The sequence below is a fragment of the Seriola dumerili genome, unplaced genomic scaffold, assembly GCF_002260705.1.
Source record: "Seriola dumerili isolate Sdu_G_001 unplaced genomic scaffold, Sdu_1.0 BDQW01000432.1, whole genome shotgun sequence".
Taxonomy (NCBI): Eukaryota; Metazoa; Chordata; class Actinopteri; order Carangiformes; family Carangidae; genus Seriola; species Seriola dumerili.
The window spans coordinates 1,311,962-1,456,140 of record NW_019174687.1 but is presented as its reverse complement, the minus strand read 5'-3'; the positions used below and the strand labels follow the sequence as shown (position 1 = coordinate 1,456,140).

At 40.3% G+C, this 144,179-nt stretch overlaps 6 protein-coding genes across 8 annotated transcripts in view; 2 read left to right on the top strand and 4 right to left on the bottom strand.

Annotated features, from left to right (window-relative positions):
- The window catches only part of LOC111233826 (putative ferric-chelate reductase 1), a 16,056-nt gene extending 6,831 nt beyond the window's left edge, over window positions 1-9,225 (bottom strand). Inside the window, exons 1-10 of the mRNA XM_022761730.1 lie at window positions 9,024-9,225; window positions 8,503-8,647; window positions 4,623-4,770; window positions 4,390-4,506; window positions 4,179-4,250; window positions 3,904-4,002; window positions 2,500-2,650; window positions 1,967-2,080; window positions 1,636-1,751; window positions 1-16 (exon numbers count right to left, since the gene is read on the bottom strand). The exon at window positions 1-16 is cut by the window's left edge and continues 25 nt beyond it. Of these exons, the coding sequence (XP_022617451.1) occupies window positions 1-16; window positions 1,636-1,751; window positions 1,967-2,080; window positions 2,500-2,650; window positions 3,904-4,002; window positions 4,179-4,250; window positions 4,390-4,506; window positions 4,623-4,770; window positions 8,503-8,647; window positions 9,024-9,225 (1,180 nt within the window). The remainder of the gene's footprint in view (window positions 17-1,635; window positions 1,752-1,966; window positions 2,081-2,499; window positions 2,651-3,903; window positions 4,003-4,178; window positions 4,251-4,389; window positions 4,507-4,622; window positions 4,771-8,502; window positions 8,648-9,023) is intronic.
- An 8,763-nt stretch (window positions 9,226-17,988) lies between these two features.
- Window positions 17,989-58,115, top strand: agl (amylo-alpha-1, 6-glucosidase, 4-alpha-glucanotransferase). Its single transcript, XM_022761805.1, has 35 exons — window positions 17,989-18,073; window positions 21,629-21,756; window positions 23,768-23,978; window positions 25,442-25,611; window positions 26,970-27,173; window positions 34,694-34,875; window positions 35,331-35,442; window positions 36,261-36,387; window positions 37,269-37,371; window positions 37,693-37,790; window positions 40,859-40,998; window positions 41,364-41,551; window positions 44,090-44,213; window positions 45,251-45,414; window positions 45,540-45,641; window positions 46,908-47,063; window positions 47,301-47,451; window positions 47,580-47,704; window positions 47,795-47,907; window positions 48,067-48,201; window positions 48,934-49,064; window positions 49,380-49,516; window positions 49,660-49,793; window positions 49,894-50,069; window positions 50,264-50,366; window positions 51,128-51,251; window positions 52,185-52,286; window positions 52,893-53,004; window positions 53,332-53,467; window positions 54,130-54,242; window positions 54,360-54,571; window positions 54,696-54,793; window positions 55,685-55,772; window positions 56,160-56,293; window positions 56,398-58,115. Exons 2-35 carry the CDS (start codon window positions 21,669-21,671, stop codon window positions 56,513-56,515), a joined length of 4,611 nt encoding a protein of 1,536 aa, XP_022617526.1. The 5' UTR covers window positions 17,989-18,073; window positions 21,629-21,668; the 3' UTR covers window positions 56,516-58,115.
- Window positions 58,116-68,976: 10,861 nt separating this feature from the next.
- LOC111233936 (ADAMTS-like protein 2) lies at window positions 68,977-107,585 on the bottom strand. Its single transcript, XM_022761866.1, has 21 exons — window positions 107,493-107,585; window positions 103,227-103,330; window positions 92,681-92,786; window positions 91,225-91,327; window positions 90,706-90,851; window positions 90,417-90,540; window positions 89,305-89,385; window positions 88,782-88,957; window positions 88,212-88,629; window positions 86,961-87,029; window positions 81,790-81,967; window positions 81,604-81,678; window positions 80,497-80,597; window positions 80,069-80,195; window positions 78,292-78,505; window positions 77,454-77,609; window positions 77,191-77,361; window positions 76,908-77,084; window positions 76,209-76,362; window positions 75,837-76,032; window positions 68,977-68,991 (listed from the first exon to the last, which is right to left on the bottom strand). The coding sequence occupies exons 1-20, from the start codon at window positions 107,583-107,585 to the stop codon at window positions 75,884-75,886; spliced, it is 2,922 nt and encodes a 973-aa protein (XP_022617587.1). The 3' UTR covers window positions 68,977-68,991; window positions 75,837-75,883.
- A 3,085-nt stretch (window positions 107,586-110,670) lies between these two features.
- Window positions 110,671-123,439, top strand: rnf2 (ring finger protein 2). Of its 3 annotated transcripts, none has more exons than XR_002665635.1 (10): window positions 110,671-110,723; window positions 113,088-113,184; window positions 114,189-114,349; window positions 117,548-117,630; window positions 117,723-117,855; window positions 117,982-118,081; window positions 118,478-118,650; window positions 119,056-119,245; window positions 120,134-120,567; window positions 120,706-122,094. XR_002665635.1 is itself a non-coding variant. In XM_022761894.1 (10 exons), the coding sequence occupies exons 2-10, from the start codon at window positions 113,098-113,100 to the stop codon at window positions 122,405-122,407; spliced, it is 1,065 nt and encodes a 354-aa protein (XP_022617615.1). In that variant the 5' UTR covers window positions 110,671-110,723; window positions 113,088-113,097; the 3' UTR covers window positions 122,408-123,439. The 3 variants fall into 3 exon arrangements, 2 of the variants coding, with proteins under 2 accessions (XP_022617615.1, XP_022617616.1); XM_022761894.1 differs by lacking the exon at window positions 120,706-122,094 and adding an exon at window positions 122,321-123,439 and having other exon boundaries at window positions 120,134-120,184; XM_022761895.1 differs by having other exon boundaries at window positions 120,134-122,094.
- Window positions 123,440-124,911: 1,472 nt separating this feature from the next.
- LOC111233954 (actin-related protein 2/3 complex subunit 5-like) lies at window positions 124,912-130,052 on the bottom strand. The gene is made up of 4 exons (XM_022761893.1): window positions 129,804-130,052; window positions 128,619-128,691; window positions 127,629-127,805; window positions 124,912-125,659 (listed from the first exon to the last, which is right to left on the bottom strand). The coding sequence occupies exons 1-4, from the start codon at window positions 129,941-129,943 to the stop codon at window positions 125,597-125,599; spliced, it is 453 nt and encodes a 150-aa protein (XP_022617614.1). The 5' UTR covers window positions 129,944-130,052; the 3' UTR covers window positions 124,912-125,596.
- Window positions 130,053-135,718: 5,666 nt separating this feature from the next.
- LOC111233812 lies at window positions 135,719-142,825 on the bottom strand. The gene is made up of 7 exons (XM_022761717.1): window positions 142,639-142,825; window positions 140,252-140,396; window positions 140,036-140,131; window positions 138,913-139,057; window positions 138,620-138,765; window positions 138,259-138,398; window positions 135,719-137,183 (listed from the first exon to the last, which is right to left on the bottom strand). Exons 1-7 carry the CDS (start codon window positions 142,736-142,738, stop codon window positions 137,035-137,037), a joined length of 921 nt encoding a protein of 306 aa, XP_022617438.1. The 5' UTR covers window positions 142,739-142,825; the 3' UTR covers window positions 135,719-137,034.
- Between the last annotated feature and the right edge of the window lie 1,354 nt (window positions 142,826-144,179).

Below are 144,179 nucleotides of genomic sequence, written 5' to 3'. Positions count from 1 at the left end.
ACACAGCCATTACTGGCTGAAGTAGAGATAACGCCACAACACAACAGCCAAGATAGGGATGGACACCTGCATGCTGCACACACACACACACACACACACACACACACACACACACACACACACACACACACATACATACATACATATATAACAGTGGCGATTGCTCTAAGACTGCAAGGGAAGCTCAGCTTCCCCTAAAATGTCAACAAAATAAGTGGTCTTATATGTGCTGTTGTGTGTACATTTCATTGACTAAATATGCGCTAGAACACGTTCATCTTTTGTTCAGAATCAGCTGCTTATCACAGGTAACCGACACGACTTCCTTCTCATTCATCCCCGCAGCGCCACAGTGCTTTACACAGTGTAGACGCCGAGCGTCTACTGACTTCAGTGGGGAAGCACAGAGTGGGTTGTTCCACTGCAGCGAAACTAGACGGTCATTGGATAAATGCTGGGCTTTGTCCCGCCCATCGGACGCTCAGCGTCTCTGGGGGTCTATGGGGCAGTGGGCTGGCCCGGACGCTCGGCTTCTGCATGATGATTGGATGATCTGTCTGAGGCTGAGTCCCTTTTTGATTGACAGCGAAATGAGCGAATCAGCGATCTTGAAGTATAAGCATCCACCGGAGCATTTTTCAAGTTTTTCATTCCGTTGTTCGGAGTTGATCTGGAGACGTTACTGATCCTCAGCGACTTTGTCTTTGTTAAAAACGACTAGTGTTGTGTTTGGCGACTCTCTTCTGTCACTCTGTGAAATTACATATAAATAAACGGACACATTTTATGATGTAGGCCGAAAATGAGCTTCCCCTCCTTATAAGACCAGCAGCCGCCACTGATATATATATGTATATATACAGATTATATATATAACTCACCATGTTTCCTGTTATTGTGATTATTATTGGTAAATCCTGGCTGTTGTTAAAATGATACCAGTCAGAAAAAATACTCATCTGGTCAGTATCTGACTATAAATATATAAAATATATAGCCTACATTTTGCCAGTCAAGATCTGTACTCCCATCCCACTGACAACCTATAAACAGACCATGATGAGAATGTAAATGGTGAAAGCGAAAACCCTGAGCTAAACAACATTTGTACAATATCATATACAGTACCTCTCTCTCACACACGTACACCATGCTAGCAGGATAAGCTAGCAATCCAGAATGCTGCCACTAGATGTCTTGCTAGGGCCAATAGATTTTCTCATATCATATTATATAGATGATGGAAACAGATAAAACAGCAATAATGATCAGAGTTAAGAGTCAAGCATGTAGGGCGCCCAGGTGGCTCATCTGGTGAAACGAACATGCATCTGCATGGCCGAGCTGTGCTAATCACACACAGTTGTACATGCACATTTAGTTTAAAAAAAGTTTGTATGTGTGTCTCATCCTGCACATTCCCCTCCATCCCCCATATTGTGTGTATGCATAGGTGTGTGTGTACTGTACCTTGCTCCAACCTTTCCTGTAGAAAAATGGGAGGCAAAAGGCTACAGCGGTCAGAGTCACAGTTAGCATCATCAGGCCTCGATGAACCTACAAACACACACACAAAGCTTTACCAAGAATCAAGTGAAAGAAATGGCAATAATAGTGCGCGCGTGTAATATCTACCTGGAACCAGACTTTCTGCCCAAGCAGAGTTTGATTTGGCCAGTCACACTTGTAGAAGCTGGCGATGAAGACACCAACACTCCCGGTTAGCATCCAGGCTAACAGCATTAGTGCACCTGGAGAGGTGGAGGAAGTTCAGCTTAACACTAAATGTTACACTGAAACATACTGCATCACCTCCACCTCCTTCAGATGCTGATCATGCTGACGTATTTCATATATGTGGTAGATAACTCTTAAAGTAATGGAATCAAACCTGGCTGAGCCTGGATAACATATGCTTGGGTTAACTCTTAGTGATATCAAAGGAAAAATTAAGAACGCAACCCACCATGCATTTTCATAATGATGGGTCCTCGGGAACCTGTGAGGACCTGAGGGGGGCCAGTGACACGTTTTCTGTGGCTGGAGACTAATGGCTGTTGACTATGTTTCCTTACTTTACCTGGAGGAAAGAGACAAAGAGGGAGCTTGACAAATTCCTACCACACCCGGGACATTCAACACATGTGCTACATGAACATTTCCAGTGTTCTTGTTTAACAGATATTGTAGGAATCTCAGATATTCTAAGTCAGATAAAGCCTACAACAGCAGGCTGACTTACTCTGAACTGATAACTGAAGCTCTTGGAAACACTGGTCAGTAAACAGCTGTTAATGCTTACACTGGCTATGTTGCAATATCAAAACTTACAAATTGCTCCTTTAATGACATCCTGTTGTAAAAATAAAACTGAGACACATTTCAAGATTTTCTGCTGATTAAACTGTCATGTGACACAATAAAATTCTGACAGACTGATAAGAACTTTAAGACACAAGACACAGGGGTTCAGGGTCACTGCGTTCAGACATCTCTTACCATACTGAGCATGTCCACTGGTTAGAAACAGAAAGTACTCTTGGTCCAGATCATAGCGGCCTGGTTCCTGATCGGCCATTTTGACTGGCCTGCTGAACCTGCACTGGATCACTCCATCTGCCAGCTGCCATGATACTGAGGAGATCCCAGACTAAACACACACTCACACAGAGGACAAAAACAGGTTGGTGGTTTGAGACATAAAGTCCAAGAAGACATTCATATTGCACAGAGTTGTGCTCATGATATGGTTAGCCGAGCTAAGCATAAAGACAGGACGCAGCTAGCCTGTGGCGCTGGTTGCCAGATACAATTGGTAAGACCCATCTTCTATTGCCTCCTGAACCACAGCCTCAGGTTTTTACATTTCTGTTTGTGTACAGATTATACTAACATGATGAATGAAACCTAACTAGAGGTGTATGTATTATTGAACTTTGCCAAACCTGTCTTCTAGAAATGATATTTATACACAAATAATGTGTTTGGCAACTCACAAATGTTGATACTGAATGCTCTGAATGTTTTCTGCCAAAATATCCAATCTTTTTGTCTGACTTTTGCAGATTGTAGAGACTTAAGCATTATTCAATATTTTTCATGGTTATGTTTAGACTCTAAGCATTTGGTTAAAGCTCCATATTCTCCTCTTCTCCTGTGTTTTATTTGAAGTGTTGATCCATAAGAAGATATTTTTGTGGTTTTAAGACCCAAAAACCATCTCTGTAGTTTTACATCTCCTCTCTCAGGCTTCTCTCTGGAGCTCTAGTAACAATAGGTCAGTGAGCCAATCAGAAGAGGGGAGGCTCTGGGCCTCTATTCTGATTGGCTGACTGACTTCTGAGTGATCCAATAAAAATATAGCAGTTTTCAGATAAAACACTCAGAGAAGCCAAATCCTGCAAGGCTGAATGGTGGGTCCAGGTGGGCAGGGCTTGGGGCATGGCTGAGGGTGGTGACTGCTTTGTTGTGACATCACAAAGTTCCAGAAGTCCTGACGGCTGGTTTTAAGGCTTCTGAATACAGGCTGTGTGCATTTCTCTGTGGACTGAGGCTTTGATACTTTCACAGTATTAATATAGAACCTAGACCTGCTTTATAAGACTGTGGTTTAGTTAAAACAGAAAAGGTTGACAGTGTCTGACTCTGGATACAAAAAAACACCTCTGAACAGACCCCAGACAGTGATTACGTTGCCACTACAAAATAAATAGGAAAGTATTTTAGTAGTCTATGAACGTCTTAACCAGGCTAACTGTTTCCCTTTGACTCCAAGCTGAGCTAACCACATCGTGACTGATATCCAGTCTTCAGTGTTGTCTGCTCCTGCACTTCCTGCTAATATCACAGTGGATTCATTCAGATAAAACTTGTACTGATCCTGAGTGTGTTTTCTTTTGTCACCTGTGTCTCGTCGTCAGGGTGTGTTCGTCCACTAACGAAGGCAGCACTCACTGATACTCTGTCCCCATCTTTTACACACATATACACATCATCGTTGCCCTACACACACAAACAAACACACATGCAAAAACATAAGATATATTTAGCATATACTGTCATACTCAGGTTAACAGAGGCGCAACATGTAAATGGATTGTAACAGAAAGTTGTTCTTCTCACACTAAGATCATAGCTCAAAGTACAATGAAGATCAGCCTGTATACTGACTGGCTTACCATCCATGTGTCCCAGGACAAAGCAAATGCAACATATCCCTCCGCTGGGCCACTCAGCTCGAATATCACAGACTGCAGAGAACAATGATGATTACATTATTCTAATAATAAAGATACAGATGTTTCTATGTCTCTATGTTATTGATGTTAAAATGCTACATGAAGCATGTTCACCTAACTGTATTAGTAAATCAAAAAGTTAATGTCAAACCATTTTGTCTTGTCTGTCTGTGGTCATGGACAAAAAGAAGCAGTGAGAATCTTGTGGATCACATCCTGGAGGGTCTAATAGGCAGGATTTTAATTCGCCACAGCCATCAGAATTGAACTAAACATAAAAGATGAGGAGGAAGTATATTATATTGGTATATGGTTTATTGATCACTTCATGTCCAGACAGGAAATCAATATCACAATCATTTGTTCAAACACTGAAACACTCACAGGTCCCGGCAGGATAGAGGGTGTGGTCGTCTGTATCGGAGGAGATGTAGTGGTGGGCGGAGTTGGGTGAGGTGTAACACCATGGCGATAAATGATTGGTCCAGGCAGCTTCACCCAAAATACACTGTAGTGGGCGACTACAGTCACGCTGGAAAATATACCCACAGACAGATCAAAATGTTTAGATAGATGTCAAGTATGATGTCAAGAAGATGTCAAGACAGACACACAACCTTTCCTAAAATTAAGATAGACTAACTTTTCCATGCGCATTTAATGAGAAACTTTCACACACAGATAAACGCTTTCGATATGGATTGGTCTCTGAAATTGAGGCATGTGGAAATGGAGGCATCATTAAGATTAGGCTGACGCTATTTGCACCTGGGTAAAAACTGGACTAATGTGCTCTCTCCTCTTTGTTCTGGTTAACAGCTGAGCCGCAGAGTTTTTAAATTTTTTGGGAAGCCAATGAAAAGTGCATTACAGTAATTCGGCTGGAAATAAAGATCATAAATCAGTCTTTCAGCATCATGTTGCTAGAAAACAAGTGGAAATGCACTTTATAGCTACAGTATCATTTGGTTCAGCAGAGATGTAAAGTTATGTGTCATCAGCGTAACTATGGAAACATACATTGGTTAATAAGTGCCTGACGGCTTACCACCCGAATGTGGCACTTATCAATTACCATCCTGTACAGCGCAAAAACAACAAGGCACTTAAGTAGCCATTAGCTGTTTCATATGGATGAAAAAGAGGCAAATAGCTGTCGTGTGATTCATTTGGAATTTGTACATTATACTTTATTAATTTTTTGCATTTTATTTTTTTATCATAAATTTGCAGTAAGAGAGACTATGAGCACTATTAGAAACCACTAACAGCATTGCATCACAAAAATAATATTTCATATAACTTAAAATGGTTCACTTAGCAGACAAGTTAGCTAGCTTTAATACTAAAATAACTTGTTCTGTTGTGTTACTGTATGACTGAACAGTATATATATATTCTAGAAGTATCTCATTAAGTAGAGGGAAGCTAAGTGATAGGAAGTTTGTAATAGACGAAGAGGAAATTCCAATAATTAGGGAAAAATCAGTAAAGAGTCTAGGTAGGTGGTACAAGGCAGACTTGAAGGACGGAGAACAGGTAGTGCAGTTTCGGAAAGATGTTGCCGAGGGACTGGATAGAATAGATAAATCAGGGCTTCCAGGAAAATTGAAGTTGTGGTGTTTGCAGTTCGGATTATTTCCCAGACTGATGTGGCCAATGTCTGTTTATGAGATTCCATTATCTGCTGCAGAAAAAATGGAAAGATTAGTTAGCTTTTACATTAGGAAGTGGCTAGGTGTTCCTAGATGTTTAAGTACGGTGGCACTGTATGGGAAAGGCATACTTCAGCTCCCAGTAACTAGTCTAGTGGAGGAGTTTAAATGTACTAAGGTTAGGACAGAGCTCCTGTTATCTGGGAGTAAAGATGTGGTAGTCAGTAAGGTGGTTCCAAACCCAATCAAGGGGAGAAAGTGGAATCCAAGAATGGCAGTGCAGGAGGCAGAAGCAACGCTCAGGCATACAGAGATTGTGGGTAATGTTCAAATAGGCCGGGGAGGCTTGGGGCTTGGCCCAGGCAAACCGGTGTGGAGTAGAGCAGGTCCCAAGGAAAAGAGAAAGCTAGTGGTGGAACAGGTTCGTAGACAGGAGGAGATATTAAGGGGTGCAAAGGCAGTGGCTCAGGCTAAGCAGGGACAGTGGTTAAATTGGGAAGGTGTAGATAAGAAAAAGCTTAGCTGGAAAGAGCTGTGGAGTATGGAGGAAAGTAGCATTAGATTCTTGATAGGGGCAACATATGATGTATTGCCAACTCCCCAGAACCTAAAACTCTGGGTAAATGGAGACCCGCTATGTGCATTGTGTTCAGGTACTGCAACTCTAAAGCACATTTTGTCAGGCTGTAAGGTTAGTCTGTCGCAAGGCCGGTACACGTGGCGACATAACCAGGTTTTAAAAAGCTTAGCTGCAGGAATAGAAGACCTACGGAGGCAGGCAAATTTAGGAGGGTCTAAAACAAAGAGAGTTGCAATAAAGTTTGTTCAAGAGGGAGAGAAAGTTGGTAAGACAGCAAGGAGGCAAGGCAGCTTAGAGGATGCTTGTGATTGGGAAATGCAGGTAGATTTAGGAGGAAAGCTTGTTGTTCCCCAGGAAATAGCCAGTACAAAGTTAAGGCCTGACATAGTCTTGTGGTCTAGGAGTAGAATGAAAGTATATTTCATAGAGCTGACTGTTCCATGGGAGGCTTCAGTTGAAGAAGCATATGAAAGGAAAAAGCTCAGGTATGTAGAGTTAGGGGCAGAAGCAGAGCAGCGAGGATGGAAAGTTAGGATTTGTCCAGTAGAAGTAGGATGTAGAGGATTTGTAGCAAGGTCTGTTGTCTCTTTGGTAAGGGAGCTAGGAGCAAGTGGACAGAGTGTGAGGAAAATAGTAAAGGACATGTCAGATGAGGCAGCAAGATCCAGTCAGTGGATTTGGATGAGAAGAAGTAATGGTAGCTGGGGGCCCAGCAGGGGGAGCACTTAGGATAGACAGACTCTTAGGAGAAGCAAGGAAGAAAATCCAGGAAGAGGAAGTTTTTTTAAGTGGAGGGTGTGGCCTCTGTGAGCCTCTTTGAGACCATGCGGTTAGTTCAGGTGAGTTGGTTTGTTTGTATTGCTCTGAATTGGTTTGTAGTGTGTCTCTGACTGTCTAGGTGAGTTTGTTTGTTTTAGGTGAGTTGTTGGAGAGTGGGGGAGTAGGGGGAGGTAGAGCACAGCCTAACCCGGTGGGGGAGAGCTAGCCCAAACAGGCACCTCTCCCTGACTCTACCTCCCTCATTCAAAATGGCCGCCACTTTCTCCAACTGGTTAGGGGAGTTTGTTTGCTGAATCTGCTAGTGTGGTTTGTCCTAGTTGATGATAGTGTTGTTTGTGGTAGCATAGGCAAGATAAAGGAGAAAATAGTTGTGGTGTGAGGAGCAGTGATGGCTGGCATTATGGGAGTGACTCTGGGACGCCAGTGATCACTGTCTAGCCTCCTGGAGGTGTCGTGGGACCAACTAGACGAAACACTGGTGAAAGGAGGTTCCCACCTGATGACCCCAAAGACATGTTAGTTATCACTGCTCATTAGTCTGTGTAGCTGAATTAATAGTTATCATAGGGCTTAGGGAGTTATTCACTGAGTCTGGTCCAGTTACTACAGCACAAGTTTCTTGTGTTTATCTTAAAAAATATTCTTATCCTATCCAATTATATATTTTACATTACTGCATTTGCTCTGTCATTTTTTACAGTGAAACTTGATACTACTGTATATTCACTTCCTGTTCAGTCAAAACATAAACAGCACAGAGATAGATGTAGGCCACCTGTCCTAGCTTGACTAGCTACTTTCAGTCACTGAGCTCAGTTACATCAAGTTACACAGGCTAACATTGCTAATAACACTTTATGCTGTGGAGCTGTGTAACTGTGTAACTGCGTAAACTGTAAACTATTTTTTCTGCATCTGTCATTATCACAGTAGATGCTGTTCAACATAGGTTTCATGGATTAGCTTTGAATTAGCATTTAGAAAGAGAATGAAACTCACAAGAAATGAACCTCACTGGGAGCATCGTGAGGAGCTTTCCAGATGACAGTCACCTCTGTCTGTCTGGCATCACTTGTATGGCTCACTGCTGATCCCTACACACACACACACACACACACACACACACGCACGTTATTTTTCATATTTGCTTTGTATAATATTTTTGCATGGATTGTGATGAACAATGGGAACATAATCTTTGTGTGTTCCCCACTACTATATTATTTTGTGTGCATGTGTGCATATGTACACCTGTTGCTTATTACATGTGAGCAGCTGTGTCCTGTTGGGATTGGTCAGGGTGAAGGTGCCAGTGGTGGATACAGAGCCCTGATTGGCTGCATCTCTGGCCTCAAGCAGGAAACCCTCAAAGTATGATGTTCCAGACAGAACAACTGGAAAGTGTTTTCATGAAGGTATTAAAATAAAGATTTATTAACACAAGCATGTACTGTTGTCATCTAAATAAATAACGTACTAACCTATACCGGTAGTCGTAAGTTTGATAAAGCCCTGTATTTTGACCAGGTTTAATCTTCAATTCTTCTTTAATTGGATTAGTTTGGTCAAATTTTCTATTTATAAAAGACTGAGATGACATGTACAGTTCTTCCTTTTCAAGTGTATATTTAAAAACTTAAAGTAAACTGACATTTGGAATCCTGTTTTAAGGAGGATTTCCTTTAAGTTTGGATGAAACGTTGTATTTTATATTATTTTATATGATGGTTTGGATTCAACATCTCTATCTGAACAACAGTTATTAGTCACCTTTGATGTGATCTCCAGGGTTGAACGTGGTTGTGTTGGTTGCTAGGTGGTAAGGGCTGGCAGTGGTCTGACCAGGGGCACCATGGTGGGGCTCCATGCTGCCACAGACTTTGCTGACCTTGCCATTGGCATAGCAGTCTGCTGGCACCCAGTAACACACAGACACAGAGATGAAGAGGAGACAACACAAGCCCAGAGACATTTACAGGATGAAGTGTCAGCTGTCACGGGGCGTCCAGGGCATCTGAAAGGACAAAAGAAATCACTTTTATTTGAAGCGTTGATCCATAAGAAAATATTTTTGTGGTTTTAAGACCCAAAAACCATCTCAATGTAGTTTTACATCTCCTCTCTCAGGCTTCTCTCTGGAGCTCTTATAACAACAGGTTGGTGAGCCAATTAGAAGAGAGGATGCTCTGGGCCTCTATTCTGATTGGCTGACTGACTTCTGAGTGATCCAATAATAATATAGCAGTTTTCAGGTAAAACACTCAGAGAAACCAAATCCTGCAAGGCTGAATGGTGGGTCCAGGTGGGCGGGGCTTGGGGCATGGGTTGGGGGTGGTGACTGCTTTGTTGTGACATCACAAAGTTCCAGAAGTCCTGATGGCTGGTTTTAAGGCTCAGTGTCTGAATACAGGCTGTGTGCATTTCTCTGTGGACTGAGGCTTTGATACTTTCACAGTATTGATATAGAACCTAGACCTGTTTTATAATCAAACAAAACATGGACACCTAAACAAACAGTGAGCTTCCCACTACACTTCCTATAATTGTACTTATTAGTAGCACAGAAGTAGAAAATTATCTGTAAAATTATCTGTTACATTGTGGGAAGACTTGGACAGGTGTCAACAAACTGCTGCCGTAGCATCTGCAAACCAACAGTTAGCTAATTAAAAGGGAGCCAGTAATATAGCCTAAAGATTCTATTTATATGTGGATTAACTTGTCAACAAGTGTGTAAAATGCAGCAGGTGATGAATAAATAAAATTAACTAAATTAAGCTAATTTCCATTTACAGTATGTAATCAGTCTGTTGATTTATGTGTTGTTCACTCACAATGACCGCATTACTGTGGTGGCACAGTCAAACCGAGCAGTAAAGCTATTGATGAGTTATTCCTGAACATTATTGTCCCTCCGTGAAAGACAGGTGGTCTGTGTGAATGTGGGAGTCCTTCTGTGTTTCAGGGTTCGGACACAAATTTTGAAATACTAATAATAATAATAACTTTAAGGTTTTTGTCTGGATGTCGAAATGTTGTACACAGTAACTAAGCCAGTTCTAAGCCTATGACTATAAATCAATAATTTCTCAGTGCATGACTTCTTCTGTGGATTTTGCTTTGTGTTTTTGTCCAGTGTTGAGTCAATTGCTGGAGCAGCTGATAACAGTTTGGTGATTTACAGAGTGTGTGCAGAAATGAGAAAAGATGTGTGTAAACAGAGTGCTGTGTAAGTGTGTGAGCTGAAACAACAGCAGAGACATTTGTATTCTGGACTGTTCACTGCAGTACATGTTGAACGAGAGCTGTTCCAATGACAGGAGACTTTTTGACTTTTTACTGCAAAGAAATCACCTCCACTTATTAAAACTGTCATAAAAAAATAAGAAATAATGTTTCCTGTAAACTGAAATGACTACTCACCAATTTGCTGCAGTAGAGCGAAACACTGCCTGAACTCTGCAGAACAACGTCCGAGTGTGACTGTAATGTGTGTGAGTGCAATGTCATTTCCACTGTTCCAGCGTTTTAAAGTGGAGCACAAGGTAATATTGCAGCAGTTTTACGACCTGACGGATGGACTATTGGAACATCCTGATATGACTCTTCACGTTGTTTCCATTACTTATCACATTCACATTCCACTTCCAGCTATATAAGAAGAACCAATAACACCCACCCTGTCATACACAAGAGCAAGGCTGTAGAAGAAATAGAACATTTTAAAAAATTTTTTGGGGCTTTTGTGCCTTTAATGGACAGGACAGTAGAGAGACAGGAAATGGGGAACGACATGCAGGAAAGGGCCGTCCGATGCAGGAGTCGAACCGGGGGCCAGGTGCAGCGAGGACTGTAGCCTCTATATATGGGTGCCTGCTTAACCCACTGCGCTATGCGACGCCCCGAAATAGAACATTTTAAATACTTGGCCACAATCACTGATCAGACCCTGACTTTTAGCTGGGACACATATTTTCAATAAAGCTAACAGGAGCCCGGTTGAAAGCATCTCACAAATGTCAGCATCTATGTTCACATTGCAGGGAAGGTGAATATTTGACAATGCTGTTCACAGGAATGATAAACACATAGCTGCTGACACCTCACACTCACTACACTCAGAGTTTGAACTGCTTCCGTCTAGCTGTCGATTCAGGGCCCCAACTGTCAACCAGAACATGTATAAGAAGAAACTTTACTTTACTACTGGTTTTGTTTTTTATAAGATCTGCTCTCTGGCATTTATTTGTTTATCCTGTCTGTTACTACCTGCTCATTTACACTATTATATGTTGTAGATGTTGTATGTTTTTAATGGTGAGTTGTCTTATGTGGATTGTATATGTTTTTATTGTACTTTTTTTTTTATTGTACTTTCTTTGGGAGAAGCCAAAGACAAATTTCCACTGAGATGGACCACAACCCAAACCCTAACAGGGAGAGAATTTATCTGGAAAACTACAATATCCAGATTACTACAGACTACTTACATGTCTGTGAAACGTTATCAATACATTTACCATAAAATAAACTGAACTGAATTAGAATTTGCTAATTTCATACCTGTTGTTTGTTTCCTCCTTGCACCAGGTGTGAATGCTGAACACTCAGAGCATCAGAGACTTTGTCTGACTAAACTAACTGTACACACACACTGCATCACAATATGACACTGATAAGACTCAAAGTCAGACACTGATAATAGGAAAAGTAATGCCTCAATGTCTCTGTTTTCATTTTTAACAGCATTTTCTTTTGTATGATTGCACTGTTCCCAGTGGCTTTGGTCCTTGGTGGTTCCCACACTTTTCTATCAACCACCTCTTTGGGAACCAGTTGAGTCAGTGAATCACATTCACAGACCTTTTTCACAGCAGGCAAAGTGACTTGCCCCAGCAGGAAAAGCAATGATAATTCTGTTTTATAATAATTCTTTTTTTTTTTTTTACAATGTAGTGCAACAATTAATAGTGTGATTAGTTAGTCCCATGTTTGATAGGCCAAATTGCTGTGCTGTGAAAAAGGTCTATGTAACCTAAAGGTTCAGGACAGCTGGACCGAGATGAGCCGTGCTGTACCTCAGTAACAGGAAGTGGTTGCTGTTGTTGTGTTTTATCCACATTTTAATGACAAATGGCCAAATTGTCATTTTTCTCTCTCCCACCAGCTTCACTGAATCCAGGGATCACCCCAGAACAGAGGAGCCTCTTCACCACTTTATTTAGTCTCTTCATGTCTGCTGGTGAGATGCTGCTGTTCCAGCAACAAAATAAACTGCTGACGCCACCACATAAAAGCTGCTGCCTGCACCCAGACAGACCTGAGTCTCCTCAGCAGATGAAGTCTGCTCTGGTTAGTCGATGAATGCTTCCAATTCCAACATCTTGACGGAACTTCTTAAAATTTGGTAGAAACGTTCACCTGGACTAAAGAACAAACTGATTAGATTTTGGCAGAGCCCTTGAAGAGAGAGAGGCATGTCAGCGCTGGTCCAAAATGCTTGATCATCACGTGATTCATCACATCATAACAGTTCCCAGAAGTTTGTAGCGAGCAATTTGACAAAGTAAATTTATTTATTTATATAACACGCAGATATGTGTATGTGGTTCACATCACTGTTTTTTAAGCAAAATTCAGTTCTATTTGATGATATACAGCCTATGTTTCAGGGTAACAGCTAGCATTAACTGCCCTGTTGACTATCTAAGGCTAACCTTACGGTAGTTAAAGAGCATGATGCTGTTGGCGGAAAATAAGAATGTTTCAAAATTCTGATCAGATTAAATTTTTCACCATTTCTACCAATTCATGGTAGTTTCAGTAATCCCATCATAGGTGAAGGCTGAGTAATCTTAATGACTAATGTAATCTTTATGATGTTCAGATAGGACAGAAGGAGACTGACAGGTGACTGTCAGTGATTGTCATGAATTCATTAATAAATCTGTAATAAACACAGACACATGAATAACATGTTAATCACTTTGTGTCCTTTCCACTGTGCTGTCTTTACATACAGTCTGCACCATGATGAGGAAAAAAAGATGCTAACAACCAAAACTATGTGAGGTATTCAAACACTGCATTTGCACTTTTTCACACACCATTAGGGAGCTTAATATTTAGTTTATTAAAAATAAGGAACAGGGAAAGGCTTGTAAAACCCAGGGAGTTGAGACGCAGGTTGTGGTTGCTGTCTCACTGCAGGGAATCTTCAGGCTCCTTTGAATCTCCCTTTGGTTCTTGTGCTGAAAAAGAGGGCAAAGACAGAGGAGAAAGGGATAGACACACCCATACATCTGTGAAGATTCTCAGTCATTCAGGTCATGGTTATCCAAGAAAAGTGGACTTGGTTGTAGATACTTGAAGATGTTTCACCTCTCATCCAACAGGCTTCTTCAGCTCTGAACTGTCTTCTAGTATCTAAAACCAAGTTTAGTTGCCCTCAATTCAACCTTTCTTGGACATACCTGTATAGGTTCAGACAGGAAATTGCCTTGGGAGATTATTAGGGGTATCTGGTTATTATTATCTGTGGCCCGCAAATCCTACTGTTGTTATAGAGTTTTGGGATATTCTGACTCTAGAGGGTGCTACAAATGCAAAACGTTTGTATCTCAGATTCAGCTGCATGGATTCGTACAAAATTCTGTGGATCTACGGTCATTACTCAGTCTATGACTACAGTTTGGTAATGATTGTTTAAAGTGGGCGTGACTAATTACAAAATATATAAATTTCTAATCATTCCACATGCCAAACTTCTAGAAATCACACTAAATCACTCTTATGAGAGAGCTGAAGTTTTTTCAGCATATCCACTAAATGATGATGAAAGTTCACTGTATATGGTCAATTCAGAATTCCATCACTCTATATTTTTTAAAATATGTAAAATCAATTAACATCTATATCTCCACAAGTCTTCACCCAAGTAAAGTTGTGTGCAGCACACAGTTACCCAGTGGCACAACCAGTAAGTCACCTTCTCTGGTGATGCCAGGGTCAGGGGTTCGAAACCCCAGATGGCCGAAGTCCTGCTTCAGCAAAACTTCAATGGGAATTCTTACATATGGTATTTAAATGCTTGCGGGCTGCTTGGATGACGTTAATTGCTGCTCGCGGCTATATTTAAAGTTATGGCGCTTCATTAGTTGTGATCATCAACAGCTTTTGCTGCTGATGTTAAACAAAGTATGACAAGTTGCATCAGTTACTGATGTTTTTTTAGTTAGTGAGTTTTTTATTTGTCAAGTTTGTTTTGATACGCAGGAAATTTGATGATGATATGATGTGAATTCCTATAGAGTAATAATGTAATAGCATGTTCGTACATGTCCAGTAAGTATAATGTGTTCCCTAATACTGTGCATTCAACCACTATGGGATATTAATGTGGGTAGACAGAATTGAATTGTTGTGTGGGAAGTAAACTGAAGTCACTCTGCAGGTACATTTTGAGGCAGACCAGTTTGTTCAGACCAAAAAGGGCAAAACTAGGCTGAGAGCAGATGCTGCTCCTACAGATTTGTGCATCATCCTGAGGTCAAACAGAGGAGGGCTCCTGCTCATCGATGCTCCCCTGGACCTGTAAATATTGAACTCATAGCTGCTGATCAAAGCTGTAGTGTTAAAAGCAGCACAGGTATGATAATAATAATAATACTTCCTTAAAATACATATTTTGCATTCAATATAATTACTATGACTGGATGCTGGTTTATCTGAAACATCAACAATCTCATCATGTTGCACTCAGTCTGACCTGCAGCATCACTGCTCCTACACCAAACAGCACCTAGTGCTCCTACAGTGGCTTACTGATATATAGTGTGAATCTTTCAAAATCGCTGGCTTATTTGTTATCAATTGTTATCCATCTTCCCTCTACCCTTGCCAATCAATCCAAGATCAGCTGAGCTGCAAAGTAATTTAGACAGGTAATGGTCACCAGAGTGACGAAGCGCAAATACATTCAATACATTTTTGTTTACTGTGTAGAAATCTCATCGTCTCAATAATGCACTTTAGTGATACATCACAAAAATAGCTTGCTTCATTATTACTGTAATATAACATTAGCTCACGCTCCAAAATAGATATTCACACACACCCAATGTTACATTTCACTAATATTTAACTAACTGCACCCCACAAGAAAATCACTTCTAGCCTTAGTTCCACAATGTTGAATGAAATGACATTACGAGAACGTGATTTACAATCAATAGGGTGCTCTTGGTTAATGTTAAGTATTGCTAACTTTATCCATATGCAGTATCTAAGTCTAATCTGTTATTGAATCAAACGTGACTTCTTCTGTCAAGCCTGTGAAACAGAGTAACAGAAAACTGCTTGAATCATACCTTGGTTTTATTGTGCAGATGTTTATTGATGCTTCTTTTCTGCTAACACAGATGTTCTGTACTTCCTGTGCAATGCCAGAGATGAAGTCAGAACCTGTCAATGACCCCTATGATCAATCTGACAGCAGCAGATTGTATGTGTGAGCCTGATTTAAACACAGCTTTGGTAAATAGAGATTTCAGCTATGAAATTGTTAATGTATCCCACATAAGAGCAGTCACATCACTCTCTCCACAAATATTTGTTTGAGTTGTTTCAGTCGAAGCCCCTTTGATAGATAAATTCAGGAATGTGTTCCTCGTCTGTTCAGTTTGCTTGGACTGGCTAATGTGACCGTGTTGTTACTGGGTTTATTAAGGTCAAAGTCACCCTCAGCTATAGTACAGCAGCACTTCAGCACACAGAGTCAGTGTATAGAAGTGGGACACCTCCCTACACCTGTTACTTGTAAACACAGAGATCTTTGAACCTGAACCGCTCTAACCAAGTCACCCTCTTGTCAGCTATTTTTCTTTTACAGTCTGTGAAGTGCAAGAATTATAAATAATAAATCATAAATGATATGGACTCAAGTGTTTCCTGCCCTGCTGCTGTCTCTGTCTCCCAGCTTCACTTCTGGTCCCCTACCACCATCATGTGGTAAAACAGAGGAAAGGTGAACATCTTCAGTTAACAGTGAAATTAAATATGTGAATGAAGTTATCCTACTTTCTGTTTTCTGTTTACTACTTACAGTGGGATTTATTTGAGACTGTAACAGAGATAAATCTTGGTGACACAGTGTTTTTCCCCAAATTATTATTCATAAACAAATGAGCAAAGCATTTTGTCATTGTGAGGTAAAATAAAAACATTTGATGTATATCATCTAACAGAGAAGAGGGATGTTGTCTCAAACTATGACAGCTGTCAATACTGAGACTAAAAAGTCAGAAGATCAGAACAATAACAACCACGCTGTGTCTCATAAGTAGACTGCTGATTATGTCCATTGCTCCATTTGTCACCCCTGATGCAACCACAAAACAAATGCAAACACATATGAAAATATATTGAATGTTACTTCAAAACACTGTGTCCCAGTTCCATACTGCAATGTATAGGGGAGACTGGGGATGGTTGTAACATGGGTCAGTTGTAACACTTCCAATTTCTCCAATCAGGAACAAGTTCTGAATCACCTCATTCACTCTGTACCTGCTCAATTTAGTCATTATTCCACATGTGAGGAAGTGGCTCACTGTCACAGATACAGACAGTTTCAGGAGAAGAATTTTTTTTTTAACTTCCTTTATTTTTGTAATAGCACTGTTTGCTTTGTATTTAAACTCTTCAAACGTATGTCATGTTTATTGTGAGTCTATGTAGATATTTGTCATGCTAGTTGTCAGTGCTAATGGTTACTTTGTTTGATCAGTGTGGGTTTCAACTAAAAGTTTCAGTTTCCCAGGATGCTCAGGATGCCTCAAACTGCAAAAGAAATAAATACATGGAATGGCATTTTTTCTTTTTTTTCTAAATATGTAAAATATAGACAATGACATGACAGATTTATGTCTAACAATGTCAGTATTGTTGATCAAATGTATCAACTGAATCTTAATGAACAAGGCTCGGCTCTGATGGTTGGAAGCAATGTTGAAAGATAAAAATGTAAATAGATATGAAAAGAGATGCTCACTGTAATATAATGTTAAATCAGTTACAGGAATTTGATTACAGAAACTCATTTTAATTTACCTGATCTATGTCAGTGTAATGTAGAGGCCTAACACCGGCATTATGTCAATAGCCAGGGCTCTGGCAGTACAGGCCTGGAGGGCTGCTCTCTGCCTCCTCAACAACTGCACTGCAGTGCCAGGTTATGTAACTGCTTTGTCTATTTGTGTGTGTGTGTGTGTGTGTGTGTGTGTGTGGGGGGGGGGGGGGGTACATGGTATGTTTATGTGTCCTGGTAAAGCTCAGACAGAGAACAACAGAAACAGAAATTATGCAACTGAATGCTCTTTGTGAGCATTATGGCTGCAGTTTCCGATAAGATGTTGTCATTTATTTCATCACTTCTGTTAACATTACAAGATAGGGCTTTTTACCCCACATTTCTGTCAATTTCTCAGGAAAAAATGTTACGACAATGGAGTTCTAAATAATAACTAAAAATAATAATAATATAATAAAAATAAAAAATATTAACTGTGCATATAGCACCAACAACCTTTAAGAATGCATACACCATTATTCCATTCAACATGCAACTAAAATTACATAATAACAGTAGCAGTTGCGACATTTTGTTTTACTCGGGTTATTACGGTAACGGCCCAACTGCAGCTCCGGGTCTGCAGACCACGCCCCCTCCGTTCAGCCACTGTCCATCCAGGAAAAAGCGAGCTGTTTTCACTGCAAACTGTTCTCCTGTTGCTGTGACGGACTGAAGACACAACTGACAGGTGAACGGCAATGCACATTTACACATGTTTCTGCACTGTCGTGTAGTGTTGTCAAATATAAAGCTTCCAGGAGTTTTGTCCCCGGCTAGCGGCTGGCAAGTCGGAGGATGAACTACTAGCTACGTTAGCTAGGTAAAATAAGTTTAGCTAACTGTTAACAACGTTAATTTTAACCTAACGCTTTTGACGTTGCGCTTGGTCATTCAGCTTTACACAGTAATACGGGGAAATACATTCTCGCTTGTTTCAGACAACGACTGTTGATAACCATTGAAAACTCTGTCGGTTAACAAATGCTTTTAACGTTATCGTGGTTGATCAAGAACGTACCTAATGATGCCACATGGAACACTTTATTATAATCCAATACCCATTCTCCAGTTAGAAATCAACCCAGCGTGCATCACTTTCTTCAGTAAAATTCCAACTTGACGGCACCTCCCACTACAGTGTGTTCTGACGAGAGGTGACTGTATGAATACCAAGTGAATCACAACTTATTTACGTTGTTTTAGTGAAATAAGGTGATTTTGTTAAACTATACCTTTGCCGAATTGTTAAGTGGTTACTGACAATTAAACTGGGGTTTGCACTATGTTTTGTAGAGAATAAAGTGTTTGCTAAAAAGCAACACAAAATTAATCTATGACTATTTTGAACGGAAATCGGGACGGTAGTTTTGGAGGTTGTTGCATCACAGTGGCGAATAATTATCTACCGTCATCTGGTCCGTGATTTTCTGTATTTCTGTTTGTGTCGGTATGGACCCAAAGTGCCAAGCAAACTGAAGAGTGCTGGGAAGAGTTTTATAAATAGGTAGTGTGACATTAACGGCTGGATTCCTGACCTTGTCTTGATCAGACAGAAGCACTGCGCAGACTCAGAGGGAGGGTTCCACTGGAGTTCAGTGACTCTGGATGCGTTAACCTGCTCCAGTTATTGTGGACTGAAACTGACTGCAGGACTTGGTCCTGTGTGTACGTCTGGGCTACTGTATGGCTGCTACTGTGCTCTAACTACTGTTCAAATACTTTCCAGGGCCTCTATGGGTCCATTGAGTTCCAGGAAGTCCTTGGCAAAATAAAAAAGAAATGATTGCACATGCAGTTTAATTCTAATTCATCGAAACATTTTCATGTGAGTATAGAACAGAGTGTCTATTGAGTTACTGACATGGCAATCCATGTTTATGATACAGATATTAGTGCAATATGATGTCCCTGTTCTTTTTTTTTTCATTCTGCGCACTGTAAGGTAACAAACAGTACACACAGTCATTTGCAACATGTATTCCCATAATTCAATAGGCTAACATAGAGAGTGGTGTATGAAGTATTCAGAAATATAAGCAAAATTTACTCACAGTATAAAACGTAAATGCTTGTTATGCATAATGACTTATGTCAGAATGTTGTAATGTTGTATATAATATATGTAATATACCATCTGTTTGTTTAATATTTTAGTCTTTTAATGTGGAATTTTTGAAAAAGCTTTTAGCAGTTTCAACTGTCTGTTTGAACTCAGGTACACACTACGTGATATGTAAAGTATTAGGATAAACTTCATCATGCTGTGTTACAATAGTTTGCACAAAACATGTTGGTTGGGTCGTGAAACTGCCTAAAAATCCCTGTTTAACATTCAATACTTATTTTTTTAAATTAAGATAAACAAATACACACAACATATGAATAAATTAATTTAAAAATAAAACTCCCCACTTACATAAGAATAAACAAATCACACAAAATCAGTTATCAACATCAGTTCAGAGATGGATGCCTCACATTTACTGCCAAACCAGCACTAATCAAGACCAGGTCAAAACCAGGTATATCTCTGGACTGCATGTGGCCAGTGTGTACAATTAAGGACGTAGTTGAAAGAAAATAACTACTTGAAATGGAAAGTGGCTAAAGCTGCTTGAAAAGTTGAATGTTGAAAGATCATGTAATACGCCAATTAGCATATTCATGAGGTCATCATGTTGTATTTGCATCCTGCCTAGAATCAGCTGGTTTCAGTGTACTATCAGCTGGTTTCAGTCTAGTGTCAGCTGGTTTCAGTCTAATGTCAGCTGGTTTCAGTCTAGTATCAGCTGGTTTCAGTCTGGTGTCAGCTGATTTCAGCCTAGTGTCAGCTGGTTTCAGCCTACTGTCAGCTGGTTTCAGTCTCGTGTCAGCTGATTTCAGCTCATATATACAGTACTTTTATGCAGCTGAATTCACAATAAAGCTGTTCTCATTTACATTTTTTCTGTTTCTGTTTTCATGACGATGGAATAAATTCGAAGTGACTGAAACGTGGTCCATTAAGACTACATGTTAACAAGCAGTCACTTCCAAGCTGTTGCTCTGCTGCTGCTAAAGTAACTAATATTTACTGTAAAATGATCACTCGTCTCGTCTCGTCGTCTCCCGCTTATCCGGATCCGGGTCTAAAATGATCACTCAGAGAGAAAATTAGAAGCTCATTCACGTCTATGTCAGCTGCTGTGTGAACAACTGAATGAGAGGCATAGAGAGGTGTACCTGAGGATGGAAAGCCCAACCACTCGCTATCAGGACAAAACTGGCAACTCTTCTATGGAAAGTACCTCAAGTTTGTCCAAACAGTCATTAAATTTGTTGCTTAGTGTTTTTGTGAAAAAAAAAAAAACTCACTTAAGGCAACAGTGGCTGTAAACTTCCCTGTGATGAAGTAATAGAAACTGTTTGCACTAATTTATTTTGAAAGAACAGCGGCTGTTGGGAAAGTCAAACTCAGCCAGCCAACAATGATGTAACCTCATCACTCAGTCATGCAGCATTTGGGTGACCAATGGTGTAACCTCATCACTCACTCAGTCATGGACATTTGCATTTATAGGGCTGGCCATGTCCAGCCAAAGCACTGGGCACACACTCTTATTAAAACACTGTTATTCTCAAAGCATTGTTACCAATGAAATAATGCATAGTACCATTTTCAGTGGCAGGATATTGCAATACCTTTCTAGCATCAGTACACTGTGCAACACTACCCAACCATAAACTGTTGATACTTGTGTATCTATGTTGGCCCAGCTACATGAAATGAGACTGGCAAAGAAACAACTCTGGATTGTAACAAGGAAGTAAGGACATCCAGGGTTCAATAAAAACTACTATTCAAATTTGAAAATCATCATTTTTGACCATGGGTTTCTGCACTAATTTTTTTCAACGACAACAGTTCAGCCAGTATAACCTCAGTAGGTAAGATTAATCTGAGGTCTGTTGACCAAGCCTTGAATGTTATTGATTAGTTATTATGAGCGATCAGCAGTGGGTTGGATTTTCTGCTGTTTTTTTCTCTATCTACACAGTTTTAATCCTGTGCAGCAGGAATTTTTCGCATTGGACAAAGCAGAGACTGAGTTTGAATGTTTGAATGAATGTCTACTGTCAGTTCACCACAGTGTGGCCGTGAATTTCTCTGTATTCACAGCAAGCAGGCCCTCATTACTGAGGGATGTAATAGGCTTATTTGAAACTGGTAGATTGTTTTTACAACTCTCTTTCATCTTTGCAGGAGGCCGGGGATCAGTTAACTTTCGAGAGATCTTCTCAAGATGTTACCACAACACCTGAAGCAGATAAGAGTCCTAATGCTCAACGACAAGGAGAATTTAGAGAGGACGCTGTTCAGACTTGAACAAGGTAACGCTTCTTTACACAAATATCTTTGAATCTCTGAATGACTGAATCTACTGCAGTATTCAAAAACAAGGGTGGGGCTGCTTACACTTACTCACAACTCTTGTGTGTTCTTGTGTGTAGTGTTATGGAAGAGGATTCTACTGCAGCAGCCAACATGAATATCTACATGATATCTTTTAGACTGACGCTGCCTATAGTAGATATTTATTGCCAGTATTCAATAGCTTTTACATGTGATGTGTCATTAACAAAAGTCTAGAATTTTAATTGAATTTGAAATGTGCAGTCATAATGCACGTAAGTCTTGATCTTGTTCATACATGAGCATACGTAGGTCTTGATGAGTTTCAGTCCTTAAAACTACAATTGTCTTGTATATTCTGTGCATCACTGAGAGTCATGGATCTGCATGATGCATGTCATAGGAAATGAGAAATGCCGGGACAGTGTCAAGATCCATAGACTGCCCAGAGAAGCTCCTCTACCTCCTCTGGCTCACATACATCCTCAGAATACAACTGTGGCAGAGAAAGTATTTTCTCCTCAGCACCAGGAAGGTCCAAATATTTTTGATTGAGCACTGAAAACACTGAAGTCATCTTCCTGAAATCTGCAAATCCAAAAATGTAGGATGAAGCACTACACTTTAACTTTAAAGTGATCCCTGGTTTGCAGGATTTGGTCAGACTCTTTCTTCTTTAAACACTGAAGATCTTTGGCTTTCAACGGTGTTTGCTGTGTTTCACAACTACTTTTTAATATTTTCTGATGAGATAATGATGCACGGACACTTTACTGTTTTATGTATACTATGAAATTTAGAGAAGAAGAAAAGCAGGCAGGTTGGACGCTTGGTCTCAAACTTTGCATTTGCTCATCTTCAATCACATTTTCAGTCTCTCACTGGTGGTTTTATCTTCTCTAACAAACAACACCACCATTAACTTGGAGGCCTCACACTTGGTTTACTGAAATCCTGATGTAGGTAGTTCTCCAAATGTGTCTGGAAGAATGCATTGATTACATATGGAGTCTGGTCTTGGTCTGTTTGTGTGTGTGTGTTGGCTGAAGAAGGAGCAGCTAGTTGTGTCGAGGAGAGAAGTGTACCACTTGACATTTACAGCACTCTGAACCTGATAGGGATTTTGGGAGCTGCGTATTAAACTGGACTATATTTAGCCAACTGTGGAGGCCCAGGAAGTCTGACATTTCTCACAGACCCCGCTGTGACTCAGTATGTGTGTCGGCTGGAGTGTGAGGTATTCCTTTTGTATATTTCATAGTAGCAGAGCTGTGTCTTGGTATGAGTGTGTTTAGGATGGAAATGTCCTGTCGGTATGTTGCTCATAGTGACACTATGCACTTCGCTGCCTCTGGGGCTGGGGACGTTGGCCGCGGGCTCGCTTGCAAATTGCACCTCCACCTCCCTTTATCTTTATTATTATTATCACTATTATTATTGTTTTCCTTTTATTTAAAAAAAAAAATCTTCTTCTTTTTCTCATCATTGTAACACATTGGTCTTCCCACTTGCATTTACACTTACGGGCTGCTGTGGCTCAGGAGGTAGAGCAGGTCGTTCACAAATCAGAAGGTCAGTGGTTTGATCCCCAGCTCCTGTAGTCAGCGTGTCAGAGTGTTCTTAGGCAAGACACTGAACCCCAAATTGCCTCTGATTGTGTGGTGTGTGAATGGGTGAATGTGGCAATTGTAGTCTTGTAGACTAGTGCAGTCAATTTACTATTTACACATACTGTAGATGCATATGTGCCAACCACACACAAAACCTCACATAAACCAGCACAACTTATCTTGTATTTGTTAAATAAATGTAGCCTCCCACACCTTTACTGTAACTACATTGTTCAATATCATGAATTGTCTTAATGTTCTCTCAAGTCCACCATTGTTCACCTCTATCTTATGTCTTTTAATTTGTTATATTGCATCAATAACAACAATAACAACATGTTCTTTGTGTATATCTTGGTCAAAACATCTGTGTCCTTAGGTTTTGAACTGCAGTTCCGTCTGGGTCCGAGTCTTCAGGGCAGGAGGGTGACAGTGCACACCAACTACCCATCTGAAGGACAGAAGTTTGAACGAAACAACTTCCGTGTTTTACCATGGAGCTACCCAACAGGGAAGGAGGATGACTCTGATAAATTCTGCTCTCTGGACCTCAAAGTAGCTGGCTCCTATCAGTACTACTTTGGACGTGGGTAAGACCCTCCTGATAACCAACTACATACTGTTCATTCATACAGCAGCATTATGTGGCCCTCACAGACTGATCTGTGACTGGAACTGAATCCACCATACAATAATTTATGACTGATACAAATGCAAATGCAGTAACAAAACAACATGTCCTACTGTTAGAGTGATATAATGTAGTTTCCTTCCAAAATGAAGAGGGGGCTCCAATAAACTCAGCTCTGGCAAAATACAAAACCAAAGCAAATACATTTAAATTGATATCAGTTAGTTCTAAGATATCTGATTTTCAGTGTATAGTTTTGTTGCCATTGAATTTTAAACCATCTCTCAATTCTGCACTGCTGTGGCTTAATTTCATTGCTCTCCCCAGAGATCACTAGGGATGGGTACCGAGCCCTGGTATTGAACGGGCCCCGAGGCTACATTATTCAAGACTGCAGTATCAATAAGCTCTGACCTTAACGGTTCTGCTATCGGTACTGGAGCAGTCGCTTTTTTGTTTTTGTTTTTTTTTTTCTCCGCTAGATTATCTTGCACATTTATACAACTCTGTCCATCTATGTATAATATATTTTCACTATTCTCACAGAAGATGAGAGATCTCTTTTTGTCACTTGCCCCTCAGATGTAGTTGTCACAGAAAAAAAAAAACTTTGACTGCACGTCAGGATTTTTTGAGATGTTTGCTTTTGTAATACTCATTTCAGCCACAAGAAGCTGAAGTGAACCACTACTCCAGACTAAATTTGACTAAAAGCTTTTATGTTTCCTTCCAGGTTTCCTTTTCAGATTTCTTTATCTTTTATTTTTACTTCAAACCTTTCATCCAGAAAGCCTTGAAGGCAATGTCTCTGATGTACAGGAGCTGCATATGCTCTCATGCACACTCCGAATGACAGGCAAGAGAGGTCCAGTAAAGAGACAGACGGAGACAGTAAATACAACATTTCACTTGCCTCCCAGGGCTTGTTTTCACAGATAAAAAAACAAAAACTCAGAAAAGTTTTCTATAGCCATAACTGACGGCTGTGGATATGGTGGATTTCTGCGTTGTGTTGAATGAAATGAAGATGCTGTGACAGCGGGATCTCTTTGAAGTGAAAAACAATGAAACTGAATATTAATATTAATACTGCTCCTCTCCCACAGGAGAATTGTGGGCAGGGGTAAAGGCGAAATACTGCTTTATGGATACATAGTGCAGTGCGGTGTTAACTGTAATTTTGTAAATATATTTTGTTTTTGTTTTGTAATTAATAAACAACAGGAAACTGTACATATGACCCAGTTACAGGTGCTGTCTATTGATTTTATGTTTGGTTCATGGAGTTCGCGTCATCACAGCCCTGTGGCTTTCTGATGTTTTAACTGAACATGATAAAAGATATTGGATTGGCCCTGATCCAGATCCTGCTGCTCATTACTATTACTATTATTATTACACACTGTATTTTGATTGTTGCAGAGACACAGAGCGGTCAGGAGGAGGATACATCGTGGTTGATCCTGTTCTTCGTGTTGGAGCAGACAACCACGTCCTGCCATTAGACTGCATCACCATCCAGACCTACCTGTCCAAATGTCTGGGACACTTAGATGACTGGCCTGCTCGACTGAGAGTAGCCAAGGAGTCAGGTGTGTGCTCTTTTTTTTGTGGAAATTGTTTAAATGCCATACGAATTAGCGGAGTCCTTGAGTGGATAGTAGCCTGGTAGCCTCAGGAAAATAAAAAATATTGGAGAAACACATCAACTTATCATCTCAACTCAAAAGTGCTTATAACTTACAATGAGTTAAATGCACACAGCCTGTATTCAGAAACTGAGCCTTAAAAACCAGCCGTCAGGACTTCTGGAACTTTGTGATGTCACAACAAAGCAATCACAAGCCCCGCCCAGCTGGACCCACCATCCAAACCTAGCAGGATTTGGTTTCTCTGAGTGTTAACCTGAAATCTGCTACATTTTTATTCAACCTCTATAAAGAATAAGATAATATTCTTCTACTTCCTCTTGGATTACTTTTAATCACCACTTTTATGTTTGCTATGTATGCTTCCAATCTTACACTTGGACTTAAATACCCATAGTACCTCAGTAAAGCTGTGTCTAGTTCAATGCAAAATTAGTTTCAAACAAGACTTCATTACTTCAAATAACAGAGACATGGCTGCAACATAGTGATCAATGCCAGATACAGGATTTCTGCCTCTCTCTAATGAGTATTATAGTCTGTCCAGATCAAATGGTCGAGTTGATGGAGTAGCTGTTGTTTTTCAACAGCATTTTAACTGCTGTCCCATAACAGTGTGTGATATTATTAGTTTTGAGGTCATAGCCCTCTGAATTAAAAGTAAAACCCTGCGTATGGTTATCTATGGTCGTCCTGAGAACAGACCCACAATTTTTATCTGAGTTTCTATCTTCTATTATGCCTTTTTTTGACAGAATCTTTGTAGCTGGTGAATTGAATATTCATATAGACAAGCCAGCGAATTTTGAAATATAACAATTTCTTTTGACTTAATACAGCATATTACAAGGCCTACACATAATCACGGCCATATTTTAGATCTGGTGTTATTATTGGTGCATGTGATTTTATATTATGTGTCTGACCACTTGTAGATTGAATTTGACAGTGTCCTCCAGAGTGAGTCAGTAAATCAACCACAGATGGTGCGTTCTCACATGTTGATAATGTGGTGCACCATCTTAACTCTACCTCAGATAAGGCTGCACCCCCAGAGTGAAGCGTAGTAAAGTTCTCCTTCTATCATTGATGACATTCACACTTTTAGAAGAGAATGCATGAGAGTGGAGCGCAGGTAGAGAAAGACAAAGCTCCAGGTGTTATGGCTGTTATCCCTGATCAGGGTTTCCCACCATTCAGAATGCACCTTATTGTTAATGTTAGTATTACACAGTATGTTGCCTTATTAATGCTGTATAATGTGTTTCAGTAACTGTTTCCTTGTTGTTGCCCTCTTCCAGGATACACCATGATCCACTTAACTCCTCTGCAGACTCTCGGAGAGTCCAGGTCCTGTTACTCTTTAGCCGACCAGCTGACCTTCAGCCCTGAGTACAGCCCAGTGGGTCGGAGCTACAGCTGGACAGATGTGGGGGCGCTGGTAGAGAAGATGAGGAAAGAATGGAACATGCTATGTATTACCGATGTGGTTTATAATCACACTGGTGAGTATGTTACTGTATATTTGTGTCCAACACGTACAACAGCCCAAGCAGAGTGAAAGAACTCTTCTCTGAATGATTAGTTAAAGCCCAAATGATTAGCTGATTCATGAAGCCAATTTATTATTTAATTTTCAAGCTAATTTCTTCCTCTAGCCTCTAAAATGTGAGAATGTGATGTTTTGTCTTCTTTGTCATATATGATATTCAACCAGACATCGTCTGTATTTTGGATTGTTGGCAGGATATATGAAGCATTTTGATGATGTCACCGTGGCCTTCAGGAAACAGTGATGGGAATTTTTCACTATTTTCCCACATTTTATAGACAAAACTGTTCATCAAGAAAATCATACTTCTCGTGTGATTGGTCCACTTAGACGGCTGCTGCAATACCTGTCCATAATTTAATTGGCAATACACACTCACTCCAGCACTAACACTGGGTAGTTCCTCCCTCTGCTCTCAAACATGCACTTGGAGCCTGTGTGTTAGCCTTGAACTACTCTTTTCCTACTCTCTACATACAGCCCCTTGTAAATGATGGCTGATGTGCAGCTCGTGCCATACTTCATCTACAGAGACGTAACAACACAAATCACAACATTAGACATCTTTTAGGTTATATGATGAGAGGTGTGAATAAATCTTCAGTTTGTTAAGAAACTGTGGACACATTTAGGTTATAAATGTGGAACACTGTGGAGGATTTACCAGGCTGTAAGAAAGAAGCTTCTCTGCAGAGCCTCATGTAAGAGACATCCATGATGCATGACAAAGTTATACAACACACAACATGTTGCAAAGAAGCTTTGACCTTCTGAGGCTGTATTGTAATGTTCCACCTGACTTATCCAAAGATCTATGTGCATTTTCCCCTCACTCTGCTTGTGCATAACAGACACGTTGCATGCCAGCCTATGTATACTACATCCAATCCAATCCAGCTTTATTTATAAAGCACTTTAAAAAACAACCAGAAGGTACCTAAGTGCTGTACATGATAAAATTATAAACACAAGATAAATTAAAAGACATAAAACATCAATAAAAACATATATATAATAAGAGAAAACAAAAAATAACATAAAAGGCCAAGGTCAAAGGCCATGGAAAAGACATGGGTCTTAAGAAGGGATTTAAAAACAGACTAGGAAGACGCCTGTCTAATGTGCAGAGACAGATCGTTCCACATTTTAGGGACTGCCACAGCGAAAGCACGGTCCCCTCTGAGCTTGCGCTTCGTTTTTGGCACCCTCAGGAGCAGCTGATTAACTGAACTGAGAGAGCGGGTGGGAGAATATGGGTGCAGCAATTCAGAGAGGTAGGGAGGGGCGAGACCATTGAGAGATTTAAAAGCATATAAAAGAATTTTAAAATGAATCCTAAAATGTATGGGCAACCAGTGGAGTGAGGCTAAAATGGGGGAAATGTGGTTATGTTTGCGTGTGCCAGTTAAAAGACATGCAGCAGCATTTTGTACCATTTGGAGACGGTTGATGGAGGACCCACTAACCTACTATATAATATGGCACCACTGTGTTTGCTATTCAATCGCGCAATCACTTTCTGCTGCCTCAACATAACAGTGCACCAACAATACACCTGACCACACCTCATTTTAAGACCAACATGCCCATGGGCGCTCAGATCAGCACAAGTGTATTTGCTATTTAAACAACATTGGCTATGGATGGGAAAATGACAACTGTGTCAGTCTGAAAATAACCAAGACACTTGTGCTGCACTTTGCGCTGGGTGTAAAATAGGGCCCTAAGTGATGAAAATTCCCTTGAGGTGATCATTAGCAGGTAGGGTCTGCTGTCCATTGGCTTTTTCATTTTCACAGTTCATTAACCCTTTTCTATACAGACAGTATATTTGATAGGTTTATCCAACATGGGTAAGTTCAACCCAGATTGAACTTGTTTTGATCCCTAAAGGGAATTGGGTCCTTGGAATACATATTTAACATTTAATAAAGACAATGATAAATACATGTGTGCCACAACTAATTCAATGCCTAAGCATTTAGTTTGACAGCGGCAGTGTAAACTATATAGGAAAGAGACAGTGCTGGAATTAATAGACATTGGCAGCAATGAATGAACAAGGTTGAAATAAATAAAAGCAATTAGATTTATTTTTATCATCTCCTGCACAATGTCATTAGAATATATACAATTAACATCCATCAGGAGCACCAGACTCAACTTAGCACTACGATATATGTGGCCCTAATGAGAATTCAGTTACTGCTGGAGCACACCAGTTCACCACCATCACACTAGAGGCCTTAGACATACAGTATTAAGTCCAACTGTGTATGCTAATGGATACACAGTGGCAAGAAAAAGCTACAGGGTATTCTGCACTGGTCTGATCTTCATTAAGTCCCAAGAGTAAACAACAACAAGCTAATATTACACGATCAATTATTCTGTATACCTTCCATGTCTTTATTGAATACAGCCATTAAACATTCATAGTACGTTTAGAAAAAGTAAGTGAACTTTAATTATTTCATTATGCATTTGAAAGTTAGACAGGTGGACAGGTCCAGGGCTAGATCTGCACCTAGAACATGGCAGTTATGTGGTATGTCTCTCAGACCACGAGGCTACCCAGATGCCCTGCGGGTATCAAATTAAAGTTGCTGGATTGAAGAAACATTGTTGCACCCACTTTGAGATTAAATTACTGCTCATGTATAATTTACTTTTAAGGCTCTATGTATAAGACTAGGAATTTTCCTAATGATTAATTTCCCTGTCGAATAAATAGAAATTTAAATTTTGCCTTGTCAGAAAACAGTCAGAATTTAGCACAATTTGATTAGCATCACAGCTTCTGCAAGTGAACGATGTCCTATTGGTTCGTAGAGAGTGGCTAACATTAGCAGTGCTAGCACCAGCAACCTTCTTACTTTAGAGGTTAACGTGCTATTATTTCTGTGCTGAATGTGCTCCATTGCAATGGTGAGTGGTTATATGCCAGTTTACTCTGAAAAGCTATATACCAAATTATATTAATTTTCTAGATCAAATTACTGCCAAACCGCGCTGGTTTTACGAGATGTCATTTGTCCCACTTTCCACCTTACTTGTTCTTGCTACCTGCTGGGGCTGCAGCCCCACCTGGTGGCTGGTGGCTGTGTAACATTTTAGACGCAACAGTTAGCCAAGGTTGTATGTTAAAAAAATATTAATAATTAGTTTAACAGACCAGCGGGGGTGGCAACATTTAATCGTTAAGTGAACTAATCATTCAAATCCTTATATCCTTATCTTTATAAGACTGTGGTGAATTCAACTTTCAGAATATAGTAACTCACAGTCTCTTTGTTTTTATTTCTTTTTCTCTCTCTCTCTCTCTCTCTCTCTCTCTCTCTCACTCACACACACACACACACACACACACACACATTGTCAGGTTAAGACTAAGGACTCATTCAAGTGTAGCTGAAAATTGACAGATGTGGTGACTTACTTTAGAAAGTTAAGATAAATACAGATTCATGTGGTTATGGTTGTTTGTTAGTGTTCAGTCAGTAATGTTCAGTATGTTGTCAGATTAAAGTGCATAAAAAGGGTTTTAGCTTATGAATAAAAACTAAAACTCACATGAAGTTTGAGTGAAAGGACACTGAAGCTCTGTACTGTATGTGCTCTCCTATATTAGGACCACAGGCTTCTTGTGCACTCATCTACCCTCATGACCTCATCCTCTCTCCCTCTCAGAAAAGGTCAGGCAGTAAAATAAGCCTGATTAAAAGGTTAGGCAGAGTAACCGGCTGATTTACAGTTTGACTAAGTAACAAATTGTCTGACAGAAAAATCACTGCACATTCATGCTGCCAATCTCCTGTTCTACCACAGCCCAAATGTGTTCTACTGGATCCAAGTCTGGAGACTTGGGGGGCCACTGAAGTTCACTGAACTCACTGTGTGTAACATGCAAATCTCTAGACAGAGATCAGAGCAGCAACATCACATAAAGCTGACACCTTCAACTAAAGTTTCACTGAATCTGAATATGACACCAACATGAAAATGTACACTGCTTAGAAAAATTAAGGGAACACTTAATCATCACAGTATTACACCAAGTCACTTAAACCTCAGGGATATCAATCTGTCCATTTAGGAAGCAAAGGAAGTGATTGAGAATCAATTTCACCTGCTTTGGTGCAAATGGAAGTGGCAACAGGTGCAATGGAGAGTCAAAAGCAAGACAACCCCCAAACAAGGAATGGTTTTACATGTGGTGGCCACAGACAGTTGCTCTCTCATGATCCTTCCTGACTGATTCGTCTCTGATTTTGTGTTTTGCTAGTGTCCTAGCATGAGATGGTACCTGCAGCCCAATAAGGTTGCACAGGTAGTCCAGCTACTCCAGCATGGCACATCCATACATATGGTTGCAAGAAGGTTTGATGTGTCTCCCGGCTCAGTCTCGAGCATGGAGGAGATACTAGGAGACCGACCGTTACTGGACAGGGCTGTAGAAGGGCATCAACCCAGCAGCAGGACCGGTACCTGCTCCTTTGTGCAAGGAGGAACAGGAGGAGCATTGCCAGAGCCCTAAAAATTACCTCCAGTAAGCTACTGGAGTGCATGTTTCTGACCAAACTGTCAGATGATGATGGACACATCATTAAACGAGAACTCAACAGCTTCACTATTAAGCCATGCAAAGGTCTCTAGATAAGATTAACCAATATGATGTTTAACAAACTCCCGCCCATCCGGATCCGGATCGCTGGGGCAGCAGCCTCAGCAAAGAGGTCCAGACAGCCCTCTCCCCAGCCACTTCCACCAGCTCTTCCAGGAGAATCCTGAGGCGTTCCAAGGCCAGCCGAGAGATATAATCCCTCCAGCGGGTCCTTGGTCGGCCCAGAGGCCTCCTCCTGGTGGGACATGCCTGAAACACCTCCCCAGGGAGGTGTCCGGGAGGCATCCTCACCAGATGCCTGAACCACCTCAACTGGCTCCTCTCGACATGGAGGAGCAGCGGCTCTACTCCAAGTCCCTCCCGGATGACCGAGCTCCTCACCCTATCTCTAAGGCTGAGCCCAGCCACCTTGCGGAGGAAACTCATTTCGGCCACTCGTATTCGCGATCTCGTTCTTTCGTCATTACCCAAAGCTCATGACCATAGGTGAGGGTTGGAATGTAGATCGGCCGGTAAATCGAGAGTTTCGCCTTCCGGCTTAGCTCCCTCTTCCCCACAACGGACCGATTCAACGCCCGCATCACTGCTGACGCCGCCCCAATCCGCCTGTCGATCTCCCGTTCCATCCTACCCTCACTCATGAACAGGATCGAGATACTTAAACTCCTTCACCTGAGGCAAAGCCTCCCCCCCGACCTGGAGCGGGCAATCCACCCGTTTCCGGCTGAGAACCATGGCCTCAGACTTGGAGGTGCTGATCTTCATCCCAGCAGCTTCGCACTCAGCTGCGAACTGCCCAAGCAAGAGCTGAAGGTCGGTGCTCGATGAAGCTAAGAGGACCACATCATCCGCAAAAAGCAGAGACGAGATCCTCCTGCCACCGAACCCAAACCCCTCCACCACCCGGCTGTGCCTAGAAATTCTGTCCATAAAAGTTATGAACAGAACCGGTTACAAAGGGCAGCCCTGACCGAGTCCAACCCTCACCGGGAACTGGTCCGACTTACTGCCAGCTACGCGAACCAGGCTCACACTCCTTTGGTACAGGGACTTAATGGCCGCTAACAAGGGACCATCCACCCCATACTCCCGGAGCACCCCCCACAGGGAGCCCCTGGGGACAGGGTTGTAAGCCTTCTCCAAATCCACAAAACACGTGGACTAGATTGGCAAACTCCCATGCTCCCTCCAGCACCCTAGTGAGGGTAAAGAGCTGGTCCACAGTTCCACGTTCAGGACGAAAACCACATTGCTCCTCCTCGATCTGAGGTTCGACTACAGACCGGACCCTCTTTTCCAGTACCCTGGCATACACCTTACCGGGGAGGCTGAGGTGTGTAATTCCCCGGTAGTTGAAACACACCCTCTGGTCACCCCTCTTAAATATGGGGACCACCACCCCGGTTTGCCACTCCAGAGGCACTGCCCCCGATGTCCACGCAATGTTGCAGAGGCGTGTCAACCAAGACAGTCCTACAAGACCCAGAGCCTTGAGATACCCAGGGCGGATCTCATCAACCCCCGGGGCTCCGCCACCGCGCAGCTGTTTCACTACCTCGGCGACTTCTGCCCCAGATATTAGACCATCCATCCCCCAGGTCTCTTGACTCTGTTTACTCCACGGAATACGTGTTGGTGGGATTGAGGAGCTCCTCAAAGTATTCCTTCCACCGTCCGACTATATCTTCAGTTGACGTCAGCAGCTCCCCGCCCCCGCTGTAAACAGTGTGAGCGAGTTGCCGCCTTCCTCCCCTGAGGCGCCGGACGGTTTGCCAGAACCTTTTTGGAACCGATCGATAGTCCTCCTCCATAGTCTCACCGAACTCCTCCCACGCCCGAGTTTTTCCCTCAGCAAACGCTTCCTAGATAATAGATCAGTTCAAGTATAAAGCCTGTAAATGGTAAAAACTGCACTAAAATTGCATAGAAAATTCAGAATGGCTGACTTCCTTCCTGAGTCTTGGGATGTCACATGTGTGCATTTCATACATGATAAACACAGCACATGATAAACGTCTGTTTTCATTCAGTGCTTTAAAACTTGATCTTTAACTTAATGTAATTCAAATTCTGCCACAATCTTTTTTTCAGTGAATTAATGAAAGGCAGTTCAGTCCAGCTTTAAATACAGTCCACTACAGAATTTATTCATCACTATTAAGTCTGTGTTCAGGTTAGGTTGGGGTTAAAACATAACACTCTGAAGAGTGTTATATAAATAAGTAAAAAAAAATGAAAAGACAGGGAATGGACCTTCAACACAGGGAGGCAGCGGGAGTTTTGATTATTATAAAATTCTCCTGACTACCATTTACTCTTCCAACTGTTGGATAAAAAGGGAATAAAATATGTTAAACTGACAATTTCTCCAATAAGAACAAAGTTAGAATAAAGAATATGTAAAAGAAATCAATTAATAAATAGAATTATAAATAGGAAAAATAAATGTGGAACATAGAGATACCGTTATTAAAACGTATAAGCACTAGGATAAAATAAGACAAAACAGGGTTAGTAATGATTAAAATACATAAATGAGACATGCAATTTATATAAAATGTATGGAAAAAAATCACACTAAATCAAGTAATATAAGAACATTTTAGAAATCCAGTTAGTAAAATAAGTTTTCATCTTACATGCTCACGGTATATGTATGTAATAAATAAATTAAATTTTAAATTTTAACAGAAATGGTTAAGTGCCATTAATTGATAAATATATTATTGAATTATAAGTTAAAAGTTCAGGTTAGGGTTAGCACCTCACACCTAGAACTATTAAATCAGATGTTGTTAGAATAGCTAAATGGTGGTGATTTTAATTCTTTGTTTCTCTTTTCTTTACAGCTGCCAATAGTGTGTGGATACGGGAACATCCAGAGTGTGGCTACAACCTGGTGAACTCCCCCCACCTGCGTCCAGCCTGGGTCTTAGACAGAGCTATCTGGCATTTAACCACCAGAATCGCAGACGGACGCTACACGGCTAAAGGACTTCCTCCTGATATTACCAATGAGAGCCATCTGAATGTGAGCACACAGCCAGGCACACACAGCACACCTGTACAGATTTCATGACTGGCATTTCCTGACTGTGCTATAGAGGTTGCACATGTGATTAGACAGCATTAATTAGTGTTAACATCACACTTGGTCACTGGGATGTTACAGAGACCTTAACACGACATTTTACAAACCTTTGACAAAAGGTGACATGGAGCAAAAAAAAGGTGTAAATAGAATGTCTTTATGAAAACATATGTAACGGTGTGTTTGCCAAACTCTTAATGGCCTACTGCTAATGTAAATTGTCAGTTTTTTCAACAACATTTTGCAAGCAATGACAGCTATAGTAACAAAGGCTCATTTAATAATGGTGACAAATAATAGTAATATAGTAATATGAAAAAGCATGTGTAATAGTAGATATGAAAATGCATGTGTTTCCTTATTCCTCTCTCTGTATGTTGATTTGTGTGTATCAGGCCATCCGCAGTGTGTTGTGGCAGGACGTGTATCCTCAGATCAAACTGTGGGAGTTCTTCCAGGTCAAAGTGAACAATGCTGTGGAGCAGTTCAGAATCCTACTGCAAAATGGTATGTAGATCAGCGATGCTTAATATAGTGTTAATACGTATTACTGCAAACTTTATAATGGTTTTCAGAAAAGGCCTCAGTGTGTCAAGTGTCCAGGTCAGTGTGTTTGGTAGCTGTCTGAGCCCAAAACGGTCTCTGAGATTAAATGTAGAAAACAGAAAAAATCATCTTGAAGCAAAAAAACTTAATTGACATTGAGGTGTGTCTGTTCTGTCAGACACCTGAATAAAGCTTTTGTTTTAATAAAGTGTCACAGCTTTGTACAGTATTCCAACTCTGAACTGATGGAGAATATACAGTGGACTGTACTGAACTGACGGATACATGTTTGTTGCCATGTCAAAGGAATTCAAACCATAGATAAAATGGACATGAACACTTGGTGTCAAATGACTGTTCAGTGATCTGTCATTGAAGAGACATTTGACACCAAGCCTTGGCTGTTCTCATCAGTTACAGAGCTGCTAGTGGGAAATTTTATAGTCATAAAGCAAAGTATTTTAAATCAACTCCCTAATTTAAGTTGTTTCTAATTGATATTGAATGTGACTGTATAACAAACAAAAGGTACTTGTCGGAAGTTAATTTCCATTCTGAAATGCTTGTGTGAAGAGGTCTCGCACTTCAGTTATATATAGTTATATTTGTCTTCTTTAATAGAAATTTTGACTTGTTTTTTCTAACAACTGGTGTCTGATTGTTTGTACATTTTCAAAGTTAAATAAATGGAAGTTTTGAGAAGAAAAAAAATCTCCTAATATAGAAACATTTACTTTAAATGCTACGTAAGAGACTTAAAATCTCCTTTGCATGTTTAGGCACCAAGCCAGACCACAGTAAGACTGAAGGGAAGAAGGGCCTAAAGATCATCCAGGACCCACATTACCGTCGTTATGGCAACACAGTGGACATGGACTCTGCTCTGGAGACATTTGTACCTCACAGGTCTGAGCCACAATCACAAGCTGTTGGTGGTGTTGTCTGTTTTTTGTATGAAGTGACAGTTTTAATGTTTGTTTGAGTTCTTTCATGAATTCATGCTTACTTATTTAAAAATAGTCAAGGGATGCATGCAGAATGAAGAGAGAGAGAGAGAACTACAGGAGAGAGAAAGTACAAGTTACAGGACATAAAGTAGTGTAATATAAATGCTAAGAAAGAGAGCTCAATGCATCATGGGAGTCCCCCCAGCAGTCTAGATCTATAGCAGCATCACTAAGGGCTGGTCCAGGACTCTTTATCAAAGCTTTATCAAAGAGACAGTTTGAAGCCTGATCTTAAATGTAGAGAGGGAGTCTGCCTCCTGGACCCAGCCTGGGAGCTGGTTCCACAGGAGAGCAGCCTGATAGCTGAAGGCTCTACCTCCCATTCTAGTCTCAGAACTCTAGGAACCACAGTAGGCCTGCATTTAGAGTGCAGTGTTTGGTTGGGATAATAGGGAACTATGAGCTCTCTAAGATATGATGGTGTCTGACCATTAATGTCTTTGTAGGTGAGGAAGAGGAATTTATAGGGAGCTGATGAAGCTAACACAGAGGAGATGTGATCTCTTCTAGTTCCTGTCAGTACTCTGCTGCAGCAGTTTGCTTTTCACTGAGTTACTGGGACATCCTGATTATAAAGACTTACAGTACTCCAGTCTAGAGGTAACAAATGCATAGACTAGTTTTCACTTCCTTTGGAGACAGGATGTTTCCAATTCTCACAATAATATATACTACTGTACTGTGTACAGTTATGTCCAGTATGTATACATATAAGTATGCGGACCTTTGCAGAACTAGAGTACTGTTATTTTCTGTTTGATGTTTCCTCTCTCGCTATAGTTCCTCCCCACATCACATTGAGGAGTGCTGTGGTTGGCTGAGACAGAAGCTGAACGAGCTGAATGAAGAACAGAATCACATTGTACATCAGCATCAGGAGCAGGCAAGTTTGTGTGTAATGCAGCAGACAAGGCTACTGCTAATGGCACCAGCAGCCATGTGTGAGTGCACATGGGAGCCAGCTGGACCCAACATGACATCTATTGCCATGGCTGCCAGAGCAGTCAGGGAGGAGAATCTGAAATGTCAGAATGCCTTATGTCATCTGTACCAAAGGTTCATTATTTCTTCTACACTAACCACCAAAGTAGTGCATTGTTAACATCAGGACATACTGTATGCTGCATAGTATTAGTGTACAGAGGGGAACTTCCAAATTTAGGGTTATCATTTTTCATCATGTTGTCCTTCTCTTTCCCTCCAGGCTGCCAACTGCGTTGTGGGAAATGTAGTGTACGAGCGTCTGGCCGACCACGGCCCAAAACTGGGTCCTGTTACCAGGAAGAACCCTCTGGTTACCAGGTAATGGATTTAAAGAGGTGGATTTGGAGAGAAAGAAAAAGAATGGCACAGATACAAGAAAAGGAGAGGTTAAGGTCTGGAAAGATAGATAATAAAGATTAATGTGTTGGTTTACAGGTCTCTATAAACAGTAGGATTAATTGACTGTCGACCATAATTCATGGACATTTAGCTGCAGTTTTTAACACTACCTTGTTTTTTACCACAGTATTCATCAGAAAGGACAGAATTATTTTTTTGATTTATTATTTTTCATACCTAGTTTGGGAGTCTGGGTTATTCTGAATGAAAGTGTTAGCCTGACAGATCCATTAATTAACATTCCCATTCTTGGTGCCGACTACCACACATTAGACAGTCTTTTAGAACATTAGAATTTGTAGCCCCAGGATATCCTTCCATATGTTTGCTTGCTCTAAAACTGTATTACGCCGGGAACACACTGCCTGCTTTCTGTGTACATGGCAGCTGTGTCGCTGAACTGCTGCGGCTCACGTGTGTTCTCATGTGAGCTCTATCTCTCTAAATAGAGTTTACCGGTGACTGGAATTTTTGATTTCTTTTCATTTTAAATTAATTTCTGATTTATTTTTGACAGAAAACATTGCTAAAGTATCACTGTCTCCACTTACAGCTGCTTAAATGGTTAAAAAATATAATAATTATAATTTTTCATGTCTGTGTCATATTCAGATCCAGCCTAAACATAGAAACTATAGTGGATTGTGTCCGTTCTATATGATGCTGCTGGTATGATGTCATCAACAGACACAGCCGCGACGTGTAAGACATCTCACGCAGGCAGTGTGTCGCTCTAACCCGTTAACATGGGCACCGAAATTAAAACCAAGACGTTCCGCAGCCGCCACACACACACACCACAGGGTGTTTCTGGCATTAGTGTTGACGTAGCCTTGTTCCAAGCTGTACCTACAGGACATCCTTTTAAATCAACCTTAACAGGTGCTGCATTTTGTAACTTTAATGAGTCAAATTTCGCTATATTCCATTTGAATATTTTTTTTTGATTTATATCATGTTTGTTAAACTACTGTACTACCAAATTCAAAAACAAGCTTACGCATTGGACTGATCAATATACTGGTAGGTTGACAGAGGACAAGCCTGTTTACACCTGACTACAACCCGAGGAGGCTAATTTGAATAGAAACATGCGTCAGGGATACAGTTGCAATCAAAATTATTCAACCCCCATTGCATTTTAAGTTTATTGGCAAAATTTTAAATTTTTCAGGTGTTTGCAATAAACAAATTACAGGAGAACAGTTTAGACAGTTAAATAAAACTAATATTACAAGGATTTTATCCAAATTCAACACTAAATCCTACTTTCAATGACTACTGCAGTCTCAAAAATATTCAACCCCCTGGATAGAATTCATCATAAGAGCACACATTTGCAAATCAGGTGTGGTCTCAAGCACACCTGATGCAGCCAATCAAGGGCTTCATTAGTTGCAGCAGGTGTGCTTGAGATAGAACACCTCAAATACCTGGACTGTTGACGGAGATGTTTCATTGCATGTTAGAAATATGGCTAAGTAAAGGAATTGTCTAAAACGTTCAGAGAAGAGATCATTGCCTTGTACAAACAAGGAAAAGGATACAAAAAGATAGCAAAGGCACTGAATGTTCCTAGAGATATAGTTGGAAGCATAGTTTGCAAGTTTAAAGTTAAGGAACAGTGGCTACACTACCTGGACGCGGCAGAAAGAGGAAGCTATCAACGGCTGCCACCAGAGTCCTGAGGAGGCAGGTGGTCAAAAACCCTCGACTGACCGCAAAAGACCTGCAGCAAGACTTGGTGGCAGCAGGCACTAAGGTTTCAGTTTCCACAGTAAGGCGCATACTAAACGCTGAAGGGCTCTATGCCTGAACTCCCAAGATGTACACCACTACTGACCCAAAGGCACAAGAAAAGTCGGCTCCAATTTGCTCAGAACTATATAAATAAGCCAAAGAGGTTTTGGGATTCTGTTCTGTGGAGCGATGAAACAAAACTGGAACTTTTCGGGCCTATGGATCAGTGGTGTGTCTGGAGGAGGAAGAATGAAGCATACGCTGAAAAGAACACCGTGCCTACAGTGAAGCATGGCGGTGGCTCAGTGATGCTCTGGGGCTGCTTCGCTTCCTCTGGCACTGGAAACCTGCAGCGTGTGGAGGGAAAGATGGATTCAATCAAGTATCAGGAACTCCTGGGAGAAAATGTCATGCCGTCTCTGAGGAAGCTGAAGCTTGGGCGTCATTGGACCTTCCAACAGGACAATGATCCCAAGCATATCTCAAAGTCCACCAAGGCTTGGTTTCACAAAGAAGTGCTGGAAGATACTAGAGTGGCCATCACAGTCGCCTGACTTGAACCCCATTGAAAACCTCTGGTGGGATTTGAAAAAGGTGGTTGCAGCACGCAAACCCAAGAATATTAGTGAACTGAAGGCCTTTAACCATGAGGAATAGGCTAAGATTCCTCAGGAACGCTGCCAGAAGCTGGTGTCTGGCTATGCATCACGTTTGCAGCAGGTCATAACAGCAAAAGGGTGCTCTACTAAGTACTAAAGATGCTTGTCATGAAGGGGTTGAATAATTTTGAGACTGCAGTAGTCATTAAAAGTGGCATTTTGTGTTGAATTTGGAGAAACCACTTGTAATATTAGATGTATTGAACTGTTTAAATTGTTCTTGTTTGATTTGTTTATTGCAAACAGCTGCTAGTTTGTACATTTTGCCAATAAACCTAATTTGCAGTGGGGGGTTGAATCATTTTGATTGCAACTGTAAATGTTGACCACAGTGAAGTTGAAAATAAAATAAAATGCCTTTTTAGAAACACTGTACTTCAGTAGTCTCAGTTAAAGCAGTATGTCAAGACCTAAGCCTTTTTCTCCCTTGTGAAATTTAAGAGTTGTTTTGTGTGATGCAGATACAGAGTAGTTCCAGGTATAAATGGCAAAACTGAATCACACAACAGGGCATGGTTCATGATGGTTCCAATAGTGGTGAGAGGACTAGGGTTGGTGGATCTTACTGTTTTAATCTGTCTGTCTCAGGTATTTCACCTACCCATATCAGGACCTGACTCTGGAGCAGGAGATCCACCTGCTGGACCAGCCAGACAAGATCTGTCACTTCCTGGCTCACAATGGTTGGGTGATGAGCGACGATCCGCTGCGCAACTTTGCTGAGCCAGGTACACATAGAAACCAGCTTAGTAAGATAGCCAGGTGCAAAAACAATGGAGAGAGTAATAGATATATAGAGACATAAAAACATGCTGTAATTTAGGAGAGAAGCGGGGTGTTGTTTTTTCCCTGACATAAGATTTAATCCCATAACATCAGACAGATTACACAGAATTTTGTGAGCAGGATAATAGTGTGATTGCTACACACACATTTTCAATCAAAGTGTACATTGTAGTACACAGTTGAATTTGTGTATCTAACCTGAGAATCTCATACAATATAATCTCATTTCAGATTGTACGTTGAAATATCTGTCCTTCAAAGTACAAATCATTGTGTCAGTATTGACGTGTATCTTTGTTCTCTGCAGGCTCTAATGTGTACCTGCGTCGGGAGCTGATCTGCTGGGGTGACAGTGTCAAACTGCGCTATGGCAATGGCCCTGAGGACTGTCCGTACCTGTGGGCCTACATGCAGAAATACACTGAGATCACAGCCAAGTATTTCCATGGAGTCAGACTGGATAACTGCCACTCTACACCATTACATGTAGCTGAGGTATTGTCATTCATCATCATCATACCACATCCAGCAAATATCTGGATTCTCCAGTAGAAACCAGTATACTCTGAAATGTAATCACCTGCTCCAGGTTTCTGTATCCTCATTCGAGTTACACAGTAGTCAGTTAATTAAGGCAAATTATTAAGAGTCTAATTTTGATGATGCAGGTCTTGAATTGTATTGTTGTTCTTGTTTTCCTCTTGATTCCTTTGAGGACCCTGTTGAAAATGAGATGATGCATCTTAAGGGGCTTATCCTGAAAATACAATATGAAATAAATTAATAAATTATTGATCAGTTAAAGAAGCAGCAGAGTTCAGACAATAAGCAACTAAGCTGGGTTCATCCTAAACTTTTAGGTTGTCTCAGACTGTACAGAGATGAGTGGCTGACATGTTGAGGAATCAAGGCAAACGTGCAGGATCACAAACAACGAGAAATCAGGTTTCTCATGTTCTATGTAAATGTCATATCCTCTGATCAAAACCAGGAAAAGTCTCAAAACCAAACAACCAGTAAAACTAGTGCCTGTAAATGTAGAAACACATTTCAGTAGAATCCGGTCTTATGCAACACCACAACAAAGTACAGCCTTTGAAATGACCATATTATATTATCATTACAGTTGAATCAACACACACACACACACACACATACAACTACAGTGCCAACAGAAATGGAACATGTTGGGTCCTATTATTGTCAGCCTGTTATACTGCAGTGCATTACATCATAAGGGTATTTCTGTGTCTTAAGAGTAAACCATAAAACCTTGGGCTTTCTAAAGATTTAAAGAAGCAGCCCCATGTTAAAAATACTAATGTCTCGGTAAAAATGTTTTAGTTTGTGATGCAACATTAGTAGATTTCCTACTTCTCACCACAACACTGTCCCTCTATCTGTCTGTCCCACTATCCGACCCTCAATGACCGATCGCGTGGCTGATTTAAAAATTCGCTTGTGCTCCTTCATTGCCGAGTATGATCTATCGTTTACAATCGCTCATCCACTCGTCACTTTGTGTCAGAAATTAGCGGAGGATAAACTCGCCCTTACGCATCTGTCTGTCTCAAGGCAGCATGCAAGCTATCTTATTACAAACGGCATCTCACCAGAATTTAAAAGAAATCTGTGACAAGCTTGAGAATAACATGTTTTCACTCAACATTGATGAGGCCACGGACAAAAGCATGGATAAAATTCTAAATGTACTTGTCCGATTTTATGACGAGGATGCAGGCAGTGTGAAAAGTGTGGTTAGTGAGGTCCCCCCTCCATTGTAAAAGCGCTTTGGGTATCTTGAAAAGCGCTATATAAATCCAATGTTCATTTATTCATTCATTCTTTCATTCAATTCCTAGTTTACTTTTGAGTATTATAATTGTCACCCACTGACCTTTCTTGGTATGGCTGTAGTATCCGTAGTCTCAGTATGCTATACAAGCAATAAGTACGCAGGTAAGTGACTAGTTAAAAGCAGGGATGGATTACTGAACAGGCCTACCAGGCCCAGGGTCCCAAGAGCTCTGGTGCTCTACACAAAGATGCTACTGTAATATAGGCTTGTATTGGGTTTGTTCATCTCATGTCTGAATAATGTACATTTGTATCCACAAAAGTCATCAGAATATTTAATTCAATGGACTATTTATCGAAATGTCCCAGGGGAGCACACCTCTGGATCCCGCTTGACAATTGCGTTGATTGGGGCATATATCTTAGCTTATCACCCCTGCCTACAGGAAACAGCATGCTGCAAACTTACCCAACCACACTGACTGTCCATGCCAAGGGTGGATTCAAACAGAGAATGTACACAGGCTCATGTAGTGTCATGATTCTGCTTGCTTATTATATTTTAACATCATAATAGTTGCATACTGTATCCTATTGAAATACGAAAGAACTTGTTTTACAAGAAATAGTAAACATGTAAATAATATTTAAATAGTGACAAGAAAAACCTTCCTGTATGTGTGAAGTTAGCTGCATATTGTTTGTCAGTGTAGCACTGCTAACAGCAGACTCTTCTTCTTCTTGTCCAGGCAATGCTAGATGCCGCCAGAGCGGTCAGACCCAATCTGTATGTGATAGCTGAACTGTTTACAGGAAGTGAGCTCATTGACAATGTGTTTGTTAACCGGCTGGGAATTAGCAGCCTTATACGAGGTACAAAACTGTTGCATGAGCTAACTTGATGTTTTTGTCTCTTCCTTCTCTTTTCACTGCATCGTTCTGCCTCTTCAAACCCAAACACCCTCCCTCTGTCTCTCTCTGTACTCTCACTGTATTGGTTGAATGTATAACTGCATGGTGTGTTAACTCTGGGACCTGTCACTACTAACTGGCTGTATCCCCTTCACATTAACTCTCCTCCTCCTCCTTCTCCTCCTTCTCCTCCTTCTTTCCAATCTTTTATTCTACTTGCCCTCTCCCCCACTCGTCCCTCCCTCCCTCCCTCCCTCCCTCTCTCCCTCTCTCCCCGCCCTGACCTCTTGGTTTTCGGTGTGTTGTCTTGCTGTGGTTGACCAGTTCATGCTAGACGTGGCCAGAACAGTGTGTCCTAACCTGTATGTGGTGGCTGAACTGTTTACCGGTAGTGAGGAGCTGGATAACATCTTCGTTACCAAGCTAGGAATCTCATCCCTGATACGAGGTACAGTACCATATGTGTTCAAAATACATACTCAATACTTACTACATAGTTTATTCATTAAGACTGACAAAGTAGACAGTACACATACCAAGGTGTCTATGTTACTTGTGCATATTTTTCACAGTAAGTACATACAGATGGGTGGTTAGTAAGTAATAGTAGTAGTGAGTAAGATTTTGATACCCTGCAGGCCTCCAGAGCAGCATCACTGCTCCTTCTCATAGATTCTCCAAGTGTGTGCAGCTCTCTTCTAAAACACTAATTGTGACTTTTAAGGCTGTTGCTTCTAATTCTCATATTTTCATATTCATAACAGTATTCAGTGAGCAAATGGCTGTTTGCCATAATACATATGGTTATATCCATCCATCTATGGGTGAGTGACAGCGTATACCCAGGATAGGTTCCCAGTCTAGAACTAAATAATATAGAATATTATTTCAATGAAGGACTGAAAAATAATCAGCTTACAAATTGCACTTAATGTTTAATTCCAGCTTTCAGTAGGGATGCCCCGATTGATCAGCCCCGACTGATCAGCCGATCTTTCTCCCTTACCTCTAGACTTGTTACCTTTCTCCCAACTTGTCCAATGCGACGGTGCGCGACAGGCCACCACAATTGTTAGTCGTGTGGAACTTTTACAAAGTGTGTGAGACTGATATGTGCCATCTGCAATGAATGCCAGAAATGATCGGTATCAGCCGTGGATTGTCCGATCTCACTCATAGATGATCACACTGGTATCGGTGGTAAAAAAAAAAAACCGTGATCGGGGCATCTCTAGCTCTCAGTAGTTGACAGTTTTTGATCCACTGGGTATTTAACAGGTCTGAGGATTAACAAGCAGCTTTAATGTATTTACTAAGGCTTGTGTTAAACACAAACACCTTCACTACCAGATTGGACTGTGGCCAGAAGTGCACTGAGCTTGAATGTGTGAACTGCCCCCTGGTGATGCAACAGCATGGATTATGTTGTGATAACTGTCCTCCCCCATCTCACCAACTTCTCCCAACCCCCCATCCTGTCCATAGAGGCCATGTCAGCTGGTGACAGCCATGAAGAGGGCCGACTAGTCTATCGTTACGGAGGTGAGCCAGTGGGAGCCTTTGTTCAGCCCAGTCTCCGTCCACTTATGCCCTCCATCGCCCACGCCATGTTCCTTGATGTAACCCATGACAATGAGTGTCCCATACAGGTAGGTCTCTGTTAGGGTCAGATTAGGGTGGGGTGCTTTGTTCAAAAATGAACCATGACAGAGTCACTGAGTTCAGCTGTACCATGTGTTGGTTTCTAACGGCTGCTGTTTGACTCTGTTTGAAGCTGCGCTCAGCATTGGACTCTCTGCCCAGCTCTGCTATCGTCTCTATGGCCTGCTGTGCTACCGGCTCCACCAGAGGATATGATGAACTGGTCCCACATCAGGTGACTCATCATTTTGGTTCAACAGTATTTCTTAGCAGTTAGCCATAACTATAGTTTGTTTTTGAGTGTTTTGAAAACAAATTCTACAATATTGGATAATTTACTGCAAATATGAAAATGTTGGTCAATGCCAGTTTCTTTTGTCTAAACTTTGACTTGAGCCTGAGTATCACAATAAAGAGTGAGCTGATTAATTCACAGCATTTTTACAGCAGATAACTTGAGAATCGGCTGCTGAACAGCAACCATTTATGCCGCCAAAGAAGCTACATGATTCATATTTAGCTTCTAATGTTTATGTTTACAGGTTTGGATTTAGACACCATCATTTATGTAGTCTGAGTAAAAAGTTTGAACATCTGTCCTTTTTATCAAACTTGCTTGTTGTTTTCTACTCATCTAAGATTTGAAAACAATTTTCTACAACTGAATTTAATTTTGAAAAAACATAGATTTTCCAGAGTTGACTGTGGGATCTAGTAAATGAGTGAGTACACACTTATTTATGCTGAACTTCTCTGCTTTACAGCAGGAAAACAGGGAAATATGATGAACTAGTACCCTGATACACTATATAATGTATATATACACTGAACTACTGTAAATGGGGTAAAATTATAAATCTTTATTTAACCCATATAATAATTTGATACTGAAATGTGCACTTAAACATTTTAATACACATATTGCATGTATTTATATTTTTGTGAAATATTATCCATTGTATTTCTTATTATCTACTAATTGTTATTCTATTATTGTTGCACATGAGCCTTTTAACACGTCCTCTACCCCACCCACCCATGTCACAGCACAAGTTGAAAATATGTATGTGACAGATGCATCTTTGAATCTTCAATCTAATCAGTCATTGACATTAGGGCATTATTTTCATGATTCATTTGCTAATTAATTTATCAGTTTGTTAATCATTAAGTCTGTATAATAGACTCCACAGTCAGAGCAAACGTTATCCACTGAGGAAGACTCTGAGATGTGATTGAAAGCTCCAGAGAAAGCTTTTGATTAGACCTAAAGTTGAGATGTTTTTCGCCCCACTGCTGCATATATACTGTATATAATATATATAATATATTTAATTCATGAAATGAAACATTGGAGAAGCTACAACCACTAAATGTTTGAAGCTTTTCACTGATAATTGATTAATTGATTATCAGAATTGTTGCTGATTTCCTGTTCAACTAATTGATTAATAGTATTGATTAACTTGACAGTGCTTTGTGTGTGTGTGTGTGTGTGTAGATCTCTGTGGTGAAGGAGGAGCGTTTCTACCCCAAGTGGAACCCCTCAGCACCCGCCTCCTCCCCTGGTGAGATTGGACCCCAGACTGGCATCATAGCAGGGAAACTGGCTCTCAACAAGCTGCACCTGGAACTGGCTGCGCAGGGATTCATACAGGTACAGGACTGCAGTGTTCTGTATGTACAACACACACACAACTTCAGCTAACACTGACGTTTAGCTCATGTCAGTCCACTTCCTGTTAAAGGTTTTTACTATAAAAAAGACAGTAGCATGGCTGTGAAGTTGATAGAGCTTTATGCTAACTGTTGTGTTTTTGCACTACATTTCCCAGTGATCACTTGTCAGTGAACGTCTTGTCCCAATTTAATCTCTGAACATCTCCCTCATCAGGTGTATGTAGACCAGGTGGATGCAGACATTGTTGCAGTGACTCGTCACTGTCCCAGCACCCACCAGTCTGTGGTGTCCGTGTGCAGGACCGCCTTCTGGAACCCCAAAAACCACCAGTACAACAACAACGTCCCACCCATGTTCATACCTGGTATGACAACATGATTCATATTAGAAATCAATCATGTCACATGTTTCTTTCTCTTTCTTACACTGTTTTTATTTATTATTCACCTTGAAAGACATAACCAGGTTAGATGTTGCTCTCCCTCTCTCTAGGGAAGATAGAGGAAGTGGTACTGGAGGCGAGGACAGTGGAAAGGCATGCTGGGAGCTATAAGAAGGATAACAACTATATCAATGGCATGCCAGAATACACAGTGGAAATCAAAGAGCATATATCTGTAAATATCACTCTTTTTAGGATCGTTGTAATCCTGTGTGTTATTGAAATGAATGAACAAATCAATAATAAATTCTAAAATGTGATACAGTTACAGGAGAGCACAGTGGTGAAGCAAGCAGGGGTGACTTCTAAAGGTCGCTCAGAGTTTGTGCAGGAAATCACATTTCAGAAGTTGACTCCTGGCAGTGTCATTGCCTTCAGGTAACACACACGCACACGCACACACACACACACACACACACACACTTGCTCAAAACTGAAGTCATTCCATCCATGATTTATTAAACGTTCATTTATTGACACTGTTCATTCTGAACAACTGTCTGAACAGTTTCCTGTCCCTCTCTCTCCTCCTCTCAGGGTGAGTTTGGACCCCAAGGCCCAGAAGCTGGTGGGGGTGCTGAGGTATTATCTCTCCCAGTTCAGCCCAAAGTACAAGAAAGGCAGCATAGCAGATGAAAACCCACCAGAAGCGATGCAGAAGCCTCTGGCACAGTGAGTACACATGAGGTCTGATGAGGAAAAACAATGAGGGAGTGTGGAGAGAGAAAGAAGTGACCCCCTCCTCATCTCTGCTTCAGGCTAGTGGCTCATTAGTTTAACACACACATACTTCTGACTGAGCTGTTGGCAATTGATTTGCATTGTGGGTAATGTAAGCACCAGGTTTGAAGGAGGGGGGGGGGGGGGGGGTGCATGGAATAAACAAGACAATAATCTGGTTCTGCTGCATCGTGAATCTGATAACATTACAAGAGTTCTGCTGAGTCAGTACAGAAATCTTTTATTCTGTGTGTGATTTGCAAATTGCACTAAGAATTTAGAATTAAAATAACTTAGAATAATAATAAACTTTATTTAAATAGCACTTTTCAAACAGTAGTTCCATGTTCTCTGCAATTAGTAATAAAAAGGCATAAAACAATAAAAACAATGTCGTAAACCACACAAAACCACAAGACAGACAAAACCAACAGGAAATAACAACAGTCTCATAAAAATGCCAACCTTTTTTAAAAAAGTGATACAGACTTGCCTGATGTGACAGTGAGGGGAGAGGCCACTCTCTTGGGAGTACTTAGAGAAAATGTTAGAAGATACAGAATATATATATATATATGTATATGTATATGTGGAATAAGGAACAAGCAGCACACAGACACAGTTTTTCATTTGGTTAAGCAGCAAATGTGAACTTTTATTTTTGAAGTCATGTGTGTTTCACAGGCTGATGTCCAAGCTAACGTTAGCTGACCTGAATGTCCTGCTGTTTCGCTGTGACTCAGAGGAACAGGAGGACGGTGGAGGCTGTTACAGCATCCCAGGATGGGAGAGCCTGAAATATGCTGGACTGCAAGGTAGATCTGGAAAAATATATGAAACCAGGTCCAAACAACATCTACAGCAAAAAATATAATTATCACCAAACATGAGCTGCTGCTGATCAGAACTTTTAAATCTCTGATAGTAGTGATCAGAGAACAAAAGTAAATGAGCCGTTGCTTCTGACTGATTTTACCCTTCTGCAATGATGAGCAATGAACAATAGCTGCTGAGAAATTAAGCTTTTGAACATGTAGGTGGACTCACTCACTTCACGCACAGAAACCTGCTCTGTGTAGAGGGTTATTCTGTTTTCACTTTGATGGTTGACTGCGGTGTTTCTTCTGCAGGTCTGATGTCAGTGTTGGCTGATATCCGTCCAAACAACGACCTGGGACATCCCGTGTGCTCTAACCTCAGACAAGGAGACTGGCTGATAGACTTTGTCTCCAACAGGCTGATACACAGAGAGGGACCACTGGCACAAGTGAGGATTTTACTGTCTTAAAGGGTCACTTCACCCAAATTACTGAAGGATTTTTCATCTAGCCACACAAATAGTTCTGGTTTTAACTTTTGAGATAACCAGAGCAACAGTAAAGTGTCTTTCTGGTTACTGTGGGTCCACAGGTGGGTCAGTGGTTGGTAGCCATGTTTAACTACCTGAAGCACATCCCACGGTACCTCATTCCCTGTTACTTTGACGCCATCCTGGTGTCAACCTACGTTACAGCCCTGGATGCAACCTACAAACACATGTCGAGGTGGGAGAGATGACAGCAGCTTTGTTGTTGACATCTGAAATTAAAACCTGAGACCGATGTGTTGTAGTTAAGTGACATTTCTGCCTCTTTGTCCAAACAGTTTCGTCCAGAATGGCTCCACCTTTGTTCATCACCTGGCGCTTGGTTCACTTCAGATGTGTGGAGTTGGACGCTTCCCAGCCCTCCCTCCCATCTCTGCGAAAATAGAGGGTGTTCCCTATCGCATCAGTCCAATCACAGGCCAGAAGGAGCAGTGCTGTGTCTCATTGGCTGCAGGTAGAACCAGACACTTAATAAATAAAGTGAAAAAATAATTTAAGAATTAAAAACTGTTGTATCAAGCTTGTATTGATTTGAAGAATTCATTGAGATAAAGATGGATTCAATATTTACAGTATGGAAAAATACGGTAAGTATAGAGGCTGATCTCACTGACTGACTGACTGACTGACTGACTGTTTGTTCTTCAGGTCTTCCTCACTTCTCCTCTGGGATTTTCCGCTGCTGGGGCAGAGACACCTTCATCGCTCTCAGAGGACTGATGCTGCTCACTGGGAGACACACTGAGGCTCGGTGTGTGTGCATGGACTGTTTTGATAACCCACTTTGAATAGGGAACTCTTGGAACAGTTGCAACACTTTCTACATTTTTCTGAGTTACTCATCAACACGATTTGTTCTAGACCAACTGAATATGTTATATATTAAACTTACATCTGCCTGCTAATGACCCATACTATTTAAAGATGATCATATATTACATATCATCCACATTATTCATTTGGATGGAAAAATTCAGATGTTGCAACTGACTCAAACCTTGAGGAAAGTTGTAACATGGATCAGGGACGGTTGCAACATATTAAGAATACATTCAGTTTCACTAATAACTTTACTTTTTTATCTCAATAAGAACAGTACTCTGAAAATATACTGTACATTGCTTTACAATAATGCTATAGTATTATTTATTTATAAAATAATATTATAGTATTATTTATTTTTGATGATACTTATCAAATTGAGTTTTTTTTTGGGTACAACATAGAATCTGCCTTGAGTCAAAATAGGCACAATTTATCTTTTTTATAACTTGTGATGAACAGAACAGACAAATATATTATAAGACCATGAGAGGCTGACAAAATAATTCCCAAAATAACTTTGTATTTTTTTGTTGCAACCTCTCCCCTATAGAACTATATACGTTTTATATTGCTTGCTTTAGAAATTCTATTTTGAAATCTACTTTTTCAGCTGGCTTATCAAATTCTGTGAGAAGGCCACAGTAACCAAACTCTAAAATTAACCTTTTTATCTCCTTATCTCCATAGTAACATCATCCTGGCTTTCGCAGGGACGTTACGTCACGGTTTGATCCCCAACCTGCTGGGTGAGGGTCGCTGTGCCAGATTCAACTGCCGTGACGCTGTGTGGTGGTGGCTGCAGTGCATCCAGGTAGGTGGACACACACACATACACATACATACTCCTTAGGGCCTCTTTTCCAGAAACAGTAAAAACAAAGCTCTCTCCCACTAGTCCCTGCCTCAGAAACCCCAACAATATTCCAGCGTCCTCCTTCCAATCCACCCTCCTCACATGTCAGCAACCTTGGCATCTGAGAAAGCATATTTAAGACAAGTTAGGCCACTGAAATCTAAGTATGCATAAGCATAACAAAAAATCTGAGCAAAAGAAGCATGAAGTGCAAAGAGTGGGTGTCAAGGTCAAGGTCATGTCTTCAGATATAGGACAAATCTTCAGGTCAGTGTCTGTATTCCCAAATCCCTGACTACAGGAGAGGCTCTAAATTCATTAAACATTAAACTGTGTAAAAATCATATGAACTACTGAAGCTTGCAAACATTATTCACTGGTGTAACTAGTAAAGCCTGTCGTTATGTAGGCAGTTTTGACTCATTGGTTCCCAAACAAATAACTTAGTGAGAACTTAATTGTTCCTTGTAGGGGATTTCCTGTCCAATTTCATTTGGCTTGACTCATGTTTAAGAGGTAAAACTATGGACTCCAGCAGAGCCTGTGGAAAATGTTGTTTGCTGAGTGCAGGATCTCCCTGTATCTATATGAAGTTCTCAGGGTTGGTAGATGAAGGAACTGCAGAGGTATCATGAATTTATAAAAGTTTATAAAAAGTTTTGGACTGTTAATATTTTTTTCTTTCTTTATATCAGATTCATGAACTTTGGTTCATTCTTGTTTCTGCACATTCATCATGTCTTTTTTTGTTTCTGTTTTCCACTTAATGAAGTTGTAACATTATCTGAAGAGTTACATTAAAGGTTTATGAATATAATAACAATTGAACTAGATGAGGAGAATTATGTCTTGTTATAATGTTTTTATTGACACTGCGCTTGTTTCGCTCAGGACTACGCTACCCACGTTCCCCAAGGGCATGAAATCCTCCGCTGCCCAGTTACACGCATGTATCCTACTGATGATTGTGAGCCCTGCAAACCTGGAGAGGTGGTATGTACATACACATACACACACACACACTAGGGCTGCACAATATGCAAAACAAATCAAATTGTGATTATTTTGGCAGATATTGCAATAGCAATTGGAATGGTCGTTTTGGCATTTCAGTTTCACTTTCACTTCTAAAAAAATTTTAAGGATGATGATGATGGGATTTTTATTGGTCTTGTAGTAAACAAACATGTTTACATGTTTTGGTTCGTCTGGAGAATATGATTTGTAGGTTGGTCGTCTCTGTAGCACAATGCTTATGGTGCTAATAATGCATATTATGACACATTTGACCTTTTATCAAAAAAAAAATTGCAGCTCCTGCGATTTGGATACTGCACTTGGCCATATTGCGATTTCGATCATATTTCAATTAATTATGTAGCCCTAACACACACACACACACACACACACACACTTCAGTGTCTGTTTCGATACTACCGTCAGCAGTCACCAACATTTTCAAACTTCACCAACAGTTGCCAATATATTCACATGCCTCAATATATTTTGTATTGTGTGTGTGTGTGTGTGTGTGTGTGTGTGTGTGTGTGTGTGTGTGTGTGTGTGTGTGTGTGTGTGTGTGTGTGTGTGTGTGTGTAGGAGCAGCCTCTGTATGATGTGATCCAGGAGGCTTTGCAGCGCCACCTCGAGGGAATTTCCTTCAGAGAGAGAAACGCTGGATCTAAGATCGACATGCACATGAGAGATGAAGGTGAGACAGTGTGTATGTGTGTGGTTGTGTGTATGTGACAGACTACACATGAGTCCATTATATTGGAATAATGCTCACAGAGGTCTCCCAGTACTGATGATACTGGACAAGGTGGAGGTGCAGTCTGAACTGTTTTCTTTCAACAATCTATTTTGATTTGAATATTTTCTCTATAATTTATGTTTTACTGCATCTTTATTTACTGCATCACTAAACATCAAACATTTTTCTCTGGTTCTACTCAGACTCTTGTGTAAATGGCAGTGAGGAGACCACACTGTGTTTTAAACTATCTGTCATGGTCCTGAGCTCTGTCATCTCTTCCAGGGTTCAATGTGTTTGCGAAGGTGGATCCAGCCACAGGCTTCGTCAGTGGAGGGAACCGCTTCAACTGCGGCACATGGATGGACAAGATGGGAGAGAGCGAGAGAGCCAGGAACAGAGGCATGCCTGCTACTCCCAGGTAACACACACACTCTCATCACACACATCACCTCTCACCAGCTGCTCAACAGCAGCCAGATTCTCATCACAAACACAAACACAGAAGCAGCGTCAGATTTTTATTCTTTTTTATTTTATTTTTGTTTTACTTGATTGGAAATGAATATCTTTGAGTTTTATATTGTTGGTTGAACAGAACAAGACATTTGAAGCAGTCAGATTCGACTTTGAGAAATTGTGATTAGAATTTTCACTTTTTTCTGATGTTTTAGAGACAAATCTACTTTTCAAATAAATGAAAACATAATAACCAATGATAATACATAATGTACAAAAATATAAATGCAACACTGTTTTTTGTTTCCATTTTTCATGAGTTGAAATCAAAGATGTAGGATTTTCTTGTACACACACAGAGGATGATTACTGCACAGGTGTGACCTGGGTTGGTCATAATAAAAAGCCACTCTAAGGCTTTTCACAGCTAAAGTTGGTTTGCTCTGTTTGAAAACGTGTAAGTTCAGTTTGCTTCACAGAGAAAAATTCAAGTGAACCAAAATGCATCATTACCCACCATGTGCAAACAACGACATTTATGAGACACTGTACTATGGATTTCTAGGGTTAGGGTTCAGTGTACTTAGTTGGAGTCTAACTAATTGTCTGTGGGACTCTGTCCAGAGACGGAGCAGCGGTGGAGATCGTTGGTCTCAGTAAATCGACTGTTCGCTGGGTGGTGGAGCTCCACTCCAAAGGACTGTTCCCTTATGATGGAGCTAAAGTACACAGAGACGGTAGTATGCGCACACACACATGCACACACGCACACACGCACACACACACACACACAAAAATTGAAATGTCTTGTGGATTCACTCTGAATGACAGCAGCCGTTCCCTCTGTGTTCCAGGTAAAGAAGTGTTTATTTCGTACTCCCAGTGGAACCAACAGCTCCAGAAGTCATTTGAAACTGGGTTCTGGGTGTCAGGAGACCCAAAGGACCCCAATGAGAAACACCCTGATCTGGTGCATAAAAAGGGCATCTACAAAGACAGCTATGGGGCCTCCAGCCCCTGGTGTGACTATCAGCTGAGACCCAACTTCACCATCGCCATGGTGGTGGTAGGTTTGGTCTTTAATAATTATGAATAAATATCTCCCGGTTAATTGATTACCTCTGTAGTGTGTGAAGTGACCAGATGTCTGAGCTGTGATTGGCTGGTTGACACAGTGTCTGTTTTTAAAGGCTCCGGAGCTGTTCACAGTGGACAGAGCCTGGCACGCTCTGGACGTGGCTGAGAAGAAACTACTGGGACCCCTGGGAATGAAGACACTGGACCCTGAGTAATGCATAATCACACACACACACACACACACACACACACACACACCACACTTTCTGTATCCCTGCATGTTAATGAAACCATTTCTTACAATTTCAAATGAACAGGTTTAATAGTAACTGTAGTGGAAGGATCAGTAGTTTCAGGCTACATTCACACCACTACGTTTTCATCAATGACAACCACGCCTGAAAACACATAGCAGCTCCTATATCAATGCACTGTCAGGGCTGCCTACAAGCATCGCTACCAGTAGCCTGGTAATATAGCAGTGTTTTTTCGTTTTCTTTTTCAATTGATCGATTGATGCGTGAAATTGAAGTTGTGAAAGAATCGTGTTTGTCCCATGTTTTTCAAGCACAACAGCTGCTAGCAAAAACAAGGTCAGTAACACTTGTATTTCATCATCCATGTCGCTTTCACCACTGGTAGATGAGCTGATGAGACCCAGTCAGAGAGAGACTGGGTGTCTACGTCATTGTTTCCAAAGGTTTTAGGGGCTTGAAAATTGGAGTCGTGGGGATGGCAGGAGGAAATGTAGCAAAAGTGAAGTGTCTTAAAACTAAAACGTAGTAGTGTGGATGTAGCCTCAGTATTTAGCAGAAGAAGTAGCTGTCTCCTATTGTCTCTCATGGCACCTCACCTCACAAACTGCTCCAGTTTTCACTGCTGTTCATCAGACACAGTCAGTGTGATTAAACCTCACATTCTTTACTGTCGCAGTGAATAAGTAAAGACTGGAGCTCTGAAGGGAGAGAGACGTGTGTGTTTCGTTTCACATGTGCCGTGTTTCAGCATGTACATATCTAGTGTGTTTGTGTCATGATCATATCTGATAACCTGTGTGTTTTACACTCAATCTCATACTGACTAAGTCTTTGTGTTGTCCCAGTGATATGGTGTACTGTGGTGTCTATGACAACGCACTGGATAATGACAACTACAACCTGGCAAAAGGTTTCAACTACCACCAGGGACCGGTGAGTGAGCCCCGACTCTCCTGCTGTGAGTGTTATTCAGTCCTGGTGACAGAGCTGCGGTCACATGGTTCATGAGTGTGGAGGACGTCGTCTAGCGTCCCTCCTCCAGAGGTCGTCTGCTTGAAGAAGATTCCGTTTCTGTGTGGAAAATAGTTTCTTTAGCTGTTACAGTGCCCTCATTGGCTGAGACAGTAGAACAGAGCACTGACATCATCTCCAGGAGACAGTGAACGTCGCTTAGTTATTCTCACTGGAGGGTTAAAGCAACAGTCCTGACATCATGCTTCCTGTTCTGCTGCACTCTGCATCATTGGTGCTACACATACAGACTGGAACTCACTGTCTCTCTCCTTGTCTGTGTGTGTGTGTGTGTGTGTGTGTGTGTAGGAGTGGCTGTGGCCAGTAGGCTACTTCCTGCGTGCCAAACTCTACTTTGCCAAGAAGCTGGGAGGGGAAAGCTACAGCAGAACCGTGACCCTGGTTAAAAATGTTCTGTCACGACACTACACCCACCTGGAGAAGTACGCCTGTCTCTTCATCACCTCCTCCTCCTCCTCCTCACTGTGTGTGGTGCTGTGTATATTTTCTGTCTGTGATAACTCTCATTTGTCCTCTGCTTCCTCAGGTCTCCGTGGAAGGGTCTGCCAGAACTGACCAATGAGAACGGCCAGTACTGCCCATTTAGCTGTGAAACCCAAGCCTGGTCTCTGGCCACTGTGCTGGAGGTCCTCTATGACCTTTAGATGACCTTAGCGTAGCAGTCAACCTGTACCCTGGTGTCACACTTCCTGTTGAAGTTTGACTGAGGAGACGTCACTGAAACACACCACGGCCTCAGTCTGTGAATCACCAGGTTCAGTCGTGACCTCTGACCTCTCGCTTAGTTATCAGAGTTTTCATACTGCGTTTAAACCTGTTTTAAATTTGATGGACTTTACTTAGACTTATTTTACTTGTGGTTAACTTTAACACATCTGGGTGAGGAGCTGTTTGAGCCAGTTTAGTTTCAGACTGATGGTCAGGTGGGTCAGTTAGTTAAAGCTTTTTAAAACCTTTCTCCACTGAACAGCTCGTGTCTTTCTTATGTGTGTTGGCCTTTATCTCCAAGGCCTGAGTTCCCATGTTGCACTGAGAGCTTAGATTTTCTTCCTTCATGTACAAAACCATGAAACATAAATGTAGCGTATTTACAGCAGTTATTTTGAAACCAGCAGCAGCTTCAGAGCAGATGTGGTGCCGGTTTTTTTAGTGTTAATAATCACAGAAGTACTTTGGTTGCACTGATGGTCCTGAATTATCTTTAATCCTACAGATGTAGCTGAACCTAACAGAGCGCTGCTCCTGTAGAAAAGACACCAACACAGTATTTGATTCTGTCTGTATATTTTTATTTGACAGGGCTCTCCTGTTTTCTGTCCAAACAAAATGAAAAGTCTGACTTTCTCAAAAGAGAAACTAATCAAATCACATTTTATCAATTGGACAGAAAGAAACTCAGGAGCAGGAACATGGACCTACAAGTTAAACTCTTGTAGCAGTGATTGTTTTCTCTCTGATGTGTAACTTCCTGCAGCTTCACCTCCAGAGTCAATACAAACATCTCTGTCTTTATTCAGTGGAATTGAAAATGTTTTAAAAACATTTTGAGGAAACAATATTAGTATCATCTACCTTACTCTTCTTAATGAACTGTGATAAATTATAATCAGAATGATCACACCATTCACTGTGCATTAACACACTTTAACCCTTGAACAAACAGACTCTTATGGAACTGAACTAACCCGTCACTGTGTTTACACCTGGAGTCCTACCTCCTCACTGTCCTTATCGCCTTCTGTCTCAACAAGTGACCTGAACACCTGAACGCACCACCAGGTGACTGATCACCAGCTGCAGCACCAGTGATGTGCAGAGTTCTGTAAATTGTCCCTGAACGCACCACCTGATGCCTTCACACATGAAATAAATCCCCCTCAGTCTTCCAGCTGTTCCACCTGTTTATCATGTCTACAGTGTGAATGTCAGTGTCATTCAGCTGTGTCTTCATGTGAAACAAACGCTGTGTGCATGAACGTAGCTTTTCCCCTCGTGTGTGTTACGATGCTATAGACGCCTGATGAGTCTCCGTTGTCTTGTCCCTGCAGATGTTGAACATGTGGTGAATTTTAACATAAAACATCAGCGTTTCTCTGAAAGAGAAGAAACCTGGTGAGAACAGAACATGTAGAACACAAACTCATACAGTTCCTGTGTCAGTAGTTTGAGAAGCCTCTGTGTGTATCTACACTAACACGTGTCACTGGTTTAACTGTTCTGTGTTTTAAAATCCTCTCGACTTGATCATCTGGTCTCCGTCAGTTCTTTCCTCAGCAGAATAATTCTATTTATTTAAATTTATTTGATTTTTATTGGTGAAGCAAACACATGATTTAACATAAATGTTACATACCATCACATCACATACATGCAAACAGTACCAAGGTGGGACCAGCATTACAGTGGACAGAGACCAGAGTGAAGTGTAGAGGATGAAGTGATGTGGTTCTCAACTGTATGAGAGAAAGAAGCAAATAAAAAAAACAGCTGTTCCTGAGTTCAGAGTAAATCATGGTGGAGCCACAAACAAAAATCCAGCCTTTCGTCTTTTCACTGGATTCTCAACATGCACATCAAAAGAGCCTGTGATCCACCCTGAGGTCGTGTACAGGCACAGAGCTCTAAGAAAGATCATACATTTGGTTTTCTTATTATTGAGAACTGACTTTAGACCAAGCAGTTTGAAGACAATCTGAGGCTCATCATGTCTCTGAGGTTCATCAGGGCTCTATTCAGGAGAGCACGTTTAACAAATTCTGACTCTAATCCTGAACTCTGAGTTGATGAACCCTGAGATGGAAACTCTGAGGGTTTGGTTCTAGAACAGCTGATCTAAGTTGGTTCAATCAACTCTGAGAATGTTCACGTTTAACCATGTGCATGACAGAGGGATCATCATCAATCGATCCCCGTTTCAACGATTCACCATGGCAAAGAGTAAATAAAGAGCAGAGCCTCCATTTTAATGCAGTGGAGCCAGAGAGATGAGTGTGTGACATTAAATCACATGTATCTTTAAAACAACAGCAGCAGCAGTGACAGAGTCTGAGCTGGAGAAAAGAGTCAATACGGTTTTTTTCAGCGTTTTATTCCATTATATTTAGTATGTATCCATTCTGTTACATTTTATTCCACAAGACATTATTTATCAGACTGATTTACTTCATTCAAAGAGCTGGAATCTGCTGTTTGTTAGATAAAATGTTTAAATATATTTATTCAGCTGTGACCTGATGGAGACAAAGTTCTGCTGCAGCAGAATATGAAGATATAAATGGAACAGATCGGACAGACGTTTATAGATACATACACTGGGCCTAAGTGCTGATGCAGGAGCTGGCTGTCCTGATATGCACCTATCACACAAAACACACACAAATAAAAAACAAAAGGAATAAAAGATTTCAAATGCCGAAACAAGGGAAGAATGGCACTAAAGAAGAAACAAGGTGACACCGTGATGGAAGAGGAAATGGAAGAAATCAGAAAATCCCTGAGCTTTATGTCAGAGGAGATAAGCAAACACGCCAAACTAAAGTAGAACTATCGAACTATAGACCAATTTATCTCCTTCCACAATTCTAAAAAATATGATACAAATTTGTTTTGTTCTGGTAAAAACCTTGAGCAGCTTCTGGATACAGTGGAAGCAGAATTAGATACTTTAAAACGATGGTTTAACATCAGCAAGTTGTCATAAAATGTAAATAAAATTAAATATATCATCGAAAAAACAATAATCAAGCACAAATTATGATAGATAATACTGAAATAGAGTATATGAGAACAAATTTTCGGGAGTTGTCATAGATTACAAACTATGATGGAAACCACATTAATTATATTAAAACCAAAATATCAAAGTCCATCGCATATTGAACAAAACAAAAGACATTCTTAACCTAAATTCATTACATACATTGTATCGTTCTTTCATACTTCCATACATCACTTACTGTCTGGAGGTTTGGGGAAAAACATAGAGCAATCACAAATCCGATTTTCTTCTTATGGCACACTGACAAATTATTCATAAATTCACAGGCACTCAAATTTAGAGAACTTGTAGAATTTAAAATAGCATCACTGATGTACAGAGCGCAGAACAGGATGTTACCAGACTGTATCCAGCTTGTTTCAAATAAGGGAATCGCTGTCCTCATTGACCTGTTCTCCAGTCTTAAGCACGTTTTAACAGCATATTTTGTAGAACCCGGTTGTTTGAACTATTTCCTTTAAACTGGAGTAAGTACTTTAGTCATCGCACACCTGGATTTTAACCTGACAGAGAAACTGCAGCCCAGTGAAACGTCTGTGTGAGTTCTCTGACCCATCTCTGAGCAGATTGCTACATTTTCTATCAATGCCATCACCCACCTCGCCCCTGGACTGCTCTGGATGCCTTTGGCAGATTAAAAAAAAAATAGCCAAACTCAAAGGTAGGATCTGCAAACTCTATCGGATCCACGAGGATGAGCTGGACTCGCTGCCTGCAGAAGCCTCCTGCATTCCCAACAACACTACCATGCTTCCCTGGTGTGGTCCATCTGCCACCACAGAGCCGGTGCCGCTGGTCAGCACACCGACCCACGAGGACGTCCGCTGGCCTAGCATCGGAGCCAACCCCAAGGCACAGATCTGTTCCACACCCGCTCCTTCAGATCCCTGGACTGCCATTCAGGGGGACAAGAAGTGAGGCAAAAACTCCTCCCGCAATATTACTCCACCACCGGGGTCCATCCACTTGAGTAAGAAGTTTGATGTGCCGGGGAGGCTGGAGCAGCATCTGTCCACTGTCTGCACGGAGCTCACGGCCAGTCCAGAACTGCGGCCCACAAGGTCGACCGATCCCGGCTCTAGTCTCTGTCAAGGCAGTTAAATTCATGGGGTGGCAAGAGGGTGGCAAGAGGGTGGCATGGAGACTTTAAAGGGTGGCTGAAGTATGTATGGCTGATTTAAAAACAAACAATCACATATATGAATATTTGATTGGAAAAGCCCCCAAATGAAGATATTTTAAGATTTTTAGCTGAAAATAGAGCTACTGCACTATTAGACCAGTAGGGGCCAAAAATCTATGCAAATATTGCTGCAAAAATTATGCTAAACAACAATCAAGTCTCATTTGTATTGTCATGCGATCGCATAAAAAAATTAGTCATTTCCATTCAGCTCTCAATTATAAGCCCAACTTCAGTGCAATAATCACGTGATGAAGCGTGGTCGTGGTAAACACAGCAAATGGCCTCTGGTGAAAAACCTTCTGCCTCATCTTCATCTCACGTCACCATCGTCAGGACACTGACAGGTTCAGACATGACTGACAGTGGAGGAGTTCGCTGTGATTGGTTTTTCCCCTGTGATGTGACATTTTCAAAATAATAGAAAATATATTCCCCTCACTAAACGCTCTGCTTCAAGTACTTCATAGAAATGTAGTGGAGTCAAAAGAACAATATTTGTCTTTCAAATGTAGTGGAGTCAAAGTCATAAGTTTAGTAAGTAAGTTATAAATACAAATACTTAAGTACAGTAGTCAAGTAAATGTGATTGCATCACTTATACTTCAAATTTACTTTACTTTAAATTTGAAAATATGGTGAAATGGGCGCCCTGGTATATTTGTATATATCAGCTGAATAACTATAGGGCTGCCACTAAAGACTATTTTTCTAACGATTAATCTATCGACTATTTTATCGAATAGTCTATTAATCTAAACAATTAATTTTCCTCCAGAAAATCAAACTGACACTGGCATGATCAATAATCCCAGATTCAGGCCTAAAACTTTTTCTCAAACACTTATTCAGTGTAAACGCTCAGGCAGCAGCAGATGACTATGACTTCATGAGAGTTTTTATCAGTTACAAGGATAAAATATATTAAAAAGCTCTGTCTACCATAGTTGTATACGCAGGCTGCAAAGTGCCTGACTGGAATTAATTGGTTGTTTTTGGTACAGTTCTCACCTGGGAGCTGATTCACCTGGCAGCCTAAAGATGTTCTTTAATTTCATAGTTTTATCATATATTATCACCATATAACATATTTTACCCCTCCCCTTTTACAAATGTCACACATTTACTCAGAGTAGAATTTTACTGACTTACTTAGTACTTTTATCTGAGAACATTTTCACACAGTAATTTTACTACTACTGTAGTAAAATGTCTTTTCAGTAACAGTAGTGAGTGACTGTTCATGTACTGAAATGCTGATGTCAGTGTGGTGTCTCATCTCCAGTGTCTGGAGTTTCTGTTGCTAATAGAGTTTATTGCTGCTCTGTCTGCACAGTTAACATTGTTAACACTACTTGCTGTACGTTTAAACATACACTAGTTATGCTCCAGCTGCTTTGGCGATTTTCATCAATTCAGCAGTTGTTCACATGCTCTTTGGAGCTGCTAGTTACTTATATTAGTTTAGCAGTTAGCGCTAGCTTCTCTCTCTCTCTGTCTCTCGCTCGGTGTGTCTTGAACCAACACATGAACTTGTTCATCAGAGTGTGGTGTTGCTGTAACTTCAGTGTAGAGGATTGTGATGTTTATTACATCTTCATTGATGTCCGCTGTCTTGAGGCACACAGCTCCGCTTGCTAACCGAAGCTACTCTTGTCTTTCCCCACCTGTGTGCACAGCAGCCTTCATTGTTTTAGTCCATTATTCGTGACAATGTTACCAATCGGATGGTGCTGTGGGTGGGACACTGCGTCACGTTTGTTGAGTTTACTGTACGTAGATTACACAGCCTGCATCTCCCTCCCATCCTCACAACTTCTCACATAGCGGTCTAGACTGTTTTGATTTTATGTTTAACTCTTTATCGATGCTATCAAGCATTCAGCCACATTTGCTAGCTAGCAAACACAGTATATGGACTGGACTGTCCTTGCAGAGAGTACACCAAGTATCACCTCATTCCTTTGCTGTGTGGCCTGTCAACTGGATCCCTTGAGATCGCGGCTCCTGTTGGGGTTATGAGCGCAACCCATAGAACCAAGGGGTCTCTGGGGGGCGTCATCTCATGCTGCATTCACTTGCACTTCATCAGAGTTTTACTCTTGTAAACGTCCGACTGGCCACAACTTTTTATTGATACACTTTTGAATTAGTCTGTCCAAAACTGGGGTGGCAAATAAATTTTTTGGGTGACAACTGCCACCGTATGCCACCCCGGTAGATCTGATTCTGGATCAGAGGTTTATTGATACAAATGAAACTGATCAGACATAAGTTCATAGATATAGATGAAAAAGATCAGATAGAAGTTTATTGATACAGATAAAACTGATCAGAGAGGCAGTTGACTGCCCCTCTGTATCCCATCCCAGCTGCTGAACATCAATTTGAACATCTGATTGTGTTGGCCCCCTGCCACACCCCAAAAGTGGTAGTAATCTTTTGCTGACAGTGATGTGTCAGGTAGTCATGTTACCTGTGACACCGGTGACACGCTTGGTTTCAGACAGCAGTTGTATCAGGCAAATAAGATGGGAAGAGAAAATGTGCAGGCTGCTCATATGAAGAGTCTCTATGATCAGCGTGGTGAACACCATGAGTTTAGTCCTGGTGAGGAAGTTCTGGCAGTTATACCTTAAATTGGCTCTTCCATCCAGGCTGAGTTTTCTGGCCCTTACACAGTGGTTCGAAAACAGCCAGACTTGATCTTAACCCGTGACAGGAAGAAGTCAGTTGCTTAAGCCCTATTTTGCTCGCTTTCCTGTATCTTGTTCTTTGCATATCTCTGTTGCTGCAGCTGCTTCAGTGGATTGTTCATCCCCACCAGTAACTGGAGTGCTGTGATAACTAGTTCAGACTACCTGCAGTCTATATTCAAACACTCACTTAAAACTACATTTAATCCAGTTTTTAAATGTTACAGTATTTTCATCCTCACTGAAATATCACATCATCTATAATATGACAGCTCTGGCAGGACTGTTCATCAGTGAGACCAATAAGAACATGTCTCTTCATGGATCAGATTTTTTTTGTATTTACAGTGATGAATGCACAGTAAATGTTTCAGTGTAGAGGAACTGATTGACACATTGTCCGCAGAGTCTTGTGTTATAAAGACAGACAGACCTGAGTTTAATTTGAGCTGAGGATGAAGCCTCCGTGTGTAATCTGAATGTCAGAGATCTGTCTCCGTCCTCATACTGACGACCGATCATAAAAGAGGTCACATTCAAGAAGACAGGTCTTGTCTCGTCGGGATTTAACCTTCTTCCAATGTAAAATTTATGGAATGAATGTCTCCAATCTGCACTTTGATAAAGACAGTATGAATGAGGAAATGACGCGCCGTGTCAGAAGCTTCTTAAATCGCAGCAGGAGGAGACAGACAGAAACGCAGGGTTCATGCCAGCGAGCAGGTTAGCTTCACAGAGTAACTTACCATGGTAACTGTTTAACAGGTTAGCTTCACAGAGTAACTTACCATGGTAACTGTTTAGCAGGTTAGCTTCACAGAGTAACTTACCATGGTAACTGTTTAGCAGGTTAGCTTCACAGAGTAAGTAACAGAAAACCCAGTTTCCTTCATCTCAGTGTTAAACTGCTTGCTGAAATAGACCACTGGACTCTGTGTCTTGTGGTGATGATGACCCTCAGGTTCTGGTCATGAAGTCTTCTCTTGGTCACTGACATGGAAACGTGTTGCCTACATCGTCCTCGACTTGCTGTGCAGTTTTTCTTTACCATGCACATTGTTTCTGCTCATCCTCAGGTGAACAACTCATTTGCCATTTTATACTTTTCCTTTGTTGATGTTGACAAACCAACAGCCTCTGACATCTCTGATGGATGTTTGAGCTTCATTATTGTATTATTCACGTGCATCGTCATCTCTTTACACAACTGACTCTTTACACAGCTCCACCTCAGTCTATATGGCATCTCTCGGTCAGCTCGCTTTCACTTTGCATATGAGCAGTTTCCTCTGCAGAGAGGCGTTCGTTCTCTCCATTATTCTTTTACATCATTATTTTGTTAAGTTAAGTTGAACCTGGTTAAAGAATTTACATCAACTAACACAGGCAACACAACATTCTCAGTAAAGTTTTTTATTTTCAACTTCACCAAAAACGTTAGAATTATTTTTGTTTCCATTTTCACCAACAACAGCCGGAACAGTCAGTTACTGTATATGGATACATGTTCTGCAAGAGGTGTGTGTGTGTGTGTGTGTGTGTGTGTCAGCAGTAGGCAGACAGACCCAGCAGATTGATGAAGAGCAGAGCTGAGGAGGAGACGACCTGAAGAAAAAGAGAGAGAAAGTTGTCAGGCAGAGCTTTGACATGAAGCTGTCTGCTGCTTCTGCTCCACACTCTGAAAATGCCACATCAAAGTTTAGTGAAACATCTCATCTAACAGGATTCTTAAAACAAGATCAGTGCTGTTTCTCACACGCTGCACCTGTACAGATCTTTGCCATCTCATTGGCTATCATAGATCAATCACTTTAGTCCACACTCAAATATTTCATTAACTATTCAATTGCCACAAATTGTTGCACAGACATCCGTGGTCCCCAGACAAGGGGGTCCAGGGCTGGTAGAGGAGGTTGGCGGTTTCATCCCTGGTTCCCCTGAACCCAGGTTGCATCAGGGGAGACGTCCAGTGATGACACCCTGACTTTTCCTCTAGTGCCACCATGAGGTCGATGTTTTTGGTTCTGAGGGAAATGTTTTGTCTGAAATAGACTGCTGCGAAAGTTTACTCTACGGCCACCAGTTTTTAGGTTTTCAGTTATCTGCTGAAATATGTCAACACCTACTGGATGTTTTGGGTTAAAATGTGGTTCTCTATTTACTTCTCATGTGACTTCTCATCTAGCGCCATCATCAGGACACATACCTGCAGAACTACAGACAGTCACCTCAGCCTCAGCTGATTCTCATCAGCGGTATCAGCGGTGGTGTCACTGTAATCAGTTCATCCTGGAGTCCAAGTGAACATTTTTGCCAAATTCTAAGAAGTTCCTTCAAGGCGTTATTGAGATATCGTGTTCTCAGGACCAAAACTGTGTTTTACGAGGTCACCACGCCTGTGACCTTTGACCTATGACCCCCAAAATCTAATCAGTTTATTCCTTGAGTCCTAGTGAATGTTTGTGCAAAATCTGAAGAAGTTTCGTCCAGGTGTTACTGAGATATCATGTCAATGAGACCGGAACAGAAGGATGGATGGACAGACAGACAACCTGAATACAATGAGCCTCCGGCTCTGACTGTTGCTGACGCGGAGGAATAAAAATGAATCAGTTGTTGGAAAACTAACAATGTTTACAGTATGTTGAAACCATTTTCATGCCTGAGTGGAACAAACAGTGTAGCAACAACAAATGCTGATTAAGACAAGTGACATTTACAGTCTGTCATAGTCTATACAGATAATCCAGCTCATCCTCTGAACAGTCAGTCAGTCAGTCAGTCAGTCAGTCAGTGAATCAGTCAGTACTCACTCCAGCTGCAGAGTTTCCACTGGTGTCCAGTCTCAGAGAGCTGCTGTTCAGCTGAACCCAGAATGTTGTGTAGTCCTGGACCAGAGTGGCACTGTCAACAACACCATCATCATCATCGTCATCATCATCATTAACAACAACAAGGACATGAAGACTGAGTGTGCGTGTGTGTGTGTGTGTGTGTGTGTGTGTGTGTGTAACTCTGTCTACCTGAAGTAGATATCTCTGTAGTTACTGTTGCTAGGTGCCTCCCAGGTCAGCTGGACCTTCTTCCTCTTGGCTCCTGATGCCTGACTAACAGTTGAGTTCTACAAACACACGTGCATCCATTAAGCTCAGCAGTACAGTGTTTTGTTAAAGCTCCATATTTTCCTCTTCTCCTGTGTTTTATTTGAAATGTTGAAGATATATTTGTGATTTTAGGAACCAAAAACCATCTCAGTGTAGTTTTACATCTCCTCTCTCAGGCTTCTCTCTGGAGCTCTAGTAACAACAGGTTGGTGAGCCAATCAGAAGAGAGGAGACTCTGAGCCTCTCTTCTGATTGGCTGACTGTTTTCTAAGTGATCCAATAAAAATATAGCAGACTTCAGGTAAACACTCAGAGAAACCAAATCCTGCAAGGTTGGATGGTGGGTCCAGGTGGGCGGGGCTTGGGGCATGGCTGAGAGCAGTGACTGCTTTGTTGTGACATCACAAAGTTCCAGAAGTCCTGACGGCTGGTTTTAAGGCTCAGTTTCTGAATACAGGCTGTGTGCATTTCTCTGTGGACTGAGGCTTTGATACTTTCACAGTATTAATATACAGTGGCAAGAAGAAGTATGTGAGCCCTTTGGAATGACCTGGTTTTCTGCACTGACTTGTTATAAAATGTGATCTGATCTTCACCTAAGTCACAAACGTAGACAAACACAGTGTCTCTAAACTAATACAACACAAACTATTATAATATTTTACATATTTATTGATGACAGCCATTACACATTCACAGTGATGGAAACAGTAAGTGAACCCATGAATTTAATGATTGGTTGAACCTCATTTAGCTCCAATAGCCTCAAACAAGATCTTCCAGTAGCTGCTGATCAGACCTGCTCAGTGTTCAGGAAGAAGTCTGGACTGTTCTTCTTTAAAGAACTGCTTCAGCTCAGACATTTCTTAGGATAACTGGTTTGCATGTTTCTCTTCAGCTCAGTCCACAGCATCTCTACTGGATTCAGGTCTGGGTTCTGACTGGACCACTCCAGAAGGTGGATTTTCTTTGTCTGAAGTCAGTCTGTAGTCGATGTTCTTGGATATTTAGGGTCATTGTTCTGCTGCATCACTCAGCTTCTCCTGAGCCTCAGCAGGTGGACAGCCAGTCTGACATTATCCTGGAAGAGACCTGGATAAACTTCATAAATGAATGCAGTGCCCTTCCTACTCCACACGTAGAGCGGCATGTTTTCCCCCAATGATTCAACCTTAGTTTCATCAGTCCATAAAAGGTTTTCCCAGTAGCATTGTGGAGTGTAACGGTGCTCTTTGACAGACTCCAGGGGGGCAACAGTGTGGTGTCTGTGACAGGACACCATGCCCCATGCAACCATGTCCCATGATGTGTGTGAGGTAGAACGGAGAACAGAGATGTGAACCAGTTCCACTGATTCCTTTCAGCCTTCAGCTGTGACTCTGAGCTTCTTGGTTACTGAGCGTCTGCGTTGTGCTTTTGGAGTCGTCTCAGCTGGACGTCACTTCTAGGGAGAGTAGCCACAGACCTGAATCTCCATCTGTGGACAGTTTGTCTGACTGAGGACTGATGAAGATCTAATGACTCTGTGACCCTTTCAGCTTCATGCAAATCGACGACTCTTCTGAGATCTCTTTTTCTGTGAAGCATGCTTCACATCAGCTGATGCTTGTTGTGAACAGCAAACATTTGAGTGTTTTTTTATAAGTTAAAGTGTCTCTAACCCAAACCTCCAATCTGGTTTCATTGACTGGACTCCAGGTTTGATAACTCCTGACTCCAGCTAGCTTTATCGAATGCCATCAGCTCAGGGCTTCACATACAGTTTTCAGTCTACATTGTGATAGTTTGAATGATGATATAATGATTTGTGTGTTATTATTAAAATAGATTGTGTTTGTTCATAATCGTAACTTGGATGAAGGTCTGATCATATTTAAGGACAAATGTATACATACATGGAGGTCATTCTAAAGGGTTCACTTATTTTTTATATGTTTGCTATTACTGTTAATATTGTCATATTTAGTGAGCAAAGACACAGCAGAGATGTAACACTGACACATACCTCCATGTTTTTACAGCGCAGTGCAGTGAACAGGGTGGAGTTAATGTTGGTGAACTTTCCTACAGGCCACAGCAGAGCTGGAAACAGAAACACAAAGTTCATCCACACAGGTGCTGGGACTAAATCTTTATCCTTTAAAACCTTCCAAAAATACAAAAAGCTATAAATAATAAGTTGCCATGATGAATCTGAGCCTTCTCTATGACAAAGAAAAACCTTCAGACACACATGACAAATAAACATGTACACACTCACACACATTTAAGGGTTTTGTACCTTGTCCCTCTCTGCTCCTGGCCTGTAAAAGGAAACCCTGGAACTCTGTGGAGCTGTTGTTCACCACCTCCACCGTCACTGCAGGAGACAATTAGAGAGAGATTCATGGTTTTATCACACAGGCTCAGTGGAGAAGCTGTGAGGATAAACTGGGGTTGGAAAGGGGTAATATGGGAGAGGTGAGTGTTGGTGGAGAGAGAAGGGGGGAGAGGGGAGGATTTCTCTGTATGTGCAACTAGTGTGAAAAAGCTGCTCAGCTGGAATGTGTTAATGACGTCTCATGCTGGAGGAGAAAGTAGAGGGATGCAGGGAGTCTGAGGGTAAGAGTGAGGTCAAAGTAAATTCCTCCAAACATGACTTGTGACCTCTGAACTGTTATTCAACGCCCCTGAGACAAGGAGAGTTAGAGGGGAGTAGAGATTGAAGAGAAGAGACAGAGCACCGAGAGAAAGAATAATGCTGGGGGAGAGAGAATAATTACATACAGAACAGGAATCACCTCCTGGTGGTCGTCTGCCTCCTCCACTCAGACTAGTTTCAGGTTACATCCCTGTTTATCCAGAGTCAAATAAAATATGAACCATCTGTGTGACATTTTGTCATAATTGCTGTGAAGTCTTGAGTGATGGCTAAAAAGTGTTTTCTGAGGTCACACTGACCGCGACCTTTGACCCCCAAAATCTAATCAGTTTCTCCTTGAGTCAAGGTGAACATTTGTCAAAATCGGAAGAAATTCCCTCAAGGTGTTACAGAGATATTGTGTTCTCAAGTCCAAAACCACATTTTTTGAGGTCACCACGACCTTGACCTTTCACCACCAACATCTAATCAGTTCATTCTTGAGTCCTAGTGAATGTTTGTGCCAGATTTGAAGAAATTCCATCAGGGTGTCACTGAGATATCGTGTCCATGACAATGAGATGGACAGACAAGCCAAAAACAAAATGTAGTAAAAATAAAACATTCAGAAGTACAAAGAGTGAGCACATTTACATAAAGCAGGTTGTTCATTAGAATCCTTTAATATTTTTGCATTAGAAACATTCAGTCCATGGGAACAACGCAGCACGGATGTACCTGTAATGACGCCACCAGGCCTGTAGGTGGGACTAGAGGTGGACAGTGTGAATGGTGGGCTACTGGTGGAAGGGGCAAAGGGCGGGTGCACTGGCATCATGTTGCCACAGGAGAACACCACCGAGCCGTTGGGGAAACACACACATTCTTCCACACAGCACACACACATCAGCACGAGCAGTGACACAGAGGCTTTGAGAGGCATCTGGAACAGACGGGACACAGCAGAGCCAGATGTTAGTCTCACAGAGGAACAGCACGTTATCACTGTAACACCAGGAACAGGAAGGAGGGACACAAATGAAATGAGACCCTTGGAGACCTGCAGTGATGGGCTTTGTAGAAAACAATAATGGAAGAATTTCCCAAGAATGTAATAAGTCCCAGAAATGCACATACACAGGCTCATGGACATGCAACCCCATCTGGGTTTTATTGAGCAGGCCATCATTGTTTCCCCACACAGTCAGTGATATCAAATGCTCCAGAGTCCCAGTCTGGGTCTGATAGCTCATTAAACTATGTTTAAATCTACAGTGGAAATAATAAAGGATAACTATTCCATAGTTTTCCTCTTGTAAACAAATCCTTTAAAGATGCATCAGTCCATTTCTCAGTCCTCTCTAACTTCATGAACCTGTTTGTGGCTCTCAGCTTATTGGTTCCTATTGAAGATGTAAATCTTTAAAAAAAATATATATCAAGTTTCATTTTTAAAATGTGTTTACTGCTCTAATAATTATCCCCATCATTTAATTATGTTTGTTCTGTACTGTTTCAGATTAACTTTGTGACCTCTGTGTGAATAACTGTTTGGTTGGGGCCTTTGCCACATTTCAGATGTTTAAAACTTGTTAACAGTTCCACCACTCAGATTATTTTATTTATCTATTATTTCACAAAACGCAAAAATTAAAGAAAAGTAATAAAGAAGAATGTATCAGAAGCTTTTATCTTCTTTATTCACCTCACGACCTCTCAGATTCATCTGATGACCATTACAAGGGGACTGAACCCTAGGTTAGAAAACCACTGGACTAGTAAAGCAACTTTTGCTGCTTGACTACCTGTAACTTTAACTCATACTACTTTTGTATTTCAAATGCACATATTTTAATGTGGTAGAGGATTTTTACGCTTCTGCACTGGTACCTTTACCAAAATAAAGGATCTGAGAACTTCTTCCACTACTACCCAGTGCAACTGTGTGTCTCATTGATACGGTTTTAATAATAATTAAATAATGAAGTTCCTAACCTACGCCAGAGTATTAGGGCCATATTGAGGAAAAAAAAGTCTGAAACTTTGAGAATAAAGTCATAATATTATGAGAATAAAGTTGTTATTTTAGGTTGCATGTTTTTTTAGAGGGGAAATATCAGAAGCTTTAAAATGAGGAACATGGAGCATCCTGTAAAGTTCTACTTTAGCAGGTTTCACTGATAAGGAGAAACTTCATCTTTTGGCTCATCATCATCATCATCATCATCATCATCATCATCATCATCATCCGGACACTGAAAAGACTGAAGACACTGAGTCTGTTCTATTGTTAGACAAACAGCAGCTGCCAGAAGCAGCTCATGCTGCACTGACTGTCCTTTCACCTGTTTGATTGGTTGATGTAATATTAAATAAATTTCAGATTTCTTTCTTCTCCTCAATGTGGGTCTAATACTTCGCGTACAACTACATTAAAGTTACTTCAAGAAAAAAAATAAATTAAAAACTTCAGTGGGTCAACAATTCAGACTGCAAGATTTTTTGATCAACATGATTATGACAATTTGAATGTGATGCAATAACATGGCCATTAGTGATTTATACTCACACAACTACTCATAATGTCACTACCTTTGAAAATGTGTAACAGTTTAGATTTCTGATTTGCATTTTCTTGTCACTTTTACAAAGTTTGTATGCGAAATCAATTAAATATAAATTCTTGAATTTAAAAGAATCATCTGTTATGTTACCAAGTGTCATAATTAATTTAATTAGTTAATTAGTTTCCCCTACTCTCACTGCAAATGTCTGTCCAAAAGTGAAAGTGCTCACCTTCTACCTGGAGCTGCTTTTCTTCTCCTGGTCTGGAATCCTCTGTAGCTACAAAAGACTGAACTATTCCTGTATCTGAAGATGAAATGAAGTGAAACCACCTTGATGTCCTCTCACCAGCCGTCTGGAAGCCAAAGACCCACACTGCTTTGTGGAGACCAGTTCAGATGTAGTAATTGGTGTGCGTTCATGTGTGTGATTTGGTTTCACCAAGGAGTCATCCACTGGGATCCCAACTCTTGTAACCATGACAATGCTAGTTGATAATGCTGGGGTGAGAGGGGTGAGTATTCTGAACAACACAATGGTCAATAATGACACTCTCACATACACACAGAGGAAACAGATCATGTTTCTGATGATAGCTTAATGTACACAGCTCCGCTCTCTTATTCATTCAAACCAGTATGTACCTTTATATCTCTATGTTTGGTTCCCATTCATTTCCAGCTTGAATTACCACTGTTAAGTTGGTAACCACTGAAACTTAAGCTTTTCACTTTGCTCGGGTGCTTGATTTTCAGGTTTTCAAAAGGTTATTTTAAAGTCTCCACAACCTGGAGCTTTCTTCAGGAACTAGTTAACATGCGAGGGTCAGTCCAGTCAGAGGTCAAACACAGGTGCTCATCACAAACAGCCGGTCTTTTATTCTTTATGTGTGATACAGTAAACAAAATCAACAGCAGCAGCTCTGTGGGCAGAATAACAACAGGTAAACAACACTTTGGGAGACACAGACAGTCTTGTTTACACAGTGTATTGAATAGATGAGTTTGGCCCCAACAGTCTTCACTGGCACCCACAGCACCACATTCCTACTCCCCAGCTACTTCTGTGTTGTGCTGTGTTTGTACTATTCTTATATTTTCAAGCAGAAACTCCAGTGATGTATTTTCCATTTAGTTCTTACTTAAAAACCTCCTAAGATGAAAATCAAGTGTTTAATCATGTTAACATCTATATGATGTTTTTATATAATACAGACATATGATGAGTGAAATAATCATCAACACCATGACTGATGATGAGTGTTTCCATCTTGAACTGCAGTGAACCAATGACAGTCTCATAAAAAAGTTAAGAAAAACCTAAGGAACCAATCCTGTCAACTTATGGGGACGGGGCTAAATAAACCTGAAACCTTGTCAGTACAAAGAGAGAGAGATGATATTTCCTCCTCTACCCATCTTGATACTCTCTGCTCTGTCACCTGTTCACCTGGAGCAAGCAGGTGGTGGGCGGGGCACGAGGCCTTATCCAGCTTTCTCAATCAGGAAGTAAGAGCAGATGAGCTTCAGACCCAGTTTAATGTGTGAAAACCAAGTTCAACTAAATATGAATCAAAGCAGAGGATTTTACAGAGTTTAAAACATGTCTGGAGAGGAACTTTAAGCCGTCACATCTGAAGTATCTACAGGAGTGTAACAGGTTCTGAGAAGTTCATGCACCTGCAGATGCATCAACTTTTCAAATTATTTCGATTGCTCTTAAGAAAATGTGTGTCATATTGTGCTGTTTTTCCCAGAGAGATATGGGAAGATAAACATCAGATTTATCTTTGTTGCCTGATACTGTCTGAAAGCTCATTAAAGATACACAAAGACACATACATACAGAGCCACCTGGGTTTTGCTCCTGTTACTGTAAATGATGAGAATGAGACTTTTGAGATGCTGCACAAGTCCAGGCCCACAGCAGCCCTGATCTATAATTACTTCTGTTTCTACATGTGTCAAACACGTTAAATGTTTAAATAGGTTTTTTGAAGATTTGCTTCATTTTTGACAGATGTTGCTATGCTAGCAGTTTCCCACTATCTCCAGTCTTTGTGCTAAGCTAGGCTAAAAATATCCTGGATCTCTCTATTCCAGACACGCAGTGGTGAAACTGATGTTGATCTTCTCATGTGACTCTGAGTAAAACAATAAACAAGCAACTTCAACCTTTTATGTAAAAGTGGAGTTAAGTTATTCATGTTTGTTGGACTGCAGCCAGACTTGTGCCTCTACAGAGATACACATACATGTTTGTGAACCTGGGCAGTGATGTGTGGTATGGGAAACCACAGGCTGTTGCAGAGGAACCACATCTCCCAAACCTCAACAACGTAAACATTATACAAGTACAACACACAGGCAGAAAAAAAAACAGAGAAAGAAAATGCCACGTTTGTCTGTGAATGACCCCTGTGCACGTTCTCTGTTTCAGCCTTTGTTTGTTGTCAGTGTTAGCATCTGTGACCCAGCTACTGTTGGTCTATGTTAACATAACCATTACTGCTGTTAGATTTTCAGAGATATTCTTTGAATGCATTTAAAAACAAAAGTATTAAATGACTTCTGTCAGCTACTGTTGTGTTTAGTCCAGTTGCCATTGACTGGTGCCTGGCTGGATGTCGCAGTAGTTTAGATGCTACATCCAGGTTCACTGCTACATGAATTTCCCCTAGGGGATAAATAAAGAATCTATCTATCTATCTATCTATCTATCTGTGCACACCTACTGGACGTATAAAAAACAGGACTGAACCAAGGCTGAGGGGGTAGGCCGCACTATTTCGCTGGGGCTGGTTTCATAAAGACAGATTTTAACTGAGTCTAAATTCATCCATTGCACAAAGCAGTTTAGTTCTTGACCATTTAAGACTTTTTTCAATATAAAAAAATTGGCCGACTGAAGAACCTCATTCAATCCATCAGCCACATTTACCCAGCAGAACATGTTTGTCTACTGGAACAATTCAACTGTTACAAGGACGTTTTACATGAAGAGTAAAACAATGAAAAAAAACAACTGATTTGGTCTCTAAAAACTAATTCCCTTCTCTTTGCTCTCTCCATAACAATGTTAGCAAAAATTACAAGCCATGTTTTCCTGTTTTTTGTTGTTGAATGTTACTGGACAGTGTAGTCCATTGTAACATTGGTTTTAGGCATAGTTAGCCTGGGGGTGAGGTGTTTTTCTTAAAATGAGTCAGTCTTTATTTTTGTGAAACAGTCTGACTGACATCAGACTGATCTATGAGCAGAATGAGGACTGGACCAACACTACAGAGCAGTCTGAGATATCTGTGTAAACCAGCCCCTGGTCTAGTCTGTCTTGGTCTGTTTCCACACTAATGACAAAGATGCCTTAGGTCTTTCATGTACTTTGTATACATATAAGTGAAACATAGCACCTCGAGAAGAAGTGAGGGAATGGACAGATTTTAGACATATAGACGGAGTTACTTTGAGTGATGGAGATAGGAATGGACGGATATGAGTCCTAAAAATGGTGAGAAGGGTGGAAATATAGAAGCAACAAACACTGGAGGAAGGATATTTTTCAAAAGACTGGTTACATCTTCTGTTAGGTGAACAGATGAACAGACATCCCAGTGAATCTTCACATTGTCTGGGGAGGAGGTTGTCAGTGAATAGATTTAGTAGCACACTGGCTAAATGGTCAGAGGAAGTAGGCTAAAGCCTTGTACGTTGTGTCAGTGCTTTAGGTAAATGTCCAGTTGTAAAATAGTGACACAAAGCAGGAAGTGGGCTCTGTCTATCCATCTGTCTCTTTTTGCACTAGGAGGTAATTATGATCAATTGATCTTTAGTAGTGATGATGCTACTTCCTTAAAAGAGGTGTGAGGGACCAAGAGTAAAAGGATAACAGTGACAAGTAGAAGGCAGTGACCACAGGTTGACCTCTGACATCAGTGATAATGTAACAGTAACAAGGTAAATGTTCATACGTTGCTAGCAACAGGCGTTTGTGTGGTAAGAATGTGGTGTGACTTTTGGTACCAGTGGTTGGTGCTGAGGAGTCGAGGTGAGAGGTTACAGTGAAGACTTCAGGATCTTGGTGCCTTACAGGACTGGCAGCAGGCCTTTCTGTAGTACCAATGGGAACACAGCTTCACCTTTAGCACCAGGGCACAGTTGGCTGTTGGCTTGTCCTGGCAGGAGTCGTCTACTGCCACTGATTCTGCCGGGGCTGCCACTGGATATACACACAGAGGCCATGAAAATTATGAATTAATTCATTAGGGCACAGCAGAAAAACAACAGTCACAGTGACGCATCTACAGTTCGTTTATCCTCTACTGACAGAGCTGAAAGTGCACTGAAATGTTGCATCAGCTGCAGGAAATGTGCATGCTGCGTTTGTTTTTGTACCTGGTGCGTCTGTCGGACAGCTCTGGATTTCACAGCTCTGTCTGGCTTCTGGCTTGAGGGCAGAGTCGCAGCTGTGGCCCCTGGTTACAAGCTCCTCCCCCTGGTAACACTTGACTTCTCGAACCTGGACACCACTCCCGCAGGTCTTACTGCACTGAGGGGGCAAGAGGGAACAGAACTTTTCATTTTCCTCTACATACTATCAGTTCAAATACAGCCGGACACACAAAACAAGATATAACTGACATTAAAAAAAAGAGTGCAGAATCACACACTGACAGTTTTTAAAAAATAATTATTAATCTTTAGTTTTTTATTTTCATGTAGAATGAGAAGAAAATATCTGATGATACAACCTGAATATTATTCAGTCTTTTATTTATACAGTTGAATAGTTTTATGTTGTGAAATGTGATTTAAATCTTTATTAATATGACTCTAAATATTCAGGAACAATAACAGCTGCTTTATATGATGTAGTCTGTTTAAATTCACTGATAATATTAACAACATAAATCTTGACATTAAAACAACTTTCTGTTTAAATTTATGAAGCTGCGGTAAACAAGCCATTTTCACAAAGAGACAGTTTGAGAGGATTTATGAGGGGACAGTCATTTATACAAATAGCCCACCATGGTTTTAGATCTCTATGATAGTGAAGTGGCTGGTGATGCGTCAGTGTGTAGGCCGAGTTACCTGGGACCAGGATGTGGTGAACCATTTGGAGCAAGGTCTCTGGAAGCAAGAGGAGCTGGTCTCTGGTTTGTTGCTTTGGTCACAGCTACTGTCTGGAAACTCTTTGAACACACCACTTTCCAGCCCAGCACACACCACCTGACGCTGCCGCACACCGCGGCCACACGTAGCATTACACTGACACACCCACAAACAACAAAAAAACTTAACACATCTGTGTGGACTGACTCCCACTGCGATCCCCCCAACCCCCAACCACCACCACTAGCCAAAATTTGTTTACCTGTTGCCATTCCTGTTCAACCCAGTGGGGGGCACAGTTTCTGTCACCACAGGGATAGATGGCCAGTGGGCGCAGTGATTGGTCACACTGCTCCTCTGACATCACTATCCCACCTGACGATCGACATGTCACCGCACGCACCATCCTCCCCTCTCCACACACACCTGAGCACTGGCACATCAACACATTTTTAAGTTCAATGTAAAACTGATGTTGTCGATTTCATAAACTAATTTCATAAACAACTGTGTTGTTAAACTCACAGGTCCCCAGTCAGAAACTGTCCATCTTCTGTCGCAGGGAGGGCCCTCACATTCCTGACTCTCTATTGGCTGAGACGACTTGTTACATAGTCTCATTTCCATGGAGCAACGAACCTCCCGAGTTCGAACACCCCGAGAGCCGGAACGTGCCGAGCACTGACACACACACACACACACATACAAATTTGAAATCTGTTATAGGCGTGGAGTACTGTTACAACTCCTTTTCAGTGTTTCACTGGTACTTTATCATTTATGCTTTGGCCATTTAGAAATCAACTTCATGAGATATTGCTCCATTCATTTGTGTTTTCATGGCAGGGGTAATTCTCTCTTTGAATCTCAAACTTGCCACCGTGGAGGGGTTTGTGTAATCTAGTGTTCCAGGGAACAGCGCTGTGAGGAATCAGGCTCTGGGTGTGTTAACTAATGTTTGGCAAATTCTGTCTCAAGAAGACTGTGTTTGATTTGAGACGATTTAAGAGCAATGGAGCTCAGCTGGGTGCAGCCTGAAAATGTAAAGTGGGACCACCCCTGGACTCATCAACGATCATGTAGGGGGGTCACGTAGCTAGGAGTCAGTTGCAAGGGTCTGTGTCAGGGCCAGGTGTAGTGTAGTCAGCAATGTTTTGTATTGGTACATTTTAGAAAACAATGCTCTCAGTTCACCAGCTAATATTTCTTCCATCCTCACATATAGTCCCAAGATTTTTGTAGTGATCAAAATAATGAAACTGTTTATACATGCAGTCAGGACCTGTATTCAAACACAATGAATACACCAGCAATGAAGATGGTCAACATCACAACATCAGAAACATTGCACTTGTTTTATTACCTCTGACCACTCAGACACCTCCCACTGTGGTCCACAGCTCTGGCCAAGGCAGACCTTTCTATTGGCTGGTTTATGCAGGTCATGTGACAGACACAGCGAATCGTAGACAGAGGAGTCGAGACCGGGTGACAGCATCTTCCAGCAGCGCACGGTGCGGTACTGAACACCCTCACCACAGGTTCGAGAGCACTCACTCCAGCCACTGGTCTCCCACCTGAGGAGGAAGTGGAAAGATGGTGGAGTTGGCAAAGTTCCAGTCAAAGTTTATAAAGCTTCAGGTTTATTAAATCAGTAAAGTACCATTTTACTCACATTCAGAGATGTCACACTTCCTTCCAGCAATAGTTTATATTTTTACCTCAATATGAAATTCTTGTTTGAATCTTTTGGAACATTTTAAAACCAGTATGTCCAGAATTTCGATTGGTTCTTGTTTGTAGAAAAATTACGCCAGTGAAACTTAATAGTCTACTGATTGTTGTTGCATTCAGCCCATTCATCTTCGTGTCCCCAAGACAGTAAGTCTAGTATCAGCTGGTTTCATTCTAGTGTCAGCTGGTTTCAATCTAGTACCAGCTGGTTTCAGTCTAGTATCAGCTGGTCCAGTATCAGCTGATTTCAGTCTAGTGTCAGCTGGTTTCAGTCTAGTATCAGTTGGTCTAGTATCAGCTGGTTTCAGTCTAGTATCAGCTGGTTTCAGTGTAGTGTCAGCTGGTTTCAGTCTAGTATCAGTTGGTCTAGTATCAGCTGGTTTCAGTCTAGTATCAGCTGGTTTCAGTGTAGTGTCAGCTGGTTTCAGTGTAGTGTCAGCTGGTTTCAGTCTAATGTCAGCTGGTTTCAGTCTAGTATCAACTGGTTTCAGTCTAGTGTCAGTTGGTTTCAGTCTAGTATCAGCTAGTTACTCTATGCATCAGCTAGTTCTTCCGCTCTTCTTCTCTTCCGTCCTCCTCTCTGTACTGACATATACAGTATTTTAATTCAGCTGAATTCACTTTAAAGCTGTTCTCATTGACATGTTTTTCTGTTTGTGTTTTCCTGGCTGTTCACACCAGACGTCGTGTCCACTTTAACCCTGCTTCTACGGAAAGTAGCTATGGGTTTATCAAAAAGTCACTAAATTCGGCACTAGGTGCTTTTTTGAAAATTCTAAATGCCTAAATCTATGGACAAAGTTCTCAACATTGCAGACTGTGAACGCCCCCTAATAGAACCTGTCTGTGCCAATGTAACTCAATAACTCAACTCTATCAGTTTGTCCCGGACACTGGCATTGACAGGGCTGGCCTTGCTGTTGCGGTCCAAGCCATCAAGAAAATAAAAACAAACTACAGATAACTGAAAAAACTGTAGGTCTGCATGACCTTTTAAAATAATGGAGATAAAATTCAAAATCTTACAGGAATTTGATTTGAAATACGTAATTCTAATCAATTGATTTAACTAACTTCTCAACTCAACTAACTTCCAAACATGCAGATAGTTTTTGAATCTCAACTGCAAGTTTTGAAAGTGGTGAAAACAAAAATCTCAGGCCTATTCTTTGATTTGTGCTTTGATTAGTTTTATTTAGTTTTCTCTCAATACTTGAGAAATTTGACTACATAAATTCAGATGGTGTCTTCCTCTGGTGCTTTTCTGATCTGCCACACAATTTAGTGATCACTTTTTCGCCATATGTAAATGAAGCTTTGCTAAACTGTTAAGACTTTGGCAAATGTTACTATGTGTAGTTTGTGTCAGTTGGTCAGTTAGTAGGTTAAATTAGTAAAGGCAGTACCTTGGAGGACATTCCTTCCCAGTGCAGAACTCGTGTGTGGGCTCTGGCCTGGTCACAGAGTCACAGTAACTGTCATCCACTTCAGTACCATCATACCGAACACACAAGGCGTAGCTAGTGGTGATACCTGGTCACACACACACACACACACACACACACACACACACACACACACACACAGTGTGTACACAGAGTACAGACAGAGATCAACAACAGATATCTGTATGCTCTACACTGCATGTATAGAACTATGTTTGGACTGTGGTTGGCTGAGGACGCCTGATATGTGATTTAACATCCAGTCAAACACAAATATTTTCTGAGGCAATGGAAGAACAATTTTCACAAGTTGCTTTATCAAAGATTTGAAATTCAATAAATGTGGGTCTTATAATATTGTTACCTGTATATTGAAGATATGAGTTTACCTGTTGTACAGGTGGAGCTGCATGGAGCGTAAGCAGAAACCTTCCAGCGATACATGTCTGCCAGACTAATATCTGGTTCCAGACCCACATCGAAGTCATTGCTAGAGAGAGACAGAGACAAAGACAGGCAAGCAGTTTTGAAACCTGATGTATTTCATAAAAACCTATTAAAGTATCAATTATTTTGCTTACACAACAAGAGGAATTTAATGTTAATGTTAATGAAGTTTAATTTAAAAAAAATAGGATAGTAGCTTCTACACAGTCATTAAAACAGTGTGGATAAGACTGATCTTAATGATAACGTAGCCCTCATTCAGTGTGTTCATATGCACTTAAGTAACCAGATTACTCAGAGAAATATGGGTAATTGGGAATTGGTAATATATGATTATGCTGTCTGTAAATCTGTATATACATGCACAGCAACAGTGCAGATCTTTTTCTCATAGTGCAGATGTGCAAACACGGGGTGTCGTGTGGCGTAGTGGTCTAAGCAGGCGCCCCGTGTGTAGAGGCTACAGTCCTCGCTGCAGTTGGCCCCGGCTCGAGTCCCGCATCGGACAGCCTTTGCTGCATGTCATTCCCCCTCTCTCTGCCTCCCCATTTCCTGTCTCTCTACTGTACTATCAAATAAATGCATAAAAAGCCCAAAAAATATACTTAAAAAAAAAAAAAATTCAACAAACAGTCAAATGTTCAGCATGGAGATTTAACACTTCTGGAGGTTAGTTTGTGTTTGTTCTAGTTAGACTTCAAAATGAATTACTTTAAACACAAAGGCACATCACTCTGTAAAATGGTCTCTCCTTTCATCCTACCGCTTCACTTTTCTGTCTGCAGTCTTTTGTTATGCACATGCACACTTATAAAAAGCCCTTTAGAAACCCGGTCAACCATGTACAATTTAAGAAATGAACTTACTGGAAAAGCCAACTGTGACCTGGTTACTTACGTGCATGTAAAAGCACTGATTACGAATAATAAGCACAGGGTAAATGAATGATGATCAGGATTATGACAGTGTAATTAGCACTAAATATTCATGCTTATGAACATCATGTAGCATAAATGAGTAGTGAACAACATACAGCTGTTCCCTCCTACCTCTCTGTGTTGGCTGCCTGAACTGCAGACACCTGCTGCAGCTGCACCAAGATGGCAGTGTGTGTGTCTGGGTGTCTGCCAGGTTCTGTTTCTATGTGTATGACAGAGTGTGTGTCAGTAACCGTGAGCATGTCTGGGTGTAATTCCAACTGTGTGTCTGTGTGTGTGTCTGTGTCTGTGGAGGACACTGTCTCCATGTGTGTTTCTGCTGGTGACTGTGGATCAGTGAGTGTGTGTTTAACAGAGTATGCGTTTGACTCTGTGAAGGAGTGTGTGTTTGAGGTAGTCTGGTTGTAGTGTAGGTCCTCCAGCAGGAGATAGGGGGCCTCTTCAGGCAGGGCTGCAGAATGAATACTTTGACTACCTGTGAATGGACATAAACAATGACCTTAGGGTTTTAACACATCCTGAGATATTTGACATGAACTAATGCAAACCAGTGACATAAAAAATGTTATTTAAGAGATTAAGCTAAACTGATTTATTTTCTTTTTTAATAATTACTAAGATAAAATCATGTTTTATTTATCATTGCTGGTAATTTTTATAATCTCTTTATATGGGGTCAAAGGTCTAATACAGATACACAATGGCAAGCTGGAGTTGCTGGTGCCAAGTGAGTTGTATATTTTATTCTTTCCAGATCTGAGCAATGCACTGGCGAAAAAGCTTGCCACATTCAACACTGTCAGGACCAAGTTACACAAAAAGGCAATCAAGTTCTCTCTCCACTACCCTGTGGTGCTCTGTGTCACCCATTAGCAAGTGGAGGGTAAATTCAATAATGCAGAGGATGCAGAGAGTTTCTTCAATCAACACCTGGCTAGCAATGTGTAATTATGGCTATCAACTCCCTGGACGGACATAAACGGCAACATAGCAAGACTTAGGACGTGGCATCACTGGAAATGTGATGCACTTGGATAAATGGACTGAACTGCACAACAGGATTTTACATCTTTTCCTGGACATGACCATTTCATTCAAGCTACATTGCTGGTCCCAGGTGTACTTTCATATGTTTGGCTTTTAACAGTCCTGTCAAATTCCAGCCTCCTGTTCATATGGATGGATGCAACTCATTTGTCTTCACATATGCTGGGACTTGGTTATTATCTGACTTGAAAATGGCTTTTACTTCTTGACAGCCTCTGGTTTATGTGCTCAATGGGGAATGATGTCTTTACATTTAGTCTATAGCCTGAGCAAACCAGTTAAAGCATCTTTACGCTTTGAAATCTTTTAAATTCATAGCCTATGTTTAACTTTTCATCTGTTTTGTCATTACTAAATGCATCTATGTGTTGGTTCAGTTATGAATACCAACTGGCTATTCATGTTAATTTAGTGTTAACTCATTCATACACATAATGTGGGGAAATAATAGAAAAATGTTTCATTTACTGATTGCCAAATGGTACGTACAATTAGAGTGATCTTTTGGAAAAAGATGTTTGTTAAAAGAACAAGGATTTTCTCTGACCTAAAAGATCTTAACACTGACATAATTTCCTACAAGAGACTCACTACTGACCATTAATGACTAAGTCGACCTTGGATAGGCTCAATCTTTTGCTCTAAGTTTAATACTAAAAGGAGAGGCACAGCAGTATTGATTAAGAAAAATGTTCCTTTTACTCCTGCACAAATTATTTGTAATAATCATGACGATGAAGACTTCATGAAGAAGCTTCTTTCTTCATTACCCAAACTGCACTCTCATTATTTGATACTTGGGGGTAATATAAACACTGTAATAAACCCTCTCCTTGATAAACCAAACCCCAAAGATGCAACTCCCTCTAAAATAGCACAGTCTTTTATTACAATTCATGAATCATTACAGAGACCCATAGCGATTTCTACACCTGGCAGATAAACAGTTATCTTTTTTTTTGCATATTCATAAGTCTCACTCTCGCATTGATTATTTTTTCATAGATAAAGCACTTCTTCTTGTTCCTCTTCTTCAGTGACCTCCATTGAATACCTGGTGAGGGTACCATTCTCCTTTATCTTTAGGCCTGAATTTCAAGTCCCACCCTAAAAAATTCCATCCTTGGAGACTTGACCCTACACTTTTTTCAGACTTCTACAGTGTTATCACTCAGTCTGTAGATTTGTTTGTAGAAACCAACAGAACTAATGACACTAGCCCTAGCTTACTTTGGGAGACTCTTAAAGCGGTCTTTAGAGGGAAGATAATTTCATATTCTGCACATGTTAATAAGAAGAGAAAAGAATGAAAACAAGAGATACTAAAATCAATAGCTGATGTAGATAAATGTGACACATTGGCTCCAACAGCAGAACTGTACAAAGAAAAACTTGAATTGCAGACAGAATTTAATCTCATATCCAGAAAGGAGGCAAAGAAATTATATTATAACACAAGCTATTTTATACGAACATGGAGAAAAAGCAGGCCGTTTCCTTGCACACTAGCTAAAGGGTAGACTGGCTTCACAATTGATAACTCAAATAGACAACACCTCAGGTCAAATAATTACTGACTCAGTTGGGATCAATGACACCTTCAGGACCTTTTCCTTTTCGACTCTGAGTCACGAATGACAGCTCTGAAGTGCTCAATTTCCATTCAAATATAAACATAACACATTTGTTGATTGGAAAGACAAAATGATCCGGAAGTCTCCAGTAAGTGTAGATGAGATAACCAAAGCCATTATGCTAATGCAAAGTGGAAAGTCTCCAGGGCCGGACAGCTACCCTGTAGAGTTTTTCTCAACAACTTGCCCCTCTTCGTTGGAGATGCTTAATGAATTTCTGCAGCAAGGCACATTACCACCCATTCTGAGACAAGCTGCTATATATCTAATACCTCAGAAAGGGAAGGACCCAAACAAATGTTCGTCATACTACCCTATCACACTCCTTAATGTGGATGTAAAAATGCTTATAAAAATTTTAGTGTGCAGACTTGAAACTGTTCTACCCACTATTATATCAGAAGACCAAACTGGGTTTATCAAATACAGCCACTCATTCACAAATGTGTGACAGCTTCTTCATATAATCTTCTCTCCTACCTCAACAACTGTTCCTAAGGGCGTCATTTCCTTATAGATGCTGATAAGGCCTTTGACCGGGTGGAATCGACGTATTTATTCATTTCTCTCAAAAAGTTTGGTTTTGGAGAGTGCTTGGGTGCATTTACTATACACCTCTCCACAAGCCTGCATATGTACTAAAACTATCAGATCAAATTCTTCCCTTTGGCATGGGGGACACACTAAGGTTGTCCGCTATCTCCCCTCCTCTTCGCCATAGCTACTGAACCTTTATCTATAGCAATTAAGACCCATAAGCTCATCCCAGGCATCATGAGAGGGGGAGATGAGCATGAAGTCTCCCTGTATGCAGATGACCTGCTAATGTATGTATCAGACCATAAAAGAGCCATCCCTCATATCCTAGATACTCTAAAAATCTTTGGTACATTCTCTGGTTATAAGCTTAACTTCGGAAAAAGTGTTTTTTTTCCCCATGACTTATCAGACATGGGATATTACACAATCTGACTTGCCATTCACTCTTTCCTCAGCAACATTTAAATATTTAGGAATCAACATATCCCAAAATATATCCCAACTATTTGACAACAATTTCTCTGTACTAACAGCGAAAGATCTTAAAAAGTGGCATACAAAAGAGTTTACACTGGGCCCTCTATCTTGGAAGTCAATGGTGCCAACTAGAATCACATTCATTTTACTCCTCCTCCTTAAAAGCTTTGGTATGCCATGCCGACTAACTTAAACCCAAAAGGTACACAGATAACCCAATTGTTATATCTACTTTAAGAATCTGGCAACAAATCAAGCAACACTTCGGCTGGAACATGCTCCTACTTAACACCCCAATTTGTAATAATGAGCCCTTTAAACCTGCTAAGATTTATGCCAAATTCTTTCTCTGGGCCAGACAAGGCCTTAGCACAATTAGTGGCTAAGGCCATTCTCTTGCTTTGCTCAGTTATGCACTATCTTCAACTTACAGCAATCTGACCTTTTCAGGTACTTTCAGGTTCAGCATGTCCTTAAATAAAACACACCCTCATTTCCAGGTGCCCCACTCTCTTCTGGAACTGATAACCTTCAACAAAAATGACAAGGTGGTATGTTAAGTTTTCATACAATCTCCTAGCTTCAGATATGCCTCCTGCTTTGCTGAGGATTAGAGGAGAATGGGAAACAGAACTGGCCATTACTATGTCTGATAATTTGTGGTCTGAGGTGCAAGAGGAAATGTTTGTATTGTGCAAAATCCCAATTTATATGGTTCAAAATAGTTCACAGAGCATATTACAGTAAGTCTAGACTCGCCAAGACATACCCAAATATTGCAGACACTTGTGACAGATGTTTCCAGACTTCTTGTAATCTCGCTCATATGTTTAGGTCATGTCAGAGACTGGGGGAGTACTAGAAATCATATTTCAGAACTTTGTCAGTAATATTAAAACAAGTAATCCAACGATCCCTGTTAACTGCCATATTTGGTGTACCTGAAGTTGGCGAAAATATTTCAGCAAGACAAGCAAACTTCTAAATTAGTTTCATCTACCTCTGTAATTGCCTATCGTAGAACACTTTTATTAAGAAAGAAACCCTTGCCTCCATCTCCAGCCTCATGGCTGCGAGACATAATGTCTTTCTGGGAGTTAGAAAAGATTAAATTCTCCATAGGCTGCTCGACAGATAAATTTTACAGTCATTGGCGATCCCTGATCACTTAGGTTAAGAGTCTGACTTCCCTTCCCCAAGAATGATTACAAGGGTGAGATGGCTAACACAATGTAGCAGCTGTATCCTACATTTTGGCATGATAACAAAGCAGCATAGCAATCTATTTTGCACCACAAAGACTCATACATACACACACTACACTTTGTTCTCACTTTCCTTTATTTCATTTATTTATTTATTTTTAATTTATAATTTTTTTCTGTAATATACTTTGCTTTCTATTGTTATTGCTGGTTGTTTTCTGTTTTTACTATTAATTATGTTGGTCAATACTGTCAGCACAGTTCCTTAAGATAAAGAGCCCAAAGGGTTAACAGGGAGGTGTTGGATGGGGCAGTGGGAGGGCAAGGGGCTGGATATAATAGGAGCATTTCTTGTCATTGTTTTTTTTCTGTAATGTATTGTGATGACTCCCAAAATGCCAATAAAATATATTCACAAAAAATTGTTCATCTGCAATGTCTTGAAATAGCTCCTGTATACCATTTCATAAAATTTCAAAAACACATTTTAGTTCTATATATTGATTTCATAAAGAAATTTAAACACTCAACAATGGGGAAAAAAAGCTCAATTTGTCTTTCCTACCTGGGAAAGAGAGAACTAGAGTGTTGTCATCAGTAGCGGACGGCTCATCAATCAAATTGGAGGAACTCCCTTAATGACCAGAAGAACAAAAAGACTATGAGACAAATAGACATAGACAGACAGGTAAGCCCACAGCAGTAGGAGGCTGGACAGAAGGAAAGAGTATACTGAACATGTTGCTAATATTAAGGTCAGCATATTCTCCAAAAGAGGTCATGTTTACACAGTCCAAACATTCATTTGTGTCTGTATTTCCAAATCTATCAAATGAACAGTTACAGCAATGACTGACCATTAGAGCTTGACCAATAAATGAACCAGGACAATATATCAGCCATATTACAGTGCATTCAGAAAATGTTCAAACTCATTATATGTTGCAGCCTTGTGCTGAAAGTGTTTAAATTCATTTTTCCCTGATCAATCTACACTCACTACCCCATAATGTTAATGACACAGTGAAAACACTTTTTTCTCTTTCAAAATTTCACATCATGTCCAATCAGCTGAGTTTACTACAGGTGGACTCCAATCAAGATGTAGAAACATTTCAGAGATGATCAAGAGAAATGGAGGAACCTAGGCTAAATTTCAAGTGTCACAGCAAAGTGTCTGGATACTTGTGTTAATATGATATTTCTATTTTTTTGTTTAATAAATTTGCAAAAAATCCTAAATTTATCTTTTCACTTTGTCATCATGAGTGTCGATTGATGAGGGAAAACAAACAAACAATTTTAGCAAAAGGCTGCAACATAATGAGTCTGAATGCTTTCTGAATGCACTGGAATTAAGTTAGGAAAAAAAAAAAAAAAAAACAGAAAAAAGCGAAGAAAAATACACTCTCACTCAATATAATAGTATTAATATATATTATATATATATACTATATTTATATATATATACACACACACACACACACACACACACACATATATATATATACATATATACATATATACATATACATATACATATACATATACATATACATATACATATATATATCATTTTGTTGACAGTCAATGCCAGCTATGATAATTAAATAAATGTTTAAATCATGGAGTAAAAATGTAAAGATTTGGTTGTTACAATTATAGCTTTTCAAAATCAACTATGAGCTTGTTTCTATATACATGTATATACTCTGTCTATGAACTCTGTCTATTGGCAGCTTCTACACAAACATTTGTAATTGATTTAAAAATTAAAAAATGTTATTATCAGAAGACAGCTCAGTCTCTGACTCACGGTATCCAGATGGTGCAGGAGGTCCCTGCTCTTCAACATCATTGTGGCTGAACACATGACTGGTGACATCAGCCGGTCTGTAGACCAACACGGCCGCTGGTGGTGGAGGGCTGGGTGTCCGAATTTCCCACAAAACCTCCTCCCCTTCTTCTTCTTCTTCCTGTAGCTGGATATTTGATTGGTCGTCAGCTGCCAGCTGTGTGTTGCAGTGATGGAGAGATGTAACACTCCCTCTGCTGTGGTTTGTCAACCTCACTTCATCCCCTATGATGTCCTCATTTACCTCATTATAGGTGAAGTTAAGATGGGAGTGGCCAGGGCTCAAAGTGACACCCTCTGCAGCAGTGATGTCATAAGACTTGAGGGGGATGGTGTACTCGTAGGTGATGTGAGGGAGCTTCCCATTCAAGTTGTAGTACTACATACACAATGATAAAAATTATACTGATTAACATACTTCATACTGGGATGAAATTCAATCATATTTTGTATTTAAAAACAAGACACATATACTATACTATATACTATTTACAAAATGTGTGTGCACACATCTCTGTGTGCGTGCACTACCATAACATTGAGGCCCTGCAGTGTTGGTCCCTGGGCGATGATGTACTCCAGCCCATCAGAGAACACATTGCTTGGACGTCGGTATTTAAACACTGTTCCCGCCACTCTGAAGTTTTGAGGATTGTCAAACACAGTGTTTCCATTGAAGAAGAAATTACCGGCTTCATCTGACAGGGCTGGATATGACAGGAAATGGGTGAAAATTGGGTGAGATCAGAACTGGGTCAGAACCCAAACATCTACAGAAAGATTAGTCAATTTCAAGATAGTGTTACAATACAGCTACTGGTTCTTGTTTTGGAAATTCCAATTACCAAATTACCCAGAGCTAGATGAGAAGATTAAAATAATAACAAGGTCCAGACCGTGTTCAGTCAATCTTATGTTATATTATATATTCAAATATATATAATTTCATGAATTAAAAAAACATCTCAAAACCCCCTTTGTGCTTTAACTGTTTATTGAAATCTGGTGATTTCATATTCAGTATATTGACCTTACAGAAGTTGTAGGTTCTCACCCAGGATGTTCTCAGTCTTGTGTCTCTCTATGATCTGAATGTCTGTAGCTCCAGCTGGGATGTTGGTGATGAACACGTATCCTGATGGCAAAAATAGAGGCAGGATTGTCTGATGTGACCTAACTGTCAGTAGTGAACAGTGTAGCAAAAGTGTGTGTACAAATTAAACAAAAGACAGAAACTAACATGGTGTCCCTGTTGGAAATCAACCTTTACCTTAAGCCTTAAGCTGTACACATCAGCTCAATCTGATCTAAACTTCTCCAGTAGCTCCAAAGGCCCAAATCACAAATAAACAATCAGTAGTTTCCAACTTAGAAGCAGATAGTTTGACCTTTTGTACTGTGTGCTGAGTTTTGACATTTGGTATTTTTGTTGGTCATAGCATCAGCAAGTCCCAATCTACAGCCATGCTACTGGCTAAACAGAGCTAAAATGCAAATGCTGATATGTTGATCTTTAGCAAGTATAATGTTCACCATCTGGGTTTAGCTTGTTAGCAAGCTAACGTTTGTATAGCTAAGGCTGAGAGGATAGTATTGTACAAAAAAAATCTTTTCACCTGATGATGGCGCTAGATGAAAAGACAGAGGATCACCAAAGTCATTAGAATACATCATCCGAGCACTATGGATGTCTGAACAAATTTTTTTGCCAAATCCATCAAGCAAATGGAGATATTTCACCATATGAGTGAAAACTCTATGAACCAAAGCGGTGCACAGATCAACTGATCAACAAAAAGACCAACAGCAGCTAGCGTGGCTAAACAGTTATGTTTAAAAAAACTCAGACATTGCTGCCTTGTTATTGAAGATAATCCACTGATTTAGCCATTTCTCATTTAGCTCCTTTGTACTGGGGTGTATGCAGACATCTCAATAGCAGCTAGCTTGTGGTATCTACCCATGCAAAACTATCTGCATGGATATATACCACAAGGGTTAAGTGGAAAACAATGTTTGAATGTGAATGTGGATCCAGCATATTTAGTATTGTTAGACCAGTGTAACCGAATTCATCACCTGATAACTTGACTTTAACAATAATAGTACATAATTTTATACTTGTACGCACATATGTCTACATGTGTGTTTGTGTGTGTGTGTTACCTAACTGTGTGAGTGCCTTCCTGTATGACCCAGAGATGCGCTGGCATGATGCCCCGTTGCCTCCACACACTCCACATCTGTCCACTGTCTTACTGCTGTACAGCTTTCCCTCACAACCTACAGGCTGCAAGAGAAGTTCAAAACATGTTTCACTTGTTCAATTTTTCTCATTAACAAGAAAATTTTGCCTTAAATGACTTAAAAAATCAAATATATTTTGCTATAACTTAAACATTTAATAAATATTAGTAATTCTTCTGAAAACACCACTTTTCCTTTATTGGATTACCTGACATATTCCCTCTATACAGACTCCGTGGTATTTAGTATCGCGGCAGAATGTACCATCATGGGCAGGAACGAGGAGCTGTCGCTCACCACTGATGGTTGTACACTGCAGGTCACATGGCTTATTGGAGATGCTGATGTAATCAGCTACACAGGAAATTACATATTTTAAAAAGATATTTACTTCACTGACATCACAATCTATGATTTCTGTGTAATGACATCTACAAAATTCAGTTGGATTGCAAAAGTGCAAAGTTGCCTTGTGAGCTTTAACTGAGGAGTAGATCAGGAAACTCACAACTGCTAGAGTTAGAAAGACTTTAATAGATTCCCCATGTAAGCAGTCAAACTGAATGATTTTCAGCAGGTGGCCAACTGACAATTGTGAAACAATTTACCTTCATTTATTTGAGAAAGCAAAGCATTCAAGTTGTGAATGTTCATGTCCGGAATAAAGAAGGAAGGAAAACAGGCAGGCAGGCAGGCAGGCAGACAGACAGACATACCGACGGTGTACCTGGGTAAAGAGGTATCCACTGGTAGTATCTTCTTCCAAAGGCTTTGGAGTTAAATTGGGAACACTGGTGCTGTTTGAAGCTAACACTCGGGCTGGGACAGGGCTGGCAAGCACAACAACACACAAACACACACGCACACACAAAGACATAGAAAAGGACACCTACAGCTTAAAAGACAATTCAAGCATGACAAGAGTTTTTCAGTTTTTTACTAATTTCTTCCTACACTGTCTGTAACTTGATTATTTTTATTGAGAGACTCCTAGAGGCATAAGTATGGTGGCCCTGAGAGCTCAACACACTGCAACTTAAGAGAACACATGCAACACGCTGCAAAAACTCACAACACATGCAAATAAACAAAAACGTTGTAAATTAAGTCCTACAACACAACAGAAGTGTTTCTAGGGACACTAAAAAGTCATGAACCTGGCTGGAACTTGTTGTTCAATGTCAAATTGTAACCTCTGAAGCTAAAAGCACTGGATAACAAGTGCGTCCCAGACGGGTTACTCACTTTTTTTCCTTTTAAATTATTTTTTGCCTTGATTCTGATAGAGAGAGAGAGAGAGAGAGAGAGAGAGAGAAAGAAAGAGAAAGAAAGAGAAAGAGAGAGAGAGAGAGAGAGAGAAAGAAAGAGAAAGAAAGAGAGAGAGAGAGAGAGAGAGAGAGAGGCCACTGCGGTTAGGATTACTGCTTCATGCCCCACCCCCCACTGCTACCTCTACGCTTGTGTCTGCTGGAAACACTTCTGTTGTGCTGTAGGACTGAATTTTCAGTGCATTTGTTTATTTGCATGTGCTGTAATTTTTTTGCAGCACATGTGTTGTCAAATTGATGAAAATATTTTTGTATGCGTTTTCTTGAGTTGCAGTGCATTGAGCTCTCAGGGCCACCGTACTTATGCCTCTAGGAGTCTCTCAATCAAAACAATAGCAAAAGATGGTGTTGGGTGAAGTGGCATGGGATTATGGGAGTTGTTGTCTTTACCCACGCCATCACTGCATTCTGCTTTGTTTGGTCGGGTCATTTCTTTGATGACTTATAAACCAGGTGCTCAGGAGGTTTTTAATTATCCGCAGAGGTCTCCAGTGACCTGGTAGAAACACCAAATAAGGCACTTTGGTTTTAAATATCAGTTTGTCTCCTACACTGTTCAGCACACACAGGACGTCAGGGAGGGTCTGGGAGCCAAGCTACTGTTAATGTTTGCTGGGATTGTTTCTCTGACAACTTATGATCCATGACGCGTAAAACTGGATAAAAGTCTTTTTAATTTTAACGATTCTGGTAGGCAACCACAACGAGGCTAAAAGAGGATATGACGCCATTGACAGGCGACGAAATGAAACAGATCCTTACCATGATTAAATTTTTCTGGTCTAGTTGTTTTAAGACATTTTAAGACATTTTAAAACATTTTAATGCAGAAAAGTTACATATTATACCTTTAACTTTAGTATCAATATGAGTGTAGCACCATACCTGGTTTGGACAGAGCTGGTACTGTTTAGGAGAGCCAACACAATATGAGCTGTTTATGTTCTGTGTGGTGGACAGCCTGAGACAAAGACAGGATATGGAATAAAATATGGTTAATATGCTGCATTACATGGACAACACACAGTGCTGGATGTGATGCTGAAGGCAATGAAAATATACTATCACATAAGAGAGAGGGCAGGTTATGGGGCTGAGACCCTAATTTAACCCCAAAAACCAAGTAGCACTTTCCGTCATCTGCCCACCAATTACATTATGATGGAGGCCATGTACAAGAAAGATGTGATGTACCTACCTCTCTTCTGGTTATCAAAGGCACTGTCAGGGACAAGAATATCTTATGTTCAATAAGGGATGTTCTTGCTTTAATTGAGACATAGCAGGAGCAGGCAATGACAGCATTAGTTACTGTTTTATCTGTCATTCATCTGTCAAAACTGAAGCACTTTGGAAATATAGTTGTGCAGATGTTACAGCGTCTTCAGTGGAGCAGTTGGAGCAGCAAGCACACTGGAGGGGGTCAAGTCTGTTGGGGAGGCTGGACTGAATGTGTTGCAGGACTATGGCATGCGGATTGGTCCAAAACCTCTATTTTGACGTCCGCATTAAGACAACAGAAAATGTCGTCTTTACACCTCAATTACGTCTAAAGATGACAGAAAATGCCGTGTTAACACGCTAATTTTGAATGTCTTAAGACGTTTGTACCATCAATACTTCCATGCTATTGGCTGGCATCAACATACCCACACCTTTTTGACAGAGGGGCTACATTTCATACACAATGAGTTGTATGTATGCCTATATTGTGGTTATGTGGGCTCTTGCGAGTGGGTATGTTTTGGCTACGTACCTATCATTTGTCTTATATGCAACTGCGAATCAGTATATGGGACAGTACATTTGTGCAGAGCGGGGGTCAGGAAATGACTAAATCACTGAAACAGAAAACAAGCTGAGGCAATGCAACATCATGAGCGGTGAATTTGAGCGGGTTTGAGTGACATCTGTTCAAGTTCAAGTATTCGTTTGTATGAAGTCTATGTGAGTGGTTCAGGTGCACTCCTCGCTCTGCTCCCTGCTCCAACCCCTCACCTGCTCTGTCTCTACATCCTCTAAAGCAAAGCTGAATGATTAATCGCATTTGTGATAATATCGCAATATGATAAAATGAGATTTTCTGACCGCAAAGGCTGTGATAACACTCTGGTCATGTGACATGCAAGCAAGAGTAGAGTAGTCGGCTAAAAGAGGGAGCAACAACTGGATCAGTGGTACAGCGTGCAATCCCACACATATTTTAGCTATTTTCGTTTTTCGCTAATACAACTGACAAATTGGGTCAAGCCATACAGCAGAGCCCTATCAGAGTCTTACGGTGTATTACATTAATGAAGACTTTGAACTCAAAGCTCACTGCCTTCAAACTGCCTACTTCCCAGACGAGCACACGGGGGAAAACATTGCAGCTGGCCCAAGAGAGGGGTTTGCCAGGTCATTCATATCAATTCATGCATCATCTAATTTCATCATGACATTTAGGCGTGGCCTACATGAAAGAACGGTTTATGTTTAATCTATCTAATATTGTGTTAGTTATAATATAGAATGATTTATTGCTTGTGTTTGTTGAATAATACAAAGGATAAGGAACTTGAAAAATTTAGATTATTTTCCCAAATTGCTCAGCCCTACGCTACAGGTTCTCATTCCTGTCCAGAGGGCGAACAACAGACCATATGTTTGTTTTTGTTTAACAGGAAAACATTCTCTCCACTAATCAGAATGGATCTTAGACAGTTAACATTGAAATCACAGCCTTACTGACCCAAAGTTCTCTTTCTTCCTCCAGTCTGCTCAAAATTCAACAGGTTGCCATTTGGGCTCTAACGCTGCTATCTAGTGGTACTTAGACAAACACACCACATTTAATAAATAAGTCAATTATTATATTGAAGTTACATTTTTCTCAATAAGTAGGAGCCTGTAAAAAAAATGCAGATATTAATAACATCAATATTATTTATATGACATTATTATCATTAATAATGTCAATATTCCTAACCTCAATTCATAGGTTGAATTGGGAATTGTTTCTTTTCTCGTAGCCATAGAGAGCAGCTTTGGATGGGCTTTGCAAGGGCCAGTTACAACATCCAGCGAAACTGACATCACTTGTATGCACATCAGTCTAGATGAGGACACCCATAGCTCTGAACAGCTACACGTCTTTTGGGAGGTGGAGTCACTGGGTATCATTAATGAGAAAACCCAGAGCCCAGAGGAAACAGAGGCTATTCAGAGCTTTGAACAGACTATAACGCACATGAATGGCCGCTACCAAGTTGAGTTACCATGGCAACCTGACAGACCTGAGCTCCCAAACAACTTCAGGGTCGCTAAGGAGCAGTTTGAAGAAGTCATGAGGAGACTAAAAATGGATGCAACCTTGTACACAAGGCACAATGACATCATACAGGATTACCTGCAGCAAGGCATCTGCGAGGCTGTACCAGAGGACACTTCAAGGGCAAAGCAAAATAGAAATATGAAATATTACATGCCACATCATGCTCTCATCCGAGAAGATAAAGCAACAACCAAACAGAGTGGTGTTTGATGCATCTTCATATGAGGAGGGTTGCCCATCACTAAATGACTGTTTACTGACAGGGCCCAACCTTAATCCAAATCTGTTAGAGGTGCTAATCAGATTCAGACTCCACCAGATAGCCTGCAGATATTACCATGGCTTTCTTGCAGACAGCTCTAGCAAAAAAGATCAAAGATGTTGTTAGGGTTCCTGTGGCTCCAGGCACCTGCAGCCAAAGATTAAAATGAGTTGCACATCATGAGAATGAGTAGTATTCAGCATCTCTCCTAGCCCATTCCTGTTAGCTGCAACAATAAGGAAACACATCAAGCAGTACAAAACAGCCTAGCCTAGAGCAGCAGCCTAGAGCAGCGGAGGCACAGAGATTCTTTCTATGTGGATGACTTAATTTCCAGTTCATGTGATGTGGAGGAAACCTTTTCAGTCTCCACAATAGCAAAAGGAGATTCTGTCCCATGCCGGCATGAACCTGTGTAAATAGGTGAGAAATTCACCAGATCTGAGAGCCAAGTGGACAGAAAGTGGAGTAGAACACACAAAAGAAACAGACACCTGTGCAAATGTACTGAAAGTGTTCAGGTTAATGTGGAGATCTAGAGTTAGTCTCAGATCAGACTACCAAAGTTTTTCTCTTAGCTTTAAAAGAGATTTATTGCAAGGTGAGGACTGTGTAAAGTAATTTACTTGGACAATGCCAAGACGTTCAAAAGAGCAGACCAAGACCCGAAAGAACTATGCAGGCAATCAGAGCATCAGAGAATCAGAGCTCACAAGATTCTTCACAGACAAAGGGATCACCTGGAAGTTTATTGCTGAGCGAGCTGCTTGGTGGGGTGGCTTCTGGGAAAGACTTGTGAGATCTGTGAAAACATGCTTAAGGAGGGTCATGGGAAAAGCTTCACTAAACCAGGAGGAACTAATGACTTTGCTTGCAGAAGTAGAGGCTGTGGTGAACTCCAGACCTCTCTCCTATGTACATAGTGAGGCATCAGAGCACCAGCCACTCACACCCTCTCATTTCCTGGTTGGGAAAGGACTAACTTCTCTACCACCAAAGACTGTGCTCCTCCCATCTCAGGCGACCAATGTGAGCAGAGAGGACATGGGTTGGAGAAGGAGGTATCGTCAGCGTCTCTTAACCAGCATTTGGAACAGCTGGCGAAAGAACTACTTAATGGACTTGAAATCAGCTCACAAGTGTGAGCTACCTACACCCACTGTTTTGAAGGTGGGAGATGTTGTCCTGATTGGAGAGGATAACATACCCAGACAGACCTGGAAAATGGGCAGGATAATGGAACCGTTTCTAGGCAGAGATGGACTCATTCGTTCCTGTACTATTCGTACTTCTACGGGCAGTGTGTTAAAGAGACCTGTTCAGTTAATATATCCATTAGAGATAAGTTAAAGAAAAGGACTGAATAGGGTTGATCAACTTATCATGGAGGATGTTGTGAAATGTTTGGTTCAAATAAGCTAAAAAATGTGGTTTATGTTTCTTTGTTTGAAAGGCAGCTAATGGTAATGATTTAGTAATATGATGAAGTGTTGAGCAGACATGCTTTTATTTTGAAGTATAAGGAACAGGAGCTGTTGCGGTTTTATTGTTAGTAAAGTGATGATGTTATGAAGTTGAGACACCGGCTGTAAGAGCCCGGTTTGTTTACGTTGTGCTTCTAAAACTGCAGCATACTGGCAAGTAAAATGTTCCATTTTGACACTTGCTTTGTTCATTGCTCGAAGCTCCCACTACACAACACTGTGAACTTTTGTCATAATTGCTGTGTGAGGTCTTGGGTTATTGCTAAAACATCCAAAAACCACCAAAGTCTAATCAGTTTGTTCTTGAGTCTAAGTCAACATTTGTGCCAAATTTGAAGGGATTCCCTTGAAGAGTTCTTGAGATATGGCGTTCACAAGACCAAAACCATGCTTCTGTGAGGTCACCATGACGTTGACCTCTGGCCTTTAACCTTTGACCACCAAAATCTAATAAGTTCATCCTTGTGTCCAAGTGAGTGTTTGTGCCAAATTTGAAGAAGTTCTGTCATGGCGTTACTGAGATATCATGTCCGCGAGAATGGGACAGACGGATGGACAATCTGAAAACAACATGGCTCTGTGCCGGCTCTGACTGTCACTGGCACAGAGGAATAACAACTTTCATCACCTGTCAGTCAGTATGGATGGCATATTATGAATGAAACATAATTTCAGTCAGGAATCAAAGTGCTGTCAATACTGTAATAAACCTGAGGGCAAACCCTGCAGCATGCCAGCTGAAGAGCTGAGGTATAGTGGGAGTGGGAAGAGAAGAGAAAGAAATGTTACAATCCACAACGATCTTTTCCCAAAACCTTTCCTTTAGTACACAGTCTATCATGCCAACACATAGCTTTTGTGACAACTCGCCTGTTATGAAGAACTAGTTCTTCGTAAAATAAACAGTGATTCACTGACATTTAAGGCTCATAATGAGAAGTGAGTTTGTTTAATGAGTAGCTAGAGCAGCTGACACTTTGAGCAAACACTACTTAAAGTATATACACTTCTCAGACACTTGGCATAAATTCACACAGCACATTTAAAATGCTTCACATTGACTAATGCTGATGTTATCCTCATTACCATCTTCCATACCAAATTGATCACAATCAGTTGCTCCATTTGTTCCAATTCCAGACCTTTTTGTTGTGGCCAACATTTCAAAACTTCAGAGGCACTTCAGAGAGCACTCAGTGAAAACGAATCCCACTTCCACTTTCCATAAAGGCAGATATTCAGACACTTTTCAGTAGCTTAATGTAACAAGACTCGATCAGAACCTGGTAACTGGCTGGTCAATGTGTGAAATTGAGGACATAGTTGAAAACTGTTGTGGGACTGCTATAAACACTCTAGACTTAATCCTATCCCGTGGAATAAGAGGTATCTAAGTCTGACTGTCTCTCCCGTCACTTCTGCAATCTCTGATCACTTTTTTATCAAGTTTGAAGCAACACTAGCCTGTCCTCACATTACTAGCTCAATTGTATTTACCACACAACACATTGGTCCAGCAACTGTAGCTGCTCTTGCTGAGAAACTACTGGAGCTAAACTGGTGTTGGCTTCCAAACCCTCTAACAGATAAGATCTCCAAAGACCTATGGCCAATGTTGGGACCATCAGTACTGAACATTATTAATTTATCACTCACTTCCGGCACTGTTCCCAGTAGCTTTAAGACTGCTGTGGTGAAACCTTTGCTTAAAAAACCACACCTTGATCCATCCTTAAATAATTATCAACCAGTCTCAAACCTACCTTTCTTTTCGAAGGTACTGGAAAGGGTTGTGTCTCAGGAGCTTTTGTCTCATTTGTCTAATAACAATCTTTTTGGACCGTTCCAGTCTGCTGCATGCAGGGCCTGTCACTCCACTGAGACAGCACTCACTAAAGTATTAAATGATCTTCTGATCTCCATGGATTCGAACTCTACCTCTGTGCTCCTCTTGCTGAATCTCAGTGCAGCTTTTGATACTATAGATCATTGTATTCTCTTAGACTGACTTGAAAGCAAATTTGGTGTTTCTGGCCTGGCCCTCACCTGGTTAAAATCCCACTTATCTGACAGAAGACACTGCATCTTCTATAATGACACTATATCAACATACTCTGTTGTGACATATGGACTACCCCAGGGCTCTGTTCTTGGCCCCTTTTTTCTCTATATATTTCACCTCTTAGTCAAATTATTTCACAGTCATGGCATTAATTTCCATTGTTATGCTGATGATACTCAGCTGTATGTACCTATAAAGGCTGATGATTCCTCTCTGATTATGAATTTAGAGGTCTGTTTGTCTGCTGTGAAAAGATGGATGTCTCATAATTTTTTGCTCCTAAATTTAGACAAAACTGAGATGCTGGTCGTTGGCCCGACCCAACACAGACACCAGTTTGAGCAATTAACAATAACTATTGATAACTGTGTGATTTCTCATAGTCTGACAGCCAAAAATCTGGGTGGCACTTTCGATTCTTCCCTCTACTTTGATCAGCACATTATCACTAAGACTGCCTTTTTTCATCTACGTAACATAGCTAGGATTCTGTCTTTTCTGTCTAAGACTGATGCTGAAATCTTAATCCATGCTTTTGTTTCATCCAGACTTGATCATTGTAACATTTTGTTTTCTGGCCTGCCACATGCTCGTATTAAAAGTCTTCAGATGGTTCATGATGTTGCAGCAAGAATTGTTACTAAATCCAGAAAGTTTGACCATATTACACAGATTTTAGCTTCCCTTCATTGGCTTCCTGTCCATATCAGATCATACTTTAAGGTGCTTTTGATTGCATATAAGGTTCTATATGGACTTGCTCCTTCATACCCGTCTGATCTGCTTAAATCTTATACTCCATCTCGTGCTCTCCATTCCCAGAATTTAGGGCTCCTATCTGTTCTCAGAGTTAAAAAGACATCAGCTGGCTGCAGAGCCTTTTCCTATCGGGCCCCTCTGTTCTGGAACAACCTTCCTGCTGACATCAGACTGTCTTACTCCGTTCAGACTTTCAAACTTACTTACTTACTTTCATACTTAAAACGTATTTTTATGTCTTAACTCTCAGTTAGCTTCTTATTCAGGCTTTGTACCTGTTTGTACCACCGGCGGGTGGGCCTCAGTCTCAATAAATCAGTAAACTCAGTGCAGTATAGAACAGGTTGTCCTGCCGACGAGATCACTTTAAACTTTCTGAAAACCACTGCATAATTCTAACCGTTTGTTTCTTCCCTCAAGCACATGAAGCACCCAGGCTGTGTGCCTCTCTCTCTCTCCCTTCTCCTCCTTTATCTCCTTCCTGTTACTCTCTGCGGGTCCTCCTGCCTCCAGAGCTGTAGAGTCTGGATCTGCAACTGCAAACCACCTACTGCCCTCATGATCCTGTTTAACACCTGCTGCTAAACCTGATAAAATTTACTATAATTTGTAATGATAATTATTAATGTTATTAGCCGTCATTGCTATTTTTATCAGTATTAGCACTACAGATACCATTACATTACTATTGCTGTTACTGTCGCTACTATCATTATTATTAATATTGCTATCATTGCATGTTCTTTTCCTCTGTGCTTTCTCTTGCTCTCTCTTTCTCTTTCTCTCTCTCTCTCTCTCTCTCTCTCTCGCTCTCTCGCTCTCTCTCGCGCTCTCTCTCTCTCTGTGTCTCCTAACCCAACCGTTCAAGGCAGATGGCCACCCACCCTGAGTCCGGTTCTGCCCGAGGTTTCTGCCTCTTAAAAGGAAGTTTTTCCTTGTCACTGTCACGTAGTGCTGCTCTTGGTGGGAATTGTTGGGTCTCTGTAAAAAATATTATAAAAAGAAGGTCTAGACCTGCTCTATTTGGAAAATGACTTGAGATAACTTATGTTGTGAATTGGCACTATACAAATAAAATTGATTTGACTTGACATCAACACATTTATTATGATTCAGCCTAGTGTCTGCTGGTTTCAGTCCAGTGTCAGCTGATTTCAGTCTAGTGTCAGCTGGTTTCAGTCTAGTGTCAGCTGGTTTCAGTCCAGTGTCCAGTAGACACTGCAGACTGTAAACGTCTCCTAAAAAAAACTGTTTGTGCCAATTGATTTTGAAAGGGGCATTGGGGAAACTCCATTTCAGTCATGTGGCATTCAGCTGACCAATGATAAAACTACAATCACTCAGTCAGTCAGTCAGTCAGTCAGTCAGATGCCGCCACTCTGAGTTAAACTGCATTGTATGTAACATGACCTAAATCACTCAATGCACAATCACCATTATTACTCACTGCTTCACAGTTATTGTGAAACCATGAATATTAATGCTAGTTTTTTCAGATTTCGAATTCACTCATAGTGATGAACCACTGAGTATAATCACTTACTTATGCAGCTTTCTAGCCTCTTTTAGCTGCTTGTTTCATTGTTACAGCCCACACTCTGACCTCATCAACTTCCTCTCCAGCAGCAGGCAGCTGGGGTTTTTTGTTGTTTGTTTTTTTAAGATTATGTTTTCATCGTTTTGCTTTTATTGAACAGTCCTTGTTGAGAGACAGGAAATGTGAGGAGAGCAATGACATGCAAGAAAGAGCCAAACTGTGGGCGCTATGTGGTATGTGCCTTAACCATTAGGCTACCTGGGAACCCCAGGCAGATGTTTTCATTGAAAACGCTCTGATAAACCCACAGAAAAAACGGCTGCCCGGTACCAAACAGCAGACAAACACCATTGATGTGCTGGTGAACATGGTGGAAAATATAGCATAGATAGCATAGATAGCATAGATAGATAGATAGATAGATAGATAGATAGCTCGCTAGATAGATACTTTATTTATCCCCTAGGGGAAATTCATGTTAATGGATAGGATGCAGACATGTTACCATGGGCCCTGCTGAATGAAAACCTGCTGTTGCTCCTGTGACAATAAAGCAGTAAGAATCTTTATTCACTTGAAACTGGCTCATGGAAATGCATCTTAAGGGCCCAGCACTTCAAAATGTGGCTAGATTTCACAACAAGCAACATGTGTCTGCACCAGTTGTACCAAGAAAAATCTTAAGAGTGTTATAGTTTATGTTCAATATAATTCAAATTCTGTATGTGTGTTAGGGGGGACCTAAAGAACTCCAACACGGAGTTAATGCATCTGTCTTTCATTACCATGTGAACCCCCCACCCTCCAGCCCCCAACCCCCACACATAAACACCTCCTCTGTCTATCTATCTATGTCTCTCTTTCTTCAGCCCATCCTCCTACACTGTTTAGACGGTAAAGTAGGAGAGACAGCAGTAAGAGGTGAGCGGGAGGTCAGTATGTGAGAGTGTCACATCTAATTGGTAGAGGATGATGAGGGGAGGACAGGAGAGGAAGAGGGGAGAAAAGAAAAGCAAGACAAGAGGAAGTGGAATCAGTGAATAAACTGGAAAGCGAGGAAAATGAGGAGAAGAGTGTGGGGTGAAAAGGAAAAAAATTTGATGAAAATGGAAAGAGGAGTAAAAGGGGCAGACATGAGAGGAGAAAATGGGAGGAGAAAGAAAGGGGAAGAAGGGGGGAGACAGAGGGCCAACAGTGAGGGCAGAGTGGTGTTAATCTTGGTTGACAGAAACTTCCGCAAGTCTGACAGGGGAAGGTCAAAGGTAACAAACACACACATTCTGTCAACACTCTACCTATATTCCATGTGTGTGTTGCCACGTTTCTACTCACTCTGCCACAGTGTGTTATTCCATCCATTAGTTACACAACTTATCCTTTGACGGGACCAATGTGACCATGTTATCATATACAGAAAACGTCAAAAGGAAGGTGCCTGATCCTGATCAGATGCCTGAACCGAACCACCTCAACTGGCCTATTTCAACTTCAGCAGCAGCTCTACTCTGAGCTCCCTCCCAACTTAGAGAGGGCAATCCACTGTTTTTCGCCAGAGAACCACAGCCTCAGAACTGGAGGTGCTGAAACTCATCAACAACGTCACAAAGACTGAATGGCGCGTAGCAACTGCCCCTGTACCCCATACCCCCATGCACCCCACAAGACATCCTGGGGGACACGGTCATGACCCTTCCACAAAAGTCCAAAAAACTTGTGTAGACTGAATGGGCAAACTCCCATGACAGTTCATTAGTAACCATGCAAGGGTAAAGAGCTGTTCCATGACCAGGACAGAATCCACATTGCTTGTCCTGGATCTGAGGTTGACGGTCAAGATGTACCTGGTTTGAGCTACCACAGATGGTCATGTTCACTTGTGTGAACTATGGTTATGTTTGTACCCAGTTTCCATAGTGGTCCCCACAAAAATTACTTTCCATCTACATTTGTGTGTGCATCGATATAGCTATTTTAAACACACTACCTCTGTATGAGACAGTGTCTCTCCTGACTCCTCACTCCTCCTCCACAGCTCCTGGAACAAGAGGACCAACTGGACCACTCCCCCCACCACTGAAACACCTCCTCCTAGAAGAGAGAATACAACAGTCAGAAAAAACAACCGGAACAAGCATGTTATTTCAACTAGGGAGAGGTGTAACTTATCAAACAGCAGTTTGGGAATTGAAGTATTATTACAATTGTTGGTCCTCCTTTATTCTGGCAGCGGAGGTAGTCACAGAGCCAAATCGACATCTGTATAAAATGAAGAGATGGCATTGCGGGACAGACACCCACGCCTCTGATTCTGGTATGCCGGCATGCATTAAAAACACACACTGGAGCGTCAATATGTCAGCTTTGTTTTGTTCAGTGTAAACAGGCAAAGGTGGCATAATGAAGGTTCTTCTTAACTCCAAAAGAGCCTGAGTAAAAAGGGCTTCACATATTGATTTGAGTCAGACACAAATTAAATTCACATTAAAAAAAGATTGAAGAGTGTGAGTGTGTAACTGCAGTACCTTGTTGCTTGTCTGTTTGACATTCAGACTTCCATGGCTGTGTGATTGTAGATGGATGGTACCCTGCTCCACCCTCCCTTCACTTCTGTCCTGGCAGACACACATCACATACACAGACACATATACATATACATGAACTTGGAAGACATGTACCCAGAAATCTCAATTCAGTTGAACTGACCCTGACTGGTAAAACTACATCTAAAAGTTGTCTGTAATCTGCTGACCACAACGCTCAAATGTCTTTGTGGCTAACTTTGTGCTGTTGTGATTAGCTAGCACATGTGATTTCAATGGTTATGCTGTCCACTGCAACTTCACAAGGTTAAAATATATTATAACTGAGTTTTGGGTTTGACAGGAACCATGTCTATTTAGTTTTTAGCATTGTAAGAAGAAGACAGTTTAACTTTTTGTATGTGATGAACCAATAACTAAATAGCACAAGGTGTACTATTCAGCTAGTATGTAACAGGTTCATGTTTGGTCAAATTATGACCAACAGATTTGAATATCTCAATAAATGTATTTAATCAGATATTGGTTGTCAATTGCAAAATGTATTTGTGTGTGTAACGATATCTCACCCCAGTTTCTTCCTCCTCACTGCCAATCATCTGCTCTAACTGGTTTTGTTTACATGCAGAGAGACAGCCAGACTTCTTTAGGTTTCACTGTTTCTATTTGATTTAACCATTTTCAGCTACTAGATAAATATTCACCATTTGAATTTAGTATTTGAATATTGAATGAAATGACTAACTTAAAAGCAGCTGATTAAAACTGATAACTAAATCAAATACACTGTACAGAATGTTTCCATGGCTTTAGGAAACAACCTGATGCTTTATGAAATGATTAATCAAGCAACATTACACTAACATTTTTTGGATAGCTATCATATTAAAAAGTTAACCACTGGAATCATAATTGAAACGGCACATCAACAAACATTAATATTTTTTGAGATAAAAAGAATAATGGAGGGCCCTTGATCTATACTTTTAGCATTTACCAGCAGCAGGTTTATAAACAAAGTGGAGGAATGGAGAACAGTCCAGTCAATGTTGGCAGGGTTGATATTATGAGTCAGTATTATCAGAGATACATCTATATCAATTTACAGAATTGCCAACCTAAAGACAATGGCACAACTACATAGTCCAGCACAAGTATATTTTTCAGCTGTAAGTAGTTCTCTTCAGTACATGTCTTGGTCGCTAATTAAAGAAAAAAAAAATTAAGGGATCTCATCAAAATATTTCTTTATGTTTTTAGGTTTAAAAAAATAATACCAGAAGATATATTGGTAAATCCCAGTTATGGAGTCCCTTTTGACTTAACCAGAAAATGCATTTGTCCAGGAAACACTTACATGACCATATAAGTGCAAGACATGAATGGATATGAGAAAAAGTTAAAGTCTCTGAAAATGAAAATGAATTTCATTTAAGCAAGATTCCTTGATTGGAAAAGTAAGATCAGGCTAGTTTGCTGAAGTGGCTCTTAGATATTAGGTTTGAATCAAAACAGCACACTAACAGTTTTCACAAACAGGGCTATAACAAATGGAATGGAATATAAAAAATACACTAATATATAATATGTCTGGACTGTTGCTCAATATACTTAAATGTGTATGCATATATATACATATATATATATATATATGCATCTTTTCTCAGTGTACTGAGAAAAGATGCATGTAGTTAAATTAAGCGTTTCGTCTGCTATTTCAAACTAAGTGATGTTACCACAATGAACGTAAACCTTTAAATAGAAAGCATTGCGTCACCACTGCTACAGTGCATTACGTTTGCGTGTAATAATGTACAAAGACTGCTTAACTACTGTTGGAAGACACTGTCTTTAAATAACCTTTGCCAAAAAAGCATATTAGATGTCATGCCAATTGTTGTGTGCATTACACAACTATCCCTTTTTACTGCTGCCATCATTTTTATGTGTAGTCAACTTGATCCATGAAGCTCAGCTCCACATCCACAAACCCAGGGCTCTTTTAAATTCTCTATACAGTAAAGTTTTTTTCTTTCATTGCCAAGAATAAATGGACTGAAGTAAGAAATCTGTGCTAACCAAACAAACATGGGGCAGCTTATCAGCCATCTCTGGGAATGTTCAGTTCACTTACATACACAGAAACCAAGAGTGTTTATCATTTAGAGGAAGAACTGTGAATGCTGGTGGTTACTACTGAGGAAAAAGTGTCTGCAAACAATTGATTGCACTTTGAATATGCATCTGTTTAGAGTTTCATGAGACCTCAACCCTGCTGGGCTGGCTGACTGATGGCTGTCAGCATGTTGTCTTATTTACACAAACAATCAAGCCTCCTGGTCAGGCAGCAGATCAGTCTGTTAGTTTGTCAGTCACCTAACACTAATTTAGCCCACAGTCAACAGTGCAGCCAAATGGCCGGTCAATGATGTGAAGGAAGAGATGTTTCTATCCTACAATCTATGTGACCGGAGTCAATATAATGTTTCCTTCACTGATAGCTATTGTCTGTTTGACAAACTAAATTACTTAATCACTTATATACTTGGCCACATGAAGAAAGACAAATAGATTTTCCCTACAAGTAAAAGCTGCATAGTTTAAATGATTGTCTTTAAGGGGGATTAATCAACATAACTGTTAAGTACTGTTTGTGGACTAAAACTACCAAAGAATTAATGAATTGTTTCATGTTGAATTGTTCATCCAAATTCACAATATTAAGCAGTATCTCAGTGAGTTACTGTGATTTGCAACTAAATTAACATAATATCTAAATCTCTAATGTAGGTAGATTTTCCACTGCCAGAGATCTACATTTATTTCGGATAGTATAGATAGCACAGACAAATACACAAACACGTAAATATAAACATAAACCTATTATTCACATGAGTTGCATTTGCAACCATCTGCCTGAATAAAACATGAATATAGTTACAAACATTGCTTCTGTTACATCCAATAAAATGGTCAAGTTCAACAAGGCTGCTGTTTTTAGCTACATCATCATAAACAAACAGATAAATTGACGCAGATAAACATTTTACCCCACTCAGAGAGAATTTTAATATGGTGATTACAATAAACCTCACACAACAGGTCACGATCATTTGATGTGGTTTGATCTGAGTATAAATCCGATGGAACCTCATTCTTCAGTGTTACAACTGGTTTGGAGAGAGAGGGGTAACCAAACACCATTTACAACTGACATCATTCATGTCACTTCACTGCTGCCTTGTTTATCGTCTAATGAAAACACATGTTTAGACAGTAGTTACCGTTCATTCCTTGACGCATCCAAGCATCCGAGACCAGAGTTAATTCAAAAACAGCATCAACTTTCTCGGAGGTTCGCCTCAGAGAACAGTGATGTTCCCGCAGTTGGTAACAGTTAGCTTACCTTCACATACACAATAACACTGTGGTTATGTGGCTTTTCGAAGCCCGAACTTCTCTGGGGAGAGAAATTTAACTCAGACATTACCGTTACTGAGTTAATTACATCTTTGAAAATGTCTCCAAGAATTAATTTAAGCAGAAAAGTAGACAGTGCTCTGAACGATAAGGAAGGCAGCATCAAAGTGACAGACTTGAGAAGTGACTACTCTCCATTGGAGCAAACTACTAGTCCCCCCTCATAACTTTAAACCACTGTGCTAATGGATAAATACAGTGAACAAACGGCTATTCCGCAAGCTATTTACCTTAACGGGCCAGTTGTTCGTTAGCGGGAGAACCGGGAGGTGTAGCAGGAGAAAGGAGCAAACCGGGAGAGCTAACCCTCCGTTCCCGAACATGGTTCATTCATGTCATGGACCGACAACTCTCGCCCTCCCCTTACCTCCGCTCCCCACCGAACTCCACTACTTCTGCCCACTTCGCTCCTCCCACTTCGACCCCTTTTTTGATGTAGCCACGCCTCCTTGGGTTGCTCGCGCTCACAAAAGTACGCACGCGCACAGGGACACCTTCACTTGTTTGAGTAACGTGGTTGTGCAGCAGTATTCAATATATCCCGGTGAGTAAGACATACATCAAGAAAAGGGTGACAGACAGAGGTGGACAAAGTTCACAGCTCCATTAGGCTATTTGAGCCACCAAAGTATAGCTCCTCTGGTCAAATATGACTCCAATACAAGTGAAAGATGTTCAGTCAGATTTTTACTTGAGTTAAAGTATTTGAGTCACCTACTTGATGTTAGAAATACTAAACTACAAAAAGTAGCCTGCATTTTTGCTATTTTGTGTATGTATTTATGTATTATTTCATTGTTCCACAGTGTATGTACAGAACCTATGACTCTGAAACAACCTGCTGACTGACTGATTGTTGAACCTGTAGAATAAAAAGCATGTAGAATATGTTACAAATCTTATAGAAATTACCATAAAAACACAACTGAATTAATAAAAGGACAGCCATTGCTGTTTTCGTATTTCTTTTTTAGGCATTAATGAAGTTTGGTCATGGTGAACACAGCAAACATTTAAAACTAAATGAATCTTTTTCTAAAATCTTTAAAATTTCAAACATCAGTAGACCTGCCAGTGCCAAGTGTTCAACAATGCAAATGCAGCATGCACAACATGACTGAGGGTAGTTCGCTGTGATTGGTTTTTCTCCTGTGATGAACACAGTGTATGGTCTATCACATTTTCAAAATAAAATAAAATAAATTCCACAGACTAAAAGCTGCTTCAAAGTAAGAGTATGCATAGAAATGTATTGGTGTCAAAAGTACAATATTTGTCTTTTAAGTGTAGTGGAGTCAAAGTCATAAGTTTCCAAAAACTAAGTGCAAGTAAATGTACTTAGTTGCTGTCCAACACTGGTGACATATCATGTGTCAGTTTATACAACAGAGCTATTGGCAATATTATTGGCCCTGCAGTGGATAGAGGAAAATGAGATAAAAAACACCGTGATAACATCTGATAGCTACTCAGCATTTACAAGCATAAAAACAAGCAGATCACTAAGAACAGACGTCATCAATGAAATATTCATTATAATGTACAGAATGGAGATTAAGGGTATATCTACACACTTCCTTTGGGTCCCTGCTCAAGGTGGTATAGAGGAAAATGAAGAGGTGGATATTCTGGGTAAACAAACTGTCAGAATTAAGCAACTAGACCTCCAAGTCCCATTAAACAAACCTGAAGCTAAAATATTCCTTTGGACATGTGCACAATGAGTATGACAGGAGTATTGGGATAACAGTGAAACTGGGAGGAATTTATATAATATAGAGACACCTTGGTGCTGGGAGGGTGGCGAGCAGAAAAAGAAAATATCATCACTCATCTGAGAATAGGTCATACAGGACTCAACCATACATTACATAAGATAAACAAGCATCCAATTGGGAAATGCACACATTGTAACAAACCAGAACCAGTCAACATGTACTACTTCGGAGGGAATAGAATATTAAGAGGAATCACTTTTTTCAGTATAGGAGGCAAAACACAATGGTCTCAGGTCTCTTGGGGAACTCTGCAACTCTTTTTGTCTATTAAGACATAATTTTCCTTGAGGAACATTTGGAGGTTCTTCAATTTGAAACTGCAGAAGGAACCTCTTTGAGGAACCTTCAAGAAAAGGTTCTTAGAAGAACTCGCTCTTAAAGATAAAAGCTCTGTGAGGGAACCATTTTAGAAGTGTTGTAATTATTATTATTATTATTATTATTATTATTATTATTATTATTATTATAGAATTAATTATTAATAAATTATTAATTAATCCCCAGCCAATTCACTGGCACTTGATAAATGAATTTATGCAGTTATGAAAATAAAAAAATTCAACCATAATTATTACTAATGGCTACTGACTATTGATTATTGATAGAGGAAAGATGTTTCTGCCAGTTCCCCACAAGCTCAGTCTCCAGTCCAGCTGAAGCAGAGATTTGTAGTCACTTTCCCAAAATGATTTTCAACACATAGTTTTGTTTCATTTTTAATTGAAAAATTACGTTAGTTGCCATCCCATTCAGCAAGCTATTATGCCCATAGTTTCATCAGCGTCTTGTTATCTCATCACTGTGTGTTCTTTCCAGCCTCAACCTGTCCCTCCAAACCTCTACTTGATTCAAAAATTTGTTCCTATGCCCCTTTGCTCCAGTTGGTGTGTGGGCAATCACTTTAACACCACACTGTGAGGTCACAAAATGCTGTTGAATGCATATAGTCTAGTCTATTTTACCTGCCTCACACTGAAATATAGAATAGTCATTTAAATTGTGTTTAAACAATGGTTTTATACATCTAATAACTTTCATACAATTTAAGACATATTTTGACCTGCAAATTAACAGTCTATTTACTTTTAGCTACTATCAATTTCTAATATGCTATAGTAGAGCACTGAAGTCTTCTAGTGGTATAAATATAAATCTACATCACAGTAGACACTGGATAAATAGAATCTCAGTGAATGAATGAATGAATGAATGTGATTCTGATATAAAAGAGAGTAAAAAGGACATATTGCTTCCCTCTTCTCTTCCAGAAGATTAGTTTCAATTAAACAAAAACTTATTTTTTGATGAATTGGTTTTTGCACTTCAGAATTAAGGCTACACAAGGTTCTGCTGTATTTGACAGTCTGTCAATGCATTCATTAGTTTATGTGGTGGTTTAAGAAAGTGATTTATCAGTGTGTCCCTCAGATCCAGTGCAATGAATACATGCATTCCTCTCCAATAATGTAATTTTGCATTTTAAGTTGGTGAACAATGAATGTGCACAAAGAGCAAATACACGCTGTCCGGTGTTTCATCTTACCATGCTCCTCGTTCCTGATTCGGGACTCCGGCTCTGGCATAGCGCCTCGATTTCCCAGACTACAACGCTTCCTGTGCATCCGCCATATTGCCTTCGCCTGAACGCGCTGGCTGGATCGGTTCGTACCCACAACTGAAAATGTAAGTACAGAAACAATCATATTTTACCCCATTTATAAATATTTGGCCGTTGTGTCTGCATTTGTGTATCACCGACCATTCCCGCTGTTTAAATGTCGGAAATGAGGTTAAAAAACCACGTATCTAACCTCAGAAGACTGATACGTCGGGTCTTTTCTCTGTTGTTGTTTTTCCCTCTGTCACAACGACAAATTACATTCACGACTCCCTCGCAATATTTCAGATATTAGCTTCTTGTATCATTAATTGTAAAATTTAAATGGACACAATGATATTGTTTCCCACGTCCTGTACATCAGTGGTCTTCTGTCGGATTCATACATGCTATATCTTGGGCTTATTTTGCCTCTAATGTTAGCGTTACGGAGAATAGCTACCCTCTGTGGAAGCTAGGTCGCATTAGCCGAGCACCATGGATTTTACATGAAATATGTGCGTGGGGTCTGTCTATTAACTGCGGTTGATTAGCTAGTACCGATATAAGACATTGAATCAAGTGTATCCCCCTTGTATTTTGCTAGCGAGCAAAACTATAAATGACAACAGCCGAAGAGAACACGTCTGTAATTTGAGTCAGTAGTTATGAGACGTTGGGTTCTGTTTATTGACATGAATTAATGATTGCGGCACAGAGACCGTATAAGTTTAACAACACTTAGACAGAAAAACGGATAATTAAAGTATCCGTTTTCGTGTTGTTTATCTTTACATTTTTAAGCCTATGTGAAAAGATACACAAGTTTACCTCAAACCAGCCAGTGTGTTTAATCTGGACCACCCCCACTACCACACTGTCTGTCACATGTATGGCAGTATGGTCATGAAAACGCAGCAATCTGAGAGCAGATATGAAGAATCCAGCTTTCCTTACTTGTCATGTAGCTCATCAGGCCTAATATCCAGTGTGGGTAACCCCTGGATGTACACAAGATATTATGGTCATGAATTAAAGCTATGCACACCACAAAGGTCTTCGGTGCATTGATGAAGAGGCAAAGAGCAACGCTGAACTGTCAATTTAAATGAACTGAATTGAGATGTTTGAATAATGACTAACATTTAAAAGAGAATTTATTATTCATTTTCCTGAAGAAATTATAAAAATGATGATGATGTGATTTTTGTCTTGTACCAAACAAGCATGTTCCTTTACTTTGGGAGAATTTGAATTGTAGTGTGGGGCGTCTCTGTAGCACCACAACACTTATGATACAATACACAACAATGTTGTGACACATTTTTACCTTTATCAAAGAAATTGCAGCTCCTGAGGTATGGATATTGCACTTGGCCATATTGTGATTTCGATTATATTTTTCGATAAATTGTGCAGCTCTAGTTAATTTCTATCAAATTCATGACCTAAATGTCTTTAATTTCGGATTTTAAAATATAAATTCCCTTTTTGATGTCTTTCAACTTTTGTTGTGTTTTACATTGTCATTACTTTTAGACATCAGTTAAAAAGGCCTAAGGACAAAATGGCATGAATAGATGCTTGCTGTAGCCTAGTGTAGTGTGGACCTCCTGAAATCTTTTTTATAAATATTTGGGACATGAAACTTTTCCTCTAGTGATTATAATTGTAATATTTTCCCAGATCTGTAAACAAATGTGTGTTTATGAAAGCGTGACACATGTAATCGAATAATTAAACATTTTGCGTAAGGCTCAAAACTGAATTAATTAAAATGTATTACTAAACAGCTCTAAAGTGACATAATTTGGACAATTAACATAATGAGTCAATTTTAGATATTTCTTCCAATCCAATTCAAACCTTCTCACGAGTCTTCAGTGTCAGTATAAGAGGTATCCATCTGTAAAACAAGAAGCAGCTGACTGTGAACTTCTCTTTTCCCATTAATTCAATTCTAAATAAAAAAGCTACCCCTCTTTCATTAAATATAAACCATTACTGTTTCATATAGATTTACGGATATATGTTCTATTGACAGTGGAGTTAACTTGAAATGTATACAGTGTGTGCACAGTTGAAAATCAAATCCGGATGAGGAAAAAAAAAAATGTTGTGGAAAAAAAGTTGCAACTTTACAGAGGGGTGTTTACTATGGTTGTAATCATATGGTCAGATTTATTTAGAGCTAAATTCAGGAGGTAGAATGGGTTGTCCAGTGATTACAACAATAACAAAAGCTTTCAGTTGTTTTGTCACACTAGTGTATGCCATCATGCTATGTTATGTCATGTTATGTTCTGTATGTAACATGTATGTTATTTTGTCTTGCCTTTCTGAAAAAAAAAAAAAAAGTGCAGACTGTTTATCTGCAACCACCAGTAATCTTAACCAGAGGTTGTCATTGGATCCCAGAAAGAAAGACCATGTGTTTTTGTGTATTTCAGTTTTGCAGCAATGACTCAGACAGTTCAGACCAATGGGGTCCAACCCCTCAGTAAGACCTGGGAACTGAGTCTGTATGAGCTACAGAGAACTCCACAGGTAACCGTTCACACCTTATCAATTCAATCACGTTTGACTTCTCAAAATCAGTGTGCTGATGCATGTTGCATCATGTTTGCAGCATGTTCATCTGTTTCTGGTGTAGAGCTATTACCTTTTTATTATTAAAGTTTTATTTATGTATTCAGATATACCCATGGTAAACGTACATATTTACATATGTACAATCAGATCATTCCACGAGTCCCACTCGTGCTGTGAGCAAAAAAACAGCCCCAAGATCACCTTCATCATTGACATTAACTAACATGTTCATATGATACTATCTCTAACATGGACTCCATCATTTTTTAAGATCTGAGGAGGAAGTATGTAGAGCATTTAAATAATTTTTAAGACTCAGTGTTACCGCCTCATATTTGATTGATTTGTTTCTATGCCATCATCAAGTTTGGCAAGACTTTTCTCAGAGCAATGTATCACAAACCTGCACCCTCAGTATATGGGACACATAATCAGTTCATATGAGTTGATGATGGATTTTTTCCTTTTATCACCTTACTTTTATTTTTGGTTATTTATGTTATTTCTACTTTTATTTGGTTTTTCTCACCTCCAAATGTCTGTGTTGCAGCATTTTGTTATTCTATCTTTACTATTTTGCTTTCATTTATTAGATTTTTAATACCCTACCTTTTATTTCTTGTTTTACTCACTTTAATACATGTCCTCTGTTTTATTATTTTATTATCTTATCTTCATCACTCTATTGTTATCTTTGCTTTCCAGTCGTCAGTGTTTCCTCAGTGCGGGGTGGGGGGTGTTAATTGTTTTTATTCTGTAAAGACTGATAAGTCTGATGTTATAACTATCTCAGTTTAACAGTGTTGTGTGCAATATCCAAAACATCATTTGTGGTTCTGAGAGTTTGAAAGCATCAGTCAGATCTGTGGACTGTGCTGTATCAGTTGTGTACCACTCTTCAGATAGATGTATCTGTGTGTGTACTAACCGACATCTTAATCTGTTTCGTACTGGCACAGGAAGCAATAACAGATGGACTGGAGATAGCAGTGTCGCCCAGGTCCTTGCACAGCGAACTAATGTGTCCTATCTGTCTGGACATGCTGAAGAACACAATGACAACTAAAGAATGTCTGCACCGCTTCTGCGCTGATTGTATCATCACAGCTTTGAGATCTGGGTGAGTTTGTGCCTAGCAGTAGAAACCAAGAGTCCCCCCCCCGTCCTGTGGTGGTATTCAGGTTTCTGATTATCTTAACACAGTGTGGGAACTAATTGAGCAATTCAGAATGAGTAATGATGACCTCAGAGGGAAGGGAGAGTGTCAGGTGTGGTCTCCACAGTCAGACAAGAGAATGGTTATGAAAGAACAGTTGTTCTTCTTTAAGAACGATGTAAACTACTGTAAATCTGCTCATTATAGTGTTTAGACCCAAAACGCGACTGTTATTGATGTTGTCATCTCATACAGCAGTCTAACATTAGCCCAGTTATGAGACACTTCACTCAGGCTAGACATGTTGCCAGCTATGGTAACTTCTGAGGGAGTTTAAAGTTGAGTGTCCAGTACTAACATTAATGTAACATGAATAGGTCTAAACATAGTATATGTCTGGACCGTCTATGGTCAAATCCTGATTTTATAACTGTGACATTGTTTGACAAAGAGGGAGAGGATGACTGCCTGTAACAAGAGGTGTACCCCTAAGCACTAACCCTACCCATACATGGTCCAGACCTGAACCAGGTTTATACCCAGTCTGTTAGAAAAAAGTCCCTAAATCTAGAGACAATGAGCTAATAGGACCTGTTTGACCCAGAAACTCCAACTCAGTGATGAGGAAATAACATCAGTCAGTCAGTCAGTCAGTCAGTCAGTCAGTGACTGTATTGAGTTAACACTAATGCTACCTAATGTCAACTATCACTGTAGCTTACTGTCTAATGTCAGGTTCTGTGCAGGCAGTGGCTTGTTGCACAAATCTCCCAGGTAGATACGAAATGAGTCCTGAAGTTTCACAATGTCAAGTTTTATTCAGACAACACAGACGGCAATCTAAACAAGCAGTGTGACTGGCATCAGATGATGGTGTTGTTACTTACTTGCTGAAACACACAGAGCACCTGGAAGGGTGTGTTTGATTTATTGTTCCCATTCTTTCCAAATTTGTGGACTGCCGTGCTATTCAAGATGTCGTTTGCATCAGACAAGGATGAATAATAATAATCATAATAGTAATGGCGTTGCTATAATATACTGTACTGTACTATAGATATACCAAATGTCTTATAGTATAAGGGAATGATTGAAATGTCTTTCTGTAAGTGTTACAATATATGGCCCCTATAATTATTAAATAATTTTAAAAAAAAGATTATTTTTATTATTTGGCTGTCAGGCCAGTGAGAATATACAATGATCTACAGGCCAAGTGGCTAGTGGGGAGAAAATGTTATGTTGACTATCCCTGATATCACTAGTGTCAGATACTAATGTCACTCACAGCATGAAGTTGAGGGTGATAAACCGGAGCATACATTATGGACAAAAATAACCTGTTGGATACAGAATTATTGTTAAAAGGATATGGTCACATTATAAGTCCATTATAAGACCCCATGTGTTTAAGCAGTTTCGGTGTAAATGATGGGAGATTCAATCCACAGTCCCTCTAGTGAAGAATAATTAGCTTTAGCTGAACTTAAGGAATATTATTTATTTTATTTTCATTTTGTTTAGAAACCCTCCCTGGTCCTGACAACATTCAGGCAGCAGCTTCTCATTTAAAGTCAGTCACTTTATTGGTTAAAATGAAAATGGCAGTCAATATTAGTTGTTAATATCTAATATTAATACCAATACTAACATGAAACTGGATTCAGATTGGATAAAATGCTGTCGAGTCCTAACCCTGTTTTCAAAAGCCTGAAATAAATCACTTGACTCTTTTGAAAAGGGATGTAGCACAATGCAGTGTAGAACCCTGATATGGGCATGAAAGTGTTGTTTCAAGACACATTTAAACAAATGTGAACCTGTGCTTTAAATTTTTTATAGGACACCTACACAATGTTGCTGTTAAAATCAGATATTCAGGCCACCAACCATTAAATCGCAGTAAATGATATGTTATTACACTGCTTGTCATCGAGCTTAGACAAGCACTCACTCATTAGTCAGCAGCTCTTTTATTCCTCTCAGCAGTGACATTTGTTCTGATGTGGTTTTACCACAAACCCTCTAAAAGGGTTCTAAGTAAATGTCAAACAAAAGGTTTGTGTGGATCAGTTATGTGTTGTTATGAAGTGTGCTCTAAAGTACCCACATTTCATTTAGTTTTTTTGTTTGTTTTTAACAACTTTTTTTTGACAAATTAGACGATGAAAAAATTAAAAGAAAACCAACATAAAATGTCATAGTCAGGAGCTGCCACCAGAACAGCTAGGCTATGTCCACACGACTACGTTTTCATTTTAAAATGCATCTCTTTTCCTACATTTCCCCCTCCCGTCCACACGACTCCAGAGTTTGGAAACTCTGCTGGACCCATTTTACTTTGAAAACTCTGGGGTTGTGTTTTATTTTGAAAACTCTTGGGTTGTGTTGTATCTGGACTGACAGAAACTGAGACATTTGAAATCAATGACGTAGACACCCACAGTCTCTCCTGATTGGCTCTCACTCACGTACTACCAGTTGTGAATATAACATGATAATGAATTACAGTGTTACTGACCTTGTTGTCTTTGCTAGCAGCTGTTGTTCACTTACATTCTGCATTTTAATGTTACAGCTGTGTTTTTTGTTCCTCGTTCAGAGTATTTACTGTAACTAATCAACTGCAGAGGAGACAATCTGCTTCCTGTTTACAACAACTCGCACATGCCCAGTGTACATGATTGCTCATGAATGTAAGTGTGTTCAGGTGTGTTAGTCTGGACAGAGAACATTTTTGTTTAAAAATGAAAACATAGTTGTGTGGACGTAGCCTCAGTGATCCGTCGAGAGCGCTGTCTAACATATCAGACCAAAATCTCCTATAGGTTTTCAATTGGATTGAGATCTGTGACTGTGAAGTCCATAGCATAAGATTCACATAATTTTCATTTTCAAACCATTCAGTGCCAGAGGTATAATATGACCAGAATCACGCTCACACATTGATTGACAGCCATGAGCTCAAACCCCTTGGCCTTCTCTGATTGGTTAGAAGGAAAATCGCTGCACTGCTGGCAGGCTGTTCCATGAGTCTGGGTCACCTCTCTCAACTCAAATATATCAGGAAAAATTTGCATACTGTAGCTTTAACAATAGTAGTCACACTGTTGCAATGGCATTGTTGTTTCATTTGTGTGTCTGTCCTCCATGTCTCCGCAGTAATAAAGAGTGTCCCACCTGTCGTAAGAAGCTGGTGTCTAAGAGGTCGCTGCGCCCAGACCCGAACTTTGATGCCCTGATTAGTAAGTAACCAAAGGAAGGAGGTTTAATCTGGATCAACTGTTTGTCACAGTTTAGTCAGCATACAGTGTTATACTCATTGATCCCATTTCAGGTAAGATTTATCCCAGCCGTGACGAGTACGAAGCCCACCAGGAGAGAGTGTTGGCCCGCATCAGCAAACACAACAACCAGCAAGCCCTGTCCCACAGCATAGAGGAGGGGCTGAAGATACAGGCTATGACCAGGTACACAAGCCGGTCTCCACACACACAAGTATAGAGTAAAATATAAAAATATAATAATAATAATAATAATAATAATAATGATAATGAAGATTCATACATTAAACAGAATCTGTTTGTTGCTTTCAGACTGCAGCGTGGTAAGAGGCACACAGTGGAGAATGGGAGCGGAGCTGAAGACAATGGAGACTCCTCCCACTGTAGCAACGCTTCCGTCCACAGCAACCAGGTATATTATCACCTACAACGTATTATCACACTTGACAACATGCATTTCTAACACTGATGTTAAACTACACTGCTATTTCATATTTCTGCTAAATAACAGAACCAGCAAACCAAGTGTCAGAGCTTAGAGACACAGCTGGAGTCAGCTGGAATTTACTCACCTGGGGTATTTTTTTAAAAGTGGCTTCAGAGAAGCTCTTTTTTTGTGTGTTTTGGCATTTGTAAATATTTAGTGTAGTGGTTGTAATATGAAGCCTAGCCAGTGGTTGTGTTACATCAATGTAAATTATGACATTCAGGAACAACTTGGCCTTCAAACACAATGCACTTCCTGTTGGTGTGTGTGTGTGGTCTTCATACAAGTCAATGGACTATGTGTTTTCATCTGTTTCCCCAGGAGGCAGGCCCGAGCATCAAACGCACCAAGACAAGTGATGACAGCGGTTTGGACATGGATAACGCTGCTGAGAATGGGGGCGGGGACTCAGTGATTGACGGTGGTGCAAGTGAAATAGAGCTTGTGTTCAGGCCACATCCCACCCTGATGGAGAAGGACGACGGTCACAACAGGTAGCGTCACACAAATACAGCTTCGGTTTTAAGAATGGGTGTCGTTGTTTTAGCCTAACTTGAAACTGGTGTTGAATGTTAGCTACAGTAGTTGCTAAGAAAGTTGCTAAATTGTAAAGCAAACGTGGGAAAGTTTGTTGTTTTTTGTTTGTTGTTGTGTGTTGTCATTGAATGTGGTTGTGTTTACACATCACCTTAAAACAACATTGCTGTTGCATTTTCCAATTTTTTTCCTGAACTTTGAACCACATTCACGTCTGGTTTCTGTGTCCCCATCAATTGTGCTTACCTGTTTGTTTACGTTTGTGTGTGTGTGTGTGTGTGTGTGTGTGTGTGTGTGTGTGTGTGTGTGTGTGTGTGTGTGTGTGTGTGTGTGTGTGTGTGTGTGTGTGTGTGTGCGTGCAGTGTGGAGTTTGTCCCGCGCTACATTAAGACGTCCGGTAACGCTACAGTGGATCACCTGTCTAAATACCTGGCCGTCCGATTGGCTCTGGAAGAGCTGAGAAGAAACGCTGAGGCCAGTCCTGTTAATGTGGAGGCAGCTTCAGAGAAACAGTACACCATCTACATACCAACTGCTGGAAACCAGTTCACTGTGAGTTCACACACACACACACACACACACACACACACACACACAGACACACACACACACACACACACACATTCTTGTACCTTTGGTTCTTTTGGTTTAGTCCTTTTGGTTAAATCTGGAAGACTTGGCTTCCATATTTATTTGAATGTTTTAAATGATTCTTGAGATTCTGAGAATCTGTTTGAAATAGAAAATGATATGTACAGATTCTTTAGCAAGAATTTCTCTTCATATGTGAGTGATGTAGATATCGCTACCATCGAAATAATATATTATTTTATATAAATCTTTCTCAAATAACACTCTAGTAATAGAAACAAACATGGATGGAAAGGATAACAGTGGATTACTGTAACTGATAAAATCCTCACACCGTCCACAGGTCTGACACTTGTGTTAACACTCAGGCAGCAACTTCTCATTTTTAGCTTTATTTTTTAGTTTTATTGGCTAAAATGAAAATGGCAGCTCATATCGCTCACAGACGTTAATGCTATGATGAACATGAGCCCGCCTCTTATACATAATAACACAAATGAGCTCTCTGTGGTGTGGAGGCTTGTTTCATTCACCACAGATAGTGAAGTGCAGGTTTTACACACTGTTTGGGGTTGTCACCCAGAAATCTTCATCGTCCCTAAAGCAGGTTTTCAGTTGCTCTATAAAATCTTGACAGAGAAAGTAAATAAATGATGAATTCTCTATGGAGTTTGGGGAATTTCCATGGTTTTATTTTAAAGAGTGGAAAGGAACTTTTTGCATATCAACTGAATTAGATAGATCAGTCAGAGAGAGCAGCTCCATAAAGGTGCACTGAAGTGTGGAGGAGTGGTCAGGCTCGGAGCAGGAAACGTGCTGCATGTCTGAACTGTTCAACTCTGTCCACAGGTTCTGAATGGTTCCTTCTCTCTGGAGCTGGTCAGCGAAAAGTACTGGAAGGTGAACAAACCCATGGAGCTCTACTTTGCCCCTACTAAAGAACACAAGTAGACACATGGAAACACACACACACATACATACACACACACACACACACACACACACACACACACACACACACACACACACACACACACACACACACACACACACACACACTCACTCACCAGTAAGAAGTAAACAGACGGACTTGGCTACACCTGCGCACACAGAAACAAGAGGAGAGGAATGTGGGTGTCTGAAGGAGATTAGGGGGGTTGGTGAAACCCTCAAAAGGACTCTTGTAAAAAGAAAAAACCTTGTTTTATATTCTCTGTATCTTTCTGTGTCTCTTTCTATCTTTCTCTCAGTAGAAGGTAGCAGATCAGTACAGCAGCTAGCAGGTAAATCACAGATAACGGACTGTGAACAGTGAGTGTAGATTCTCTCCAACTCAGAAAACCAGGGTCCAGTCACAGTCTGAATTAGCAATGTGCTGTTCTCCGAGTAAAGACATTGTATTATACTGTATTTGTCTTCAGCAAAGGCCCCTCTTCTGCCGTGTGGTCCTGGTCTGTCCCAGACGAAGGCCGACTACTTCCTGTTCCTGGATCTCACTGTGAGACACGTCCCCCGCTGGTCGATTAAGAGCGTTAGAGACCAAAACCACCTGTGTCAAACTTCTGATATTTAGGACCCACATCTACAGATTAACCAATCACAAAACGACATAAAGTAACGCTGCCTGCACAGGGCAAGGCCATAGACACATACACATCGAAGCTGACACATATGGAAGCAAACACAGGCCATAAATTTAAATGTTATAATCAACTGAAAACCGAATAATGAAATTTAAATCCCACTGAATTTGAAGCGTTGAAATATTTGACTTTGAAAACCATATATTTAAATTTATGTGGTTTGAAATTCCCTCTTTCACATTTTCAGATTATTTCAAGTTTTGTAATTTTTTTCTGAAACTCAGTGTGTGGTTTGTAGCTGCTTGTCTGAAAGGAGATTAAATAGATTCAGGCTCGACTGATTGTCCTGGATACCCTGAATGTTTAAGTTCAGACCTTTCATCAATAATTTTGAATTTCCAGTCCAAACACTTGATGTGTAGAATGAGAATATTTTGATCTGAAATTGACCAATTGAATTTGAGCACTTTTAATACCAATAATTTGTGTTTGAACATTAGATACATAAAAATTAGATACTTGAAATGATCTGCTGGACATTTGCCAGAAATTCCACATTCCTAGCCTTTAGATTTCAGTTGCTTATAAAATTCAAATTATTGTGATATAGATATATATATAAAGATATATAGTGCTATAGACATTCCTGCAAATAAACTGTAGTGTTCAAACATACAGTTGCCTGTGTGATGAAAGCATGTCACACTGTGCCAGACGGGTCTAATATGTGCGTTCACAGTGAGGAACTTTTGACCAGCAGGGGGAAGTGCAGACACATCCATCACATCTACAATACACAGTGATATGAAGCTACGAAAGTTGAAGCAGGCAAATTGGTGTTTTGTTTGTTTGTTTTCAATATTATTGCAAGTGTTCTCTGAACTTTTTTTTTTTTTTTTTTTTTTTTTTTTTTTTGTTGACGTGTCTGTCGTCTTTCAAATAAAACTAGAGATTGGTGAAGGTTTAAACGGCTGCTGTCTACAAACTGAATCACTCACAGGAAACGAGAGAAGCTGATGAATGGAGCTCTGGTGACTCTTTGACCACATGATAACAATCCAGCTGCAGCATCAGCAGGTTTGTGAGGAGTGCTGTAACAGGCTGAGGTGTAAAACCTGGACTGTGAGGAGAGTCTCGTAGCTGTTGTGTTGATCTGTTGCCTGTAGGAACAAACTGTCTTTATTCTCTGTGGCTGCTCGTTCTTTTATAAATGTCTTTTGTAACACGGAGAGGAGGGAGTTGGAGTGGGGTGGGGTGGGGTGGTGTGGGAGGGGAGGGTTTTTTTGCAGCACCATAGACAGTATTCACCATCTCATCTACTATTTGAACAAACCTACTCCCTGTGTTGCGGTCTCACCGGTGGGACATGATTGTCTGTCACTTCTAAAAGACTCTGCACTAACATGACCTCACAGAAGACGCCGGGGTCCATTTGTTTTTTGTTGTGTTTCAGTGTGAGGACAGACGTGGTGACGGTTCCGTTTTCCATGTAGCTGATGGACAGAAAGCCCAGAGCAGCTGTGACATTATTAGGATGTGAGAGCACGAGTGAGTGAATGTGAAGCTGAACATGTTTGTGCCATAAATGTGCCAATATTAAAACGCCTTTTATTCTGAACCTGATCTGGTACATTGTCCTGCTCAGAAGGAACCACAACCATGTCAGCAACATCTACAGTTGTTTAAACATGATGTTACGTTGGCCTTTCTGTTTGTGATGCACCAGGAATAACATGAGTTTGAAGAAATGTGAAGTTTCTATGTATGAGCAGTTGTGCAGAGGCAAGTAAAAGTGAATGTGGCACTGCCATGGCTGCTGCTGAAGACCACCAGGGGGGAGATACACTACTGATGAGTAATAATGAATGAACTGGTGTGTGTGTGCGGGCTGCTATCAGGTGTGGAACAAACCCCCAGTACAGCCTGTCTGTTGCAGCCTGATGCCGTTTATTGTCTCATGAACATCTGGAAACTTTTTCCTCCCTTCATTAGACACTGTCACACATTTGATAGCTGCAGGTCTGTTCACATGTATTTACATGTGGAGCAGTTTCAGTAGTGATGACAAGGGTTTTACATCAACATGTGATGTGATGATCTGAGCACATGACATTAAAAACAGAATTCAGAGTTCAGTCAATGACTGTGAGAATGTGGCGCCGTTTCCTGAACCTAGAAGCTACCACAACCATTCACTTGTGCTCTGCCCACATTATTTCTGATTATCTGACAAAAAAAAAACACCTTAACTACTTTATTTCTACTTTCAATCACATCTCATGGTCTTGCCCAGCAGACCAATTCAGCGGTTTCAACTGATCCTGTTCATAAAGTTTCTAACTTTAGGAAAGAGACATTTTGCAGGTCAAACTGTCCTGAAAGATGTTGGGTGAGAGGTGTCAATCAACTGCTCGAGTCACAACTCCATGAAAACAGCTTCATTCCCTTCTTATCTGGTACCTGTGAGTCTGAACAGCTGGGTGAACAGCTGTTTGTGTGTGTGGATCCTGTAAACTGCATCTTTCTGTTTGGACAATAAACCTGAATCTGTGTGTTCAACCAGCAACACAGAGTGCTGTTGCTGCCTCTGTCCTCTCTGGTCTAAACATGAGTTTACAGAGTAATGGGCTCTCATCACTCTCTGTCACCTTCAGGTCTCACTTCTGTCTTTCTATATTAAACTGAATTTGTCATAAGATGAAAAACAGAATAAAGTGGTTGTCAGCAGGAGAGTAAAAGTGGATTAAATGAACTTGTGCCAAAAACATCATGTGAAATATGAGGCACAGTTTGGGAGATTTGACATGATAGAAGAACTTGATTTTCCTCCAGGAAACTTCTGCACTCACCTCCTAGTGTCAAAATAAAACATGACTGCCATAATTACAGATATTTAATATAAATAAAGAACTAATGTTTTATGTTTTATGTAGTTATATGCAACTGTTTAAGTTACACAAAACCTTTATGAACTATAGGGAGATTAAAGTGAAAGCTACGTTATTATGCAACATGAGATTACTTAAATATTATCTCTCCCACAGGTGTGTACACAACACAGTAGAAAACTGAGGACTTGATGAGGCAGTACGTCTTATTTTGAAAATCTAACTTGTGCGTTATTGAATGTTCCTGAACCAAAACTACAGCGGCTCTTCAGTCAGCTTTGAGGACTCAGCATTTCCTCAGTGTTGAACCTCAACGCGCTCCAACGTAAGAAAACAGGACAAAACACAAACAACTTCAGAAAACATCATCAATTTGACAGCACGAGCTGCAAATACGCACAACATTAGTGTTTCCATGGGACATGAGCAGGGCTGAAGCTAGGGGGTGGTGGCTCACCTGGTAGAGCGCGTACCATGAAGGTGTAACCCTATCTGCAGCGGCCCAGGCTTGAGTCCAACCTGTGGCCCTTTACTCTCAGAATTCAGACAAAAAATTTGAAAAGAAAAAAGTGATGAACCTGCTGGAACACACTTGTTCCACCGTTTTCACTTCAAAAGTCACAATTGGGCATTGAACAGCAAGTCCCAGTCAGGTTCTTCACTTTTAAGTGTCCCCTGGAAACACTTGTGAGTATTTGCAGCTCATGTGTTGTCAAATTGAAGAAGATGTTTTCTGAAGTTGTTTGTGTCTTGTCTGTTTGCATGTGTTTTCTTAAGTTGCAGTGTGTTGAGCTTTCAGGGCCACTGTAGATTTGACTGTTTTGAATTTGAATTTTGAAACTGTCTCTCGCAAATACTGCTTCCTCTATAACTCCATTCATAACCATCATGAGCTCTGAAAGAGCCACAGGAGGTTTCCATTGATTCAATAGGACTTGATAGAAAATACAGGACTGATGTGAAATGTGCACCACAGCTGCTGCTGCCGCTGAATTTGATTTCTAAGTACACCTCTACTAATCCTGCCAGCAGGATAGCCTGATAGCTGGTAGCCTGATCACAACTGTAACAGCTTCCGTCTTAGCAAATCATAGACATCAGAAAAACTGAGAGGGCAGAGCTAACGCTATGAGCAACAAGACAGGAATGGAATCTGTAAATTTATTTTCTTTTTTCTTTATTTCAGATATAAAAAGAATAGAAGCAATGTGGGATTGGTCTAAATAGCAAAAAAATAGAACAGATGTTCAGAAGTTAGAACGTTAGGGAAAAAAGAACCCAGCATGCACTGGACCAAAGGCGGGGAAACACCCTGGACAGGTCACCAGTCTGACAGCCCACCCCAGAACAATCTTTTCCATTTCCTCAACCTGGATGACTCAGAGGCTTCAGAGGGAAAGGAGGGGGAAGAGGACAAGAGGAGGAAGAGGAGGAGGAGAGATTTTAGAGCGAGCCAGCAGAGGCATCAGAGCAGCTGTGAAGCAGTTTGAAAGGAGCGAAGAGCCGCTGTGGACAGAAAGTGTCTGAGTGAAGCATCCTAAGTGTCTTCTGTGTGGACTGCTGGAAACACAGACAGTGTGAGGTGCCAGCACCTCCCTGTCTCACTGCCAGCACGTCTAAATCCCAGACATGTGACTGAAAATAGTGAATGCAGAAAAAAGAGGAAGGAGTTGCATCAAGAAGACACTCAGTTCCAGTACAAAAACAAACAGGGATCATGTCCAAAAGCAGCAGCAGAAGAAGAAGAGACGTGTCTCTGTCGTCGGCTCCGGTGACTTTGTGTTCGGCCATATTCTTGTCTAATGTCCATTCACAGATGGAATCTGTTGGGTCCTGGACCATCAGACGGTCTTCCTGGCGGTCAGGACTCTGACTATGGAGCCCACCCCTCCCACAGCCAGAGCCTTAGGAAACACACACAGGGTGGAAATGACATCAAATCTACTGTAACAGACACAATGGGGAAAAAGTAGTTTCATATACAAATTAAGTTCAAAGACAATCACGGTTCATCAAGAAAATTACGAGCAATTTTTCTACATGACTGTACATGACTACATAAACGTGTAAGTATGTGTCATCTGCAGGGTTTAAGATAAACATTTTCTTCCTGAAAGGAAGAAAGAAAGAAAGAAGCAGCATGTTTACATTTTCCTTTGTCATGGAAAATGTACACATTTATACAAATACACAATCCACTGGTAAACCAGATTATATATATGCACCTAGAGAGAAATTAAAGACACCGAGTCTCTAGTTGAATGGAGTCCAACACACAAATAGCATTACAAACACCAGTTTCAGACAGATTTAGTGCAGTTTACCACATTACTGAACAGCAGTGTGTTCAGTGTGGGCTGGGCCCTCTATGGATGGCACAGAGGGGAGACCAGGAGGAGTCAGGTTTGCTGTTAATTTAGCAGGAAAGTCTCCTCTGAAGCTGCACCTCGTTCTGTTCTTAATTTACCCAATAGGAACGCTTTCTAATCATTTGATTTTAATTTAATTTAAAACAAAAAGGTGAATGTTTAGGTTATGATCTAATCTGTTCTTCACAAATGTTCATTAGATTCGACCTTCACCTGCTGTCCTTACTGTAAAGCCTTTTTTTCACTGGTCAAAAAACCTGCTAAGACCCACTAACATCAGGCTTTTGTCAGCAACGTAAAAGGCTACAATTGGCATTCACACCCGGATCACAGGACTCTGCAGTAGTCACAGGTATTTATCGGCTCTGGCTCTGACCATAAATACCCCTTTTCCTGCTGAGCACACAGACAGTGTAAACACACCTGTCCAGCATGGTGCTGTAAAACCAGAAACTCCACAGCTACACTCAGGGATGAAAGAGTGAGCTGCAGCCTCGATAAGTTTTAAAAACACATCGTAGCATCTCACACAGATGTTCTGACACTTTTACAGAGGCTCCAACCTGAAGATGAGACATGACAGATCTGTTTTACCAGTTTACACGGCAGCTAGCAGCTAACTCTCTGCTCACTGCTTCTGTGTGTGTGCTCTGTAAGTGCATGTGATGACATAACTCCTTGCAGTTGTGTGTGTCCTGAGTCTGAGCAGAAAGACAAACTCGACTGGCAGTGGAAAAGAGGTCAACCGGCCATTATTAGCGGATTTATCCATGTTCAAAAAACCTGCTTATACCTGCTAATGTTGGTGGAAAAAGGGTATGACTGTGTATACACAGTGTTATGATCCAACAAATGATGAGACTGAACACACCCTCTTCTTCACCTTCATACGACCATGAACACTGTAGCCGGGTTAAACTTTGATGACAACATTTAAAACATTTGAGGGCAGAAACAAACAGTGATGTATGGAGTGAATGGTTACATAGGTCTGGTTTACAGCTGTATGCAGAAGTGTGTGAACCCTGGGCAAATAAATACACCTGTAGCAAACAGACATTAAAATTAGTCTTATTTACTTTCTATTTCATGAACTTAGAAAATAAAAACCAAATGGTAATTGTGCCATGTGCAAAAGTTTTCATTAAATTGTCAGACTTTGACTCATTAGGGCTTATCAGCTGATAAAGTCTCTGACTCTTCAAACCTTGAGGTAACACAAACATCTGACTGAGGATCTGAAAGTGAAACTGATGCTATAAAAAGACACCAAAACGCTTCTGGTTTAAAATGATTTAACTTCATGAAATAAAAGTAATAACATTAACATATGCTCATGTTTAAATGTCTATTTGCTGCAGTCTTGTATTTACTTATTTGCCAGGGGCAAAAATCAGTAAATGTCAAAATGTATAAACAAACAACTACATTTTGCTTTGATTCAAGGATTAAACTTTCATTTGAAGTTTGTATTATATATTTGGATTGTTAAGCAGCTACAGACCTTTTCGTGCCACTGCAGCAGCACAGCGCTGCTGTTGTCCGATGGTTTCTCGAAGCCTCTGTAGATGTATTTCATCAGCAGGTCCACTCCCGCTCTGTCCAGAGAGCCCACAGCTTTCTCTATGTCACTGCTCTTAAAGCTGCTCAGCACTTTGACCACCAGCTGCTCTGCTCGCTCCTACACACACACACACACACACACACACACACACACACACACACACACACACACACACACACACACACACACACATTTGAGTTTAAATTAGAAAAGTATGAACTGCATAGTTTGAATAGTAATAAATGGGAAAAAGTCTGGTGCTATAATATTATTTAAACCTTCCATCGGTGCTCTGGTTCATTGTTGTTACAGCTGCACAATCAAGAATTCATCTGTAAAAACTAACAGCATCTTATTAACTTTTGCTGTGTGTTGTTTTGCCATTGCTGGATTATCTGCTCTCTATTACATGTGAAAATAAATCTGTATCTGATGTCATAATTTTGCAGGACACACAGAATAAAGGCTGTGTACTGACTCACTTTCTTCCTCTTTGTTTTTTTTTCTGCATGTCATTTGCACACAGTTATTAAAAGCTGAATGAGAACATTTGCTTAAACCATTGTTGAGGGCGATGCTACTGATACAGCAGCAGGTGATCAGGTAACTTCAGCTGCTCATCCATCGGCTCCTCTGATTGTTGCCTCGTGTGTCAATTTCTTTCAGGAACAAACATTTTAATTGTGTAATTGTTTTGTTTTCTGTCTGAATCAGGCACGAACACCACAGCTGTTCTTCACTTATCATTATGAGACATCTCACTCAGAAAAAACTAACTCAACACATTCAAAGATAAGAGCATAAACACTCCAGTTTGCTTGTTAAAACTTCACTGATGGAGAAGGAAAGAAAGAGGAAGTAATTTCACCACCCAAGAGCATCACTGCAGATACACACAGACAGTCAGTGAGTAAAGACAGACTCTGTTACCTTGGCATTCTGGTTCTTGGTGTTGATTGGAGGGTTCTTCAGCACAGCATGGAGAGCACCGTTCATGTTCCCCTTGCAAAACATTAGTCAAGGACCACAGAGTAGAGATACACACAACATAGACACGAGGAAATGAGAGAACTGATGCTTCGGTTTGTGCTTTTTCTTTTTGGGTTTAACAACACTAGTCAAGGCTGATCAGTGGTGGGAGTATTATTCATATCCTTTAAGAAAGCAATACCACTCTATAAAGTCACTGTGCTGCCACTAAACATCAGTTCAAAGTTTCATTTGTCACATGCCAAGGTACAAAGCAGTGAAATGAGGGTAGGAAAATAATTGAATATGGCAGCACATATCGCAATATTTTATATTACTGAATATCAGCCCAAGCCTAAATTATCAGCTTATTATTATAACTATGAATACATTAAAATATGAGCAGCAATTTAATGTTGTAGCTGGTTGAGGTGGAGCCAATTTTAATTACTCTGCATATTTTGTGTAGTTTAATAATTATTGTTGCATCACATTTTGTAAGGTTATCATACGTTTTGTGATACAGTGTAAGATCTTGAGGAGTAACGTTAACTAGTGCCTCCAGCTGTCATTAAACTAGTGGAGTGAACTGCATGTGTGCCTCTGAAATGTAGCAGATGAGAAGTATATTACAGTATGTGGAAATAAGTTAAGTAAATACACCTCCTGGATAAATGTAGTCAGTTACTTTTCGCTACTGGAGCTCCTTATTAATAACCCTGGCAGAAGTTGTAGTCATTGCACTGAACCATAAACAGAGCATTAAAATAAAGCCGTCTCAGTTTGAACAGTGAAATCACTGAGGCGACCACACCCTCCTGTGAACTGACACCCGGAAACGACATTTTGATAACTACTCGACGGAAATCTACTGCAAACTGCGCAGGAAATGTCCAATAAATGTCACTCGTTTTTCAATTTAAATTAATGCAATATCAACAGTTTAACTCAGACAATTATTTTGAGCATGTAAATTTAACTGAGAAGCACTAACTGACCATATCTACATTTCGGCCTTCTCACGGCCGTCAGTTAGCCTCATGACTGCAGGACTGACAGGTATACATGAGCCCTGTGATGAGCCACGTCGTGTCTCTGTCTGAAAATAAACTTAACACAAGAATAAAAAGTGAAGTTGAAGGATATTGTCTGAGCAGACCGTCGACTTCTGCTTCGTCCGGACCTCCCTGGTTCTCTCCTCCGTCGTCCTCGTCCACAAACTTGTTCTCGTCGTATTCATCCACGTCCACTTTCCTGAAGCGGTCGGACACCGTGTTTTTAGACATGTTTGGACACAGCAGTGGTTGTTCAGAGAAACACAGGATTTCAGGGCAGCAGATATCTGCAGTTCAGCTGTGCGGTCTACGCTTCCTTACTTCCTCACTTCCTGTTCGTCTTCTTCTTCTTTGCATTCACGGCGGTTGGCAAACTTGGTTTTACCCCCACCTACTGGACTGGAGTGCTGGAGATTGGAGGAAGTAGTACATTGGCATTCCTATTAAAATGCTTTTTTCTTTTAGCTCTTATACTACTCTCTAAGACGGAGTATTGGGGCCACATCGAGGAAAAAAAATGAAATTAAGAGAATACAGTCATAACATTACTTGAATTAAAAATGTAAAATTTTGAGAGAAAAAAAACCCTAATTTTTAGGAATATTACCAGCAACCAATAAAAGGGGTGAAAGGACAGTCAGCGCCTGAGCTGCTTCTGGCAGCTGCTGCTTGTCTGCCTAACAACAGAACAGACTCAGTTTATTCACAGTCTTCTCAATGTCGTGATGCTGATGATGATGCTGATTTGCCAAAAGATGAAGTTTCTCCTCATTAGTGAAACCTCTGCTAAAGTAGAACTTCACAGGATGCTGCACGTTCCTCATTTTAAAGCTTCTGTATGTTTGTTTGTTTTATACTATAAAACAACATGCAACTTAAAATTACAACTTTATTCTCATAATAGTGTGACCTTTTACTCAAAATCTTAGATTTCTTTACTCAATTTGCCCCTAATGCTCCGTTGTAGCTCCCTACAAGGTAACTTGAGCTATGTTTTCATTGTTGGTATTTAAGAATCTGCTTGTTTTAACAATGGTATACACACAAAACATTGTTTGAGGAGATTCATGTGCTTTTCATGTGCAGTGGTGTTCAGGAGTTTCGAACAAAACATCAAATTTAATTTTCTAATATTTATAAAAATGAGGAAAACATATCAAAGGCAAGACACCCCTATACGAAAGCCGTATTCTATCTAGGAATGAAAATAATAATAATAATTATTATTATTATTATAATTATAATAATAGTAAGAAAATTCACAACATTCTCAGGTAACAAAGTATACGATTTACAAAAGAGTATAAAAATAAAAAATAAAAAATAAAACGGTTAATTTATTAACCTGGTAATCAGTAGTAAGGAATTTATTTTGAGATAAGATTATTAAGTTTTCTGACCTGGGCATTATTGACCTTTTTTTATACATTTCTTGAATAAAGACAGTGGTCGTATCTTCCCCCACATCTATATTTTTCTGTAGGGTCAGATTTTTATTGAAACAGATTGTATCATACTACAACAAAAGGAAAGTAGAAAATGAACTCCTATATGGAAGTCGAGAAAGGCCATACTCTCAAATATAACGGATTAATAATCCCGTTATCTCCAGATAAATATTTGCGAGTATGGCCTTTCTCAGCTTCCATAAATTTTCATTGGGGAGTACCTAGAAACTTAAGAAACAAGTGAGACTGACAGTAAACACAGCGACAGAGCTGTATTTGAAGCAAACATTCAAACCTTTAATAAACAATCTACAATATGTTAAAGTTGTTAAAGAGAATATCTTGTTACATGATGATTTCCCAGACCTGATTTGCATAGACAAGGAAACCATGCGTCATGTTTAACTCCCCAATCAGTGATATTATAGACGGAACAGATCACCTTTAACAAGTGGTGCAAAATATAAATAAAAAATTAGATAATATAAATGTTGTAAAACCTGCATTAAGCTATTATGGCCACTAGAGGGCAGACAAACAAAGCAAACTAAACCAACTCCCAGCAACACATAACAATTCAATGAAATTACCAGGCAAACCGATTCTGCTTTAAATGCTTGTGACAACAACAGTGATCATTTACATTTTAACTGAGAACAGTCACGTACTGAATGTGAAACAAAATAATCAAATTCCACTTACATTACATACACACATACATTCTTCACTTTCACTTCTAAAAGCTTTGTATGAACTAAATTTCAAACTTTAATTTCAGCTCAGAACTAATTCAAACTGCATTTTAGAACAAATCTCACTTTTTGAACATGTGAATGAATTTAACCTGACTACTGACACTCAGCTCCTACATGACAAATGAATAACATTTGCTAAATCACAATGCTAAAGTATTCCACAACAACATACTGTGCAACTACAGCATGCTAGGAGAAAAAACAGGAGTTATGGACAGTTTAAACAAGTTCTCCACCTTCTCAAGTTTTCATTTCTGTATAACACTCCTAATCATTTCTGCAGAACTTATTTTATTCTTCCATCTCATATCACTGATTCATTTCCTCTTAAAGCTCTTAACAGTTCATTTTGCTTCTTCTCACTTTTTTCTTTCTTTTTTTTTTTGTTGTAAAACTCATTGAAACTTCTGATATCTTTCATACCTTGCTGTACTATTGTAAGTTTCATTATCTTACATTTGGCTGCATATTACAGTGTTTACTACAGTGGTTGCAAATCAAATTATGCAACCAAAGGCATTTGCCCGGTCAGTAATACACAAATGAAAATTTGGCTCAAACATTCACTTAGACTCAAGGATGAACTGATTAGACTTTGGTGGTCAAAGGTCAAAGGTCAAGGTCACGGTAACCTCAGAAAACATTTTTTTAGCCATTACTCAAGACTTCACAGTAATTATGACAAAATATCACACAAATGGTTCATATTTTCTCTGACTCTGGATAAACAGGATGTAACCTGAAAGTAGTCTGAGTGGAGGAGGCAGACAGCCACCAGGAGGTAATTCCATTTTTTTTTTTTTTAACTGAGCAAAGGAAATATACAATAATTCAGGGAGGACAACAGCACATAAAACCTGAATTTAAATGAGTGGAAATGTTAAAAAACAAATTCCTTTAAAAAATGAGGAAAAAAAGAGGAAGGGAAAAATAAAATAAGGGGACTCTTTATAACTCTTTTTGTTTTTAATAAACTGAGTGATTTGAGTAGAGAATTCAGTTCAAGAGAAAAGGTGAAAATTTAGTCCCCCTCCCCCCTTTAGTCCCCACCTTCTTACTGGAATGAAGCAGAACCTAGAGATATCCTCTGTATGCTTCTACTTTCACTCACAGCTTTATTTTCATTTTACCCACTTACTTCTTCTGTCACAAAACTACAAGCTCAACATATGGTGAAAACTTTGGTTTAGATTGGAAACTAACTTTATATCTGTTGTGAGGAAGTGTAATTCTGACTCAAAACACTGACAAGGGAAAATAACAAGAAATTCAGCTGAATCAGACAAAACATTGCTGTCCTGGTGAAAAATAAGAACCATGTTTGCAGATTTAGTATACATGAAGAAGGCAGGACATCGAGCCAGCTCACCTGATGAGCAGAGCAGATCAGATGAGACGAAAGATCTGAGCTCTCATGAACAATGGATCACCTCCATTTCCTTCACTGTTACTCCTTGTTGTCGTGGCTACAGATACACAGTGCCAGTCTCCATCTGTACTTAGAGGATGTGGCGATGGCTCTGCCCACAGCCAAATATAAACTACAGGAAATTCTTTGTGAGGAACTGGCAAAGATTTTCCCAACAGACTGAAGTAGGCCTACATGTTTTACTGCCTGATCCACAACCAGAACTGAATGTGAACAATGTTCATGAGAAATGACATTGGATTTAAATAAAGCACAGCGATTATTTCAAAAGGGAAACACACTAAGAGCTGCAAGATGAAATCACCAATATTCTTTTCTACAAGACAGATGGTGAGGAGTCCTGAAAGACTTCCACTGGGATCTGGACTGGTGTGGGAAAGATTCATTGAATTCATTGACTCATTAAAGAACACTGGGAGAGCAGGGACTTCAACAGATCTGGTTGTTTCAAGTCTTGAGCAATAATTTGTTTGTACACCACAGTATCAGAAATTCAATCTCACCCTTTGTCAGGGTTCGAATTATGGGGGGAATTGGGGGTCAGACCCTCTTAATTGAGACTAAGTAATTTAGCTAACTAATGTTAGCTGAATTCTCATTTAGATTGCACAGCAAAGCAGAAAATGCGTGCAGTATCTACACATGAACTCTAATGTTAGCTTGTTTCTCATGTTAGCCTTAAGTTAGTTTAACTAACTAATGTTAGCTTGGTTCTAACTTTAGCCTTAAGTTACACTTAGCTAGCTAACTAATGTTAGCTGATTTCATTTCCAGTGTTAGCTTTTCATTTCATTACCAATATACAATGTCATATATGCGTGTGAGACATGTTAGCAAACACTGGTGCTCAGTCATGAGCAGTGAGACAATGGAAGATTAGTTGTCGTAGAGATATGTTTTGACATCAATGTAGAGTTTATTATTTCCTTTGGTGTGCTGAGTTTTGCAGTCTTTCTGCAGTGTCTCTGAAACAATGACTCTAAACAGACTCAGGGTGAAGGAGTATCTTTACATTGCAACAACAAAGCCTTCATGCATTAAGAAGAAGTTTCCACAGTTGTGTGTGGTGTGGCCTCTTTTATTAGGTCTGTCTTGAGATCTTGTATTCAAAGTAAGGTGTTAATCCCTTAGTGACGGTTATTTGAACTATAACTAAATTTTGAACAAAGCCAGCCCATAGAGCTGCTTCTAGTTGGATCAACACTTAGGGCCTTATTTACTAAGATCCCAAATAAAGAGCGCTAAATTGCGTGCGCTGCCTGTTTGGGGCTTGCGGGTGATTTACTTAGATTAACAGCGCAATTGACTACAGGTGCAAAAGTGATTGAGCCTGCCCTATTTAAATGAGGATTTTGCGCGAGTTAAGGGTTTCACCATGGCGAATGCAAACGAGCAGATCCAACGGAAGCGCAAAAGCAAATTTGAAGCCACGGAATTGGAGGTGCTGGTACAAGAGGCAAACAAGCCCATTTCTGAGTTCCATAGCAGGCACTGCATGACTCCTCCTTGTGACTGGATCCAAATCAGCTCCTACTTCACGGAGAAGCTCCAAAATGGCATCGCCGGATAACCGATATGTCTCGATTATTTTTTCTTCTGCCATTCCAAAAAGAGTGACACGAACAGAAAAGATGCGTTCTCTCCGTTGCCTGTCGTGCCTACGCCGCCTCCTTGCAACAATGACCGCAGCCATCTGTGCGCACGGCTGTGCCAGGTAGCCTAAGACTTGACTTTCAAACGTGCTAAATATAGACGCAAAAATAATCAGCGCAATTAGTTTGAGGTTTGGTAAATCACATTGCGTGCGCAAAATGATTCTATTTGCATCTACTCCTCCCAATATTTTGCGCGTTCTGGCAGGCACGCTTATATTGCATATTCATGAAGGCAGAAGCGCAAAATGGATAGCGCGTGTTATTTTGCCCGACTGACAGACGCAATCCTCGGTGCGCCCGGTTGGTAGATCAGCATCAACATGTGTTTGCGCGTGCTGTCGCGTTTGCGCACGTTTTTACGCACGCAAAGCTTTAGTAAATCAGGCCCTTAGTGCTTCAGATCAAACTAGGCCCACCAGGCTGTAGTGGGACATATGGACATACTACTACTACTGAAGAACAGACTGGAGGAGCAGCAGTACATTCTCTGTTGTGGTGTGTAATTAAGGTGTGTTGGCTCCTATGATTCAGTAGCTGTTTAGCTTGCCCACATCTATAACATCTGTTACACAAAAGTAGAATGTCCCACAAGAGGACACTGGTCAAAGCAAGGTGTTCATCTGTTAGCGCCACTACCTCTGTAATAACTCATTTCATATACACTTCTTCCTGGTTGTCTTTATATATGTGATGTATAATCTTTGCAGATTTGAATAATCTTCAATTCAGAGCTTTATTGTCCTGCAAAGGGGAAATTCTTTTTGCGGCAAGGCCTCATAAAAACATACAAACAATAAAAACATAGTAAGACAATAAAAATGCCGCAAACAATTCAGAATGAAATACAGGGTATGTGATACAAGCATAGAAATCCACAACACGAAGTATAAAGATCAGAAACATAAAGTGCTAAGCTGTGTGAGGAACCAAGAGGCAGTATATAATATATTTGAATTAAGAGCACTTACTGCATATGGGGTAAGACATGGAGTGAAAACAGATAATGGGATAAGAGACCAGAGGGAGAATGTCAAATGTTCTGTTATATCAGGTCTGTTCCCAGTTTGACACAGTAAACTAGAATAACACTCAGTGGAGCACATACGTCTGCCCAGGCACAACAATCCTACATTTTCCACCAGGTCTGGATTATTATCTGCATCTGCAGCAAACTGTACAGATTTATAGAACACCATTAATATGTCTTATTTTTGTGCATCAAGATCCATAAATTATTTCCTGAAAAACTTTCGAATGTCCTATCAAATGTCCTATTTTGCAAAAGTAAAAAGGGAAGTTACCCATCCCTCCGTAAGTCTGGTGCAATTCGGTTCAGTACTTTTTGTGTAATCCTACTGACAAATAAACACAAACAGACATGGGTGAAAACATGACCTCCTGGGCTGTGGTATCGACGTCTCCACATTAATGATTTTTTTTCATGGTGGGGAAACATCTCCGGCAACTTATATCAAGCAAATAGCGTTTTTTTCCCCCCACAAATATTTAGGAAACCAGACTACATTAGATATTAAACACAATGTTTTAATTAGCAAATCAGAATTAATTCAACTAAGCTGTGCAGGCTTTTAGAAAAGATCACCTTCAACATACATCGGTTGCTTGTAGTCTAATGCCATTGTATAGATGTAATGCAAAAACAAAACTACCTTAAAATAGCAACATGATAATGAAGTCACATGTCTGAGTTTGTATAAAAAGTACTTTACATATTGACAATATTAATGTACGTAGTGGTAAACAGTCCTAGTGCTTCATTAGTATTTCAAAGAAAGCGTTTCAGATGTGGAACGACTGTTGGGAAAACTCTTAGTAGAAACACTGGTTGAACTGGACAAGAGGTTTTCCTGCCTTCCCATTACAGGTCTATGACTAGATAAACACCTTAACAATTGTAAATTTCCATCTTATAACTGGCAGTTTTCCGAATTAACATTGCAGTGGCTTGGGCAAATATAAAATCAGAGTGCATCTTGGCTGAGAGTGCAGTTTGCACTGTTACAGTTCCTACTGTTTAGGTAAAAAGCCTGAACTTGCTGCCATCGAGAGGTGAAATCATGAGCCGTGCTGAGCCTGGAGAGTAGAGAGGCCGCCACATGTTCCTCCAGATGACCGTACAGATTCTGGAAACCAGCAGGACACACGCCAACACCAACAGCACAACTGATGGGACAAAGCAGAAAAAAAAGTCAGTGACAGCCTCAAGAAATTAAGTTAGCCTCAACTTTAAAAATGGAAGTTATTTTAGGGAACGCTTCAAAGCAGGCTATGATTTTCTATTCTTTTAAATGTAATCAGGCTCATTTGATAAAACTGTGACTGTGCAACTTACACTGACACCTTACAATGAAAGGATGAGAGGAGATTTGGAATTTATTTGTTTTGCCCTGTCTGACTGCAATGTGTTGACCTGGGACTAGTTCCATGTAAGCAGACCTTTCTCCAGTCAGTGCTGGAGAAAGGTCTGGCTGCACCCATTAGAGACCAGGACAAGAGACTGGACAAGCTGGTCACAAAGGCTGGGTCTGCACTTGGCAGGGGTCTGGACTCACTCAGGACTGTTGTGGAGAGATGCATGCAATGTAAGATGGAGGCCATCTTGGACAATACCAACCATCTTCCCCACAACATTCTGGCAGGACAGAGAAGCAGCTACAGCTGCAGCAAACGTCTCATCTCACTGCACTGCAGAACAGAGAGGTTCAGGAGATCCTTTGTTCCCACTGCCATCAGGCTATACAACACCTCAGTCAAAGGAAGTGGACTAATCTAATTATTATCTATCTATCATCATTCTGCTATAGAAAATCATCTTGGGACAGTACTCTTGCAAAATAGTGTCTGAGGGGAACTTGTTTTGGTGGAACATTTGCCGGGTGGAGGTGAGCACTGTCATCAAAATGTCTAATTCCCTGCAGAGAAAACACCTCAAAAAACAGCAAAGATGTATGACTTGTGATTGCATGATGCAAATCTTGAGCAAAACCTTCCATTTACAGCTGTAGGTTGGGGCACAGAGGTTGTTGTTGTTTCCCGTAACAGTTAAAACAGTAGCAAACAGGGGAAGTGGAAAGGCAGGACAATGCCGCTTTGAATAGGTGCCCAATGGCAGGATTATGAGTCAGACTAACCCAGGACACAGACAGTATTAATGTCAGGTGTAAAGGTTGTTACACTCCACTATGGCGGGTGCTGGTGAAGTCACAGTAACTGATCTTGATGTTTGTGTTAAACTCACCCATGAACACAGTATTTGGAGTGGGATCATCTGGGTTAAAATGTCTGAAGACGTTTCCAACCAGCGCCACAATCACCACAGGGTAGACTGTCAGGATGTTACGCACCCAACGGTCCAGCACCCAATTCTCAAGGATGAACCTACACACACACACACACAATTCAGATTCAGTGTTTTCTTGCAACAGCAGCGTTCTCTTTACCTCCAACAGCTGATGTACAAAGAGATCTTAGTTCAATCAATGAAGTGATAGATGCATGATAAAAACATTCATTATCAGAGATGAACTAAAATTGAATCAATCTTCTAGTAGTGTGTTACTCTTCTGCTCATCATTTAACTTTGTCCAATCAGAGCTCACCATGCCACCACCTCTGCAAACAGGATGCACAGAGAGGCGGTTGCTGCTGTGCTCCTGTCCACACCCCACAGATGGAGAACCAGTGAGAAGTTGATCAGAGAGGCGATGGATGTCCATGTGGTGTACACAGCCAAACCGTTCTGGACCTGCGCATATGAACATGTATAAGCACACAGATGTTATTCAGAGGAGACAGACTGGACTTACAGAAAACAGATTCTTTTTCATCAACAACATCCTGAATAAAGAGCAAACATGGTAACATTTGTCTGTGCACACTCACGATGCCCTACCAGTATTGTGAGACAGGCCAGGTCTTTGCGATGGTATGTCTTCAACCACATTCCATAGTAATCTGTGGCAAAGCAACAGAAGAACAAGGCACTGTAGTTGGAAATGGCGATCAGGATTAAAACAACCAGAGCCGCCAGCATCAACCTTTGAGAAGGAGAGAGAAAAACAGATGGGCCATAAATCTATTACAATTACATTTCCACAGGGATTTTTCACCTAGTGAAACCTATCTAGGGCCTGGATATGGTCAGTCATAACATACTACCGGATAAATTGTATGTGTAAGGCAGATATAATCAATTGAAATTAAAAAGGGTTCAGTTGGAAAAATTGTATATAAATAATAAATACTACTTCTCTAATAATAATTAAAAGGGCTGTAATAAATGCATCATAACAGACATCATAAACAGACATCATAAAAGAATCATGAGGATTGGCTGAGTAGCATCACATAACCAGTGCCGTAAAGGCTAGAAAAGCTGTGCTGGTTAAAATGAAATATGCCGTCAAAATTCAAAGGTCAATATAGTATAAACATAGATGTCCATGTGTTGTTTGATTATAAAGCAGGTCTAGGTTCTAAATTAATACTGGGAAATATCAAAGCCTCAGTCCACAGAGAAATGCAGACAGCCTGTATTCAGACACTGAGCCTTAAAACCAGCCGTCAGGACTTCTGGAACTTTGTGATGTCACAACAAAGCAGTCAAAGCAGTTGAAATGATAAAAGAACATATAGTTATTATTTTACTATTATACAGAGAAGGTATTGTATATAATCAATCCTAGCCTTGCTTTATATATTATTAATTTTTCCTTTATGAGGAATCTAATGTTCATTTTCATCATTAGCATTCATGTTATTTACTTCTTCATATAGTGTTTACATCAATCCCCAGTGCACCCTGCCTAGTTTTAAACATGTGTTAATGTTAACTTGAGTTTAGTCAGAGGGTGTTTCTAGTCCATGCTCTTCTGGACACTCTACCCTCACCCTCAGTTGTCCACATATAACACTTACTTTCATAGTATTTTAAATCATTCTTTGTTTTCTGTGTTGCTGTTTTATGCTTTTTCTGTGTAAATATACATGCTACTAAGTAGAAACAGTGGACATACTCTCTGTCCCACAGCAGCAGCCATGCCATGTTCATCACCATATTGGCCAGCCAGCAAAAATAGAAGGCACAGGGCAGCAGGCACTGAGCCCAGGATCTATTAACAGAAAGAGAGGTATCAGTTTCATCTGCACGTTGCTCTGAGTAACGACTCCTATCAGATGGGTTGAATCTACATGAGTAAATATTTACTATGACCACTTTGATGTGAGCTTACCCTCTGAATACATATGTGGTGATGTATATGACCATCAGGGTGAGCCAGGTATAGATAACACCCCAGATAGAAAAGGTCCAGCCAGCTGGAGTGATGTCTGTCTCATAGCGGGCTGACACATTACCAGTAGAGGAATGGAAAGGTCCTGGAAAACAGCAAAGACATTCAGCCACAAGAGCATTAGTAAAAACACTAATGTTGTCTGATATGGCCGGGTTCACTGTTCCAGTTCATCCCAAAGATATTGGATGAGGTTGAGATCAGGGCTCTGTGCAGGCCAGTCAAGTTCTTCCACACCAATCTGGGATTTATGAAGTTAGTTGCGTGCATGGAAGCAATGCCATGTTCAGACAGGAAAGGGCCAGAAAACTGTTGTCTAAAATAATGACTGTAGGCAGTAGTATTAAGATTTTCTCTAATTGGAACTAAGCATGAAAAACCATGATGATGGATTAAAGAGCCCTCTATGAACATATGAAATGAGTCAAAACAAAAGGATTATTCTGTTATTGTTACTGAGAATGGCAGGCATCTGCAAAAAAACAAAAATTAGAGACCAACACATTATCTGTTGTCCATCATGAGCATTGAACAGGAACATTTCATTTCAGGAACGCTGTTCTCTACTCTCTACTAGTGCAGTGGTGGAAAAAGTACACAGATCCTTTAACAGAGAAAAGTAGCAGGAAAATGATCTAAAGATAAATCCATTACAAGTCAAAGTCCTCCATTCAAAATCCCACTTCAGTACAAGTACAGAAATATGATCAAAAAACTATATTTAAAGCATCAAACTAAACGTTAATATGCAGTTAGACAGTTTAGTCTAGTGGTTCCCTAGAGGTTTGGGCTTCCAGTGAGTCACTGAATAACTGTGACTCACTGGGAAAAAAGTTTTGCGCACAAAATTATATTTATTTTCTTTACTTGCATTTTCTCTAAATTTCAGTTTTTTGGAAACATTGAATAAATGGATCTCTTTGGGCCTTGAACAGTAACTAATGAAACTGTATGAGAAACTTTGAGGGGAAATCTCTCAGCTAATAGCAAACAGATGTGATAAGGAATCCCAAACCTCTTTTGTGAGAGGTGACAGGCCAAGAATTCTGGCAACCCTTCGTTTAATCTTTAACAACGTACTGAGTTTCAGAAACGTATGTTTTCTTGTGTCAAATCTGAATCTGAAAGTAACTAGTAATTATAGCTGTCAGGTAAATGCAATGGAGTAGAAGTGTAAAGTAACGAGTAAATAATCAAAGTATCTCAAAACTGTATGCAAGTACAGTACTTGAGTAAATGTATGTAGTTACTTTCTACCACTGCTTCACTGCATGTAAACACACTGGCTGTTACTCTGAATAATCCACATATCATTTTGTCAACAGTTCATAGGGATTCATTTCTTGAAAATGACTCTGAAAAAAGAACGTTTTCAACCGTGGGTGAAATGTAGCATAGAAAGATACAGTTCTCGGCACCGAAGTGGGTAGTTTAATAGAAACTGGCTTGTACAAAAAAAGAAAGAAGAAAATAATGCAACAATGTGTTACAGCACACTTGAGACACTAAGGGGAGAATATGTTCCATCCATTTCCTGAGCCTGGAACTGGATTTTAGTGCCACACCCCATCCAAGGATGAAACCCCAACCCTTTTTTAAAATAAGTTTCCTCTCAAACAGCACCAGTGGCAGTAGGACACCAGAGGGTTCTTAGTTTACTGGAATTATGTCTTTGGTTGGAAGTATTTTTAATAAAAACCTCTACAAACTTATTTCTGTTGACAGAGATGTTGCTGTTGATTTTTTTTTTTTTTTTACTATTTTTTTTAATGCTGTGAGAACCACAGGCTAAATTTCATGCGACTCCATTTTGGATGGAATTTAGATTAGGATTAGGGTCTAAATGTTTGATGAAAACGTGATAAAGGAAAAACATCTATTTTTTTGCTAAATTTAGGTGGGCCTTTTTGTATGGTGCAAAATCAAGTATTTTTCGTCTTAGAAAGTTATTGCATTGTCTCGAAACAGAACTGCAAATTTTCACTAAAAAGAAGCAGCCAGTAACTCTGGCTAATTACATAACTATTAGCTAAACATGCTAACTCACACATACAAGGTCATGGAAATAACTCCTGGTTGTGCTGTAACAATGGTCATGACATAATGAGCTGCCAGCCGTACATCATTAACTGACTCCCCTGCCCAGTTTCATAACCAGTGGTTACACGGCGTTTTACTGAGAAAACGGCTCTTTCGTAAGTCACGTCACATTAAACATGTTCAGGAGAATGTAAAAGTACTTCAGACAGAACATTTACGTTAACGTTAACTCTAACTTATCGCTGTGAAAAACATTCAAGTGTATTACTGACATTACTTTGACTCACCTCTTCCCGCTCCGGCCAAAGCATTGACAACTAAAACGGCGATAAAAACCACAGCACACACGATAATCACGCAAATTCGGGGCAAACTGTTGTCTTTCATTTTGAGTGGTTTACTGCCTCGTCTGTAGTCTGCTCCTGTTTATCTGTCAGTGACCGTCAGGGCGGAGAAAGAAAGAAACAGAAACGCACGTTGACCAACTGATGCGTTCACGTGCTCTATGTAAACGCCCACAGCCATGTATCAAAGCGCTCAGTTTTCACTAGAGCTCAGTGTTTTCGATTATATAGGCCTAGTTATATGAATAAATCAGTGCTATTCAAACCGACATCGACACCGTGGAGCAGTAAACTGTTTTCCTAATTATCAAAGGTTTGAGGATCTTTAGACAAAGAAGCATTTGAGACGTAATGGCGCCCTCTACAGTGGGAAATAAACACATCAAGCCCCTAAACAAAAATTGTGACCTCAGTAGCTGTAGGTAGCCTACTGTATATGTGCTGTAAAATCACTTCAGTTTCAAACCTTTAAGTTTCCATGTCGCTTACGAATGTGTATTGACGAAAAAATATTGAATTATCTGCTGTTGTTTAGAGGCCGCTTAAACAGAGAGATGCAAAACACACTGAAATGTCTGCAAATGTCTGTACCAATACTGAAATTTCAGTCATTGAAACTATAACTTGCTGAACTACTTTGCCATGATATTTCCTCTCAGTATTGATGAGGTTCTGTATTGCAAAGTCTAATCTTTTTCACCCACGTCCTTGTTTGCTGCTGTGTGTATTGGAAATGGTTGGAAATGCAATGCATACATTTTGTTAAAAGAGATACTTTTTGTTTCATTTTTTCTTAAATTACAAATATTACAGGGACACACCATTGATTTTACACATGAAATTAAGTTTAGATATCATCACTACTACTAGTACTGGAAGCTGAAAGCCTGCTATGTGTCTTCTATGGCTTTAGAGCAGCTTTCTTATTTGAAAAAATAACCCTGATGAAAGGCACAGTGGTTAAATCATTGTATGTTTAAATCCTACATTCTAAAGATTGATTTCTCCTGTGTAAACACAGGAACATCGGTGGTGATGGTCAGACATTTTTATGGATATGTTTATAAGCAAAGACTCACTCAGATTAGACTGAGTAGAGAGTTCATCCCTTTTAATTAATGTGAAATCCAAGCAGGATTCTCTCCAACTTGATGGATCTGATGGAGAAAAGTTGAAGGATGACAATGATGATGATACCAGAGGCTTCTTTATTTGTGACTTCTGTGAGAAAAAGGTCAGTCTGAGCATACAGCAGCTATCAGGCTTCTCTCAAACACTAGAGTTATGACTATTAATTCATTGTTAAGTACAATTGTGGTTTTCAGTTTTGATACTGCCTGATAGGCCTGTGGGACCGTTGCACAATTAATACAGTGTTAGAGAATATGTTTGAAGGAGGGTTAGCGCTGAGCACCAGAACATGAACATTTTACAGCTGTTACTCCTGAAGTAGCAGTGCCTGGCCACATATTCTCAGTGTCCCA

Excerpts from the sequence above, each read along its gene's own strand:
- LOC111233954 (XM_022761893.1), bottom strand. The coding sequence starts at position 129,943 with ATGTCTAAAAACACGGTGTCCGACCGCTTCAGGAAAGTGGACGTGGAT. Across the intron at positions 128,692-129,803 it reads GTCGACGGTCTGCTCAGACA|GGGGAACATGAACGGTGCTC; the intron begins ATATCCTTCAAC and ends AATGTTTTGCAA. Across the intron at positions 125,660-127,628 it reads TGCTGCAGTGGCACGAAAAG|GCTCTGGCTGTGGGAGGGGT; the intron begins GTCTGTAGCTGC and ends GTGTTTCCTAAG.
- rnf2 (XM_022761894.1), top strand. The coding sequence starts at position 113,098 with ATGACTCAGACAGTTCAGACCAATGGGGTCCAACCCCTCAGTAAGACC. Across the intron at positions 114,350-117,547 it reads ATCACAGCTTTGAGATCTGG|TAATAAAGAGTGTCCCACCT; the intron begins GTGAGTTTGTGC and ends ATGTCTCCGCAG. Across the intron at positions 118,651-119,055 it reads AAGGACGACGGTCACAACAG|TGTGGAGTTTGTCCCGCGCT; the intron begins GTAGCGTCACAC and ends GTGTGCGTGCAG.
- LOC111233936 (XM_022761866.1), bottom strand. The coding sequence starts at position 107,585 with ATGTTCGGGAACGGAGGGTTAGCTCTCCCGGTTTGCTCCTTTCTCCTG. Across the intron at positions 90,541-90,705 it reads GTATAGAGGGAATATGTCAG|CCTGTAGGTTGTGAGGGAAA; the intron begins GTAATCCAATAA and ends CTTCTCTTGCAG. Across the intron at positions 77,362-77,453 it reads CAGTTTCTGACTGGGGACCT|TGCTCAGGTGTGTGTGGAGA; the intron begins GTGAGTTTAACA and ends TTGATGTGCCAG.
- LOC111233812 (XM_022761717.1), bottom strand. The coding sequence starts at position 142,738 with ATGAAAGACAACAGTTTGCCCCGAATTTGCGTGATTATCGTGTGTGCT. Across the intron at positions 140,132-140,251 it reads ACCACATATGTATTCAGAGG|ATCCTGGGCTCAGTGCCTGC; the intron begins GTAAGCTCACAT and ends TTCTGTTAATAG. Across the intron at positions 138,399-138,619 it reads TTTGCAGAGGTGGTGGCATG|GTTCATCCTTGAGAATTGGG; the intron begins GTGAGCTCTGAT and ends GTGTGTGTGTAG.
- agl (XM_022761805.1), top strand. The coding sequence starts at position 21,669 with ATGTTACCACAACACCTGAAGCAGATAAGAGTCCTAATGCTCAACGAC. Across the intron at positions 34,876-35,330 it reads CCAATGAGAGCCATCTGAAT|GCCATCCGCAGTGTGTTGTG; the intron begins GTGAGCACACAG and ends TGTGTGTATCAG. Across the intron at positions 48,202-48,933 it reads ATGCAGAAGCCTCTGGCACA|GCTGATGTCCAAGCTAACGT; the intron begins GTGAGTACACAT and ends TGTGTTTCACAG.